General features: G+C 41.6%; 1 protein-coding gene across 2 annotated transcripts; it reads left to right on the top strand.

The window, feature by feature from the left end:
• Positions 1–71,453: 71,453 nt before the first annotated feature.
• On the top strand, positions 71,454–107,703 carry pcdh10b (protocadherin 10b). Of its 2 annotated transcripts, none has more exons than XM_034133720.1 (5): positions 71,454–74,429; positions 74,748–74,806; positions 75,455–75,561; positions 88,001–88,158; positions 106,757–107,703. In XM_034133720.1, the coding sequence occupies exons 1-5, from the start codon at positions 71,916–71,918 to the stop codon at positions 106,808–106,810; spliced, it is 2,892 nt and encodes a 963-aa protein (XP_033989611.1). In that variant the 5' UTR covers positions 71,454–71,915; the 3' UTR covers positions 106,811–107,703. The 2 variants fall into 2 exon arrangements, with proteins under 2 accessions (XP_033989611.1, XP_033989610.1); XM_034133719.1 differs by having other exon boundaries at positions 88,001–88,324.
• Positions 107,704–144,179: the final 36,476 nt, after the last annotated feature.

Below are 144,179 nucleotides of genomic sequence, written 5' to 3'. Positions count from 1 at the left end.
TCATTGAGAGAGGCTACTCAGATACCTGACTGCATTACTTTACATTATATTTAATAATAATATTTTTCACCTGTCACCTTAATTTGGTGGTTACCTTTACATGGTCAACACATGCACACCATGAATTGGTGAATTGTTTGTTTGACCCACAGCATGTCATGGAGGATTGAAGACTACAGATGGAGCCTCTTATTTTGGACCCCAGCATACAGCTTCCTGCCGACTGCCAGCCAGTTGCCTGCCAAAGACCAGTATTCAGGAATGTTAGGCCCTCCCACTATTCTCCAATTTCAGGGTTTAACCAGGAGATGGCGCTATATATTAAATAACTAAGACTTAGTTTTTCACAATAGAAAATGCAGATATTATATAAAAAACTAAAGTTAAAATCTTGTTTTTAATGCCCCAAGAGCAATAACATCTTGTCACAAGCTTTTTGGAAGAAAAAGACTGACTCAAGAGACCTGTAGTTGACTAATTACAGGCCTCAATAAAGTTCTGCCATTGGTTGTGAAAAACAACGGTGGACATAGTGGAAAGTGAAATTGACATTGTCGAATTTAATAAAAATACAAAATAATGTATCTGTGTACGTGTTTTACTATGTGATCTGCACTTATCAAACATCTAATTAAGGCGAGACACCCCAGGTGAATAGGGTATTTTTAACTTAAAGATATCAGCTAAATATTTCTCCAGTTAATTACTTACAATAAGGCAATTGTTTTTTGTATTACAAGTTTTCTGAAATAGCATGTTTAAATATCCAAATGAACCATTATCTCATGAAATATGCGCATATTTTAACACATTTCAGGAACCGAAATCTGAACTTTGGATAAAGCCAGGATCAAAATTATTGTTTCATTTTGTAGTCATATTAGTATCTAAGGCTTTTACAGAAGGGATTTTGGATATCTCTTTGTATCACTCCATAATTCAGAAAATACTGTCAACAGCCCTAAAATATCAATTTTCACCATGTTTTTAGGTATAAAATGTTATATAATTCAGGCTATGAATTATATATGACCAAACCCTTCTGTAAAAGCCTTCATAATATTGATAGGAATATAACTGGAAGGTTTGGTGTATGTAACTGCTGAGTGATTCTACAATTTAGGGTACATTCCATGTCCATTGATGTCCATTGATGATAATTATAATTATTCTAACTATTTTCTTCAAAAATATCATATTTTGCCTATTATTGGAAAGCATGTTATAATATCACACAAACATTATGTGCATCCTATGCTTTATTTAGCTTGAAATGTGTCATGATGTTCTTAAATTGTCAGTTTTTGCTATGTCCGTTTTTTAGTTGAGGGTGTCTTGGATTCAAAATAATGAATAAAAACCATTAAAGTAAATTTAAAAAATGATTCATTTATTTCAAAAGTCTAAATACTAAAGAATAATAACATATTTTTAATTGATTTCCCCCTTTAAATAATTTAAATATCTTAATATATGAATGTCCGCAAAAGTTCTGTCAACTATGTTACTAACAGAACTTCCCCCTTTAACTCAAAAATTGTTTGTCCCAATACCATGTCACCAGCATCACATGATGCCATGTTCCTCTTTGGCAGACATTTTGAACACACTGTGGTGATTGTCCTCTACATTTTTACAATATTTTATGTATAATAGCACATGGTCAATTAATATACTCATTGACAATCAACAATGTTACGTACATTGTTATGGTTTACAATTGTTTAATGATTTTAATTCAATTATATGTGCAAATGTGATGTTAACCTGTTCAAGAAAATGACATGTGGTCATCCAGGCAAGGCCTACCATTGAAATGATGGATCCAGTCAACTATGTTATTTGCGTCAAATGTTTGACTTTCATTGTCAACTATGTTGCACCTCATTTTTTCAAATTTAAAATATCTAAAATAGTGCTTCTGATATCCTTTATAGTATAATGTATATCTACACAGGTTGGAGTTTTACATGACATCTCTTAAAACTATCAAAATGACCTGTATGGTATTTTTATAATACAAAATATCCCTAAACTTAATGACAGTGCTGAACATATCACATGAAAAAACAAAACTTTAATACAATTATTTTTTAAACTTTAAAAAATCTTTGGATATATGGTAGAATAGACTCAAGAGCCTTTCAAATTTGATTTTACTTGAAGTGCAGGACTTAATCAAATGATTGTAATGACATCAAGTTTGTCCGTAACATAGTTGACAAACTGAGTAGTGAAAACATCCTTTCCCTTAAAATAAAAAAATATATAAAAATGTTTAAGCTTTGCAACTAGTGGATATGTTACACTGAGGAATATACTAACTTGAACCACTGATTGTTCTATCTATACATTTTATTTGGCATTAGTAAATAATTATGCACATTTACAGATATTTTACATGATATGAGTGATAACACGTGTTATAAGGGCTATTTCGCACAATAGGTGTGCCTTGAGATTTTTACTTGTCCTTTGGTGTGCCTTGGGCACAAAAAGTTTGGGAACCACTGCTGTAGAGAAATGTAAACGTTCACCATCCCCCACCCGCCTACTGTATGTTGCTTTTTGACATGTAAATGGGTAACTACCCCCCTCTGAGTGAATACCTGTTGTACCTGTCCGGGGCTAAGCCCATAGGACGATGCTCTGATGTCATCACCCTCGCACATTGGTCATATGTTTACAAAAAACGATGTTAACACTTTCTCGTTCTTAATATATGCTATATTTAGGGTCGATATGTGTTGAATTTACTTTAAAATAGCAGATCACTGTGATTCACTTCTCCGCGGCTCCTCCGTGCAGAGAGGCCCCCCCCCGTTGACAATTCACGAGCGTCTAACTCTCTCCCCCCTGTGAAGAGATATCACAGGGGGGGGTTGGGACACACACATTCCGATGGCCAATTCGTTTTAAACAAAGAGTGGGGTGGGGGCTGGTGAACGGTATGGTCAATGTTTGTAAACACTGTGACATTTTGACTTTATTTGATCATTTCAGTTAAAAACTAACGTTCATATTTCATATTACTGTTTTGCCTGGCTGGACCTGTAATTTACAGGAAAGGAGTGCACGCTACTAAAGAGACACGCTACCATGGAAACCAAACAATGGTGTTGCTGTATTGAAGTCCGAGTGGAAACAGTCATATTTGGAGCGTTATGTTAGAATGAAACAGCGAGGTCGTGACTCACAAAAAAAAAGTGTTACTTCACTAACTGTAAGCTTGTCACTCAGAGTAACCTACAGTTAACTTAACTGTTGGAAAAGAAAGATCAGAGTTAGGAGTGTGAACACACAGCTGAGAGCTGCCGTTTCATTCTGACTGTTTAAAAAACGGTAACAACGGACTATTTTTCTTAGCGGATGCATGTAAATTTAAATCAATACATAGAACTATGTTTTAAATCAATAAAAATATTTTCTAAATCCATAAAAGCATTTTAATTAATATTGGGAGTCATGTCGTTACTTTGTTGAGAATGTGGCCATGTAATAAGCGGGATAATTTGCAGCGACTTGGTCATTATGGGGAAAAATAACACCCAGGGATCAAGATCCCTCCGCGACGCGGAGGGATCAGTAATTTTTAGTGAATTACTGAGTTTAGGCACGTTAATAACATTTTAATGAAGTTGAATACAGTATATTCATATTTGTCAGTGATTTCATGTCAATTCGGCGAACATAAACGATTAAATTAGGATTAAAAATCGAGAGCCGGCTGCTGTTTGTTACGGTAACCCAACTAGGACACTTGACACAGTGGCTTTTGGCAAAGCACACAAAGAAAACAAAAAAAACCGAGAGAGATGAGTTATTGTTATTACAACGTGACTTCACTATTATTTAACAACTATTTTTATTGGGTTCTTTTATTTGGGGTTAAGTACATTGTCAGAATAAGTGAGAAATGGATTTAACTTCTGTTAGACAGCTATCATACTGAATAAATATTTATGCAAAAATGTATGGCATTAATAATGTATATCTAATTACATTTAAAAATGTATGGCATTAATAATGTATATCTAATTACATTAACTGTGAATGTCTTTCATTTATTTAAAATGAAATAAAATTACATAAAACATTTTCCATAAAAAAGTTGATTCAAGAACAAATCAGTACTTTTCTTATATGACTATTATTGCTAAATTTGAAAGGTCTTTACCAGCTTTGGAATTATATATATATATATATATATATAGCACCTTCTGCCATCCCATCTCTACTGACATATGGATTTTAACAAAGATCCGCTATACATTAGTACCAGATATACTGTACACGGACATTTTAGTGAACCAGACCAGCTGTTTCCGCCGGGTCTTCGCTTCCCGGGCATCACGTTGTTTACAAGTGTGTTCAGATGCTAAATGACAAGTGCAAGTGACAATTGTTGTCGTCTTCTCTGTGAACGTTTTTTTCTCCGTTATTTTGCCATTTTCAGATTTAAATTTCGAGCGGAAAGCTAACCAGGAAGTAATAATTACTTAAGCGGAGAACGGAGAAAGTAAACGTTACAGCAGGCATAACAACAGCCGGTGTTTATTTTATTATAATATATATCATTTGTTTTAAAGCTCAATATATAGTTCTATCCGTGACATATGGATCTTAACAAAGATCCGCTATACATTAGTACCAGATATACTGTACACGGACATTTTAGTGAACCAGACCAGCTGTTTCCGCCGGGTCTTCGCTTCCCGGGCATCACGTTGTTTACAAGTGTGTTCAGATGCTAAATAAAAGTTTAGCTTGTACTTTTGATACCCCGCCTCTCGGCACCACAACATCCAGTTTACTGTATTTCACATGAGCGATGTCGAACATTGAAAAGTCCTTATAAAATCTCTGTTATTAGATCAGTACTTTCCTTATATGACTATTATTGACTTGAACACTGAGAATGTATTTATTAACTTCAGACATTTGAAATATTTGAAATCAGATGAAAACAAACTGTAACGGACCCTGCCGTGTTATCTATGATTACTATGCCTTACTGTACATTCATAATTTCAGCCGGAGGTAGGTGGTAGGCGTTGCGGAGGAGCAGATTGCGAGTGAGGTGCCTGTTCTAAACGAACTATTCCAGCTGTTATAAAGCATTAAATAAAAAGTAAGCAAGGAATACAGAATGTTTCGTTACGTAACTTTGTTGAGAATGTGGCCATGTACATGTAATACATGGGATCATTTGCAGCGACTTGGTCATTGTGGGGAAAAATAACACCCATCCTGATCGTTTCAATGAAGTTGAATACAGAATATTCATATTTGTCAGTGATTTCATGTCAATTCGGCGAACATAAACATCAATGATGATGATTAAATTAGGATTAAAAATCGGGAGAGCCGGCTCGTTCGTTTTTTCCGACTAAACAACATCTATTATTTAGAAGTTGATTTCACATGACTCCAGTGTGGAACCCCACTGCACCCCCTGGTGGATCAATGATCCATTGCAGCTGGCTTCACAATAATTAAATGTATTTATCATGGGGGCGGTATCAAGTCTGACTGGGGGCCGGCCGGCCATCACGGAACGTGCATGAACCGATCACGACCCTCGCACTTTAAACTGTCCAAAATAAGACGCTTCATCTGTATGTATCTGTTAGGCTAAAGTTCAAGGATAGAAGATCAACACAACGGATTAGACGGACGGTCATTGTTTTATTGATTGATCTGGAAAAAATGGGGATAACAAATCATAGTTACATTACACATAAGACTTATAACTGAAATAATATAAGTATACTAGTTAGCTGTTAGTACATTTGTATTATTTGGTGGCTAAAATTGTTTATAGTTTAGGCTGAATAACATGTGGTCTGTAAATGACACAGTTTTTTAATCTTGAATAGTTCAAATCAGAAGTAGTAGTAGTATTAGTTTGTTTTCATTTATTTTGTCTTCAAAATGTTTTAATCAAATTTAAATGTCATTCCAAAATGTCTTACTTTTGACATTTGTCTTTATACCTTTTTGTACTTTTTAAAAAAACTTTAAATTGCCATTTCTTCTTACATTGTGCTATATGAAATAACTTGCCTTGCATTGCCTATTAAAAAATAAATACAAATAATAATATCTGGATCATATCTGTTGCACATTGGAGTGTAAGAAATGAGTGCTGAGATTTACTGTATTTCCACATATGGAGGCATATCGCTTTCATTCCCTACAAAACATGTCCTAGTGTCATTGTCACAGACATCAGAGGAAAGGACAAAAAGAACCCTCTCTCTGCTCTGTCTCTCTCATTTTCTATTCATAATTAAAGTGTCTCAGAGGACCCTTGCACTGTGCTGCCCTATTTCCATATTCACACACAAAGAAAGGCTTTTTATGCTTTGTTCTGTCTGGAGAAATCACTGCATTTCTTCTCATAAATGGTGTCTTCCCGTCCCCACAGAATTGGATTGCTCTCTCATTCAGAATGTGATCTGTTGGCTTCTATCGACAGCGTCCCAACATCACAGTATACTGAGGCCCATCTATGATTTTCTTCTGTGCATGCAGGGTCCAAAGTCCAAACAAATAACACAAACAGACTAACTGATGTTTAAGTCTGTGTGAAGATCACAGCGTGTCAGGCCAGTGTCACTCTACAAACTATTCAAAGAGGTCATAGTAGAATAAACGCTCCCATCCGCTGCAGACAGCTGCAGTTTGAATGGAACTATAATCTAAGTGTCCCCATTCTGCTTTTATTAATGTGACACACATCCATGTTTCCTCTCTGTGTCCACGGCAGCATCACACTCACTCACTTGTATTTTGTAAATCACATGTATGAAGAGAGTGCAATTTCCACATTCCTCACATGTTGTTATGTTATGAAACAAAAGACCAAATGTTAATGCCCATGCTGTTTTCCAGCTAAATATCATTAAGAGAGGAGAGGCCAGTTCATCTTGTGAGGAACATACTGTATTTGGCAAGGGCATAGGGGTAGTCAAATAACTGAGTAATACAAAATTGAGTTGACTTTAAACATATTAAGGATCTCTAAAGTGTGTGTGAAGACATTTTAATCCGGAAATATTTCATTTTTTGTTTAAAGAACATTTATTAACTATATGATAAATGTTAAGTCTTTGGCGATTAGACCCTGATCCTGAAATCGTATATCTAAAGGGGGAAATGCAGCTGTGATGCCTTCTGATATGATTTAGTATGTTTGGCGTGTGTTACCATCAGAGTTGGGTGTAACGCGTTACAAAGTAGTGTAACGCGTTACTTTTATAATTCAGTAATCACACTACAGTTACTAACATTGCCCCGACACGCGTTACTTCGTTACTTTTATAAAATCAGTCATAATCACACTGACAGACAAGAGGGGTTTCCGCCGCAGGTTTATATGTACGTAATCTGCACGACTTGCGCGTCCACATCTCCACGTGCAGTGCTGCATAAACATGGCAGAGTCAGCGATAACTTTCGAGGGGTGGAGGTATGCCCATTATTTTGAGTTCGTCCGAAGAATAGACAGGAATGTGACGGTGAGGTGCAAACTGTGTCCAGGCCAGAAGCTGTTATCCACTGCTGCAAACACCACGTCAAACCTCAACAAACACCTGCAAAGAACACATGCTAAGGTGAAGCTAATAGCTAAGGACCCCCGAACCCAGAGTGAGGATGTTGTGAGTGCGCCGCCGCCGACTCCGAAGCAGCACAAAGTAGAATTTGGAGGACCGGTAACCAAAGCAGAGATGGACAGGCTTGTAGCATCCTTCATAGTAGAGGTAATGTTGTCCATTTGCACAGTGGAATCACCATCGCACCCTGCGAATAAAGTAAGGAGTAAAGTAACGAGTAAAGTAACAAGTTACTTTATGTAGAGAGTAACGAAGTAGTGTAATATATTACTTTGTTTTAAAGTAATATGTAATATGTAATATATTACTTTTTTTTTAGTAACGACCCCATCTCTGGTTACCATTAGCATACCGCACCGTTGTCGAACAACGCCGACACACCGTCCTCGTCCGATCCACCACTCGCACTCCATCGTTGTTGTAGTCCACAGAGAACCCGACATTTTCCCACACAGCTGATTTAAACGAAGCAGGTGGGTTCTAGCTCCTGTGTGTTATCTGAAATCGCCATACTAACTTTTCTTCATCTTGTATTTTGTTCGTTTTGTTGTGTTTTTCTTCTTGTCCTTCATTTGTTATTTAAAGGGGACCTATCATGCAAAATGCACTTTTGTACGTCTTTTATACATGAATATGTGTCCCCGGTGTTCCAGGGAACTCACCAAGTGTCAGATAACACAACCCTCTCTATTTTCCTCCATACCCAAATCTCTAAAAAAGGGGCTGCAACGGATCTGATAAAAACTGATCCAGATTTGAACACTGTCCTGACGTCAGGACGGTGGCGCTACGGCTATTGGGCCAACTCCACCAATCAGGAGGAGACAGCCGCGGCCATTGCCGTTCGAAAGCGCTGGAGACGCTGTAGTACATATGCCAGGCCTGTAGGTGGTGCTGTTCTCACAGAATCAGCCCTTGCAAAAACAGGGCTAAAAAAGTGCAAATTGAGCGAAATGAGGCATGGCTAAAATGCATGATCTGTTTGTTATTTTGAAAAAAAATAAGTATAAATATGCCTTATATAGGTATGGTCCTACACTATATTATTAAAATATAGCATGATAGGTCCACTTTAATGGCAGCTGGCAAACAGCTTTTAGGCGCAATACCGCCCCCTGGATTATATATAGTGTAATGGATACTGCCCTGAGTGACAGACTTTTTTCCAACTCATAAAAAAAGGCGTATTCGTCGTGTGACTGCATGTGCCGAACCGTGCCGGTTCGGGACGAATACGGATACCGTTACACCCCTACTTTCTTACCATTATTCTTTAACCTCAGTGAAAAAATGTCATGGGCATAAGGAGAGATGTGAAGGAGAGTTCATTAGGGGTCCTTCTCAGGTCGACTATTTTCATTTCCTCGGTCCTCGGTCCTCGGTATCACCGGAAGTTGATTTGTCTGCGCCATCTTGAGTAGCGTCCCATGGCTCTTATTTCTGCCGGAGGAGCGAGGAGCGAGGAGCGAGGAGCGATAATGGAGGAGCGATAACCGAGGAACCACCAGACCATCCTCCGGTGAAATCCTCAGATACTCTCCCCGCCCCCTTACTGTGTATCGCTCACTGATTGGACGATGCAGATCTGATGCTTCTTGACATGAGAGCAGAGTTTCCCAGCGGAGTGAAGAAAACACATGAAACTCACGGGACTCACTCCTCAGTTTATACTGTGTTTTGTTTCAATGAATGCATCATTCAGTTACAAATATGTGATATATCTGAACAACAAAGTGGTCAACAATTATTTTATTCATTTATTGGAAACATTTTCATGATCGCTTTTTTCGTTTTACATTTTCATTTATTGTCATTTCCATTCAGTCAGTCATTAAGTGCTATTTAACATGTTAATTTGCTACATATCCACACAAACAGACAAAGTGTGCAATCCAATGAATGTTAATCTAACTGGGTTTTGATAGATAACATATCTCTTTTTCTTCTCTCAATTATTTTATTTCTATTGTGCACTCTAATCAATATTAATCTAACTAATGTTCGTTTATACATTTTAAGAATGGCGTTTATCTTTTTTGAGAATTAGTTCTTATTTGATTTGATTTATTTGGGTCTACAACAGATGATACAAATGTTTGTGTCAGTAAATGTGTACTAACAGAGGCGGGGGTGTTTGTGAAAATAACGGGGACAGAGCTGCTGTCAGACGATCAGCTGTGCGGCATCATCACAAACGGACGTCGCTTCACGTGACGCTCCGGAGGAAAGGACGTCCCATTGCTCTTAAAACTCATTTCCCTGCTTCTCGTGGTTTCCTTGCGTCTCTCCATGCTTCCCTGGTGGGAGGGACTAAACGCAGGGAAACGACGCAAGTGAGGGACGCAAGGATTCCATTTAATCGACCTGAGAAGGACCCTTGGACTTGGAAAAGAGACCTCACCGATCTATGATGAGACCATGATGTAACTGATGTGCGTCTGCTGTGGGAAAAACTTCCATTTTCCATAGCTGAACTAGTGAAAGCGCGTCTAGATACTCTGACCCAGGTGTTCTTATAATGCAGGCTTTTAAAATGTGGACATGAGTTAAAAATATATAACTTCATACAGAAATTGGAACAGAAATAAAAAGGAAAGGAAATGGTTTGTCGCGCAATCTTGTCTAACTTTTTTCACTAGTAATCAACATCAATTCAATTGAATAATATATAAATAAAATACGTTGAATTAAAACTCAGTAAACAGTGAAATGTAGATATATTTGATTATAATTAATATCACATTTTCCCTTCGATGAACCTCCACTGTTCCATATTTTACTACAGCTAATGTTGGAAGGGAACATTGTATTTATTTATTTATTGTCTTTTATGTATTGCTAAGATGTATAAGATAAAGGGAACACACCAGTATTACCACATGTGTATGTGTCTTAGTTGGAGGATCTACAAGTTATATGAATGATTTATTTTCCTTTTAACAGACTGATTTATTTGAGGTGGAGGTATGAAATCTATAAGTACATGCAATCCAATCTTTAGGTTTTGCTATGGTATTACAGTAAGGATGCAATAATGTCTCTCTCTCACACACACACACACACACACACACACAACTGAATGCACTCCTTCATACCGTCTCCTCAGTGTTTGTGTCCCATTAGACCTGTGCATGTCTATCATTATTGCTCACATGCTCATATAATACGGATAGATGGCTTAATGAAAGAAGCAGCAGACAGAAAATGAGGTTTCCTTAAATTGTTTGTGACAAGGAATTATTCATGTCAACTTGAAATCCAAATACAGCCCTATCAGTTTCACATGAATCAAAATGAGTGTCTCAATTAACACAATATAGGAACATCATCATTTATCAAAACATACTGCAGTGAAAGCCACAGTATGACTTTAGAAATGTGAATCAAAGCACAGACCTACAGGAATATGACTGAGGACTGCCAGCGGATACAATATCTGCACGTCTCAATGCAAATCAATATTCCACGAATCAACATATGGCTGTGGAAAGAGATCCAGAAACTCAAAGAATGAAAGAAAAAATAAGGAATGAGGTTAAAAGAGAAGTGAAGAAGGTGCAGGCGCAGGGAGAGGGAACGCTTCAATCTATAAACCATATCTTCATCTACTCCTCCATCCTCCATCACACACACACACACACACACACACACACACACACACACACACACACACACACACACACACACACACACACACACACACACACACACACACACACACACAGTAATAAAATGTAACAGCTGTGTAAAATGTCAGGCTGGCCTTTCTCAGATATACGGTTTGAACCAATCCAAACGTTACCCTTTCTCCCTTTCACCAGAAATAAACGAGGAGGACGAGGAGAGAATCTACATGATTTGAGGGATGGAGGAGAAGAGAAGGGGGGGGGGGAGCGTAGCGAGCTCCAGGGAATGCAAGACAACAAAGACAGAGCTGAAGACACACTGAGGATACAGACACAAGCCCAAAGAGAACGTTTGCAGTCTGACACAGACACTACTTTGTCTAAAAAGAGCTAACATTTATTCAAATATTTAATTTGAATTATTGTCATGATTTTCCATCACATATTTTTGCACTCTTCAATACTCTTAATCATAGTAGCACTGAGCAGTTGTGTGTTTCCTTTTTTAGCAGACAGAAGCTACACCAACGTGTTGCTGAACGACAAGATGAAACCCAAAAGGCCATTTAAAGCAAGATTATTGAAGCAACAAATAAGAAGCTGTGTTTATTTTTTTGGGGGGGAATTTCTCAAAATGATGTCTTCAAGCTTCAATAACTGGAAGAATTATTAAGTTACATTTTCATGGAAGGTGTAAATGTAAAACAGCCCATCCACTTCTTGGAACCTGAAGGTTTAACAGTTTTTTTAAGGCTCTACACTTTTACATCATAAGAGCTTTGGGTCCGAGTCTCTGTGTTAATCAAAAGGAAAAAGGAGGAACCAAGCGACTTAAACTGTGCTATTTGTTTTTTGTCTGAACCATTTTCCGGAGATAAAATAGATTTGGATAAACCCTCTCATGCTTGGCTCATTACTTCTTCAAAAAACTATATGGACAATGATTTGAAAGGGACCACTGGCTTGTTATTGTGCATTGATCCGCACATTGAATAATTGATTTCTATAAGTTCTGTATTTTGTTTTACTACCTTAAGATTGGGAGACGCGTCCGTCCCTACTCCTGTGCCAACTTTCAAGGTTGTTTGCTCCTGAAGTTGACCTCAACCAGCAATCTGTATCACCTGCTCTTCTTTAAGATGCGTCATTCAAGGGTGTTGTATTTGAAGTGTTTTTATTTGAATACTGTGCCTGTCTCTGCCTCTGATCTCTGTGAGCAACCCAGTCTCACGGCATTTCGTGTTATAGTCACAACATTTAATCTATTTATTCGTGTTCACCAACACGATTTTCCCCTTTTTTTCGTGTCACACAGAATGATTTTAAAAGCAATGTACTACCAATGTTCTATTGGTAGTGTGTTTCGTGCCTGCAACACGTCTTTTTGTCCGGTCGGGTCTTGGAAGACCGGAAGCTGTGGGGTTCATAAAAACATCTTCTTACTCAATATCAAGCCACGATTATTGTTTTTATTTTAAATCGTATAATGTCGGACTTCTTTTGTCGTCTGTGAGGAAAATAAATGGGGCTCAGAGCCTCAGGATACTGAAATCTAATTACGTTTCGCACATCTTTTCCCACGTTACGTTTGTTATGAACGTATCTCAAATACGTTTATTTTCCACATATCTTCTAGAAACCTATTTTCTCCCACATTACGTTTGTTTTGCATTTAAATGGGACCTATCATGCAAAATGCACTTTTGTACGTCTTTTATACATGAATATGTGTTCCAGGGAACTCACCAAGTGTCAGAAAACACAACCCTCTCTATTTTCCTCCATACCCAAATCTCTAAAAAAGGGGCTGCAACGGATCTGATAAAAACTGATCCAGATTTGAACACTGTCCTGACGTCAGGACAGTGGCGCTACGGCTATTGGGCCAACTCCACCAATCAGGAGGAGACAGCCACGGCCATTGCCGTTCGAAAGCGCTGGAGACGCTGTAGTACATATGCCAGGCCAGTAGATGGTGCTGTTCTCACTGAATCTGCCCTTGCTAAAACAGGGATAAAAAAGTGCAAATTGAGCAAAATGAGGCATGGCTAAAATGCATGATCTGTTTGGTATTTTGAAAAAAAAAAAAGTATAAATATGCCTTATATAGGTATGGTCCTACACTATATTATTCAAATATAGCATGATAGGTCCACTTTAACTCAAATATGTTTACTTTCTACTAGGGCTGTCAGTCGATTAAAATATTTAATCGCGATTAATCGCATGATTGTCCATAGTTAATCGCAATTAATCGCAAATTAATCGCACATTTTTTATCTGTTCTAAATGTACCTTAGAGGGATATCTTTCAAGTTTTTAATACTCTTATCAACATATGAGTGGACAAATATGCTTTATATGTTTGTTTATTATCATTTGAACAATGACAAATATTCTCATGAATATTAAATCCAACAACCTCTGAACATTACAAATATTCGCCTCAATTCAACCTGGAACCTCTCTCATACAATAATACTGTGTGTGTGTGTGTGTGTGTGTGTGTGTGTGTGTGTGTGTGTGTGTGTGTGTGTGTGTGTGTGTGTGTGTGTGTGTGTGTGTGTGTGTGTGTGTGTGTGTGTGTGTGTGTGTGTGTGTGTGTGTGTGTGTGTGTGTGTGTGTGTGTGTGTGTGTGTGTGTGTGTGTGTGTGTGTGTGTGTGTGTGTGTGTGTGGAGACACTGTGATGGATCGTTGAGCTATGTGCAGCTCAAGGCATATATGCTCGAATGGGAGCTGCCTGGACGCTGCAATAATGTTGCGCGTACTATCCGTGCTGAGTGTGCTGACTTTTCGTACAATATCACACTGTCTGGCTACCTGCATAAAGTCAAGTGCTCGGCGCAGTTGTCGGCGAAATGTCATTGAAACAGCTCCTTATATCCGTTAGCGCAGCTAGCTAGCACCAGATGCTAACAACAACAACACGTAAGGTGTGCCTCGCTCGCGCGAGTCGCGCCACACATACACACTCCCTCCCGGTCCTCCCGATGGCCAGTCCGGGCCTGCCAGTGAGCGTGGAAGTGGGCACAAGCGGGCGGCAGGAGCGGGGCTGTCAGCATCAGCTTGTCGATGGTATTTTACACTCGATGCGCTCTGAAACTACGGCGGCCGAGGACAAAAAATACACATGCGTTAATCGCGTTAAAATAATTAGTGGCGTTAATCTTTTTTTGCGTTAACGCGTTAACTTGACAGCCCTACTTTCTACCTATCTTTGCCATTTATTTTCTAGCTTATAATAATGATAATAGTAATTTATTAATATAATTTTAGAGCAAACTTATTTTCGCGCTGGCGGCTCACTGTTCAGTTTACCAAATCCGTTATTATGCTGGTTAATAGGTAAATAATCACAATATTGTTTGTAGTCGTTTCATACTGCATTCTCAATTACGTTTAACAAGAAACTTATTTTCTCCCACGTTACGTTTGTTATGAACATATCTCAAAAACGTTTATGTTCTAAATATTTGCCATTTATTGTCTTGCTTATAATAATGATAATTTATTAATATCATTTTAGAGCAAACTTATTTTCGGGCTGGCGGCTCACTGTTCAGTTTACCAAATCCGTTATTATGCTGGTTAATGGGTAAATAATCACAATATTGTTTGTAGTCGTTTCATGTCTTAATTACACACTTTTAAATTGTTATCATCCAAAAAGCCTCTTTCGCTGGTACATGAAGGCACTGTGGGTTATTCAAAACCATTCTATATATTCTAACGTAAATTACATGCCAGTGTTTTATCTTTTTATTTAGCGATTTGTTGTTGCATGTTTAACTGGGAATGTTTTCATGTGGAACCGGAAGTACGTCACTTGACTTTGTCTTCTTCGTCCCTTTTACGTTCCAGACAATGCATGGCTCAGTATAACAGACAGAACAGCGACCCCAGGTGTGTCTACATTGGAATTACATCTTCATTACTGAAGGAAAATACTTTACCTAGTGTTTGTTAACTGGGTTTTTAATGCAGTTGGCTTTTCTTAATGGTTACAATATTGCTATGAGTTATATCTAAAGCAAATTATGTTTCTGAAGATGTGTAGTCGATTCCACCCTTCAATGTAGCATAAATGTGAACTGTCATTACAGGAACAGCCTTCTCTTAAACAAACCTTCACCATTTTCTAGAAATAATTCTGGCTGTTAACCTGTTAAGCCCTGAGCCTGTTTTTCAGGTCTCAGGCTCAAAAATGACATTCCCAGAACAAATGACCATATCTTCCCTTCTAAAAGGGTTACATTAATAATCTTTTTTCTCAAAGTAATGATAAACCTGTGAGTTGGATGTAGAAAAGTCAGAATCAATATAGATGTTTTTTATTTTAAAGAAAATTCAGATTGAATATAGTAAAAACTGTAAATTATAGTGTCCGTCCAAAAATTCTTTTTTACTTATAGTGAAAACTACCCTTGGATGATGGTAGACTAAAAGCTTTAGGAATCCAAAGTACAACATATAATAAGTACCCTGTATCAAGATTGATGCAAAGCAAGTGACATTTGACCTTTTTAGAGAGGTTTAGCAAAAAAAACTCCACCTCTGAGGTGATTTGGGTGGAAATGGGGGTTTTACCGTTTCTCTGGAACCCATTGGTCGATTTTGGTGATTGACATCTCTTTCTGACCGTTAGAGCCAATAGAATCGAAGGGAAATTTCCCCACACACACACATGGTAAAAAAAAAAGGTGGGGGCTTCGCGCATGCAGTTTTGCATCAGAGCGAACCTATCGCTCGCTCTGACATCTGGAAACGGAAAAGCAGGGTTTATTGCTTATGGAAATCATTTCAAAGGGACACAGACACATTGGATTAACCTATGGATTAACTTCAGCAGCGTTTTTATCGTTTTAATGCCATTGAAGACCACTTTTGACCAGACAACGACACAGGTAAGCCATGTTAGCGTTTTTAGCTACCTAGCGCCACATGTTTTGATGTCTGTTTTTGTTTATAAAGTCGCGAGTTCTTATCATAGAGTGATAATGTATGTACCCATCGATTGTGTGTCATCTCACGATCAGATCGATGGGTTGGATGTGCAGAAAGGATAAATAATAAGGTTTTATGAGTGAGTTTCGGTGCAGTAATCTGTTAGCATTTTTCGCTAGTTGCTAATTCAGAGGCTCAGCGTTAGCATTGTGGGGGTTTGTTTGAAAAAAAAAAAAAAATATCAGTTTGATGAGTTTCTTCCCGTTACATGGATATAAAACATTCATAGTTTATTAAATATTAAGATGCCCTCAGACACTGTTTCCTGCAAGATGTTGCCGGGGTCTGTTACGCACCGCCCCCCCCCGGTACCGGGCGGATAAACGCGTCATTTGCAGGAAACAACGTCTAAGGAATCTTAATATTTAATAAACTATGAATGTTTTATATCCATGTAACGGGAAGAAACTCAGCTAACTGATCTTTTTTAAAAAAAAAATCCAAAAAAAACCCACAATGCTAACACTCAGCCTCTGAATTAGCCACGAGTGAAAAAATGTAACCTATCTCTGCACCTAAACTCACAATAACTCCCTTATTACTTATCCTAGATGCACAGCCAACCACTCGTTTTACATCAGCTGGAGACACAGAATCTGGGGGTGCCCACCTCAACACTCAGTGATAAACATTTGCGACGCTATAAACGAAAGCGTACATCATAACATGTGGAGCTAGGTAGCTAGAACCGTTAACATGGCTTACCTTGGTCAAAACTGGTCTTCAATGGCATTGAAACGATAAAAAAACGATGCTGCAGTTAATCCATAGGTTAATCCAATGTGTCTGTGTCCTCTTTGAAATTATTTCTGATAATCCATAAGCAATAAAACTGCTTTTTCGTTTCCAAATGCCAGAGCTAGAGATAGGTCCACTCTGCTGCAAATGTACATGCGCGCAGCCCCCACCTTTTCTCTTCACAACGTGTGTGTGTGGGGGCCTCCCCCTTCGATTCTATTGGCTCTAACGGTCAGAAAGAGGTGTCAACCATCAAAATCGACCAAGGGGGGCCAGAGATATGGAAAAAAAAACATTTTCACCCAAATCACCTCAAGGGTGGGGTGGTTTTGGCTAAACCTCTCTAAAAAGGTCAAATGTCACTTGTTTTGCATCAATCTTGATACAGGGTACTTATTATATGTTGTACTTTGGATTCATAAAGCTTTTAGTCTACTCACCCATCATCCAAGGGTAGTTTTCACTATCTGTAAAAAAGAATTTTTGGACGGACACTATAATTTACAGTTTTTTACTATGTAAAATCTGAATTTTCCTTAAAATAAAAAACATCTATATTGATTCTGACACTTCTACATCCAACTCACAGATGTAACCTTGCTTTGATAAAAGAAATTATTCATATAACCCATTTAGAAGTTAAGTTGTAGTCATTTCATTTTCGAGCCTGAAACATGAAAAACAGGCTTGGTGCTTAACAGGTTAAAGTTGAAATCTTCCGGACAAAATTATAAAAGTGCAGATCAAAGGTCTTCTTTGTTATTTATTGAGCTTTAAAACAAATGAATAACGTCTCTATATAATAATATAAGAATAATACACGGAGTCTCTCTTTTCTTCCCCCTCTCCTGACAGCCCGTCAGTATTTTCGTTATCAGGAAAGGATCGTATAGGGCGTAATCACGGAGCCGTTTGGCCCCCCAGAGCGTTGCGTCCGCAGATCTACCCACCTTGGGAACCGTTATCGTTATCGTTTCTGCGTTTCCCTGTGGCCGAACCGTATAGAGAACTGTAGCGGATACGACCCGTATCGTCTCCGTGTGGCTGCCGCCAGTAATACACACTATACAGAACACATGCACATGCATCTAGAGCAGAGGTGGGTAACCTTTTTCCTCTCAAGGGCCGTACAAATTATTGACCTCTGCTTAAAAATACTAAAATCACAGCCCATTCATTTCGCCTTTCTTTCATGCTGTGCAAAGAAAAAGCAACCTCTTAATCCAGATATCTTACCATGACTCGCATATGCATGCACGTGCACGGTTGTGGCATGACCACCAAAACAGAAAGATATGGACACAAGATGTGTGCAAATGTATTTAGTTTCCTATCCATGTGAACATGATTTAAGTGGGGGGGGGGGACCTAACCTCCTCTAGGGGGGTCCGGGGGCATGCTCCCCCGGGAAGATATATATTTTTAAATGTTGAAGTTGAAAGCATCAATCTGGTGCAATTTGAGAGCAACATTAGGAGATCTATGGATACATCTCTCAACACCCATATGAAACAGAACTGTAAACAGATTTTCTTTTGCTTTATGGATATTTTACAAATCACTCCCCTTTTAAACTGTATTCTTGTTTATTAATAACCATTTTTTTTTTACTGTCATATATGACAGTTATAGTTATAAAAAAATAAGAGAATAAAGTAAACGGGTATAAAATATTATAGTATTTTAAACCCGTTTACTTTATTCTCTTATTTTTTTATAACTATAATGATCATATAAAGATGTGCCTTTACCTCACTGGTTGTAGAAAAAGCTTCTTATATTCGTTAGCATAGCTAGCTAACCAGATGCTAATAACAACAAAGGTATTGACTGTATGATCAGTATGACAGATGAACAGATCGCCACTGGGCTTTCAACTAAGACACAGCCACGCAAAAACTGTGGCATGTGTACGGCTCCTTATGGGTACTGCAATTTTCTAAGTGGCGGAACGGCGTCCTGGTGCTCTCCATCAGAACTACACCCCTGTCAGACGAGACATATACCACGTGATGACACGTTAGACTCGTGTTGTGTTCAAGGACCCTGACCTTGGCCGGGAAAAACAGGCACTCGCTTGTTTAATTATTTTGCAGTCTAGATTTCTTTAATTTTTTTCTTTTTTGCATGTGTTTATAAATTACCTCGAGGGCCATACCAAATGGTCTTGCGGTCCGTATACAGCCCGGAGGTTCCCCACCCCTGATCTAGAGAGAGCCAGAGCGAAGAGGCTGCCAGTCTAGCCGGCGCCGGGGAGCAGTTTTGGGGTTTGGTGCCTTGCTCAAGGGCACCTCGGCAGGGCCCAGGAGTTGAACTGGCACCGAACCGGTGACCCTTCGGTTCCAGGGGCAAGTCCCTATGGACTGAGCCACTGAGCTAGCTTGCTAAAGCTAGCTCTGACAGGTTAATTCAACTCAGTACTTGTAGGTTTACTTGTTTTTATTAGGGCTGTCAAGTTAACGCGTTAATAACGCGTTAACTTGAAAAGAAATTAACGCCACTAATTATTTTAACGCGATTAACGCATATGTATTTTTTGTCCTCGGCCGCCCCGTAGTTTCAGAGCGCATCGAGTTTAAAATACCATCTACCAGCTGATGCTGACAGCCCCGCTCCTGCCACCCGCTTGTGGCAGACCACACTTCCACGCTCACCGGCAGGCCCGGACTGGCCATCGGGAGGACCGGGAGGGTGTGTGCATGTGTGGTGCGAGCGAGGCACACCTTACGTGTTGTTGTTGTTAGCATCTGGTGCTAGCTAGCTGCGCTAACGGATATAAGGAGCTGTTTCAATGAAAACAGAGGAGCGACATTTCGCCGACAACTGCGCCGAGCACTTGACTTTATGCAGGTAGCCAGACAGTGGGACATTGTACGAAAAGTCAGCACACTCAGCACGGATAGTGCACGCAACATGATTGCAGCGTCCAGGCAGCTCCCATTCGAGCATATATGCCTTGAGCTGCACATAGCTCCAACGATCCATCACAGTGTCTCCACATTCTCTCACACACACACACACACACACACACACACACACACACACACACACACACACACACACACACACACACACACACACACACACACACACACACACACACACACACACACACACACACACACACACACACACACACACAGTATTGTATTATTGTATGAGAGAGGTTCCAGGTTGAATTGAGGCGAATATTTGTAATGTTCAGAGGTTGTTGTGTTTAATATTCATGAGAATATTTGTCATTGTTCAAATGCTAATAAACAAACATATAAAGCATATTTGTCCACTCATATGTTGATAAGAGTATTAAAAACTTGAAAAATATCCCTCTAAGGTACATTTAGAACAGATAAAAAATGTGCGATTAATTTGCGATTAATCGCGATTAACTATGGACAATCATGCGATTAATCGCGATTAAATATTTTTAATACAGCCCTAGGTTGCGGTCGAATAGTCCATTTAGCTTAGGAACCTTCCTAACGGAGTGAAATGACCCGGAAGTCCCTCAGTGGCAGCCATGATAAGTGCCGTTCGAATTCTCTAAATGAAAGGAAAGGAGGTTTCAAACTTCCTTTATAACCTCCTTTAGCTTAGGAACCACTGGACCTCCCTAACCGAAAGGAGAGGAGAAAATGCTGCCCCACAATGCCTTGCGGCCGCGGCATTTGCCGTCACACACAACAGTCGGCCGTTCACGGAATCAACCGATTATGAACGAGAAATGACATCATGAAAGTTACGGTGCTTATTAAGCATTTTAAAACGTATGTGGTAAGTTGCCAAAGTGCTTTGTTTTGAACGTTCATCAGTATTATAATCAAAAAGAGAAATATGAACGTTAGTTTTTACTGAAATGATCAAATAAAGTCAACATTTCACAGTCTTTACTGAGCTGTGTGGGGTTTGTTCAACTTTTAAAATATGTTTGAATGGTGATATACACAGTGATAGATGTTAAGGACTAACGTTTATAATAAATACATTTGTATTGATTTTAAGATCTTTTCATACAATCATACGTATTGGGATCATTTGTATTAATGTGGACCGGAGGGAGAGGGTGACGAGCATAAGTTTCACTTTCCTTTTTTATTTCAATTCCAGCTTTGGTCATGAAGAATATGTTTCTCTGTTGTCCCCGTTCATAAAGCATAAAACAACAGCATCAGAGCACGGTGCAGAGTCTCTAGATGAGTTTACAGTAGTCCCTCGTTCTTATTATACATCCATGTTGTAGTCCGCTGTATAGAAAACTGTAGTTTCCATAGTTTCCCCACAGCAGCAGACGCACATTTATGACGTCCGCTGGCGCATCATAAACACGTCGGATAGTGAAAGTGCAGTCGGATTCTCTAAAGTACCGCAGTCTCTTCTCCTAAGTCCTTTTGAATTCTCCTATCCACTATCCCTTAACCCCGTGACGTTTCACTCAGAGGTCAAGGAATAGACGATAGGGTTAGAATTTAGGAGCTGATTTTTGGACTATTCGACCGCAACCCTAGTTTTTATTCATTTTAACACTGTGGACCTCTTAGTTTGAAGTAAGTCTGACATAGTCTAAAGTAATGGCACAAGTCTTGCTTGTTAAATACTAAAGTACTATCAGTATCTCCAGATGTTAAAGTAGAAAGTGGAATGGCCGCTGGCCCTACCTGGCAAATTATGTTGTGTTGTAAAGTGTTACATTACATTACATGTCCCTTGTGAGACGCTTTTATCCAAAGCGACTTACATATAGTCCATACAGTGGACAATCCCCACAGTAGCAATTCGGGGTGAAGTGTCTTGCCCAGGGACACAACAACATGCTGACTGCAGCATTGACTCAAACCAATCTTCGGATCAGGGAACCAACTCTCCCCTGATCCGAAGATCCGCTCATTATCACACTGAGCCACAGCCTCCTTCTATCGATGACTGTCGGTTGTTACATGGGGAGGTGCTGGTGACGTTCCTGGATTTATGCACATTATAGCATGGCCAAGCCATTTGATGCTATAATAACACACACACACACACACACACACACACACACACACACACACACACACACACACACACACACACACACACACACACACACACACACACACACACACACACACACACACACACACACACACACACACACACACACACACACACACACACACACACACACACATACAAATTAAGGTGGCAAGTGGTTTTCCGGGCTTCATGCTAGAGCACACAACATTTGCATTGGTTGAGCACATTATTGGGGGAGGGGGCGTGGGGGGATTACAGAGGCAAATATTTGACTGAAAACTCACCTTCATACAAAGCTGGGGTGAGGACAGGCAGACATTATGCATCCTGCATTCATACAGAAGGTATCCCCGCTGAAACACACATCACACAGAGAAGATCTCACTGCCATCATCATCATCATCAGTGCTTTTAAAGTCACTGTTCAGTCTTTTCATTGCATCTTAAGTTCATAAAACAATATTAACTAAAGAATCACTTACTGGCTTGTTTTATCATTTATGTTATTTACCTTGGACCTGGTTTTTATGAAAAGGAAAAGCATGTTACCTTTTAGTTACCAGCAGTTAGTTTTAATGCTTCAATATTGACCTTTTTAGTTTCTTGTCACTCCCCCAACTTTATGGAAGTTTACAAGAGCAATAAAAGATCAAATCAGATCAAATCAAGTTTTCTTTATAAAGCACATTTAAAAACGATGTTTGGTTGAGCCAAAGTGCTGTACATGTAATAAAAGCACACTACAATAACATAATAAAAAATTAAAAAATTAAAATAGAAAAGAGAAGAATTTACAACAGAAATATAAAGACAAAACACAGAGAAAAGTCAGGTGTCATGCTCAGCTCTGACTAGAAGGCCAGAGAGAATAAGTGTGAGATTTAAAAACCCCTGGTCTGGGCCGACCTCACATGTAGGGGCAGACTGCTCCAGAGCCTAGGGCCAGCTGCTGCGAAGGCTCGGTCCCCTCGGGTTTTGAGCCTGGTATTGGGAAAAAGATGTGTGCTAAACATCTGCAGATTTTTAACTGAGTTAATAATAATGCCAAAAGTTGTAATTCTATCATGTAATGTAATGGCTTCGGCTGGGGCAATCGGGCTTAAGTGGTTAAAGTATTTTGTAATATGCAAATTATTTATAATTTAAATATAAACATTAATACATTAACACGTGACGCACCTCGTCCCTCTTACAACCAACCAAACACATTCTTCTAAACATGCCGCTATATTTAAGCTGCCAGATGTGCTGCCTCTGCCTCGCTCATGCTGCTGCTGTGTTCACATCGCTGCTGCGTTCATGTTGCTGCTGCAGCTGCCTTCGTGCCCTTCTGCTGCGTTCATGCCCCTGCTGCTGTGTTTCATGTTGCTGTTGCTTGCCTGCCCCCCCCCCACCCCCAGCTTCCATCCCAGCATCCACCTGTAGGCTCAGGGGATAGCTATCTAATCATCACTCAATGTTCTTTGTACATCTGTGGAGTGATGAGGCCCGAGCCTAGACGCCAAACTAAAACTATATGCTGCTTCTAATAAACATGTCAAGAAACACAGGAGTTGTCTGACTGAAATAAAATCATCTAAGCAATTTCTGCAGCGCTGCTCCACTGACTGTGTTTGTTTCTCTGTGTCTCAAATCGCGTTCTTCTGTATTTACATTTCCTGCTTCGAGTGCATTGACAAATGCAGTGCACTATGAGTAGCCAGATGATCCACGCATAACGGTCAAAAAGTTTAGTATGGAAAGCTGGAACCTTCAAACATGCAACATCCGCCATCTTGGTTATACGACCAGCACTAAACACATAAAAGTTATTCATCTGTTTCTTTTCCACCAATTCAGTAAAGTACCAATATATGGTTGCAGTTCATTTTTCCATTTTCAATTGAGCATTCTGTAATGATCTGGTACCATGAATGATTGTCGCAAGCCAGCTAGCTAGCTAACAGCGGCAATCTTCACTTCCAGTGAGGGCACAGCAGCGATTGAATACACCCTGTTGAAAATTCGCACTGTTGAGGTTGGCAGGCCTGAAATAATATCTAACTATTAATCAGACCTACTAATTGACCTCTCAGAAGCCTTTGAGTATATGCAAGTTTACCACCTGGATCAGCAAGGTCTTACCTCTACTAACTTCTGGAGAACCAGGTTTCATTAACTGCTCTTTTAAGGTAGACCACTTACTAAATCCGTTTAAGCGATCCCTTAGGATTCTGGTATCTGTAATGAGGTGTGGCCCTGCCTAAGTGTGAGTGTGGCAGTTATGCTATCTTACCTTCAAGGTCACCTAGTATGCAAAATGCACTTTTTGATGTATTTTATACATAAATGTGTCCTCGTCTGTAAGGAGACTCACAAAGTGTCAGAAAATAAAACCCTCTCTCTTTTCCTACTTACCCACATCTCTAAAAACGGGGGTACAACGGAGCTGATCCAGGTTTGCTGCGTCATGACGACATTACTCAAATGTGGGCGGGCTTTACACTTCGCTATCAGAAACAATGCACAACGTGTTTTGGAAGTAATATGGTCTGTGTTTACATTAGCAAGCATCGCTAACACTCAGAGCTAACGCTGTACTGGAGAGAGTATGTGTAAAGAAGCCGGATATAAAAGGTACTGTCCTTGTGGTAAACCCGCGAGAGAGAAAGCGTTTGAGCTCCATACTGTTTCAGAAATAATGCTTGATGTGGTTTGGAACATAATATAGTATTTTGAGCAAAACACTTCAGAGACATGTTTTTTATATATCTGAGACTTATAATATATGCCTAAAAATAGTATAATAGGAGATCTTTAACAACCATTACTGGACGCATCGCAACCAAGCGCAACACAGAGAAAAGCTATAAAATGAAGAAAATAGACTATAAGAAATAACTTAATACATGTTCATGAAAAAACTATATTATAAGGTTAGTCAGTGATTCTGATAGTGTTTAGGCCAACAGAGAAGGCATTGCTGGCCCTGACGGCCCACCACTGGTCAAACTATTTTCTTTAAATTTACCAAACCGTTTACATTTAGTGTATAAGTATAGAGCAACGTGAAGTATAGTGCATTTTACATTGTAAACATTTTTACAAAACTATATTTGATTATATTAACTTTCGTTTGAATTATATAACTCAATATGGCAACCTCCACAGCACTATAAATGTACAAAGCGCATGTCATGCAGTGCACAAAGGCTAGAATATGAATTTAGACACACAACAAACTGAACCTCTGAAATCACTCAATGATGGAACAGAACAACAACCACTCATTTGAATGGCATGAGAGATATGCCATTCTTATTACTTAGTACAGCTGAGGTGGGAAGGTTGCTCTGTAATTATGTTAGCACTCAGCCTCCACCTTTTGTAAGAGCTATAAATCCTGTCAGGTTCAGGTCTGCTCTGAAACAAAGAGAGAGAAAGATTCCAGATAAGCTTTAGACGGCAGAGGCTCTATCTCTCTCATCACCACAATACTTGTTGTTTATGGCTTTACCTTCACTGTGAATGCATATCTCTTTGCTAAACTAAAATGCTTTTAAATGACTGACAGCAACTGTCGGAAGTATATCCAGGCAACTATCTGCCTGACATTATCACTCTTTCCTTTCAGCTCAACAACACAGAGAATGTCTCCTACGTCCTTGTTGTGTGATATTTCCAACAGCTCCATTGACTGATTTTTCTCGAAAACTACATCTTTACTATTTTCAAACTTGTATAATGTGATGACACCCTGGTCTGATGGGGAATACGCTTTTCATTGATACCAAATACAAAAGTTATCAACAAGTAGATCAGGAAGAAAATCCATGAAAATCCATTCAGACAGAGTAATTCATTTTGTAGTTTTAAGGTTTCATCCATAAAAGTGTATCTTACAGTAACTTTAATAGAGAATTAAGCCCACATCTGTCAAATAATCAAAACTGCATTGTCTCACTGAAACAGCCTTAAAATCATATTCTTTGTCTGCAGCTAGTCTCTAACTGTGTCTGTCTGCTGTTTTACTACTCTGCAGGCACAGTGACAGTGACTTTATCACAGCTGTAAAATCAAAAGAGTGAGCTGAAGGGAGTTATAGAGCTCATTACACCGAGGGGAACCTCCATTTGAGATTTGGGGGATTTAAGGTGGTTTGGCTGGATGGATGGCAATTCAGCATTCATGGCATTTACTTGCCAGGAATTAGCATGTTTGAACAGTGAAGCTGATATCCAGAATTTCTCAAAGAGGGAGAAAGAGAGTAAGTTGTGCTTACATATCCTTTTCAGTTTTTTATATGTATTCAAATTGTTTTACATGGGAATACAACTACAACTAAATTAACACATTCTACCGTGATTTAATTGTAATACACATTTCAAAATGATGCCGACATAACGCCATACTGAGACCGGTTAGTAAAAAAACATGAATTAATGCTTTGACAAGTATGCAGACCCTTTTAAATGTGTTTCCTAAATGGAGATCTGATGGATCAGGCTAAGCTAACATGTAGCTGCTCCGTCCATACTCACAACAACGTCCTACAGACAGAAATAAAGCAGCGACTGTATTCAACATGCCACAGACAGTCTGTGGTTTGTACATGTAGAACTTTCCTCCAGTTTCAGAACAGATATGAGAAGCAGTGAGCTCTGTGTGCTAACAGCTAACGGCTACTGTTTAGCTTTCTGATTCAACGTCAGTGACGGCAGGCTGAGATCCTCACCGCTGATTGGCTTTCATTAGAACGCGCCACACAAATTTGACGCTCGAGTTGAAAATGTGAACTCTCGCGATTAACCCCATTAATCATTGGTATTACCAATACTTACTATTTATTTGATACCAATTTGGTAATACAATTAATAAAAAGAAAAAGGTTTGGGTTCGTTCTTCAGATATGACTGTGACGTTAACGTGTAAGCTCAATAATAAACTCCTGCTCAACCAACCATATTGTAATATCTAAGTAATCATCTTGAAATATGACATTAATAATTGTAATATACACACATCTTATTGTGAGGTTGATTTCACATACACTACGCTGCTATTCAACACTACTTTGACGTTAGCTTGTCTACATACTCGAGCATAGCGAATTTAAATTAACCTTAGCGATGCATACAGTTACCTACATAATAAAATATCTCTCTAAGTTACAAGGATAACCTTATTTTACCAACCTCAAACAGAAGCCGTTTGTTCTACAGTATTATCCCACTTAACCTGTTAAGCCCTGAGCCTGTTTTTCAGGTCTCAGGCTCGAAAATGACATTCCCAGAACAAATGACCATATCTTCCCTTCTAAAAGGGTTAAATTAATAATCTTTTTTCTCAAAGTAATGATAAACCTGTGAGTTGGATGTAGAAAAGTCAGAATCAATATAGATGTCTTTTATTTTAAAGAAAATTCAGATTTTACATAGTAAAAAACTGTAAATTATAGTGTCCGTCCAAAAATTATTTTTTACTTATAGTGAAAACCACCCTTGGATGATGGGTTGGTAGACTAAAAGCTTTAGGAATCCAAAGTACAACATATAATAAGTACCCTGTATCAACATTGATGCAAAAGTGACATTTTACCTTTTTAGAGAGATTTAGCAAAAAGAAACCACTTCTGGGGTCATTTGGGTGGATTTTCCATATCTCTGGCCCCCCTTGGTCGATTTTGATGGTTGACACCTCTTTCTGACCGTTAGAGCCAATAGAATTGAAGGGGGAGTCCGCCACACACACACGTTGTGAAGAGAAAAGGTGGGGGCTTCGCGCATGTAATTTTCAATCAGAGCGAACCTATCTCTAGCTTTGACATCTGGAAACGGAAAAGCAGTTTTAATGCTTATGGATTATCAGAAATCATTTCAAAGGGACACAGACACATTGGATTAACCTATGGATTAACTTCAGCAGCGTTTTTATCGTTTTAATGCCATTGAAGACCACTTTGGAGAGACTACAGAGCCAAGGTAAAATTTTTAGCAATTTTAGCTACCTAGCGTCACCTGTTTTGATGTCCGTTTTTGCTTATAACGTCGCAAATACGTATAATTCAGTGGTAATGTCGGTGTCAATAGATTCTGTGTCACCTCACGATGTGAATCGATGTGTTGGATGTGGTGAAAAGATAAATAATAAGGTTTTGTGAGTGATTTTCGGTGCAGTAAGGTGTTAGCATTTTTTGGCTCGTTGCTAATTCAGAAGCTCAGTGTTAGCATTGTGGGTTTTCTTTTGAAAAAAAAATAAAAATGATCAGTTAGATGAGTTTCTTCCCGTTACATGGATATAAAACATTCATAGTGTTATTAAATGAACATGCACTGTTTCCTGCAAGATGTTGCGGCAGTGCCCCGGTACCGGGGTCTCTCGGGCTTAACAGGTTAACGCTTAACACTTCTTTATTACGTTTGAACTTGGAGGCTACGATTAGCATCGTTAGCACAGATGTAGCTAGCTACCACTGGCTTACATGCTAACCCAAGCCTTAACATTCATTACGTAGCTGATTAAAATCCTAAACACATAAATAAAGTACTCAAATTTCACTTACCGCAAAACCGCATTCATGCACCGTCTGTTTTAACCGCTGAGCGAGTCAAAATAGTCCGATATAAGCATGAAGAACAAACAAACACGACCGAGTTCAAGTTATCTCGAGGGATGGGTATCGTTTGAAATGTATCGATTCCGTTTCCGGTTCTGCTTATCGATTCCGGTTCTTATCGATTCCCCGTTTTGATTCCAAAATTGTAAAAGAAAGAGGTCAAACGTTTAGATAACAAAAATATCTTTATTCTTTTAAGCTTTAACTGACAGTTTTACAAATAAGAAATATACTTGCAATACAAATGTATTGCACAATAGCTGTGCTTTATTTTAACTGAGCTATGCCTGTGGCAAGCTATTAACAGGCATTACACTGTGCCTTGTCTTTTTCTTTTTTAGTGTAGTGGAGCCTCACTTTAGAGCGTTTACCGCGACCCATCTTTGGTGTTATGAAGTGACTGAGCTCGTGAACTGTCTACGGGAGGGCGGGGGGAGCCTCGCTGCGGGGAAACTGTGGACCTCTGTCGCCGCAACTTACATGATGCCGTTAAAAAAAAATTAAGGGCGGTGCCGGCCGTCAATGGCCCGCTGACGACCGGCCATTCTGTGATTCTCCAGAACACACAGATGGCCAGTCCGCCCTTACCCTGGCTGTATTCCACCGGGTCACCGCGGCGCAGATGGACCCGCGGCGCAGACGGACCCGGTGGAATACAGGGTCTACCGCGTTTAGGAACCGTTAAGCAGAACCAAAATTGTGTATTTTGTATGGGTACCCGGTACTTCTTACCGGTTCTCATCTGGAACCGAGTTTCGGTTCCCAACCCTTGTTATCTCCCCCGGATGAAATGAGCAGGCAGAGTCCCTGTAGCATCACGGAGCTGCTAGCAGAGAGACAAGAAGCTTACAGCAGCAGTCACTGGACAGAGCTGTCACTCAATGTGACCACGCCCTAATTTATGCATAACTTTAAGACTGAATATGAATTAAACAGATCAGTTGAGAAAAGATTCACCCCCCAATCCATAGTCATGAAGGGGGAATCTAACTATACAGAGTGTAAATGACCTTTAATATGTTTAACCTTTTGTAGAGGTGGTTATATTTGTGTCCCGATGTTTTCCTGTGGTAAAGTTTTAGTTTGGTACTTTTATTTTGATAGTTATAAGATCCGGACTTTTATTTTGAAGAGACTTTTGCCAGAAGTGAATAGAGAACGGAGGAGTGAAAACACGTGTAATGACGTATGAATGACGGAGAAATTAACATAGAATAATTAGTTACGTTGGGTTTTTAGCACCTGGCTGATAGGGGCACAAGGTTTGTTATTACTTTAATTAATATGTGTATTGATATTATGTGGTGTTATTTCGTAGTTTTGCAGAGTTTTGAGTCCATGCTTTTGAATTAGCAAAACTGCTATATTAGCCTACATGTGTTCTGCTCTGTTAGTTAGGGGGCAGTAGTGAGCTATAATTGCATTATTTAGTTAGAATTAGAAATGTAACGTTTATAAATGCAAGGAATGGAGTTGTTTTATCTGTGAGATGGTGGCTAATTTTTGTGTTTTCTTTCTTTTCATAGCTCCAGTTGGTACGTTGACACTTAATGTATACATGCAAGGGTATACAATAAAAGGATACCATCAGTTCGAGAGTATGACCATTATTCAGCTGGGGACGCTACACAGAGAATATGGTTTTTTGAAACACGATGTAAACATGTTTATTTCTGCTGTAAAGTTGGGCATTTGGGGGTCTATGGAAATTGCTCCCTTCTGTAGACTGCTCCTACTGGCCTCTAGATGAACTGCAGTTTGAGGCACTTCCTTATTGGCCTCCCGGCTCTGCCCCAGAGTTTGCCGCTTGGTTAAGCCCCATGCCCCCGGTACCGGGGCAACATCTTGCAAGAAACAGCGTCTGAGGGCTTCTTAACATTTAAAGGGGACCTATCATGCAAAATGCACTTTTGTACATCTTTTATACATGAATATGTGTCCCCGGTGTTCCAGGGAACTCACCAAGTGTCAGAAAACACAACCCTCTCTATTTTCCTCCATACCCAAATCTCTAAAAAAGGGGCTGCAACGGATCTGATAAAAACTGATCCAGATTTGAACACTGTCCTGACGTCAGGACGGTGGCGCTACGGCTATTGGGCCAACTCTCCACCTATCCGAGGCAAGCGTTTGCTCCCGCTGCTTTAATTCAATGCAATCCCTCCCCGTCGAGGCAAGCACTGTAATTATCTCCGGTTAGTCCACCAGCAGATGACAAACACCCACCTCTCCGCCTCTTCCAAGGAACGAGGGGACCGTGCGGCAGAGTTTCAGTTAGGTTTTCTTTCGCCGGTCAAGATGTCCGTTAAAGTTGAAATCTTCCGGACAAAATTAGAAAAGTGCCGGTCAAAGGTCTTCTTTGTTATTTATTGAGCTTTAAAACAAATGAATAACGACTCTATATAATAATAGGCTATAATAAAACACGGAGGACGGAGATCTATTTTTCTCCCCCTCTTCTGACTTGATCAGAGCACGCTCCCCTCTCCTGCAGGGGGGCGTGGTCAGCTGCAGCTCACAGAATCAGCCCCCTGCAAAAACAGGGCTGGAGAACAGCAAATAGAGTGAAATGAGGCATGGCTAAAATGCATGATCTGTTTGGTATTTTGAAAACAGAAACGTATAAATATACCTTATATAGGTATGGCCCTACAATATATCATTTAAATATAGCATGATAGGTCCACTTTAAGAAACTATGAATGTGTCATACTCACTTTATGGGAAGAAACTCAGCTTTCAGACAATATTAACCATTTTTAGCTAAACGAAACAAAAGGGTAATAACAAAGGCTCTGAATTAGCCCTGAGCGAAAAAATGCTAACGCACTTAGCACAGAACTCACGGTAAAATACCCTTATTACTTATCGGATCTGCACAAACAATATATCGATTAGCAAGCTGAGATTCCATTCCACAGATTCCAGACATATAAGTATCATCACTGAGCGATCAGAACTCGCGACAGGGGAAGCAAACACAGACATCACACCACGTAGCTTTTTAGTCTACTATCCCATAATTCAAGGGTGGTTTTCACTATAAGTAATGGTTTTCTTTTGGACGGACACTATCATTTACATTTTTTTTACTATGTTCAATCTGAATTTACTTTAAAATAAAAAAATTCTATATTGATTCTGACTTTTCTACATCCAACTCACAGGTTTATCATTGCTTTGAGAAAAAATATTATGAATTTACCCTTTTTAAACTAACTAACTATGACTATGAAGATATAGTCAATTGTTCTGGGAATGTCATTTTCGAGCCTGAGGCCTGAAAAACAGGCTCGGGGCTTAACTGGTTAAAGATTCTCCACAATATAGATGACTTAATGACTTAATTTCTTTAGCTCCACTCCATTTGACTAAAATATGCATACAGTATATAAGATATAATTAAAAACATTACTTTTAAAATAAACACATTAAACCAAGTCTTTTCTGTTAATTAAAACAACCTCTTCAGGGTCACCATTAACCGGTGGCAAGTCATACAATATCTTTGAGCAAAACAAAATAAGTTAAACATGACTATGGTGCTGGTGCCCTCTCATGGGGAACTCATCAGTGTGTAGCTACATGTGTCACACATTGCATGTGTTGAATTCACACTATTACTGGCACCCATCTTGTGTCCTCAAAGATGTAGGGTCATTACAGTATGCACACACACACACACACACACACACACACACACACACACACACACACACACACACACACACACACACACACACACACTTTTCATCTATCCCACTGATGGGCTATGAATTGGTTCTTAGTTGGACACATATTAGACCAGATGGATGACCTTGGACCTATTCACAATAATAACTGTGTGTGTGTGTGTGTGTGTGTGTGTGTATGTGTGTGTGTGTGTGTGTGCGTGCGTGCGTGTGTGTGTGCTGTCAGTGAGTTGCTGGTAAAGCAGAGCTGACAGGAGAAGAGGCCATGATGGCCTTCCAGGCCTAAAGTCTTCTGCTTAATGTCAGCCTGCTAATGGCTCCGCTGACAGGTCCTGTCCCTCGCCGCTTCCACCTGTCCCGGCTGGAAAACAAAGAGTAACACACCCTTCACACTTTCCTTTGAGCTGCTCTCACCAATGAAGATCAAGTACAGAGGAGAAACTTTGGAGAGCATCTTAGTTAAGACGTAAAGCCTCTCTGTGCTACAGACTAGAGTGCTGTTCCATCCTCAGGCTTTTCTGCTTGAAATAGTTAAACAAGAAATGTGATTGTTTGCCAAAAGCTTTTGGAAATACAGCAATGATCTGGCTGCACTCGCAACTAGATGTTCTGTAATTTTTTTAAGATGTATTCAAACATAAAAAATACCAAAAAGGAGTGAGGTGCTTCAGGAGAAACTCAACACTGGTCTACATGTTCCAGTCTATAGCACTCTGAGATGCTATTTTGTAAAGAGTAAAAGTGCAACCTTAGACGTACATTTCTTGGAATTGTTTTTTTTCTCCTAAATTATTTAAGAGTTTCAGGCGAGTTCTACAGAAATCATTTGAGTTAAGAGCAGACGCAACATATTTTTTATATAATTCTTTTTAAACACTTTTTAATCTGAAAGTTCAGCAGATCAGTGCATTGAACTTTAAAATGCAACATAAAGGATGAATTTTCCTGTAATTATTCTGGTGATTTTACATGTTAGAAAGTAATATTGTAAATTTGAACATTAGCAGGTTAGTATCAGAGCTCTATTTTTTTCATTTTGAAAGTGCAATACAATTATTTTATCATACGTATTGCATATTTTGTTTTTAATTTCTTACTATATTAATTGACAAATGATCATGACCTCAATATTGATAAAAAATCATGGTGATTATAATTTGAACATAAGCGAGTGTGATAATGTGTATTCAGTGTGCACACAACTGTTTGTTTGGATATTTGAAAGGTGTATTATAATATTTTAACATATTTGATATCATTTCAATTCCAATTTAATTCATATAAGCCCCCCGCCTCCCTGACTTAAGAAATCCAAATGTAACTCCAGATTATATAAAGATGTTATAAATATATTAAATCAACCACATGTTCCAGGGGATAGACTGTCTCTATAAAGCTTATATACTCTTTCTACTGAATAGCACAACTGAGGCATTTAAAAAGTACATCTCAGAGTTCTCCCTTCACCTGAAATGCACTGAGAGTGGAGATGTCAAGGAATAGCTTTGTTTTTTTTGCTGTCTTTCCAAAATGAACAGGTCACTGTGCTTTGATCCTCAGTTCTATTTCCAGTCATAATGGCCTCACCGCACATGGTGAAGGTCCTAGTCAAATACCATTCAAATCAGTGGAGATGGAGCCTGGTCTGTGGCCTTTGAGAGGCTGCCATTTTGGTGGAAATGTGCAGCCCGACCAGCTGCCGGTGCCTAGGGCCTGTCTGCGCTTTCAAACTGAGTTTTGAATACATTTCATTTGGGCCTTTACAGTCCCTTGTGAGGGAATAAAGCTCTTGCAGAGAGTAGTAGCTCCCAGACACAATGTTCCACTGTAAGAAAGTGTAAAATAGCAGTTTTGCAGATACAGGTCCAACTATTTTGTCACGTGCAGGAGGTAATCAGGACACGTGGGATATGCACTTTCAGACTCTCTACCCTCCAGTGGTCGTTTCTCCTCAGTAAATAATTCCACTTGTTCTTATATTCACATGACAAATAAGTGTATCCTAAAACATCAATAGTTGTCATATTAATATGTTTACCCTGTATTTTTGACAAGCCAACAGATACACAGCCAGCTTAATATTAGCAACTGATGAAGTTGCCAACATTGTGTTACAGTATTTAACTGACACTCTTCTCATTAGTCATAGAACTGATGGTCAGAGCTCCTCAAGCCCCACGCTGAGAGTTATTAGAGGAGATAGGCTTGGAGTTTTAACAAAACAGCAGTAACTGAACGATGGGACAAAATTGAGGAAGATTCTCCTCTGTGAACAATTAATGCTGGAAATAAGATGTCAGAATCCTCTGTTGGGAATCCTCTGCAATCTTCAGTAGTGAACATGTTCTTTCATGTTCCCTTTTAAAGCGTGTAAGGAGACAGGGGAGAATCAATTATCTCCTATATTGATCAGAAGCTTCCGTCAGTTTTAAAGCTTCCGGATGAAAGGCGTCGACTCTTTAATTGAAACATTTGCTGTGTATATGCAGGTCCTCTGGCAGCTGTTGTATAGAGCCTGCTTTGCATTTTCTCTCTGCTTATTGACGTCTTGTCACCCTGCAGCAGCAAGTTAAATGCTAAGAGGATTAAGGCCCCATTTACACGGAAACGAAAATGAACCGAATTCGATATCAAAAAAGTATTCCGTCCACACGCAATCGGCTCAATAAATGTGTCCGTTCACACGAGACCGCTCGACCCGCTGGAGACGCTGTAGTACATATGCTGGGCCTGTAAGTGGCGCTGTACTTCCGCGACAAAATACACCAAAAGCAGCGAAGAAGACTTCCCGAGCATGGTTGCCATGGTTGCCCTTCTGTTTGTTCTCTCCGATTTAGCAGCAGAGGTGGGGAGAGACAGGGCTCTGGCTCTTTTTCTCCCTCCCCGAGGCAAGCATGTGTTCCTGCTGTAAATCTCCCCGGTAGTCCACCAGCAGATGAAAAACACCCACCTCTCCGCCTCTTCCAAGGGACGATGGATGCGTGCGGCAGAGTTTCCGTTAGAATTTTTTCTCTGATCTCTCTCTCCTGTCCGATAAGACTTCACTTGCGTTTATGTCCATATCGATCAAATCTAGTCCACTGTCCTGCGAGATACCGGGACCTGGCTCGAAACACTCGGTTGTTGTTGTTGGCAAAACACAGCAATGACGCGGGTGACACAGGGGTGAGCAGGAGAGGCGGGGGTATGGCGTATAGGGCGTACACACGGAGCCGTTTGACCCCCCAGAGCGTTCAGTCCACAGATCTACCCACCTTGGGACCCGTTATCATTTGAGGGGTCCGTTTCCGCGGTTCCGTTACGGCCTCGTGTGAAAGAACCGTCTATACCAGGGGTTCCCAACCTTTATTGTGCCAAGTACCGGCAGATACATAACAAAAAAAATCGTGGACCAGTTGTCAATTTTAACAGATTTTAATATTTACTCACCAGCAGGTAGCAACAGAGACTAATTGTATGTAACAGAAAAAAACATTGTGATAAAATATTTTTATATATTTATAATTCTGCAAATATTACGATAAACTCACAGCTATTTCGCGGCCCGGCAGTAACACCTCCGCGGCCCGGTACCGGTAAAGTAGCAGATACAACCCGAACCGTCTCCATGGGGCCTAAGAAGTTGCAGTGAGGAGGTGGAGGAGGAGGAGGAGACAGAGTGTTACCTGGCTGTGCTTACAGCTGTGATTAGACACACCTACAGCAGGGCTGAATGAAGGGAAGCTAAGCCAGATATGTGATCTTCATACAATTCAAAAGGAACATTTCCTCCATACTACCAGTCTGGAGTATGGTACCGATCCTCAAGGTAGAGGCCGGCCGGCGAAGAACAGTTTTTCGTAGTAGCCAAACAGTGGAACTACAACTTCCGTGTCAGTCCTCTGATGTCTTTGTGCCCAATCAGGCTTTTTCCCTTTGACTTAAATTGGGTAAGAGATGTCTGCGGATAGTCTTTCTTGAGGTTACCACCCAGTATGAACACTTGAAGTGCATTAAATAGATGATTATGCCATAAAGTGATTTCATTTTAAAGCTCTGCAACGTTCGCTGCAACGGTTTGTTTCACTCTCATAGCGTTGTTTTTAGGTGAAGGTGTTTTCAGAAACAAAGCTCAAAAAGCCTATTTGCTCTACACCACAGCAAACAGGCACAGTGAGAGGCTAGCTGCTGAACTTATTTAGATTCTTCGTAGGAGTTGGTGGAGACCAAAAACAGAGCTTAAAGAGAAAGACAATTGGAAAACCAAAAATATCCCCCTGACATATACTGTTTCAACTGCAGGTGGGACCAAGGCATTACAGTTCAAATGGGCTCTGTAAATTATTTTGGTTATGGGATTCATGATAGATATTTCAAACTCTGTTTATAGACTCTTTTATCTAATAGTGTTTTATTTTTCCCTTTTTTGTCTTTATCTTCACTTTTGCTGTAACAATTTAAATTTCTGTGTAATTTTTGTGGGACGAATAAAGCTAGAGAACATTAAAGTCTGGCAGTGGCTCAGTCAGTAGGGGCTTGGACTGGGAGCCATAGGGTCTCCGGTTCAAGTCCCTGAACAGACCTAAAATATGGAGTGTGGACTGCTACTTGGAGAGGTCCCAGTTCACCTCCTGCCCTGCCGTGGTGCCCTTGAGCAAGGCACTGGAAAAGTTAGGTAATATGGTTATTTAATATTTCAAATTAGTTTAAAAGGGATTATACTTTTTCAACAGTTTCATAACAGATGCCTCATTATTATTATTTTAGTCTCTAATGTCCATTAAGTCTCACAGCAGAGATCAATGATCTAAATGGTTGAAATTATGCCTTTGGTTTCTGATGCAAATCAACATTTCTGGACATGTAGAGGTTTTTTAGTCTGCTCATACTGTACCTAAATATAACATGCTGCTCGCCTCTCTTTGTACCTTCAGAGGCCTGTGTGCAAAAGTCTGTGTGAAAATATGTGCAATAAAAAAGAGAATTCATAATGTAGGTGATGCTTCCTGGTAATAATGTGTGTGCAGTGGAGGTGGTAGTAACTCCTGACCCTATTAAATTAATTAAGCCCCAGCTTATCATAATGGAGGGACAGAGAGAGAAAAATGAGAGTGGTGGAGTCTGGAAGTACTCCCTCTGAAAGCACCTCGCTGATGAGGCCAGAGGCTCGGCACACCGAACAAACGCATAACTTATTAAATTAGTGTCGGTCTCCACGGGATGCTCAATAATTGTCCTCCATGTCATTAAATTTAGCCTGCTTTTGGCTGCGCTTCACCGGCTGCTGCAGCCAGCCATGTGCAAGGGTCCACAGCCACTGATATCTGCATGCACTGGCCTTGTGTGTGTCTGTGTGTGTTCAAGCATAATGTAGTGTCCCAAGGCTAGGGAGGACAGCCATATAAAGGATACATCCTGGGTATTATACTGGTAGTTCTGTTTATCGTGATTTATTTTAGATAAAACATTTGACTCACATAGCACATTTCAATTTTGTATTATATACAGTAAGTACATGTATAGGTAGGTGTCTCTTTATGGAGGGCTGTGAATCAGGGACTAGCATGGTCGTCCACTTATTGCAGGGATGGGGGGTTCAATCCTCTGTTCCTCCTGTTCACATGTCTTTTGCACCTTATTTAGGTTGCATGGTAGTTCCAGCATTGAAACATGATAACCTTAAACACTGATTTTAAATGTTGACCTCTGAAGACAGTGGATGATGTAGTTAAACTGTTGGCTTGATCATCTCAATGAGTGTCTTGGGTTTCCAAGTGCTCCAACAGTTTAAGCATCTATGTCATAACATTTCTGGTTATTACAGTTACAAACCCATACCTGCTTTCTTTTAGTTAGCTTAGTCTTTGCAACAATAGCCTCAGTATAACATTCTAAAGCAGGGGTGAAAAACTCAATTTCATGGCAAGCCACATCAGCATTATGGTTGCACTCAAAGGGCCGGTTGTAACTTCAGAACTATATAAATATACATATATAAATATATATAAAATAATGTATTATATTACATTATTGCCTCTGCATTGGATTATTATCGGATAGGGTAATAACTTCATAATTAACTACGTCTGAAAGCAGAAGTCAAGGGCAAATAATTACAAGTCTCTTCAGTGGCATGTCACAAAATTAGATGCATTTTGGGACATGTAGTTTATGGGCAACGTGCTTCTGTAAAGCGGCATGTAACCGTATAATAAACGTATTATATTCTTTGCAAGCTCTTGCAGACCACATAAAATGAAGTTGCGGGCCTGATTTGGCCCACGGGCCTTGAATTTGACACCCCTGTACTAAAGGATACGATTTTATAAGTTTTTGTGAAACACATTTTATTGATTGAATGTTAAATAATAGATATCAGTAGACAAACACATTTTTTAATCAGTGCTCTATTAGCTGCAATAAATCAGCAGTGTAAAAAAAAGGCTTCAGGAAGTCAGCATCAAAACAAGTCATGTTTTTATTGTATTTAAACCATCAATCAATCAATCAATGTTTATTTATATAGCCCAATATCACAAATGTTACATTTGTCTCAGTGGACTTCACAGTTTGTACAGAATATCAGTATGACAATACGACACCCTCTGTCCTTAGACCCTCACATCGTACAAGGAAAAACTTCCAGAGAAACCCCACAGTTTAAAGGGGAACATGGGAGAAACCTCAGGGAGAGCAACAGAGGAGGGATCCCTCTCCCAGGACGGACAGACGTGCAATAGATGCCGTGTGTAAATCGAAGAGATAATACATTTTACAGCATAGGTAGACCAAATGTTTGGAAATGTATGTGTCTATAATAAGAAGATGAATCCACGAGGATGTCAACAATCCTGTGGGAGCCATCAGGGAAGTAGTATGATGAGAGTCAGGCAGGACCACAGAGACGGGTTCAGCCACAACTCGAAATCCAGGACTCAGGATGCAGGATCCAGGACTCAGGATGCAGGACTCAGGATGCAGGACTCAGGACTCAGGACCACAGAAACAGGCACAGCCACAACTCAGGATCCAGGACTCAGGATCCAGGACTCTGGAACCGAACTGTTATATTGCATACTTCCACTCCCGGAGCGGCACACCTCGCTAACCCACTAATCTTGCGTTGTCATTCTCCCCTCTGATGTAGGAAACCTCAAATTACAGTTTACTGTTCTGTTGCATGCATATATGATGGTGAACAGGAACTAAACATTACACTTGATAAAATATTAAACTGTTTTTCACTTGGATGAATTCAACCATGGTGCAGTTTTGTTCCCAACTGAGAGGACAAAGTGTTCCCTGGTTTACCTGGTTCCAGACCTCGGTATATAACAAATGGTTCAGTGATTAAAATAGACCTGATGTTGTGCCATTTGATGGGTTTTGGAGGAACAATCAACCTCTAAGGATATAGAAACTTGTAAGAATTAAGGAAAAGTACATTCCTATATAGCTAGCTGCCTATATCCATGCATAACTATTACAGATTAACGCTGGGTGAGATGCTGCCAGTCAACTAACAAGTCAAAAGACAAGAAAACCCTCCTCCCAACAAACAACTTGAACACAATATCATGCTAGAATATTATCAATGTACACGGAAAACCACAAAATAAACTTGTAGTATTGGTAACCCATCAGGGTACTCATGTATCTCTATGCAGTGGGATATTGATGGCATCAAGGAAACTTTAAATAATAACTTGAAGTAGTGGATCTGGTTTCTCATCACACATGACAGAAAGTGTTACATGACAAGTTTGACACCGTCATTTGTAGCTTTGAAAAATAATATCTAGCAATTAGGTTGAAGCATGTAATTACAATCCTGTAAAAGAAGTGAATAGGTGTTTATGGAATCAATGTTGTTCATCATCAAATAATGAGGCATGGAAAAGACCTGCTTTAGTTTCAGTTGAAAAGTATTATGTTCAGGATGTCCTGCAGCGTTTGCTGGGGGAAGGAGACTACTGGGATCAGACCTGTTTTAACCGTTAACTCCCCGGTGGAGATCTGACAGGTATCCATAACCCTTACCTTTCTAATCGGATCAAATTCAGCTGAGCTCTATGCTCTTTTTTGCCAACAGCCTGCTTCACATTCTTATAACACCCATTTGTACAAAGGGATGCTGAATGATTCATGGGGCCCAGAGGTTGGGAACGTGGCAGGGATGATAGATGTTTCTGTATCAGGATCCTGACTGAACAGTTTCCAGACTAATATCTGTGTATTTGACAGTGCTGTTGAAGAGCAGCTGTCAGTTACCTGTACAATGTGTGCCTCCTCTGAGCTCCCCCTGTTTCAGACACTGTGATCTAACAACCGTTTTCCTCTTCTTGTCACCATATCATCTTCTTGTTTGTCCATTGAGCGCCACATGACAACAACTCTCTCTGTAGGATGAAGGCTAAATGTCAAGACAGAGAAGGAAACAGTGGAACAAACACTCGGGTAGAGAGACACCAAACTGTGAGATGATAAAAAAGGGAATGAGTAATGGCGTGAAACAGAAAAGTGAGAAGAATGATGAAGAACGCGAGCTGTGGCGAGCTATAAATAATCAGGAGGTTGGACGAAGAGGGGGAAAAAGACTCGACAATTACAGCTGCTAAATGATGTGCAGCTCAGTGACAGGACGGGAGGATGTTTCCACCCAAATAAACAAACAACGAGAAGAAGACGAGGGAAAGTCTGAAGGAGAGACTCTGGGAGCTGATAATGAGGACTCGCCTGTAAACAATGAAACACATCAGATTGTCACGAATCTGATCCGTGACATGTGCAGAGGGGATTCAGACACATTCTGTTAATCAGCATGGCTAATTAGCCGCAATGCAACAATAATTAATTTAAAAAGTGATATTTGAATTAATTACATTAATTAATTCAGAGGGGGTAAGGGAGGGGTCTGGGGGTAATTAAGATAAATGGTAAATGTGTTGGTAATTAGGATTGGAGCGAGGTGATGATGATAATGATTTAAGGACAGGATGCCAGCAGACTGTCAGGCGGCTCTCCATTCATCAGAGCAGAGAGATGGATAGATAGACGGGGAGAGAATAATGCTTCCAGGAGCATTATTCAGCTGGTGCTGATCAGCTGGGAGCCGTGCGCTCTGTTTCCGTAGTGTTCTTACTAATGAGAGCCTATTGATTGTGTAGCCCCCGCCCGGCCCCTCGCTTTGATCCGAGCTCTGGTTATCACTCTGCTGGACGGACACATACACGTCCCTGCTGATGATTACAACAAGAGCAGACTCAAGACTCCTGCCTTCTCTCTGTGTCGACGCACAAGATATCTCCAGAGCCACGCCCACATTTGTGTACAATTACCGCCGTGTGGATCAGCAGGTGTGAGATGTGGCCCTCGGGCTGCAGTCTACAATACGACACAAATCAACACTACTGTCAAGGCAAGAATTAGGTCCATCTGACTCACAAACCACATCAAACTAAACAATAAAATCCAAAGACCCTTCAAGTGGCTACCAAGACTGGATACTGAAAGATGGGACAGATTTATAGACGACTACCAAAGATATTCAGTCATCTGAGCAGACAAATCAAATATGAATAATAAGCGTATTATAACTTATGATCAAACAACATTGTATTTCATTAAAGCTGTGTCAGGACCTCGACACAAACTGATGAACCCAAATGCACGACCCAGAGACAAAGTCTTGAATGTAATAAAATGTATTTATTAAATCCAATGATCAGAAAATCCCTCTTAACAGAGTAGGTGCTGGAATAAACAAAAAGCGCTCACAAGGAGGAAAAAATTAGGCATAACAAAAGGAGAACTTAAGAAAAAACTTAAGCCTACAAAAATATACAAAATAACATAACCTGACATGAGAGAAAGCAATCCTTTCTGAGTAGAGGCTTGGCACGACCATTCGGGGAAACAAACAAGACGAACTGACACAGGACAGGGGAGAGACAGGACTATTTAAACATGAGGTGAGTGGGAACAGGTGGAAACAATCAGGGGCGAGGCAGACACTGATGATGGCGGGAAAAACACACAAGGGGAGGAAGAAAACAGGGCCTGGAATGAAAGACAAGAGGTAAATACAAAATAAAACAGGAAATGACAGACAAAATACATAAACATAACTAACACATTTGACGAGACACAACAGTACCCCCCCCCCCTCTAGGGACGACTCCTGACGGCCCAAGCTGATCAGGACGACGATCGTGGAAGTCCCTGATCAGAGTCTTATCAATGATAAGTGCGGGAGCTACCCATAAGCGCTCCTCAGGACCGTATCCCTCCCATTCGACCAGGTATTGATGTCCGCTAGTAGCTTCCTGACCGTGTATACCGGTCATACTGGAGGCGGGAACCAGAGCGCTCTCCTGAACAGGCTTGATTTTGCTGACGTGGAACGTGGGGTGGACCTTGAGAGACCTGGGGAGTCGGAGACGCACCGCGACAGGGTTTATATTGTTCTGAATTGGGAATGGACCCACGAACCTTGGTGCCAACTTCCTGGAATGAACATGTAGGGGTAAGTCCTTTGTGGATAACCAGACACGCTGACCCGGTCTGTCGACGGGAGCCGCACGGTGGGAACGATCTGCCGCTGCCTTCATCCTAGCGGATGTCCGAAGCAGTGCCTGCCGTGCTCCGGCCCAGACCTTCCGACAACGTCGGACCATGGCGTGCGCAGACGGGACTCTGACCTCCTCCTCGTTGGCTGGGAACAGCGGGGGTTGATATCCATAGGCGCACTGGAAGGGGGAGAGACCTGTAGAAGCCTAAGGAAGAGTGTTGTGGGAGTATTCCACCCAGGTGAGTTGGTCGCTCCATGACCTCTGGCTCTGGGACACGAGGCATCTGAGGCAGGTCTCGAGGTCCTGATTTAGGCGTTCTGTCTGGCCGGAAGACAGGCTGACGGTGGCGCCTAGGAGCCGGCAGAATTCCCTCCAGAAGACGGAGATGAACTGGGGACCTCGGTCGGACACCACATCACTGGGGAAACCATGAATCCTGAACACATGGGTTAGCATGACCTCTGCCCAGGGGCGGATCTACCGGGGTGGCATGGGGTGGCAACTGCCACCCTAAAAAATTGCCTTGCCACCCCAGCTGCCACCCCAGTTGGCAGCTTTGTTTTGAAAGAAAAGTTGTGGCTCATCGGACATTTATGAGAGAAAGTCTCTAATATCCGAGTGCAAGTGAATGCAGCCCGAGACGCAAGCCTTGTAACCCCTCCCCCGGCCCTGGCGCGAGTATGGAAATGTGATTGCCGGTGATTTCATTTGAACAGGACGGCGCAAAACGAGAAGCATTCGAACAAGGAATGAGGTATTTGTGGTCTACAATGACAGAGAAGAGACTGTCAAGTGTGGCTATATTCAGCATTGAATCAAATATGTAAATGAATATGTGAATCATAACAGTGATTGACAGCTGATAGAAATAATATGATTGTTAATATTATCATATTCATTCAGACAAACATCGATGAGACAGTTAATTAATGTACTTATTGCAGCAGTCTGCATAGATTTGGTACCCCTGCTGGTCTAAGAGTGAAACAAACTCATTCAGTTATTGAATTCATTAAATGACCACCTTATATATATGTAAGGCTTTACTGTGAATAATGTCACCTAATGTTATTGAGTTAAAATATCAATATTGTGGCTTTCCAAGTTAACATTGATTGATATGACTGGGATTAAATCAGCATATACTTCTGCCAGGGGATGCCACCCCTCAAAATCTCCTGCCACCCTCTTGCCACCCCATGAATATTTTTCTAGATCCGCCCCTGCCTCTGCCGTTTCCTTTCATTTCAAACCTTTATTTAACTAGATTGGTCGCATTAGGGGCGTTCACACCAAGTACTTTTCCCACAATAGTTCATGAGAACTTTAGTTCATGAGAGCTCTTTTAGTTCTGATGAACTAAAGCAGATCGCGTTCACACCAAAATGAGTTCCTGGGGGTGGATTAGGCAAATGAACCGCTGACGTCACTTCTTCTTCTTCTGCTTTGGGTTTACTGGCAGGCCGCAAACAACTTCACGGCGAGTACAGTAGGTGGCGGTATGCACCTTAAAGTTGCAATTCGCCAAAAAACCGAGAGAAGAAGAAGAAGAAAAACCTCCCGCGCCCACTTGCTGTAAATGAGGCGTCTGTTTACCTTCCGAGCTTCGTCTGAGTTATTTAAGCAAACACAAATACAGATCGTCGACCAGTCAAATGCAATAGCAATGCTGATTCGGAAGCGAAGGCGGTTAAGAAGGATTGACAAAAGGATTGGACGACGACATGCACGCGCTACGCTACGTGTGAAATGAATAAACTGTGCCAGGTGTGTCGTATGCACACTAAATAGGCTCAGCAGCTAACACACCTTTATTATATATCCTCCTGAGAGCAACTGCATCCGTCTGCCATGAACCCTACAGAAACCTACGTGTTTGTTGTGGCCCATAGTGGCCTCCATTTGTGTCGTGTAAAATGGGGGAAATCAAAAGTTAGCAAATCCCCATGTCATGTTCATAAAAACATTTAGTTTTAGGTCAAATAATTATTACACTGCTCTGAAACTCACTACACTAACTCCTAAGATGTTCCCTTACTATAATAAGAAGCAAGCTTAGTTACATGAAATGTAATGAAAAATGTAAGATACAGGCTCCGTTTAATCGCCATGTAGGTTCTCTTTTATTGCACTCAAGACAATATCAATAACAGCATCACGCTGTCCCATGCATGTAAATAGAATTAACATTTTCAATATCAAATAAAGTGTCAGTAGTATCAAAACATATATATATATATATATATATATATATATATATATATAATAACAATATGTAGGCTCAGCAGCAGACACACCTTAGTGCAAAGTGAAGTGTCAGTATTAATAACAGTGGCATATATATATAATCACAATAATACAAAATTAACTGTCCCAGGTGTAGGCAATTTGGGGTGAAGTGTCTTGCCCAGGGACACAACAACATGCTGACTGCAGTGGGGTTTGAACCTGTGCTCCCCTGATCCGAACACCAAGGCACCAGACCACTGCACCACACGCCTCCCAACAAGTCATTGTACAGTTTATCAACGACGACAAGTTTTTCTTTATTTTTTTATTGAAGGCCTGTTGGAATTAATCAGCTCGCTTTGCACTGCCAGAAGCCCAGCCTGAAAGGTATTTTGTTGCTCCACCTGGCGCGCCGACACCTCCACCTGGCGCGCCGCCGAGTCAGCATGGTGCGGCATCACCATGAGCAGCTGGTCGTCCGATTCCTGGGCCTTGTGTGAATGCAGCAGCCGTTCGTCGTGCATCTCCTTGGCACGCAGGTCCTCATTCTCCTTGCTGACCATGGCACGGCGGTCCATCGCCATGATGGTGTCAAGGAAGCTGTCATCCCGTGCCCGCTTTCCTAAGGAGAAAAGTGTACAAAATGCAGGTGTAAAGTAGAAGATAAGATAGGATAAAATAATATCAAATAAAAAATAAATATCAAAGTGCCCTTATTTATTGTTTTGTGCTTAATGTAAGCTTGAACTTTGTTTTATAGGGATTAGTGGACATCAGTTAGATGTGTAACCTTCTTTCAAGGCCAGAGTAGTTACAGTGTAAGTGGATTGACATCTAACATAGCTGACATAGCGGGCACGGCTGAGAATAGCTAGCTAGCTAGATGTTGTTAGCCAGCTTGGACCTATGATAGCAAGTTCTAGCATGGCTAGCTCGATCTACTGAGCAAATAAAAGTACATCTAAAACCAGTATTGTGCAGATTAAAACAGTGCAGTGCATGTATTTGATTTTACCTTCGTAGTCGTCCCGACATGACTTTGCCAGGTCTGCTAACTTTGCTGAGCCACGGAAACTGCATTCAGTAGAAGCTTCTGAATGCGGCGCTTCGCATCCTCCGAGTAAATCGCCAGAAGCGCCGACACATCCTCATCACTCCACCGCTCCGATGATTTATTTAGTGTTGCTATAATAACTGCTTTCACAAAAGTAATCTCTTCGGGTGCGCTGCCCGAAGCGAGCAAATATAATGGCTGCTTAAAAAAAAAATTCAGAGTCAAACGGCCGTGGTTTGCATTCCGCACAGCAAATCAGATGTATGAACTATTTTCTCCCACAACAGTCCCTGCTCTCTAGCAGGGACTGAAAAGCGGGTCAGATGAACTAATTTGAACTACTTTTGTTCCTGGGGCTTTTTGGTGTGAACGCAAATATATCATAGTTCTGATTAACTATTGTGGGAAAAGTACTCCGGTGTGAACGCGCGTGATCTCTGTATAGTATGTGTATTCACTCTTTGTCCTAAACGGCTTGTTGGAACTCCTGCCCCCCCCCCCCCCCCCCCCCCTCCCTGTGAGCCCACTGTGCTCTGATTGGTCAGCTCATCCACTCTGTTCTGATGAGTCTACCACTATGGTTTACCACCGTTACAGCGGAACATCAGTGATTATGTGTTACAATGGCGTTAGCAACCAGAAAATGACACCAGTAAGGACAAACAGATGAGAATGCTGCGTGGGGTCTGGGTGCCGTGTTGGCGGGACGTTGCGCGGCTCGCTGCTGCGAGGAGCGGAGAGTGTGAGCTGGGTTCATTTCCTGCATGCTGAGGGGGCTGCAGCACCCCCATCTGCGAGGCTCCACTAGCACCCGCAACCCGCCCCCCCAGCTCGTCAAAGTTTCACCGCTGAGAGTGTGTGTGTGTGAGGAGCTCCACGGACCAATGGGTCCATTTGGGTATGGGCACGTCACTGTACACAGGAAGAAAACAATGGAAAAAGAGAAATCTCCAACAAGGCGTTCTGGAGCAGCATAGACAGGTATTTTCTGTGTTAGAGTTTTACTCGCTACAGGGTGTACTTTGAGGGTTTGTGACTTTGCAGACCGTTTACATGCATAAAAACCTTCATAACACACAAGGGGACGGGTAATAACCGGAAAAGCATGACATGGGACCTTTAAATGGTTACAATGTATATCCTACCGACCAACCTAATAAAGGTGGTGGCGTTGCCATTTATGTGAAAAATAAGTTTAGTGTAACCAAGTTGGTTTCCAAATCAATCAGTAAGCAACTCAAATGTTTAGCCTTGAATTTTGAAGTGGCAAAGGGTCAACAGGTCATGGTGGTGGGCTGTTACAGACCCCCTCAGCAGTCAAAGACTCCTTGTTTTCGTTGGCAAATCTTTTATCTCAACTTGACTACAAGGAAATAGTGCTACTTGGAGATTTTAACTGGGACTGGTTAACTTCAGTATCAGAGGATTTTAAAAACCTTTGTATCTCTTTAAATGTTACTCAGATTATAGACAGTCCTACTCGCCCTAACATTAAGTCCCCTAATAATTCCTCCGTAATTGATCTCATTTTAACAAATGTTCCCCATAAATACTGTTGTAGCAAACACCTAGGTGGTGGCTGAAAGCCCCCCCCTCCGCTACGCGCCGTTCGTTAGATGAGCCTGGTTATATTTAATAAAGAAGGAATTCAAAACACCGGAATAAAGGTTATAACAATAATCTGATTTTACTGGTAAAAAACAAAACACATATACAAGTTTACAGAGTACTCTGGACTTCCAGTTCTACCGCTGTGCGATACAGGTATCGGGACCAGCCAGTCAGCAACAGGAAGCATTTTACATACATAAACAACAGTATTCATATTCATATTTTGGGGCGGAGATGTGTTGACTTCTTCCTTCCCATTTTACTCCGAAGCGAATCAGAGAGTCCGTGGGGAGGAGCTGTGTGAGCTGCTCACTCCCCCAGGTGTTTTTACTGGTTGGATTCACTTCTGGTCAGGTCCAATACAGCGAATCAGAGTTCTGGGAAAAAGTATGTTTTCTTCTGAGCAGAGCGTGAGATTCGGAAGTACACAAGGACAGAGTCAATCTTATCTCTGCACCTGTATTCACTCCTTTACTTTCCCAAGGAATATTTCACACAAACTATTCTTTCCCAGACAACCAAACATTGTACACAGATATATTGATGCCCAGAAAGGACCTTGAAAAGAATATGTGTGTGTGCTGGTGGGAGGAGGTGTATGTGTGTGTAACAGGATCTCTGGGTCAGTGAGTTGTAAGTGAGAAGACAATATATATATAAATATGGGATTACTTAAAACAGTTCAAACAATACATGTTCACTAAAATACAATTCAAAATAATACATGTTTACTTCAATACAGTTTAGAACCATATCTGTTTACTTTAATACTCATCTGTGGGAGTATTTGCGAATTATGTGAGTGACCACTATGCTGTAGCCACAATTAGGGACACTATAATGGCGCGTTTCCACTACAGCGCGGAGCACGGTTTAAGAGGGCTGTGACGTCAGCGGCCCGTTTTTGGTTGCGTTTCCACTTGGCCTAGTAACGGCTAGCAGGTCCTAATTCACAGTTTTTCTGGCCTCATAAAATCGTGGTTCTAGGGCCAGGGACAACCAGGCTGAGTGTGTGACGTCAACACTCTCGGCTGCTGATTGGTCGGAGAGAATCGTCACAATCGGCGCGCAAGATAATCCCTAGCGTCGCATATATATAGCGAAGCTTGCAGCATTTTTACAAACAGCATTTTTGTTAACAGAGGAGCTCCAACAATGTCAAAGAAAAGCACACCATGGTCGGTCGAGGAAGTGACGACGGTCCTCCATTATATTGCAGATGATAAGGTCCAGCGGGAGCTCGACGGGACAACTCGCAATATCAAAGTCTTTCAGGAGGTCTCTACACTGATGTCCACAAGCGGTTACTCAAGGACTGTCGTGCAGTGTAGGGAAAAACTGAAAAAGATGAAGAGTGAATATCGCTTGGTAAAGGACAATAACAACACGAGTGGTGCCAGTAGGAAAAACTGGAAGTGGTTTGACCTAATGGACAGCATTTACGGCCATAGACCGGCTAGCGTTGGGAGGGAGGGAGGCCTGGACTCAGCAACGGCGTTACTGGAGTCTCTGCATGGTAAGTCTTTGCTAACGCTCTGTTATTTGCTTGAAAGCTTTGTGTCCCTATCTGTTCTAAAGCTCACTTCTAACAAATAAGTCTATTTTATCCTTACATTTATGTTCGACAACCCATGCTTTTATGGAGCCCCGAAGGCTAGCTAGCTAGCTAAGGCAGATAGCATTAGCTAGAGCTATTGTTTGCTAACACCACATGTGCCATTGTTTACGTTCAGTTTGTCTTTTCTATAGTTGTTGTTGCTATTTATAGTATTGTGCTGCAGTAGTTTGTGGAATTTACAAGTCATGTTTCTGTTCTAGATGATTACATTGGGACTAGCGAGGAGGAACAGTTCCCAACAACGTCCTCTGCATCGACATCCTCCACATCAACAGCACACACTCCAGCTCGACCACAGACACAGACACCAACACGAGCACAGACACCAACGCCGAGTGCCAGCTCGACACCGCTGCGTGTGGTTCTAGGTAAGAAATAGGCTGAAATTGTGACTTTTAAAAAAGACTTTAGACCATCCATCGTCAGTAAGTAAAATAAGCTGTGTGGGAATGCTCTGTTACAAGTAAAGTAACTAGCTAGTAAGCAGCTAGTATCTAGGGCCAGAACTTTCTTTAATTCATCCTTACTGTTGTTCTGTTTATACATTTTATTCTTGTATCCTTGTGTGACCTGTACCTGTCCTGTGTTTTTTCATTCTTATTGCTAATTATTATTTATATAATTATCTTGTCACCCAGGCAAGAGGAAACAAGGAGGAGAGGATCTGGCCCTGCTGGAACGGCAACTGGCCCAGCAGAAGGAACACCAGGAGCAGAACCTGGCCGAGCAGAGGGAAGACCGGGCCCAGCAGAAGGAAGACCGGGCCCTGCAGGCTCAGTACATGAACCAGACCTTGGTGGAGGCGAGGGAGGCGAGGCTGTTGGAAGCAGCCTTGAGAAGGGAGGAGATCGCTCACGCAGAGAGCTTTAATGTATCCTTCCTGCACACTCTTTGCCAGGTGCTAGGGGGAACGGGCAGCCAACGTGCCCCGTCTCCTCCGCCTCTGTGATCCAACAAATAACCTCTGGCTGAGATTATATTGTATATTTACATTTGTACTTTCTTGTTTATTTTTTATCTTTAAAAAAAGATGTTTATTTTTACAATTAATGCCATGTCTTTTTATGCTGCTGCAATACAAACATTTTGTTTTATTTGTATTGTACAATGCCATGCCTTTTTTATGCTGCTGCAAGAAAACACTTCCCAAATTGTGTTAAATAAAGTACTTCTTTGACTTATCTTATTGCTTGTTGATAAATAATTGCACCCAACAGCGATCACACAGAAAGATGGCATCATCTAGGCGTCCCTCTGCAGTCAGAAATATCATAAACACCATCATCGTCCACAAAGCACTGTACAGTGAAACCTTTATCATCTGTTGCAATTAAAGCAAATAAGAGAATAAATACTTGGTTAAATAATACATTTTAAGTCTTTAGCAGGACAACTCTGCATACTGTTTGAAATTGAGTTTGCTAGCTTGAGGTCCTCCTCTAAAACATAACATTACATATTTTGTAATGGTATTAAGAATACATGATAAATAAATAATACATGTAGTAAAAATCGCTCAATTGTAATACCCTTGTTGTGCTAGACTCAAACACATTGCTTATATATTTAAAAGAGAAGAGAACAAAAGAAAACACCTATACAAAGAGAGCGGTGCACAGCACTTAATATTTACTTGCACTATATTTCTGTTGATCTGGGTTATTGTGTTGCACTGTTGGAGGAGCCTGTGACCTAAGATTGTCATTGTCATAACTACACTGTAGCTATGTTCGTATGACAAAATACAAAACCTTGAACCTTGAGGCTGAATATAGTTCTGCTGTGTTTAAATAGTTTGACAAACACATGAATATGAAAAAAAAAAGATTTATTTATGTTCAATACCATACAATGAATATTTAGGTATTACATTATACATTCTAGGTATTCAGGTAGCGCTTCAGACCCTCTCGTATGTCCCTGCCCTCCTCCTCTGCACCTTGTGCCACTGCTACCCCTGGCTCTGCTGCTGCTGGTGCATCCCACCCATCATCATAGGTCTCTCCATAGGTGCGTTCACACCGGAGTACTTTGGTGTACTTTTCCCACAATAGTTCATCAGAACTACGATATATTTGCGTTCACACCAAAAAGCCCCAGGAACTAAAGTAGCTCAACTTAGTTCGCGAGACTCGCTTTTCAGTCCCTGCTACAGAGCAGGGTCTGTCGTGGGAGAATGTAGTTCGTACGTCTGATTGGCTGTGCGGAATGCAAACCACGCCCGTTTGACTCCGAATTTTTTGTTGTAAGCGGCCATTGTATTTCCTCGCTGGACAGCACATCCGAAGAGATTCCTTTTGTGAAAGCAGTTATTATAGCAACACTAAATAAATCAATTGGAGTGATGAGGATGTGTCTGCGCTTCTGGCGATTTACTCGAAGGACGCGAAGCGCCACATTCAGAAGCTTCTACTGCATGCAGTTTCAGTGGATCAGCAAAGTTAGCAGACCTGGCAAAGTCATGTCGGGACGACTACGAAGGTAAAATAAAATACATGCACTGCACTGTTTTAATCTGCACAATACTGGTCTTAGATGTACTTTTATTTGCTCAGTAGATCGAGCTAGCCATGGTAGAACTTGCTAATGTTAGGTCCAAGCTGGCTAATAACATCTAGCTAGCTAGCTATTCTCATCCATGCCCGCTATGAACACGTTTTGACTTGTGAATAAGTGCAATGTTTTGTAATTTGCTTCACTAACTCATGGCACTAATCGTGTGTTTCAGGCGAGGTGTTTCTCTCAGTATTAGAAACTAGTTTTCCCCTCCGGGATAAAAACGATAATATAACGTTAGCAATTAGCATGCTAGCTGGACATAATGCTACCTCTGTGGCTAATGCATAGAGGTAAACAACAGATTGTAGTTGCTATAATTTCAAGTAATTTGCAACATTCATTCTACATGTTAATGGTAAAAGCTTAAACAGTTGATTACCTGCATGCCACAAAGACTGATGTTCTAATATTTTTGCACATTTAAGTAGAAATGTAATTGAAATTCTATTTACTGCCTAAACATTGTTCCTTCTCATAGTATTATCCTAAATAGTTTGACCTTGTTTCCTCAGAAGGCTTCTCAGACTACATGGAGGATCCCTCAGAGAAACACAGTTTCCACGTTCAGTTCCCCCCCGCTGAGAGTAGGCAGCCTGCGCCCGGTCAGCGGACACCATCAGGACCACTATCTGATCACAGAGGATCCCATCCTGACCGCTGCTGCCATACTGCAGCAAACAGGAGGGAACGGAGGTGAAAACACACTTTATACATTTAGATATGTGGAGCACAAAGAAAAGTGTTGAGTTTAACTATAAAAATATTAGGTTCAACTAACCTAATACCGTTATATGAACTTTGCTGTGTTTTCAGCGTAGCTTTGTAAAGGTAACATTTAGCAGCTAAACTGTGGATAACAAGTAAACCACATTGGTTTGTTATTCAATATGGCCACCAAAAGCTTTTTGAATCATTACATGTCACTTGTTAGACGCTTTTATCCAAAGCTTACCTACTCAATACTGTGGGCAATCCCCACAGGAGCACTTTGGGGTGAAGTGTCTCGGGGACACAACGACATGCTACACCCTACCCCTACACACTACCCCTCCGTTTGTGCGTTCGCGCGGAGGGTCCGCCACATTAAGTGCTGTTCCAAACCAACGAGTGTGGAGAGGTGTGGAGGGGGAGTGGGCTATCAAGCCCTCAAACAGCGAGTCTGCATCGGTGCTGACTTGAGACCGGTCTCTACCTGACCGGAGTCACGCTGTGTGTGTCCGTCAGGAAACACGCTGTTAAAAAGTAGTTCCAGCAAACATCCACTGATAAATTGCGATGTTAACAACCTCATGATAACCTCATATTTTTTTAACTTAGGATCATACCTGTGTTTAGTCTAGAAAAAGGTAAATGTGTGCATTTTATTATAAAGTTGTGTATATTTACAGACTGTTGCAAAAACTAAGAAACTTATAAACATCAGGTTTAAAAGAGCTTTACAGAAAAAGTAACACAATGAAAGATGTTTGGAGTTTTATTTGAGTTATTAATTTACATTTTTTGTCTAAGAGAAGCTGATTTGAAACCGTTGTTACATACAGTTACGGCATTTCCTGTTTCTGCCGGAGAGAGGGGAGTTTGTCCCAAAGCTTGCCGCTGTATTTACTCCCTCCATCTGACAGGAGGGAGCCTCGTTGAGCTGCGAGTGTGGCTACAGACGGAGTTCACTCCGTCACGGAGGGGTAGGGTCGAGGGAGTGGTTTGGGATTGGGCCTCAGAGGTGGAGATCGCCCACAGTGATGACTCTGACGTGGGGGGCTCTCTGTTATGGGCTGCTCCCCTTCTGGTATTTGGACAATGTTGTGTCGTTGTTGCGATTAAACTGATCTTGTATCTTGCATATTTCACCTTAGGAAAGTGGGCACGCGATGACAGCTTCCTTGACACCATCATGGCGATGGACTGCCGTGCCATGGTCAGCAAGGAGAATGAGGACCTGCGTGCCAAGGAGATGCACGACGAACGGCTGCTGCATTCACACAAGGCCCAGGAATCGAGGTGGAGCAACAAAATACCTTTCAGGCTGGGCTTCTGGCAGTGCTAAGCGAGCTGATTAAATCCAACAGGCCTTCAATACAAAAATTAAGAAAAACTTGTCGTCGTTGATAAACTGTACAATGACTTGTTGGGAGGCGTGTGGTGCAGTGGTCTGGTGAGTTGGTGTTCGGATCAGGGGAGCACAGGTTCAAACCCCACTGCAGTCAGGATGTCGTTGTGTCCCTGGGCAAGACACTTCACCCCAAATTGCCTACACCTGGGAGAGTTCATTTTGTATTATTGTGATTATATATATATATGCCACTGTTATTAATACTGACACTTCACTTTGCACTAAGGTGTGTGCTGCTGAGCCTATCTATTGTTATTATATATATATATATATATATATATATATATATATATATATATATATATATATTGCCACTGTTATTATATTGTTTTGATACTACTGACACTTATTGATCTGCTGCTGATAAATAAAAGAGAACCTACATTGCGATTAAACAGAAAATGTATCTTGCTTATTTCTCCTGACACTTTATCTTTATGGTGACCTGTGTAGCATCCTATACATCACATGTAAGTGATTATTCTGATACCATCATGACACCATGAAACTGGCGAAGCTTTATTTATTGTGTCCCACCCCATATATGTGTCTTTGAAAAAGATCATTCAATTGTATTTCAAAATGGCGTCCATCAACACAAACACTATTTATAGAAAGATAAATGGTTAAGTTTGTAATTAACAGTGTTGTGAGTTCAATATTTTAATTAATTATAGTAAGGGAACATAGGAGGATATATAATAAAGGTGTTAACTGCTGAGCCTATTTACTGTGCAATACTATAGACATGTTAGTGGTATTATTTCTTATCTAACTCTTTCCTATGGTCAGACAAATCAGAAGTCATTTAAACAATTTGAGATTGTTCTTTTTGTTTCTCAATTGATTTTCCAGAATATGCACCACCTAGGCAGACTTTATATCACAAATAAATGAATGACATGTACTACAGTAATTGATTATATTGATATTGCCTACTCAGATATAAATGTGTATAAAATGAAATCAATTCAAAGTTTCTTGCTGCTTTTAATGCAATTCATGGCTGCAGGGCAAACGTCCAAAATCCTTATTCTACAATCATTTAATCAAGACACTTGTGTATATTTTACTTTCATTTGTAATAAACAAAAAAATATGAATGGTTGTCATCAAGCTGGGTCGCCGGTAAGGCAGTCCATTCCTCCCTGTACTCATCACCACGACGCTCACACAGGTTATGCAATACGCAACATGCTGCCACCTGGATTTTGATATTGTCCATGTTGCAGTCGTTTCGCTTCAAGCACCGCATATCTGGAACACATACAAAGACACAAATTAGCCCGACATAACTCCATAAATCCTACATTAGATAGTATTAATGTGATTTACTGAACGTACCATTGCTGTTCTTTGGGCGTGATAACGGTCATCATCCTCAGCTGACGAAACATGTCCATAGCGTGTGCTTGTCGCCGTCCAGTCCTTTTGTTAAGGCTTCTTAACCGCGATCTGTATTTGTGGCTGAGTTATTGGCTTAAATAACTCAGCACCAAAACCACAACTTCAGTCAACTCCATAGCGTGTCTGACTGAGGTCGGAAGGTAAACAGAAGCATACAGCGGAAGCGGAAGTTTTTTTTCTTCTTCTCTCGGTTTTTTGGCGGATTGCAACTTTAAGGTGCATACCGCCACCTACTGTACTCGCCGTGAAGTTGTTTGCGGCCTGCCAGGAAAAGCTAAGCAGAAGAAGAAGAAGTGACGTCAGCGGCTCATTTGCCTAATCCACCCCCAGGAACTCATTTTGGTGTGAACGCGATCTGCTTTAGTTTGTCAGAACTAAAAGAACTCTCATGAACTAAAGTTCTCAGGAACTACTGTGGGAAAAGTACTTGGTGTGAACGCGCCTCATGACTCTTGTGAATAGGTTTGTAAATTGTACCCCTGTAAATGATGTTGTATGACGTCCTATTTGTTTTCTGTTGTATTTATGTTTACATGTGTAACCAATGTGCTGCAGGTCTCCCTTGAGATGAAAAAGAGATCGTTGATCTCAATGGGATTTCACCTGGATAAATAAAGGCTAAAAACAAACAAACAAATAGATATTTCAGGCACCGTCAGGTGAACAGGTGAATGTAAATGTTTGCTGTTGGGACAGGAAGGAGACAGACTCCCGGTGAAAAAGAGGAGAGCAGACGCTTCACCTCCAAATCTGTTGACAGGCCAAATGATAATGTGATGGAGCGAGAGACTAAGAGCGGGTGATCAGTTGGGGAGGGAATTGGGAATAGATATGCAAGGTAACTCAATTAAAGAGGCAATTTCCACCCTCCCCTCTTGCCCTGATAGAACTAGAGCAAGTGAAGCCACTTACAATGGTGTCAGAGGACAAGTGGAACACAGAGCAGAGAGAAGGCTGGCACACTTAGAGTGGGGGCACCAAGATATGAAAACCTCCTGACAAAGAACCAAATCACAGCCTCTGGAGAAGAGTCAGAATAACTTTATTTATCCCCGGCGGGAAATTGGGTGATACAAATATATCGGAGACCATACATTTATATTTTACATATGAGAAAAATATGAAAAACAGATACATAAAAAATATAGGTTGAATATGTAAAGCTAATTCAGGATCTATGATTAAGTGTGTTAAAATGCACCAATAGTATAACAAATAATACTACTCAAAATGTACACAGAATCAGAGCATTGGATAGCTGAAATGTTTAGTTGAGTTATATAATAGTTAGGATTAGGGTCAATACTGCAGACCTCACATAAAACAATGATGGCGTTATAGCTGCTGACATGTGAAATAAGTCAAATGCCAGTCTATGGACTCAGTGATGTTGAGGGAGTTAAACAGTCTGACGGCCACAGGCAGGAAGGACATCCTGTGGCGCTCTGTGGTGCATCATGGTAGAATGAGTCTTTCACTGAAGCTACTCCTGTTCCTGACCAGCGTGTCATGGAGCAGGTGGGAGACATTGTCTTAGATTAACCGTACATTAGACAGCATCCTCTTTTCTGACACAGCTGTCAGAGAATCCAACAGTCTCACAAAAAAACGTGTAATATCTACGTTGGTCCACAGGGCAAGACGTACTATGTTCACAAATAACCTCTCAAAACGCGACATGGCTACAATATTTTTTCCTATTCATTTCTAATGACCGGTGTCCATGTCACGTGATCGCAAACTTTCCCAGCGTGACAAAAAAACATGGCGGCCACCCGATTTCTTTTTTGTGGAAAATCCTAAACTGTAGGATAGTTTAGCCATTAAAATGCTTTTTGATTCGATTTCTAGCGAGAAGTGTATATTGTACTGTTAGAATCTACGTCCAGTGGATGTGTAGGATCTATATTTGGATAGATATTACAAAAATGATGTCAGGTCACGCCAGGAAAACGTGTATATACAACACAGTCTCACTCCATGATAGTCCAATAGCGACGCTTGGTCAGGGTCCTATGGCGTCCAGTTGTGACGCGCCGAGTCTCCTTCAGCTTCATAAACGGACGCAAAGAGCTTTCAACTGATTGCAATGTATTCCCATCGGCGGCGGTATTTGACGCTCAGGGAAGCACCGCATCGGTCCATGTCGGCGGCATATAAAGGCAATGTGAGCGTCCATTCCCATTGGATAACGGAGGATTTTACACCCGGAAGTAAGTATTCTCTTTACTGTCGATTGATTTTACAGTGATATCTGCACTACTCATCAACTCAAAAACACCAGATTATCCTTATTAATTACACAACATTGATTGGTTTAAATTGTGTACAATGCTTTTGTATTTTTCCCCTTTCGATTCGGAGAAACAAATATGTTTTCGGAGTTTAGGATGGCCGAAGACACTACACTACCCAGAATCCTCAGCTATCGTTTGGGAATACACCATGTGCTTCGCTCGACAAACCCCGTGATTAGTCCTCAAGCTCTGTGATTGGATGTTGGAGTGGCAGTGCGCAAAGTTTACACCGAGCGTCAAACAGCACTTTGAAATGGAATGAAACCCATCGACGGCACACTATCCAAAACTGGAATCGAACGTGTCCTACTCCCCCCCCGCCCCTTAGGTCACAGGCTCCTCCAACAGTGCAACACAATAAAACAGATACACAGAAAAAATAGTGCAAGTAAATACAAAAAGAAAAATAGTAAAATAGTAAAAAGTTAAATAGTGCAATAAGAGTCTATGTACAAGTGATTGGAATATGATATATTAGACAAATAATTTCTAAGTAGCAGCCAGATGAATGTTATGGATGTTGTTTCAAAGTTCAGGTGTTTAATAGTCTTATGGCCTGTGGGATGAAACTGTCCCTGAGTCTGGTGGTTTTAGTCCTGATGCTGCAGTACCGCCTGCCAGACGGCAGCAGACAGAACAGTTTGTGGCTGGGGTGATGGGGGTCTTTTATAATCTTGAGGGCTTTCTTTAAGGTTAACCTGGTATTTTTACTCCACTACATTTATTTTAGTTACTTTACAGATTTGGATTAATGATGTGAAATATAAACAACCCTTAAATCAGACTTTAGCTACACCTGAGTAAAATTCAGTGAAGTTGATTGTCAAGTGCCAACAATCAGGCGAGTGTTTGATAGTTGGTGCTTGAGAAGACTAAATATTTATCTGCAGATCTCTATAAAGTATATTCATTACTCGTTATTCTCTAATCGTTCATCAAAGACTGTATATAATGGCTATTTTGCACATCCCTCCATCATTAAACTGTCATATTCTGCACATTTCTTATTCTATCTACATACAGATGTATGAGTCATACAGACTCTACATACAGATGTATGAGTATAATAAATATGTATAATATCGGTTAAAATAAGTGCTTCAACATAGTTAACATTGCAGGAAAGTTGATTGTCAAGTCCCAAAACAAACCATGCAATATATTAAACGTTAAGTACTTTGTCAGGCTTAATATAGATACCCCCAAAGCTTTTTGCTTACATGTATTTAAAAGAAGACCTTAACCTAAAGTATTATTTAATGTTTAAATCAAGCCTAATTAGTTTGTCTGTTTTGCACATCCTCCTATTAATATCTTTGTACATCAGGCACTAAACTGTTTTATTCTAGATACCATTTACAGTATCTTCTTGATATTTTCTATTCTATATTTCTATCATTGACCTTCTACTTTCCTCCTATGTTGTATGTACTCTTAATATTTAAATGTTTTCATCAAATATAACACATTCAAAAGTGCTTTACAAAAATGAAAGACATTAAGAAAAAGGCATTTTAAACAGTCATTAAAAAGCAACACAATCTACCTGCATTGCAATTACTCTAAACTTGTAATAACGTGCTTTAACCAGTAGGAGGTGCGGGTTAAAAAGCTGTCAAGTTTACAGTGTTAACAAAATAAAATATACTGCTGTTTCTGGTTTAGTTTACGACGGATATATTCTGTTATTGTTTTGATATTTGTAACACAAAAGCGATGTAAAAAACCCACAGCAACACAGAAAAGATGGTCTTAACACGACCCAGCGGTCTAGTAGTTAATAAAAAACAATAATATCAGAACAAATTATTACTACTAACTTTATTGTGAAATTAAAACCGAACGGTAAAAGAATAGTTTCCGGTCTATTCTGAGGCCCGATCTCTGTAGATAAATAAAGAACTACGACAGATGTGTAATGTTTAATGCAGCCAAACCATTCATTACAATGCATTCATGTGATGACTTTCAAAGAGTAAAGCAAGCACTGCTGAATAAAGTATGATTTTATCTTTTACGAAACGTTTTTTTTCCATATGGAATGCAGTTGGAGGTCAACCAATCACAGAGCTTGAGGACTAATCACGGGGTTTGTCGAGCGAAGCACATGGTGTAGTCCCAAACGATAGCTGAGGATTCTGGGTAGTGTAGTGTCTTCTGCCATCCTAAACTCAGAAAAAATATTTGTTTCTCCGAATCGAAGGGGAAAAATACAAAAGCATTGCACACAATTTAAACCAATCAATGTTGTGTAATTAACAAGAATAATCTGGTGTTTTTGAGTTGATGAGTAGTGCAGATATCACTGTAAAATCAATCGACAGTAAAGAGAATACTTACTTCCGGGTGTAAAATCCTCCGTTATCCAATGGGAATGGACGCTCACATGCGGTGCTTCCCTGAGCGTCAAATACCGCCGCCGATGGGAATACATTGCAATCAGTTGAAATCTCTTTGCGTCCGTTTATGAAGCTGAAGGAGACTCGGCGCGTCACAACTGGACGCCATAGGACCCTGACCAAGCGTCGCTCCTGGACGTTCAGGGAGTGAGACTGTGTTGGTATATACTACGTATGTTAACTACAGAGGTTGCTCTGCGCGCACCGCCTGAAATTGTGAGATTTTTTTTAAACCTTTCTGTCTGTGACGTTTTACAAATCAGATATTCAGATGTGTAGAACTAAAATATGTGAAATAATATAGCAATATCCTGTAAAATGATGTGAAAACATGAATCAAACTACACATCTTCAGATGTTATACATACATAAGTGTCCTACACTAATAATAAAAAAATATTATGGCATTGTATGCTGTGTGTACCTTATTTGTAATATCCTCAGAAATTACCTTTCCAACTCCCCATCGGCTGCCTGTTTTTGACTGTTACAGGTGTATACAGGTTCATGGTACATTGCAAAAGCTTCAAATAGTCCATATTTTCCTTGGTTATGATCATTACATATGTAAACTAACATAATCATTTATTTTTGTTGGCACTGTATACTATGTGTACTTTAAATGTCTGTATCATCCTCAGAAATTACCTTTCAAACACCTCACTGGCAGACAGTTTTTGACTAAACAAATAATGTATGGCTAAAATAATGTAGCCATGTCACAGTTTGAGAGGATGTTTTTGTGATCATACTTACGTAGCTGTGTTTGTGGGACTGGGTGGGAGAAGCTTAAAAGACAGGAAGACCACAGCCGCTCAGCTGGAACTAAGTAAGTGTTTCTGAAGTTAACATGTATGGACCATGGTATGGACATGATTTATCTGATAACTAAACATTAGTTATCAGATAAATCATGTCCATACATGACCTTGTTGTGTTGAGTTCAACTTTTATTCTGAAAATCAACGGTTCCCAACTGGAGCAGGAAGGAGTGGACTGAGATGAAGCAGCTCAGCATTGCTCATAAATCAAAAGATTAAAAATAAAAGGCTCATAAGCCTGTACCACTCAACAGTGTTCACAAAAGGGCATGTTTACCTTTATGTGGCATTGTCTTGTTTGTTATTTTCTTTATTTCAGTTTTCTTATGACAATTTCAACCTCTCAGCTATACACAGTTGGGAATTCTCATGGAGCTGATAGATCAGAAAAATAAAAATAAAATACACTTATATGGGTTTACATAGGGATCACCACATCGCATTGGGAGGCAATTTATTTATATCTATACATCTATAATCATTTTATGAAAAATGTAATGTGAAATTAATGTTTTGTGTAATTCAAGGATTTTACAACATTTTGCAAACCTTAGCAGGTTTAATTTTATACTATACATCTAAACATCTGACTAAGACCTATGCCTTGTTGTCTCCTGTTAAATGCATGCATCAAAACTAAATCTCAGCAGCCAATCAGAATGCAGCGTGTCTGCGGCCTGCCTCACAGATGGTTCTTCTGTTTGTTCCAGTCCAGCCGTGACTTACTCCCATCATTCCTCTCATTCAGGATCATACCGAGCGCTGTCTCTCTAACCCAGGGGTGTCAAACTCAAGTGGTGGGCCAAAATAAAAAAATCTGTACTAGTCGAGGGCCGGACTGGTTCAATGTTTATTGTAAAACTTATTGAAATGAACTTATTGCACATATTAAACCTGGAACTAACAAAGCTTAAATTATTGCCTATAAAAACAACATTAAACATTAAATAATCAGTTGCATTCATTTCTTATGGCTCTATCTGCTTCAAAAAAACTATTTCCCTCAAAGAACAAACCAAACATGCCCTGTTGTCGCAAGAAACAAAGTGCAGAAGGAAACATCCATGTAAACTCAGTGTGCTGCTCTGTGATGCTAGTTCAAGCCAGATACTTGGCATCTCATCTTGGGTGCAAGTTCATCAATGATTGGGGTCAGGCTCTGAGCTGAGGAAATCCTCAGGATTGAGTGAAGGTGTGCGTGCAATATACCGGCCGGCCAGTATGGGCTCAGAACAGTCTCATAATACACACATGCACACAGAAGGATTCACACTTGTATTTCATGATCCGCAAAAGGATTCACACTTGTGTTTCCGGATCCACTCAATGCACACACAAATGTGTTCCGTTTCATATACATGTAAATAAAATCCAAATACAGAAAAAAGTTTTACATATGTATTTTTGATCCTCACATATTTGTTTTCCGTTTAAAACCCCTGCACCTGCAAACACAAACCGCTTTCTGTGCATGGATCGCTGTGCATTCGTGTGTGGGTTTTTTGAGACTCCCCTGACGGTCACCCGATTCGTACTTGTAATATTTTCTATCTATAGCCAATCAGATGTCTCCTCAATTCTAAGCCAATCACATGAGAGCGCCCCCACGAGGGTATGATTTATTGCGTTCATGACACTTCATATACGCATTTTGCGCTGTCCGGAGCAGGGTTTCCGCGGACAGAATTTATTTTACCGGACAAATTTGAAACTTACCGGTCATGTTTCAATAATAATAATAAGAAGAAGAAGAAGAATTGTGTAGCAGAGTTTCCGTTAGCGGGTAATTACCGGACTATGACCGGATGGCTAATAACACGGGAGTAAGGATCATCTCTTTTCCTCTCTCCCTCCCTCTCTCCTGACAGCCCGTCAGTTTCTCATGCAGCTCGCTAAAACTTCACTCACGTTTATGTCCATATCGATCAGATCCAGCTCTCCTGATCGGCCTTTATAGAGAGCACCGATCAAACTATTAAGAGTGAATATCGGCCGATAATGACCGGCGGGGCTCCCCCCGTTGACAGTTCACTGTCTAGCACTGGCTTCGTAGTGCACTGATCGATTAGGCTAAGCTAACCTGTAGCTGCTCCCTCCACACTCACAACAACTTCATACAGACATAAATAAAGCAGCTGTATTCGCCATACAGGAAACACATTTAAAACGGTTTTGCCTGCCGTTTTTGTGTACACAACCATTCATTAATGGTTCGGAAAGTGGCGCTGTACCTTAATAATATAAAGGCTTGTATTTGCGTGCATTTCCTGCTCGGAAAGTGGCAATGTACTGAGAGTGGAAGTGTCCTGAGATTAGCGCCTGCAGGTAGGCTCCATGGACCTGTCAGCTCCGGACAGCGCAAAATGCGTACATGAAGTGCTACATCATGAACGCAAGAAATCTACCCTCGTGGGGGCGCGCTCATGTGATTGGCTTAGAATTGAGGAGACATCTGATTGGCTATAGATAGAAAAAATTACAAGTACGAATCGGGTGACCGTCAGGGGAGTCTCAAAAAACCCACACACGAATGCACAGCGATCCATGCACAGAAAGCGGTTTGTGTTTGCAGGTGCAGCGGTTTTAAACGGAAAACAAATATGTGAGGATCAAAAATACATATGTAAAACTTTTTTCTGTATTTGGATTTTATTTACATGTATATGAAACGGAACACATTTGTGTGTGCATTGACAAACACAAGTGTGGATCCGGAAATACAAGTGTGAATCCTTCTGTGTGCATGTGTGTATTATGAGACTGTTCTGAGCCCATAGGCCAGATCTAATAGTAATTAGAAATTATCCTGCGGGCTGAAATTAAATCCACCAAGGGCCTGATTTGGCCCCCGGGCCTTGAGTTTGACACATGTGCTCTAACCGCTGTACACACCTGAAGTTTCAGAATCCCACACAGTGTAACTGACGCCCCATGCTGTGCACACGTAACTGCAATCACATACTTTTACAAAGTCAGACAGACGCTGCACTCTGTAATGCACAGCAGTGAGCCACATAATCACATGTAATCACTGTGTTTCACATTAAAGCACAGCCTGCTCATATTGTGGCTCCTGATTCACATCAAAACATGTAGAGTCAGGGTCTTCATTAAAGGATACATTCATTACAAGTTGCGTCTTATTTTAACTCTAATCCCACACCGAATCACTGCCCCCTTTAATGTGACTGTAATGATCACTGTAGTGTGTAATGTGGTGCTTACTGTGTTCTCAGATCCCAGCAATAACTTGGTTAGTATGATTACAGTGACAGTGAGGATGGCTGAATTTAGAAAAATAGGACCCAATTATCCTTTAAGTGTCAAATGATTGCCTTGGTTTACTCTGTCAAAACCAATATTCCTTGCGACAGCTCACTGTATTTTTAATTTACATGTTTCTTAAAAAAAGAAAACAAATCATCAACAAACTCCAATACATCCAGAACTCCGCCGCCCGTCTACTCACCCACACCCGAATCCGTGAACACATTACACCCGTCCTCATCAAGCTCCACTGGCTCCCCATCCCCCAGAGAATTCAGTACAAAATCCTCCTAATGACATACAAAGCCCTCCATAACCTGGCCCCATCCTACCTGACTGACCTGCTCCACAGACACACTCCCACTCGCTCCCCTCCGCTCTGCTGCTGCCAACCTCCTGTCCCCCCCCCATCCGGACCGACCTCCTGCCCCCCCCCATCCGGACCAACCTCAGGTCCTGGAGCGACAGAGCCTTCTCCGTTGTTGCTCCCATCCTATGGAACTCACTACCCCAATCCATCAGAGACTCTTCCTCCCTCACCGCATTAAAAAAATCACTCAAAACCCACTTGTTCAACACTGCATTCAACCACTGACCACCCCCCCCCCCCCCTATTTTCAGTTTTTGTTTATCTCTTTTTGTATTTTTGTTGTTTTTTATTCTCTGTCAAAGCGTCTTTGAGTTTTTAGAAAAGCGCTATATAAGTCTCATGTATTATTATTATTATTATTATTATTATTATTATTATTAAATATTACAGGAAAGTTTACGCTCCATCATAGCTGGGTAAGGCCTGGAGTCCAAAATTAAGTTTAGGTGAAATAAAGTAAATGACCTTTGAACCTTCACAATATAGAACATAGAAAAAACCTATTAACCAGTAACCATTAACCGGGGCCATTTAGCAGGCCTACGATGACGTCGGCATTTTGGCGTTCTCTGATTGGATTGTCAGAGCTAGCAAACACTAGCGTGTGTAGCGGTAGCTAGCGGTAGCTAGCGGTAGCGACCTGCTGGCACACCTTTTTTCTCAACCTTTCCCTCTACCAGCCAAGGCCCCTGTACTGCAGGATCAACGTAAGCGTCCCTGTCCTGGACAGGTTTTTTAATGAACAGGATACACGCCCTGATTTCAGGCTGAGCAGGGAGTCCCTGAAGGTGCTGCTGGACCTCCTGGGTCAGGACAGGAGACACGGCTGGGGGGCCACAATCGAGACCCTGGTGTTCCTGGTGAATTGGGACACAGCTTGTATCTGTAGCGTCCTTAGCAACCTGCACAAGGTAACATATTTGAGTTTAGATTTTAAAGCAATTTTTTTAACCAACAATGGCTGACAGCGGGGGAGAAATTGACTTGGTGAAGCTAGCAAGCCTGTCGCAGCCGGGTAATGGGTTTGTCCACCACTTTCAATTCACTAACTACAGTGGTACCTTTCAACCTCCGAGGAACACTGCTCACTGCTGGGAACGCCTGATATTCACAACTGATCCACTGTTTGGAGCCATAGAGGGTTTGGAACTTGAGTTGTCTAACCAAGGCATCGGCAAGACACAAAAGCACGGCTGGACACTTACAAGCAATGGTGAGTAAGGGCTATAATGACCTTCATTTACATTTTTGATATTTTCTTGCCATTTTATAGTTGTAGAGTAATTATTGAGGCAGTAGAGAGGATGGTGCAGCTGTGGCTGCAGTGAAAGGAGACTTGTTGAGTTGTGTGATTTGGGTTTCTTGCTTTAGTAACGCCATTCCTTCTGCGACATGAGATACCTGTCTGTGATGCAACGTCCTGTTATTCTGCGTTTCTGTATAATACTGAACGGGCTAGTTATAATGTTGATGTTTTTATGTGTTTTATTGTTCAGGGTTTATTTACATTTTACAGAATTTCAGCGAACGTGTCACTGTTTTGATAGACAGTTCTTGTGAGGTGAGTGAGGTGACCTGAGCTTAGCCCAAGTCTGAAGTTGAAACTAACAAGTCCCACATTAAGGTTCAAGTCAAGATCAATTTGAACTCCTAGATTGTGTTTCCTTATCATAGGTACTGTATAAGTATATACATAATTATTCGACCCTACCAAATGCAAACAGAAATGTTAGGACTAACGGAGCTTACACACGGCGGCGTGCGTTGAAGCTTGCCGGCGGGCATGTCTGAAGCTAGACCAACAACCAATCACCTGAATCTCCCGCCCCGGACACACAAGCAGCAGTAAGTATAAGACAGGAAATGTAGACTTTACAATATGACTCAACTTCATGTCATAAGGCATAAGCACACACCTCTGATTCCCAGTGTTACGTGCCAGGCAGGCTGTACTGGTGTGGTTCTCCTTCCCTCCTGTTTTTCTCTTCTCCCTGTCTTCTGCACAGCTAATCAGCAGCTGATCAGTACCTGCCTGTGCACCTGAGTCTGATGGCTGATTGGATCCTCTCACCCTCAGCTGGCCTATCAGCAGCCAGGGCCGACCATAAAGGAGGCACCCAGGAAGTCTTCTCGCTCTCTCACTCTGGGCCTGTTGCTGATGGAGGAGCCTGCAATTGACTGCCTTGTTTAGCAACTCATTCTCTTTGTTTTGTCTGACCTTTGTGAAAGTGTGTGTGTTGAGAGGTGGAGGAGTTAGGTAAGTTAGGGGTATCCTGTACACTTCTCATCACGTAGATAACTAATGTTTAGACACACTAGGTTAGCGGATTGTTGCCACCCCTGTACTCTGTTTTGTCCAGTTCTGAGTAGTTTAGTTAGTGAGGGTTTTTGTTTGAGTTTTAGTTTCAAAGGATAGATGTAGAGATAGGCCTGGGTTTGTTATGCTTGTTTCTTTTGTTTGGCACAATCCTTCGACTCCTCCTCCTCCTCACCCACAGAGTATTTCTGTTCAATTTATGTTCAGTTCAAGGGTTACAAGAAATAAACCTTTTGTCAACCTTTACGCTGACTCCCTCATTTTTATTGGTTGTTGTGTGTTATTGTCTCCAGGTCCCCTAGACCTTAGTGGGGACGTAACACAAATGGGGGCTCGTCCGGGATCTCTATTTTCCTGAGCTAAAGACAACCAATAATTGAGAGTCAGCGTGAAGGTTGACAAAAGGTTTATTTCTTGTAACCCTTGAACTGAACATAAATTGAACAGAAATACTCTGTGGGTGAGGAGGAGGAGGAGTCGAAGGATTGTGCCAAACAAAAGAAACAAGCATAACAAACCCAGGCCTATCTCTACATCTATCCTTTGAAACTAAAACTCAAACAAAAACCCTCACTAACTAAACTACTACTAACAATCCGCTAACCTAGTGTGTCTAAACATTAGTTATCTACGTGATGAGAAGTGTAAAGGATACCCCTAACTTACCTAACTCCTCCACCTCTCAACACACACACTTTCACAAAGGTCAGACAAAACAAAGAGAATGAGTTGCTAAACAAGGCAGTCAATTGCAGGCTCCTCCATCAGCAACAGGCCCAGAGTGAGAGAGCGAGAAGACTTCCTGGGTGCCTCCTTTATGGTCGGCCCTGGCTGCTGATAGGCCAGCTGAGGGTGAGAGGATCCAATCAGCCATCAGACTCTGGTGCACAGGCAGGTACTGATCAGCTGCTGATTAGCTGTGCAGAAGACTAGGGCTGCGTTTCACTTCGGTTAAATGGATTCCTCGCGTCCCTCACTTGCGTCGTTTCCCTGCGACTAGTCCCTCCCACCAGGAAGCATGGAGAGACGCAAGGAAACCACGAGAAGCAGGGAAATGAGTTTTAAGAGCAATGGGACGTCCTTTCCTCCGGAGCGTCACGTGAAGCGACGTCCGTTTGTGATGACGCCGCACAGCTGATCGTCTGACAGCAGCTCTGTCCCCGTTATTTTCACAAACACCCCCGCCTCTGTTAGTACACATTTACTGACACAAACATTTGTATCATCTGTTGTAGACCCAAATAAATCAAATCAAATAAGAACTAATTCTCAAAAAAGATAAACGCCATTCTTAAAATGTATAAACGAATATTAGTTTGATTAGAGTGCACAATAGAAATAAAATAATTCAGAGAAGAAAAAGAGATATGTTATCTATCAAAACCCAGTTAGATTAACATTCATTGGATTGCACACTTTGTTTGTTTGTGTGGATATGTAGCAAATTAACATTTTAAATAGCACTTAATGACTGACTGAATGGAAATGACAATAAATGAAAATGTAAAACGAAAAAGCGATCATGAAAATGTTTCCAATAAATGAATAAAATAATTTTTGACCACTTTGTTGTTCAGATATATCACATATTTGTAACTGAATGATGCATTCATTGAAACAAAACACAGCATAAACTGAGGAGTGAGCCCCTTAAGGTTCATGTGTTTTCTTCACTCCGCTGGGAAACTGCTCTCATGTCAAGAAGCATCAGATCAGTGCATGCGCTGCATCGTCCAATCAGTGAGCGATACACAGTAAGGGGGCGGGGCGAGTGTCTGAGGATTTCATCGAAGGATGGTCTGGTGGTTCCTCGGTTATCGCTCCTCCATTATCGCTCCTCGCTCCTCGATCCTCGCTCCTCGGTCCTCCGGCAGAAATAAGGCCATTGGGACGCTACTCAAGATGGCGCAGACAAATCAACTTCCGGTGAGACCGAGACCGAGGAGCGAGGAAATGAAAAATAAGAGAAGTGAAACGCAGCCAGGGAGAAGAGAAAAACAGGAGGGAAGGAGAACCACACAAGTACAGTCTGCCTGGCACGTAACACCCAGGAAGTGTCAGTGCAGAGTCCTTTCATATTAAAAAACGGCCTTTTCTTTGGTACAAGGAGCTGATTAAATGTCACTTTAAAAAGAAACACAGCCCTGTGCAGTGTGTAGGACACAGTGTGTATTTTTGCCATAGACGTGCTTCTAGCAGACTTTGTTGTGCTTTATGTAGCCCAATGTTGCCATCCTAACATCTAAATGTCCCCATGTGACACCACAGGGACATTTGATAGTGTGCTTGTTAAAGCTTGGTTTCAGATGACTCTGTGGTGCCTGTAGCTTTATAGCACTTGATGATTACATGCTCTTTCTCCAGCTCTAATGATCTAATGGGTGCGATTGCTTGAGGCGCCCTTTTTAGTTTTATTTAAAAACTAACTGTTCTAACTGCCCACTGCAATGTTTGAGGAACTTGACATTCTTTTTACCCAGCAAAAGACAGTCACTACTGGTCGCTACACTCTATTTTTACCTTTAAAAGGACAAGAGAATAGGATGTTATGACCTTGTAAATCAGGATAAGAGGCTGCTCTGCTGCTGTGTGTATGAGAGACTGCTGTAATCATTTTATATAGTTAAATCATTTATTGTTCATGACTGCGAAGATGGTTTCTGTGTCAGTGCTTCATCTGGGTTACTGTGTGCATGTATGATGCATGTCTGACTGTACCACTGACCAGATGGAAGTTGATTTAGAGAAGTGGTGATTCTCCTCTGTGAGCTCTGACAGTTTGCAGACATGTGAATCACCCACTGTGTGTTGAACTCTCTGCAGCTCAGAAGGTGGATGTGTGACCATCATGGACTCCGCACAGCACACAGTCATGGTGGAGCAGTGTGGGGGTGTGGTGCTGTAGTCGCTCACTAGGGGGAGCACTCGGTCTGCTGCTCAGATCACACACTTCCTGTTAGGACAGATCAGTTCACAGAAAGGAGTCCAGAATAAAATTCAAAAATAAAGAAAGATTACAAAACAACTTCTGCACGCATTCTGCCTGCTAGTATATGTACTCACAAAGTTCAGGTATATGAACACGCTTCTCGGTTCAACATGAGAAACACACACAGTTAATGTGGTTAAGGCATTAATAACTCATCCGTCTTAAACCACATCAGAATCATCCATTGTATTAAACATCTGAATAAATTAAGAATTCCTTTTAAGTAAATAGTTCCACTATAGCTGGGAAAGCTAGGGCCCATTTCTCCCTTTGTAATGTACCAATTATAAATAATACATTAATATTTAAACAACTATGGCTTTGATGTCATGTGCAATTGCTTGATTGCTGGAATATTAATATTCTAAAATACAGACAGAGATGGGGAGTCGTGTCTGCAAAAGGAAAATGGCTCAATTGGATTCTCTGATTAAATTCACGAGTATAAACCCTGCTGTATGTAAATGACTCCTTTGGTAGTCTATTCTCAGACTACTTTTAGTAATACTGTCTGCTTTTAATACCGTTGTATTATTCATGTTGTAATATTTTCTCTCCAATTTAGTAGGCTGCAGTATCGGGCTTGTTTTCCAACCTCATAAGACTATTCCTGTGAACTAAAACTCATTCAAATGACATGCACATTTATATTTGGATGTTAGTGCTTCCAGAGCAGTGAGTGCACCTCTGTGAATGACAGGTACAGACCATAGACTGCACAGACCTGTGTGGCCCTACATGTGTCCATCCGTCCATGTCACACTGTCACAGTAGATATCTAATAAAGACCTTAGTTGACACATTTAGTTATTCAGTGTTTGATATAGGGTAAGGAACACTGACATTGAGTGGACTTAAATTGGGTCTGAAAGGGTTTTCTTGTAATTGTTTTGTAATAAGCACAGCATTATGGTTAACATAATTTAGTCTATTTGCTTCTTGTTATGAGTCAGACTCTGGTTAGCACGTGTGCCGCTAGGGGTCGCATGAGCTCTGCATATGCCCCTCTCCCTGCCTCCCTGCCCCGCTGCTGCGGCTGGAGGTGAGTTAATAACGTTTCAACTACTGGGTGTAATGATAACGCACATCCTTAAGAGCAGCCCGTGGATGGCCGATGATTCCCTGCATACACTTCACAACATTTGCATGCATTAACCTAGCAGGCTCACACACCCAAGTCAACAAGTCCTCCTCACTCTGAGCACGCAAAGGCTCAACTGGTGCGCTTTACATTGCGCATAGGTGGGGGTGGGATTGGGGGTTAGCAGCCGATGGGTTAAAGTCATATCTATCCAGCCTTGTCTTTCTCTGTCCCTCTTCGCTTTTGCGTCAGGTATTCTAAAGGGAAGAGAAGGGGAGGTAGAGCGAGGTAAGAGACGCATACAGAGAGAGTATGGGCTGAGCGGGCACTGACAGGCAGCCCCGTTATCCAATCAGGGAGCTCTCAGCGTGACTTAAACCCGCGGGGGCTGAGAGGGGGAGGTGCGATGCAGGGGAAAAAGCAAATAGTTGAGTGAACAGCGTCAGTAGAGAGTGGAGTGGAGGGGACGCAGTGAGGGCGCAGGGTGCCAAAGACACAGAGCCAGAACGCAAGAGGACAACACTGACTTGTATTTCTAAATAGGGATAATAACAGAATAGAAAACGTTTCTCCTGTTTTTTTTTTATAAATGGATATTTATTTTCTCTTTTTCCAACTTCTCTCCAGACTGGTTTCATCACCAGCAGCACTGCGCCTCATCGTAATGCGCGCTGGAGCTTCTCCGGGACACATCTGAAAAAAACAAGGCAACGGGAGAGAATAGAAAAGAGCTTTTGCTGTTATAAAAACTCCTTTAATAAACCAAAATGCCTCTCTTTTAATGGGGCACATTTCTCCGGACACCTTACGCTTTTTTTGAGACTTTAACGCAATTTGGAGACTTTATCTCCCGACTAAAATGGGTGATGGAAATGGAAATGTTGTCCAATAACAGAAGATAATAAGGTTTATAATATTTTTTACCCAAGTGCACTTGTTTTTCCGGCGATGATTGTGCTTTTGGTTGTCTTGTGCATCACGGATGGAGTGCTCGCCCAGATACGCTACTCTGTGCCGGAGGAGGCGGACCATGGCATCTTGGTGGGGAATATTGCCGAGGACCTGGGACTGGACCTTACCAAATTGGCATCCCGCCGCTTCCAAGTGGTGCCCAGCTCTCGGACACCGTACCTGGAGGTGAACCTAGAGAACGGCGTCCTGTTCGTTAACGAAAAGATCGACCGGGAGCAGATCTGCAAGCAGAGCGCGAGCTGCCAGCTCAACATGGAGGTGTTCTTGGAGAACCCGCTTGAGCTGTTTCGGGTCGAAATTGAGGTGGTAGACATTAACGACAACCCGCCCAGCTTCCCGGAGACAGACATCACGGTGGAAATCTCAGAAAGCGCCGTCCCGGGCACCCGGTTCCCTCTGGAGAGCGCATTCGACCCGGACGTGGGCTCTAACGCTTTACGCACGTATGATATCACCACTAACAACTACTTTTACTTGGATGTGCAGACCCAAACCGACGGAAACAAGTTCGCAGAGCTGGTCCTGGAAAAGCCTCTGGACCGGGAGCAGCAGGCGGCGCACAGGTACGTGCTGACCGCGGTGGACGGCGGCCAGCCTCCCCGAACTGGCACCGCGCTGCTGGTGGTTAAAGTGCTGGACTCTAATGATAACGTGCCGGTGTTTGACCAGCCCGTTTACACGGTGAGCCTCTCGGAGAACGCACCGGTGGGCATGCTGGTTATACAGCTGAACGCCACCGACATGGATGAAGGACTAAACGGGGAGATAGTTTATTCCTTCAGTAACCACATATCCAACCGCGTAAAGGACCTTTTCAGCATAGATCCGCGCACCGGGCGCATCGAGGTGCGCGGAGAGGTGGATTTTGAGGAGAGCAGCTTGTATCAGATCTTTGTCCAGGCCAAGGACCTGGGGCCAAACGCCGTGGCCGCGCACTGCAAAGTGCTGGTCAAAGTCACCGATTTAAACGACAATGCTCCGGAGATCACCTTCAGCACCGTCACCGAGTCGGTGAGCGAAAAGGCGGCTCCGGGCACCGTCATCGCGCTGCTCAGTGTGACGGACCGGGACGCAGAGGAGAACGGACAGATCCACGTGGAGATCATCGGTGATGTTCCGTTTAAATTAAAAACATCCTTCAGGAATTATTTCACTATAGTGACTGACGGTCCGTTGAACCGGGAGCAGGCAGACTCTTACTCCATTACTGTGGTGGCGCGGGATAAAGGGACGCCCTCTCTTGCCACCAGTAAATCCATCCGAGTCCAGGTGTCAGATGAGAACGACAACGCGCCCACCTTTACGCAGCCCATATATGATGTGTATGTGACCGAGAATAACGTGCCGGGGGCCTACATCCACGCTGTGACGGCCCTGGACCCGGACATCGGGCTGAACGCGCTCATCAGCTACTCCATATTAGAGTGTGACATCCAGGGCATGTCAGTGAAAACCTATGTGTCTATCAATGAGGAGACGGGCTATCTGTACGCGCTCAGATCCTTCGATTACGAGCAGCTGAAGGATTTCACATTCATGGTGCAGGCCAAAGACGCGGGCACCCCGGAGCTGTCCACCAACTCCACAGTCAAAGTCATCATCGTGGACCAGAATGACAATGCCCCCCTGGTGCTGGCTCCCTTGGGGAAGAACGGCACAGCCAAAGAGCCTCTGCCGCGCACCGCTGAACCGGGCTACCTGGTGACCCGCATCGTGGCCATGGATGCTGATGACGGAGAGAATGCCCGTTTGTCCTACAGCATCCAGAGGGGGAACGAAAATGGTATGTTCCGGATGGACTGGAGGACAGGTGAGCTCCGTACGGCGAGGCGGGTGTCTGCCAAGCGAGACCCCCACCAGCTGTACGACCTGCTGATCGAGGTGCGGGACCACGGCCAGCCGCCGCTGTCCTCCAGCGCCAGCGTGCTGGTAATGCTGGTGGACAGCGTAGCTGAAGGCCGTGGCGTAGGGAACAGGGGGGGCACAGCCAAGGCCAAAGAGGGGACCCTGGATCTCACCCTCATCCTCATCATCGCCCTGGGCTCCGTCTCTTTCATATTCCTGCTGGTCATGATCGTGCTGGCCGTGCGCTGCCAGAAAGATAAAAAGCTCAACATCTACAGCTGCCTGACCAGCGAGTGCTGCCTGGGGTGCAGCTCGTGCTGCTCCCGGCAGGCCCGGGCCCGCAAGAAAAAGCTCACCAAGTCGGATATCATGCTGGTGCAAAGCGCCGGTAACGTCAGCGGGGCCGGTACGGCTCAAGTGCCCGTGGAGGAGTCAGGGAGCTTCGGCTCTCACCATCAAAATCAGAACTATTGTTACCAGGTATGTCTGACTCCAGAGTCTGCCAAAACCGACCTCATGTTCCTAAAGCCGTGCAGTCCGTCTAGGAGCACCGACACCGAACACAACCCGTGCGGGGCCGTAGTGACAGGGTACACAGACCAGCAGCCCGACATCATATCAAACGGCAGCATTTTATCAAACGAGGTAAGAGTTTAAACAGAGAGAGAGAGAGAGAGAGAGAGAGAGAGAGAGAGAGAGAGAGAGAGAGAGAGAGAGAGAGAGAGAGAGAGAGAGAGAGAGAGAGAGAGAGAGAGAGAGAGAGAGAGAGAGAGGTTGGTTGCCCCCACCCCCCATCACCAGATGTGAGTGATATGTGTAATGCTTGTACACAGCGCAGGCTAATTCACAGTTTACATCAGTAGTGCACTGTGTGTTTTGCATCACTTCGGTTTGGGTGGTGGTGATGGTGTTACACATGGGGCCCGAGCACACACACACTGATATTTTCCTCTTTTCTTTCAGACCAAACACCAGCGAGCTGAACTCAGCTACCTGGTTGACAGGCCGAGACGCGTCAACAGGTACATATGCTGCTCACCTGTCACCTTAACACTTCATCGTTTCAGAACCAGAGCTAGGAGAAGTACTCAGATATTGTACTTGAGTAAAAGTAGAAGTACTCAGATCTTGTACTTGAGTAAAAGTAGAAGTACCAGAGTGTAGGAATAGTCTGTTACAGTAAAAGTCCTGCATTCAAAATGTTACTCAAGTAAAAGTAGAATAGAATAGAAGAATAGAATAGGGAGGGATGAAACCCTCTTTAATGGTCACACATGCAGAGCACACAGCACACACAGTGAAATTTGGCCTCTGCTTTTAACCCATCCTAGTACAAGGAGTCTAGTACTAGGAGCAGTGGGCAGCTATTGTACAGCGCCCGGGGAGCAATGGGAGTGGGGGGGAAGGGGGGTGTCCGGTGCCTTGCTCAAGGGCACCACGGCAGGGCAGGAGGTGAACTGGGACCTCTCCAAGTAGAAGTCCACACTCCATATTTAGGTCTGGTCGGGGACTTGAACCAGCGACCCTACGGCTCCCAGTCCAAGCCCCTACTGACTGAGCCACTGCCGGACACAAGTAGAAAAGTATTATCATCAAAATATAGTTAAAATAGCGACAGTAAAGTAAGTAAGCTGTGTGAGGCTTTAATGGAACATTCTCTTTGGTTTCAGTTCGGCCTTCCAGGAGGCAGACCTGGTCAGCTCCAAAGACAGCGGCCACGGAGACAGCGAGCAGGGGGACAGCGACCACGACGCCACCAACCGTGGACATTCCTCCGGTAAGAAGCGCTCTGCTGCAGGTGTGTGACCTGCCTCTTCCTTCACTGTGCTTAACTTGATTGAAGCTGTGTGTTCAAAGGGTAAATCGATGAAGCACTGGAGTAGGCTTTGCTGATTAGCAAACGGCTGTGCCTCTGGGAGCAGGTTGTCTCTCCGCGGCTGTATACTGGACTCTTCTGCTCAGATGGAGCACATTGTGTAGGCTGGAGAAAAGAAACAGGCCCATTTTAATTAGAGCCAGCGTACCACAGGACTGGAGTCAGCAGCATCCAGGCATTTCACTGTGTCCAAGCTTTAATGCTGATGATGCGGTACTCTGAGACATTCTGATTTCTCTCTTGTGACACTGTGGTGTGTGGTTGTTAAAGAAGAAGAAAAAAAGCTTATTATGGCTGGGAGCCTGTGAGCCCTGGATGGAAACATGTTTCTTAACCCTCCTGTCGTGTTCGTTTCTCCCCCCTTACTTTGTGTTCCCCACTCTGTTTTATCTGCTCTTACATTAACACAAAAATCACGAATCATAATCACATTTTATTTAACGCCCAAAACAATGATTACTGTTTTTTATGAAAAACTGCAGTGAATATACAAAGGATGGACACTGAAAATGTATTCCAAAATTAACGTTGTCAATTTGGATGTGTATTATCTGACGGATGAACATAATCTACGGCAGGGGTCTCCAACACGTCGATCGCAAGCTACCGGTAGCTCGCAAGCCCTCAATAAGTAGCTCGCCAAGCAAATCCAAAATGTAAAAAATACACACAAAAAAAAAGGAAATCTACCCTATGCATAAACGAAACCTCAATCATAGCGAACTCTATCTACTTACTACAGCTCTATATCTATCTAACACCCCTCCTCCCTCCACCCCCACAATGAATATCGACCAATCACGTTCTTGCTTGATTTGCGGGACCAGCGTTGCAGTCGGGAAGAAAAGCAATGTGGAGCAGCACCTCACCGCACACTTCATAAGGAGTTTGACCATGATTTTCCTTCTGGCAGATCTACAACACATCAGCCCAGTGGCGTAACAAGGTTGTGGTTGGCCCCAAACATAAGCGCACGCTGATGCGCTCACACACGCACGGCACGGACATACACTCACTCTTGTCCTTTCTCTTTTGAGCGCCGCTCTTGTGCTTTGGTTTGCTGTACATTATAAATGCAAGCTATTACATTTGTTATAATGCTGCCGAACTTGCTGCTGCTAGCTACAGTACAGTACAGGTTGATTAAACGGTTCGTCACCACGCAAGGTATCACATGACATGAAAGCAGGGCCGGTTCTAGACAATTTGATGCCCTAGGCAAGATTTTTGGTGGCGCCCCCCCCCCCCCCTATAGAATATATAAAGAGTAAATAAAAATCTCTACAAAAGACAAATACACTACAAAAACAGAAACTTATTGACATAGGTAATATCCATCAAAAAGGCTTCAAATGTATTCAGTATTGTATGAACATGGTTGAATTGGGGGGTGGACATCACCTCCTCTAGGGGGGTCCGGGGGTATGCCCTCCCGGGAAAAAACGTTTGAACATTTTAAAGTAAAATGCTTCAATCTGGTGCACTTTGAGCACACAATTACTAGAGACTAGACCTGGGGGTACAACTCTAAAACACCCATATGAAAAAGATCGGTTTACATTTTAATAATCAAATAAGTATATGAACATAACCAATAACCTACCATAGCCAATATCAAATCAATGTAACTTATTTTATTTTTGTTGTTCATTCATATCTTATTTTACCTAGTTAACATTTATTTAGTAATTTAGCATTTTTTTATCTCTCCAGTTCTAAACAATATTTTTGGTTTACTGTCCTATAGTATGCATTGAAATGATTTCAAACCTGTTTATCTCAATAATTATAAAGGAGTGCCTTGGAAATATGTGTTTACATAAATTGTGATCAAAACGTTTGAGACCCACTGAGATAACTTAGACTAAAGTGAACTATCTAAACCCTGAGAGAGTCCATTACCTCACTGAGCTGTAGTTATCAGCCTCCCAGTCTGACAGGAGAGAGCTCCCCTCCACCTTTGTTGTAGAAACATCTTCTTCTTATATCCGTTAGCGCAGCTAGCACCAGATGCTAATAACAACAGCGCCGGTACCTCGCTCCCACGCTCACTCGCACTTTGGCTGTGAGCTGCGGGCGCCAGATAAGCCAACATCCCCCACTTTCATCACTTACAGCGCCCATCGTACAGGGCAAATTAAAAGTGTAACCGGGGTGAAAAGGGTGTTACCTTTACTTAAAGTGGACCTATCATGCTATATTTAAATGATATATTGTAGGGCCATACCTATATAAGGTATATTTATACGTTTCTGTTTTCAAAATACCAAACAGATCATGCATTTTAGCCATGCCTCATTTCGCTCTATGTGCTGTTTGCTGTCTACGGGTCTGATTCTGCTGACCACGCCCCCCTGCAGGAGAGGGGAGACGTGCTCTGATCAGCTGCTGGGCTGTCAGAAGAGGGGGAGAAAAAGAGATCTCCGTCCTCCGTGTTTTATTATATAGAGTCGTTATTCATTTGTTTTAAAGCTCAATAAATAACAAAGAAGACCTTTGACCGGCACTTTTCTAATTTAGTCCGGAAGATTTAAACTTTAATGGACATCTTGACCGGCGAAAGAAACTGAAACTGAAACTCTCCCGCACGGTCCCCTCGTTCCTTGGAAGAGGCGGAGAGGTGGGTGTTTGTCATCTGCTGGTGGACTAACCGGAGAGAATTACAGTGCTTGCCTCGACGGGGAGGGATTGCATTGAATTAAAGCAGCGGGAGCAAACGCTTGCCTCGGGGAGGGAGAAAGAAAGCCACAGCGGAGAATAAACAGAAGGGTAACCATGGTAACTATGGGCGGGAAGTCTTCTTCGCTGCTTTTGTGGCAGACTACAGCGCCACTTACAGGCCTGGCATATGTACTACAGCGTCTCCAGCGCTTTCGAACGGCAATGGCCGGCCGTGGCCCAACCCCACATTCCCCTGATAGGTGGAGAGTTGGCCCAATAGTGTTCAAATCTGGATCAGTTTTTATCAGATCCGTTGCAGCCCCTTTTTTAGAGATTTGGGTATGGAGGAAAATAGAGAGGGTTGTGTTTTCTGAAACTTGGTGAGTTCCCTGGAACACCGGGGACACATATTCATGTATAAAAGACGTACAAAAGTGCATTTTGCGTGATAGGTCCCCTTTAATTATGAATGTTGTTACATCAAGGCCGAAAATTAGGATGAGCATCAACGTTCCAAAATGTTTTTCCCCCTCCCAGAGCTGCTAGCGCAGATAGTTACGCCACTGCATCAGCCCCATTGAACACAGCCTAGTCATGCCAGCCTATAAAGCACATGAGGGTCAGAGTTTTACTGTGTGTGTGTTGCAACTTGCATATTATATTTATTGCACTTGACGTACACACGCATGGCGTAATTTCCACTGGGGACAGGGGGACATGTCCCCCCCCACTTTTCGAAATCCCGTTTGTGTCCCCCCACTTTACAAATATGTTTATTATTAGAGCACACCTTTATCTATTTAATATAGTTGTACAAAATAAAGTAAGAAATCATTCCAATGTGTACTATAGGACAGTAAAAAAAAACAGTTTAAAAGGGGAGTGATTAGTAAAATATGCATAAATAAAAAGAAAGAATGCTAACTAGGTAACATAAGTTAGAAATAAACCAGTTTAAATGATTTGTTATTGGTTGTGATCATATTCTAAAGATGTTTGGATTATTGAAAAGTATACAGCTCCCTTTCATCTGAGTGTTGAGAGCTGTATCCATCAATTCATTTTGTGCTCTAAGTGCTCCAGATTGATGCATTTCACTTCAACATTTAAAAAAAAAATCTTCCCGGGGGTGCATGCATCTAGGTGAGGTCCACCCCCAAATAAAGCAGGTTAAAATAATTAAATTGCATACATTTTATTTTAGTAAACTCTGAAAACGGGTCCCACAGACCCAAACAGCGCACAAAGGTTAAAGGTAAGCATATAATAACGTTAAAATGTGTTAAATATATACACTGCAAAAAACAAGTAAAAGTAGCTCACAACTTGTTTTATTTTTTGAAAGTAGCTCTCATCCTAAAAAAGGTTGGAGACCCCTGATCTACGGTTACCCATTCAAGGTAGGGATCATTTTGGACCAGGAACACCATAGCTGTTTCAAAGTTGATATGTTCAAATGTCTACTGTGGAGAATATCATAAGGCCTTGAAGCAATCAAATGTAAAACACAATATTTATGATTGATGTAAGTAGTAAAGCGGTCAGATTTGACCCGAACACGACAGGGGGGTTAATGTTACTCCGAGACATTCTGATTTCTCTCTTGTGACACTGTGGCTTGTGGTTCTTAAAGAAGAAAAAAGCTTAAGATGGCTTGGGCTCTGTGAGCTGCCTGCAGTAGGAACATGTTTCTTAATATTTATGGCTGTCTTTTCTGACACGAGATGATTCAATGAAAGGTGTTGTTGGTAAATATCTGGCAGTGTTAATGAGGAGCTGCTCCCTGTGCCGGGTCACTCGGTGCTGGAGTCGCTCCGCAGAACGTGACAGGCTGTTTAATGAGGCCGTGCTCTGGAGTGCTGGGAAGTGGACCAAATAGGTTGGGCCGCAACAAACAAAACAGACGATTCATTCGTTCATTGAATTAATTAATTAATGCAATCATTCATGCAGCTCCTCTTCAACTGCACTCCCTCTGCACTTCTCTTTATCCTCCCTGACCACATTCTTTCAGACCCATCCTTTTTTTATTTCTAAAGGAGCCTATCTTAGCTCATACAATAGGGCCCCACTGAATGCTGATTTTATGGCTCCATTCAGCAGCAGCTCTCTGTCAGCCTCACCGGGCCTAATGGAGCCTCCACTGTCACACCAGTGAACAGTGTGTTTCAGCTGCAGCGCAGTCAGACCCTCACCCAGCTCCAGGTCTCTCTTTGTCCCCACTGTGGAAGATCTCTCCTAACCGGGTCCGAGCCAGTTGTGTGGGTGTCCTATTTTGGGGCTTTTGCATGTCATGTGTGAGGCTAAGGAATGTATACACAAGTTCTGGTTTTAACAGCAAAGGGACATTCTTTGATGCCTTACTTTAAGCAATATAATCCCTTTCTGTATCATTTAACAAAATATGCCGCGGTGCCAAATGTTAGATCCTTGCCTGGTTAAGATGAATCTGATCAAATAAAACTAGATATACCCTGAATATAGCACACATTTGAAACCAATGTCCTGATTCTCTGTGTGAAAGTAGTTTCATGGTTCCTAAATCAGTTTAGTATTTCTCATGCATGACTCCCCATCTAGCTCAGTGTAAAAAGAAACATGATTTTAACAAAAAGTTGTCGAATGCTAGATGTTGTCCAAACAATTGCTAAAGCCCACATATTTAAGGTGTTAAAATGTTATTCTAACAAAGGGCCCTTCTGCAGGAGAGGGTGATCATTGTAGTACATTTGTGCTGAGTTACCTTAAACCCGTTCCATTACAGGTTACATTTCATCTCGTGCCTCTGTTCAACTCTCCTCTCTCCAGTGGTGCAGCGGCCCAGCAGCACTCTGCTAACTTTCAGTACCCTTGGTGTGGCAGAAAGGATGCTGTTACTTTGTTGCAGAGTTATCAGCCAGCTTAGGGCCCTTAAACAGATTATTTGCTGTGCATTAAGTCTTTGTTTGATTATGATAATTGATAGCGTGGCTAAGCGTCCCGCAGTTGTGCTCCCACAACGCTGACAAAAACAGCGCCGGCTTTACTCTCTGTGTGCTAATTTAGTTTGTCAGCAGTGAGGGTACAGTCAGTGTTTCACAAATGCTAATGTTAAATAAACACGTGTCCATGTCAGCCGTCACAGGCGTTAGCCTCTTCACTACAACAGGGGATGGCAGGGCCAGGAAATCCGTTTTTTCTTTCTTTTTTTTTCTGAGAGACGCTTTTCCATGTAGTGGGACCAATAATGCATATTGTTTTAATTGTGGGCTACATTTACTGAACAATGAATAAGCATTACACATGGACAGATACTCCATGATTAGTGTGACTGTGTGCTCTCAGGGTGCTGCTGTTTGCCCTCATTGCCCCACAGTTTGTCTCAACACCAATACCAGATTGTTCTTTTTGCTTGCTGCTGCCTGTGTTGTCGTGCCAACGCATCCCCGACCTAAACTACTCAGCCTTTTTTCCAACGAGGACGCACTTAAAGAGTCACAAATCTCATAGGAATTGGAGGAAATATATACTTCTATTTTATCTATACCTCTGCTCTTATTTCACACTGATTATTTTTACTTTATATAAATTCTGACCCTTTTAATCCTTACTAAGATCATTTCCGAGGCGTATCTGTGTGTGGCAGAGTGTCTGAGAGGGAGAGGAGGATTTGCAGTAAAGGTCAAAAGCAGGATTCAAATGTACAAATATTGCACGTTACGTCCCGTAACACGGTGCCGTGTGCAGATATGTGAGGAGGAGCAGTGTTGATGTGATGCCCCATGATGCAACTGTGAATACATGTTTTAGTTCGATTGAAGGCATACGTTTTGCATTATAGGTACATAACTGCTGCTGCTATTATTTCCTTAAAACCTACCACCAATACTTGGACTGACACTACTATTCAACATTTCACTGTCAAAATCTTCCCTTTCGCTTTTGAAACTAACTGGTGAATGCTCCACCGAATAAATCATATCAAACATGTTAGACCAACTGAAAGTTTATTTTTTGCCATGGTTATTCTATTCATAATTTTAAGCATTAGTGCCAAAAAACTCAGATCCTTTACTTAAGCAAGAATATACTGTAAATATCATATTGCAAAAAAACATTTGAAATAATAAAAAATATATAGACGTAGTATAATATAGGGTACATGTTTTTAATATGCAGTATACTTTATTCTACCCTTGCATGCATTTACCCTCTCATATAATATATATTTCCTGATACCCATTATTACCCGTAGAAACGTGCATTAATACATTAATAGCATAATATGTGTCAGTTTGATGCATGTGTGTCTTGTTAAACATCTTCCTCTGTGTGCTGCGTTAGACAATAATGAATGTTATGTGAGAGTAGAGGAAACACAGAACTGGATCGTCACTGAAACACAGCATAAATGCATAACATTTACAAAGAATGTAAATCATTTTAATGCTGTATCTGGTCAACATGGTACTCATTTAACCTGTTAAGCCCCAAGCCTGTTTTTCAGGTCCCAGAACAAATGACAACATCTTCCCTTCTAAAAGGGGTAAATTAATAATCTTTTTTCTCAAAGCAATGATAAACCTGTGAGTTGGATGTAGAAAAGTCAGAATCAATATAGATTTTTTTTTAATTCAGATTGAACATAGTAAAAAACTGTAAATTATAGTGTCCGTCCAAAAATAAACCATTACCTATAGTGAAAACCTCCCTTGAATGATGGGTTAGTAGACTAAAAGCTTTAGGAATCCAAACTATAACATATATTAAGTACCCTGTATCAAGATTGATGCAAAACAAGTGACATTTGACCTTTTTAGAGAGGTTTAGCAAAAAGAAACCCACCTCTGGGGTCATTTGGGTGGAAATGGGTGTATTTGCCGTTTCTCTGGAACCCATTGGTCGATTTTGATGATTGACATCTCTTTTGAACCGTTAGAGCCAATAGAATCGAAGGGGAATTTCCACATACACACACACGTTACCATTGAAAATCTGAAATCTGAAAACTGAAAACGAGGTTTATTGCTGATGGATTATCAGAAATCATTTCAAAGTGACACAGACACATTGGATTAACCTATGGATTAACCTTCAGCAGCGGTTTTATCGTTTTAATGCCATTGAAGACAACTTTTGATCAGAAAACAACAAAGGTAAGACATATTGCCGTGTTGGCTATCTAATGCTACGTGGTGTGATGTCTTTGTTAGCTTCTCATGTCGCAAGTTCGGATCGGTCAGCAATGATACTAATACCTGTCGAATCTGTGCAATCTCAGTTTGTTAATCGATATCTTGTTTGTGCTGATACGATAAGTAATAAGGGTATTTTACCGTGAGTTCTGTGCTAAGTGTGTTAGCATTTTTTTCGCTCAGGGCTAATTCAGAGCCTTTGTTATTACCCTTGTGTTTCGTTTAGCTAAAAATGGTTAATATTGTCTGATAGCTGAGTTTCTTCCCGTCATAGTTTGTTAACTTCCTTTTTGACTTTGAAAATATAATTTGGCATAATAATTTAAATGTACAAGCTAGAAAATGTTTTGTGTAGTCATGTTGATGTTAAAGAACATTCTGTAATTTGCTGGAATTAAAGCACTGAGTGTTAGCCGTGGCCCCTGCAGAGCCTCTTCTGGGGCCCCCATCAGTCCTGCTACACGTGTAAAGTACATATTATAAATACAGCCAATGTCACGCACTTGGAGAAGATTGAGTCTCTGCGCTTATCCCCCATCTCTCCCGCTGCCATGATGGATTCCTCCTCAGGCCCGCTTCATGTTATCACTGTGGTAACAGCTCGCTGATCAGTAATTCATTTTTCAGACCCCTGCATACCAATTACCAAATGAAGGTTATTATCGAGACTTTGCATTTGCCCTGTGCCAGCGCCGTGCAGAATGCTAAAATGAGATGAGGCGTTAGCAGTAACGAGGGTCAACGCGCTCCAAAATCACATTACCCGCCCCCCCCCCCCCCCTGTCTGCTTGCTGGTTTCTCTGCTGCTCTGTCTAAGTGTGAGACATGATGACACTTCTTCTTGGTCCCAGGTTGAAGTGGACGGCAGACCGAGCAGCAGAACACTGTTTGCTCTGAGAAAATTGTTGGAGAAGTACGTGGTGCAGAGATAAGGGCATTAGCCACAACCTTTATTCTCAATTTAAGCACTGCTCACGCTCTGTCTGTGTGTATGTGTGTTCAATTTTACAGTGTGGTGTGCCAGAGGAACCTCTCATCTAGCCAAAAATGTCCAAAAATATCAAGATGTTTTAATCTGGCTCTGTGGCTTAAATTACCCTTCCTCTCCCATTTTGTGTGTGTGTGTGTGTGTGTGTGTGTGTGTGTGTGTGTGTGTGTGTGCGTGCGTGCGTGCGTGCGTGCGTGCGTGCGTGCGTGCGTGCGTGCGTGCGTGCGTGCGTGCGTGTGTGTATGTGTCAGAGAGAGAGTCTTATCTCTGTGATAAAGTCTAAATGCCACATCTCCCCTTTCCCATTTTAAGAATTAACACAGCATCCATTTTGTAACGGAAGCAGACCTGTGTGTTCTCATTCTTTTTTTGCTGCCCATAATGCATCACTCCCTGCGTGTCCAGGTGCAGTGATACGGTATGTCAGCCCCCAGCATGCGTTCTGGTCCCTCCCCCACCAGGCTGTACACTGGGTTGTTTCCTCCCCTGTAAAAGACCGTATTAAAACGTAATGTGATGGTGTATTTATGGCATGTTGGTTAATATTTAATAAGAAACCCTCTCGTTAGGAGACTGGGCACTTTTCCAAGCTGTTAGTGACGGCAAGCCAAATTAATCCGCTTTGTAACAAAGCAAATTCCCCCTTTGCTGACTGCCACATACACACTCAGCAAACTCAACACACACACACACACACACACACACACACACACACACACACACACACACACACACACACACACACACACACACACACACACACACACACGTTGTGCTTACTGGGACGGCAGCAGACCTTAGTCTAATCAGTCTGTGTTCAGAGGGATTAGTAGCAGATAGCTGGACAGTTCAGATTGCAGCTCCAAACAGCGACTCAGACACACACATACACAACAAGCGGATTTAGAGTTTCAAAACACATGCAAATGCGGGATCTGGGCCCTGCTGCAGAAAAACATATGGGGCAATGAAAACACAATTTGGCTTAAGGCTTACACTCGGCCTAAATAGCTGTTTACTGTTAACTCCGTTCCCCTCTGCTCTCTGACAAAAGGTGATTTTCTCACAGAGAATTCCAGCCGTTACGACTCCTCACAAAGTAATACTCCACGCGCAAACTCGTTTTCAGGTCTGAGGGCCGAGGGCCCGGGACAGGGGCAGGCTGGGTAATTCAACACTATTGAGTTTGTGGTTTGGTTCATTCGATGCACAGGGAGCATGTTCAGCGGGCTGGTATGGGGCTATATTTGTGAACATAAAAATGATCTGTGTGTAAATGTACATTCAAAAGATTTGCAAACTCACCAAAAAAAATGTGAAAATGTAAAACGGATCTGCAAATACGCAAAATGTTTTCACAAATTAAAAAAAGATCTGTGAATACTCTAATTAGTTTACAGATAAACAAAAGGAATTTGTGAGTCTCTCTCTAACATTGACAACTTTCGATCAGGCATTTGTGAATCCATTTTGTATTTGTCGACCAAAAATGCGTTTGTGATCTCAAATCTCTGCTTGTGGATCGTCTTTTTACACACACGGAGTTTTGAGACACACTTTCTGCCGGTCTCGGCTAAAAGCTACTCGTGTCACTCGGTTATTTTCGGAAACCACGTGATGGCCTGCTGATGACGACATTTCCGCATTTCATTTCAAGTAATTAGAAAGATAGATAGATAGGTAGGTAGATAGATAGATAGGTAGAAAGTTCATCACACATTGGGAAATGTGTGGAAAACAAGTATAAACATAATAAAATACAATTAAAAGCAATAAACAGTAAGTGTTGTGTATATACATATAAAGTAGAAAGGACATGATACATATTACAACATTTAAAGCAGCCTTACTATGAAGGCTAACCTAAATACGGTGCTTTTCTACAGATTACCTTATCTGCACTGGTAAGGTAAAACTAGGCCGATTAATAAGATGTGAAGTGCTTTGTAACTTTGACCCGCTTGAATGAATACACAATACAAATATGAAGAAAGAGTTATCTCTGGGGCTGCTTCGCCTAAATACTTACTGTAGCAACATCAATATGAATGTGCTCGATATATGCTGTATTGAACAAATAAACAAACACAAACTAACTGTATCACTATAACATTATGATGATGGTGATAAAGAATGCATCTAACGTACCGCTGTTCATTATAGTAATACAAAAACAGTGCATTAAACAAACCATCATGCTCTTACTTTGAAATCATGAAATGCGAAAATGTCGTCATCAGCAGGCCATCACGTGGTTTCCGAAAATATCCGAGTGACACGAGTAGATTTTAGCCGAGACCTTGAGGAAAGTTTGTCTCAAAACTCAGTGTGTGTAAAAAGACGATCCACAAGCAGAGATTTGAGATCCATAAACGCATTTTTGGTCGACAAATACAAAATGGATTCACAAATGCCTGATCGAAAGTTGTCAATGTTAGAGAGAGAATCACAAATTCCTTTAGTTTATTTTTAAATTAATTATAGTATTCACAGATCTTTTTTTCATTTGTGAAAACATTTTGCGTATTTGCAGATCCGTTTTACATTTGCTCATTTTTTTTTGTGTTTGCAAATATGTTGAATGCATTTGTGGAAGGTGTTTTACATTTACATTTACAAATCACACATTTACACACAGATCATTTTTATGTTCACACAAATATTATTGAGACAAACATAACCCCATAGGCTGGCAACGACTTTGAAGACACACACACACACACACACACACACACACACACACACACACACACACACACACACACACACACACACACACACACACACACACACACACACACACACACACACACACACACACACACACACACCGTGATGCTGTGATGTCATTGAGATGAATCTGAGGCTGTCAGTCCTGCAAGACAAACCCCAATTCACCATTTAGTTTGGGGGGCCTAACACATCATTACTGTCTTGAGTGTTTTTTTTAAAGACACTGTAGGAACCTTGGGAAAGTTTCGATTCAGCAATAAGTATTTTATTACATGAAGAGAAATGTAATGAAAAAAAAGGAATGAAAATACTCAAACTACGTAGAGGCACATATTTGTTTGTATATGTTGTATGCTTTCCCAAAGTATATCCAACAGTCCTATGAGTCACTTTGTTCAACCGTCATTGTGTGTGTGTGTGTGTGTGTGTGTGTGTGTGTGTGTGTGTGTGTGTGTGTGTGTGTGTGTGTGTGTGTGTGTGTGTGTGTGTGTGTGTGTGTGTGTGTGTGTGTGTGTGTGTGAAGAGCTGTTTTTCTCTATTGTGCGGGCGGCTTTGATCTTATCGATGTTAAAACATCCTCGTGTGCCTTGACATGAGGATTCAAAGAGCAGGTTACATAAATACATATTGTGAAAGTCTCGCGGAAATTCATCAGACAGTGTCATATAAGTGTGTGTGTGTGTGCAGGTATCATGTTCCCTGTTTGCCTTGCATAAGAAATGCAAAAGACTTAAACTTATGTTTTCTTTCTCTCCGTCCCTCCCCCTCTGTTCCCTCCCCCCAGGCGCTGACCTCTTCTCTAACTGCACAGAGGAGTGTAAGGCCCTGGGCCACTCGGACCGCTGCTGGATGCCGAGCTTCGGGCCCTCTGACGGGCGCCAGGGCCCGGACTACCGCAGCAACCTGCACGTGCCCGGCATGGACTCGGTCCCCGACACAGAGGTATTTGAAAGCCCCGAGCTAACGGCTGATCAATCATTCTCCACCTTTGGCAAAGAGACGCCTCTCAGTCACCAACACCTCCACCACCATCTCCTCAAAAACCATCACCACCAGCAGGGCTCCCTAGAGAGGAAAGAGTTTGTGCCCTATAACCCGGCTTATTTAAGTGAGTACTGTGTTTTGCCCCCTCTCTGATCTGGTGATCGAGTTAGGTGAAAAATAAAAAGATTCTAATTTCAATTTCCCCCTGGATTGGCTGCTGGAACGTAGCGTGAAATTCCTTTCAGGTCTGACCCTTGTTCTCCTGTCAGAGTGTTTAATGGCGCGTTTCCACTACACGGCCTCGCTCGGCCCCGCTCGGTATGGCTGGGCCTCGTTAGGACTGGCTCACTTTATGGCGCATTTCCATTACAGTTTAGGAACTGGGGTAGTATCTATAGTAACGCAGTGTAGGCGGAGCCGTGACGTGATCTTCAGAGAACCACAGAAAAACAACACAGCCGTTAGCTGTTAGCACTCAGAGCTCACAGCTCCTCATATCTGTTCAGAAACTAGACAAAAGTTAAACAAGTACAAACCACAGACTGCCTGTGTCATGGTGAATACAGTCGCTGCTTTATTTATGTCTGTATAGGCCGTTGTTGTGAGTGTGGACGGTCGGAGCATATACTGCGTTAGCTTAGCCAATCTCCATTTAGAAAACACGCATTTTAAATGGTTTTTCGCCTGCCGTCTGTCTGCAGACTTGTCAAAGCATTAATTCATGGTTTTTACTAACCGGTATCAGTATGTTGTTACTTCGGCATCATTTTGAAACGTGTATTACAATTAAATCACGGTCAAATATGTCCATCTTGTTGTAGTTGTAGCCCCCTTGCCAGCGATGCTCTCTCTAGTTTAGCATACTCAGCCCGACTCAGCCTCGTTGTCTCTGGCCCTAGACCCGCGATTTTATGAGGCCAGAAAAACTGTGAATTAGGACCCGCCGGCCGGTACTAGGCCAAGTGGAAACGCAACCAAAGACGGGCCGCTGACGTCACAGCTCTCTTAAACCGTGCTCCGCGCTGTAGTGGAAACGCGCCATAACTAACTCTTCCCTCTTCCTCCCCCATCTCCATTATCTCTCAATGTGATCATCTTATCTTCCCTCACCTACCGTTTCAATTCACACACACACACACACACACACACACACACACACACACACACACACACACACACACACACACACACACACACACACACACACACACACACACACACACTATGATCTATAAGCAGTGGTGTAATGTACACAAGTACATTTACTCAAGTACTGTATTTAAGTCAGTTTTTAGTGTAATTGTACTTTACCGGAGTATTTCAATTTAATGCTACTTGTTACTTGTACTCCACTACATTTTGGAAGCCAATATGGAACTTTTTACTCCACTACATTTATTTATCAAAATAAGTTACTAGTTACTTTACAGATTCAGATTATAGATGATATTATTATAAGGTCAATACTTTTGTACATTCACTTAAGTAACATTTTGTATGCAGGGCTTTTACTTGTAAGAAAGTATTTTTACACTGTAGTATTTCTACTTGTACTAATGTAAAGAGTACTTCTTCCACCTCTCTATAAGTTTGCTACGGCGTCAGCGTGGAGGAAGCTCTGTCTCAGTTTGGGAGAATGGCTGCCGTAATATAAGCAACACTGCCCCCTCATTGAGGGGGGCCTCAAAGAGGCTGTTTTCTCTCAGTGAAGAAGAAGAGCGGGGAGCTTAACATCTCTCTTCATCTGTCGGGTGTTATTGCGTAGGAGCGGATGATCAAAACATTGTTTGAGGTCATTCTTTTCCCAGGGAATTACTGTTCCTTAACTCTCATTCAAAGGCCACAAAGAGATACATCCTCAATCACTGCAGTTTGGTGATAATGCTTAATTATAATTTTGTCAAGCAGCGCCTGAAGAGCCCCCCCCCCTCTCATCATCCGGCACAGCTAGCAGGAATTATCTCACTGTCAGAGCACCGCTGCTCCCCGTGCCGGCGTTTAAAACCACAGCGTGATGTAGCAACAGCTGGGAAGTCTTTCTTTCCCTTTAATTAATGTTTGATTCATTTGTTATGCTTTTAAGTTTTTGTTTCTTCCTGGATCAAAAAGTTATGTCAAGAAAGCTACCATTCGCTAATATCATAATTTCTTCTCTGGATAATGTTGTTCAATATAACATCCTAATGATTACAGCAATACTGTATTTCAGATGTTGAGACAAGAATAAAGAAAAACCAACTACAACAGTAAAAGAAAAAAATACAAAATAAAGAAAGCAAAAAAATGAATAAAAATGAAATTCAGAAATAAGTCAAGCTGTTGCTCTACAACCATTTAAAAAAAAATATTATACAAAACAAGATTCACAAAACATGGACAATTCTGAAAAAGTATTACCATAAATATACATTAATGAGATATATTTGACAAGGAACGAGTTATGTAATAATAACATCATCACTTCAGGTGACCAAAGGACATTCTGAGCAGGTTATTATAACATTATCATGATTATGGCAAGGACTCCAGGTTAGCGCAGCAGCAATGGTACGACAAAAAAAGAATAGGTCGTCATACCGATAAGAAATACAAATCAACCTAACAGAAAAATAAATACAATTTAATATCAATGTAATATACATGAACATTGACAAGCATTGATCTATCTATCTGATGCAAAAATAAGAATAATAAAATAAATAATAATGCCTCATTCATTAAAAAAAACTATTATAAAGCCATTGCTGCAATGAAAATTAGAGACATATTTACATAAAAGGCAAGAAAACCGGGTTTTGGAATGTGAGCAGCACCAACCCTGCTGATGTCCCACAGTGGAGAGAAAGGACACATTTCTCCTGCAACCACAAAACCAGCAGCTAGCATCACCACGTTCTCCTCTAATGCTGCCCAGCCTTCAGCTGAAGCACCTTGTGTTGTTGTGCGCTGCTCGGCTTCTAATAGTTACCATGGACGTGCTTATTATGGGCTTCTGATGCAGCACTCAGAGTGAAGGGCTCAATATCTCTGTTTCCCACCTCCACTCACTCCCTCCCAAAGTAGATCACTGTGGCCTTTATGCTAATGACTGTGGGGGTAGCCACTGGGGGGGGGTGTAATAGCAAAGAGGGAACAACAGGGGGGGGGATAGAAGATGATGCCAAGAGGCTGAAGCTCCCTAATCTGATCAAGTGAGCCAGTGATACACAGAGAGCCTTTTGTGCTGGGGCCGGCCTGGGGTGGGGTCAGGGTGGGGTACAGAGGAGAGAGAGGTGGGGGATTGATAGCCAGAGCCCGTTGTTTACCGTCATCAAACTCAGACTCCACGGAGGCGATGGGGGGGGGGAGGTTAGACTGGTTAGACTCTTTTGTTGGTGTCCTAAATAAATTGGCCATGAAATATTCTCCAGCCCCCCTCACACTCACACACACACACACACACACACGCATACACACACACACATGCTTGTCTTTATTGCATTCTGGGGGTACCTGACCAGACCATCCCTTTTGGGATCCACCCTTTCTGAAGGTTGTCCAGCACTGTAAAAAATCAGGCAGAATCCTAAAGTGGACTCAAACAACTATTTCACTTCAAATTATCAATCAGAGAAAGTAGAGGTCACTGACCGGACTATAAACCGTTTCATGGGGTCTTGTCAGGTACAGAGTTACAGGAGGGGTCCATATATACACACTGTCTGGCTTTTAGTCATGCGTGGGCTCCAAAAATACACTTTCTGGTTTAAAACATTAGTTGGGTCACTTTGCACACTATTACTAAACTTACTTTAGGTAACAATTTAACACCTTTGACTGTCAAAGTGAGGGCTATGATGATGCAGAAGGATTTTCACCTTTAGTGTCAACATGTAGCTTCTGTTAAGTGACACAATTATATTGAATTCCAATGTACTGATAGCATTTTAATTAATATTTAAAGTGGACCTATCATGCTATATTTGAATAATATATTGTAGGGCCATACCTATATAAAACATGTCTGTGAAGTTTTTTTTTCAAAATACCAAACAGATCATGCATTTTAGCCATGCCTCATTTCGCTCTATTTGCTCTATTCCAGCCCTGTCTTCACAAGGGCTAATTCTGTGGCAAATGAGCTGCAGCTGACCACGCCCCCCTGCAAAGGAGGGGGGCGAGGCACGAGCGTCATGTTACCATGCTGTTACCATGCTGTTACCATGCCACGCAACCTCTCATTCCCCTGATAGGTGGAGAGTTGCCCATATAGGCGGAGCACCCCGTTTCTGACGTCAGAACAATTTCAAATCTGTATCAGTCTGTATCAGATCCGTTGCAGCCCCGTTTTTAGAGATTTGGGTATGGAGGAAAAGAGAGAGGGTTGTGTTTTCTGACACTTGGTGAGTTCCCTGACACACCGGGGACACATATTCATGTGTAAAAGACGTACAAAAGTGCATTTTGCATGATAGGTCCCCTTTAAGCTATTATAGTAATGTTTTTTATTAGTCTAATTACCCACTGTGACACTGGCACGTATATGCCCCAGAAATGTCCCCATCTTTAGTGAAACATTTCCACTATCCCTCATTCAGACATTGGGTTCCTTCGTCAGGGATGTCTGGACTCGCGAATGAGACTCACATTACATTTACTGAAATTGCATCCGTTTCCTTCTTTTTAAATAAAGAGGGGTTTGTGTTCTAAGTGTTAATTATTGAAGCCATATAAGTTATGCTTATAAGGCTATTCTGCTTAAATAGTAATTGTAATTTCCATTTAAGCAATACAATGTTATTATAGAGCTTTCCAGTAAATACAAGGAGATTGTCGTTATTAGACTTTTAATTTTCAAATGAAGAACTGTATTCAGTGTACACAAAAAGGTATCACCATTTAAGAACGGCATTATTATATGACAGAGGTCCCAAAAAGGACTTAAAAAACAACTTGTGGCTGGTTTAAATGAGGGTCTAAAGTCACTGAAAGAATTTAACCTTCAAAACTTTTATGTTAGACATGAAGGGAGATTACTTTAAGTAATGATATGGGATTCAAAGGTAATGACACAATACAATGGTAGATAAAGATGAGGACACCAGATGTGATATTTTGAGACATTGAAAGAAATAAGGAAATTGAAAGTGTGAAAAGGGACAAGATTAATTAAATTGTGTTAAAAGAAAAACAAGATAATATGAGAAACTAGAAGAGATGATAAGGTAGTTGACATAAAAGGAAGATTACAAAAAAGAGATGAGATTTCAAAAGCATAGAGGTAAGAGAAGATAAGATTAAATAGATAAGGTTGAAGAGATAAGGCAGGAGGAAATTGTGAATAATCCAGATAAAAGAAAAGGAGATGAGGTGAGGTATTAAGAGGACATCAATGAGGGGTGAAAAGAAATAAACTATGATCTACATATTTGTATAGTGGCTTGCATCAAACATTTAACTTTTGCAAGCACTTGACAACAACAACTAATGGTGTCAATAGACAGTAATGATCACTTTAAATTTGCTCTTGAGATCCGATTGTTTATGTAAAACTTTATGGCCAACCAATGTCTTTGTTTGAGTGCTTCTCCTTCCATTTCAAGACACTTATCGCAGTCGCTTATCCGCGGAACGCGACATGTGTTAATGAAGGTCATCATGTGCTTCTCAACAGCTTGGATCTCCGTCTTTTCCCACAGCTTTTTCTGAAAGGCTGCCGACCTGTATAAAAATGACACAAATAAATTATTTTGTGTTTTTCTGGAATTGATATGGAAAAGTTATTTGAGAGAAAAAGTTGATAAACATATATGAATAATAACACAAGTAGCATAATATGTAAATACATTCTGTCTCCATTTTAGATTCTCTAATAAATTAATATTGATTGGTACGGAAAAAATAATAATACACATTAAGTAGTTTTACGACATTCTTCCAGAATGTCAGCAATAATTCTGATTCCATTGACCTTTGATATACAGGACATGGTGGCAGAAGTTTCAGAGGAGAATATCTCAAAACCTCACACATGAACGCACCAAAACTAACTACATAAGCCTGGTGGTAAACTAGGTATACATGTTCTAATGCGTTTGAAATAACCCTTTTACATTGGATTAAAACAAAGAAAAATTGCTTTCAATATTACACCAGTAACTGAAAATGCAAGAGATCAAATAAGAGGATGCAAAATGTAATGTTATATATTCAAAAGAGTTAACATTATGCACAAGCAGATCTAAAAGATGTCAGTGTAGAACCATGAAACATTACATCAACCATGGAAGAGCATTCAGTAACAAAGTATGGTCTAAAAAGTTGACCTTTTTGCCTTCTCTGGGTCTGTGGTTGAGCGGCTGGTGGAGGTGTCATGGGGCCCTGTTGCGATGCTTCATCTGTATTGCTCCCATCTCTCATTGTTGTTTTATTCTCCTCCATCTGAGTGGATGTGACTTGACCCTCTGAAAACCAGATATACAAAATAAGCAATTATGTGTTGCAAGTGATGCAAAAGAAAATGAGATATATCCCGAGCTAAAACTCGAAGATTTGATCCGGCTTTTTTCAATGGGTGTATAATGGCTAAAAACAAATCTGATCCATTCTTTACTGTGTTCTCCCTCCTTTTGTCTACCCAAACACACTTGTATTTCTACGCTGCTTTTATTTACAGCTGAACTCTACAGGGTGAACTGGTTTGTAATATCAAAGTAATCTTTCATTCATGTCACATCAGAAATGTAAGTCTTACAATTTAGTATTTATGATGCAATACTTAATGTATTTTTATGTAGTAGCTCATGATACAAATCTAATTGAAATGATGGTAATTACGACAATCTGACTTGCCATAAGCTGATACAAAATGGTACAGTACAAAAATCAGGATCATATCCCACAAACTTGAATGGGATATAATCTTTAAAAAAAAACAGTTAAATGTCTTGATGATTTAAAACCTATGAAAAACGTTTCAATTATTCATTAGGATTAAAACATGAATTAAAAATAGGAAATTGTCTTTCTTTTAAATGTGTATGTAAATGTATCATCCAGTTACCATGGACCCCAAAACAACAGCACCCCTGCCATGTGTGTGTGAGACTACTCTGCTTAAGGCCCCCTGACTGGACCCCATTTAATGAAGTCTGGCAGCATGAATTGACCTCTCACCAAGAGTTGGTATGACTGGTACAAAGCAAACTGAGCTAACGTTAGAGCACACATGTCAAACATGATGTTTCCTTCAGTTTATGGTCAGAAAAACAGAAAGAAATGTAGTTTAATGTGGTGATAGTAACACAGTAACATGGACCCCACAACAACAGCACCCCTGACATGTGTGTGTGAGAGTATTCTGCTAAAGGGTGAGACTATTCCTCTTAAGGCCCCCTGACTGGACCCCAATTAATCAGAAAAACCTGACTGTTCGGCAGCACAAATTCAGAGATACACCGATTTACAGATACACTGACTGTCCATTAAAATGCTAATAGCAAATATCAATAAAACAGGAAATTGTTAAATACTGAATTATTAGGGAAATTAAGTCAAGGGACAAATCCATTGAAGACGTACCTGTGTGTTGGAGATTGAAGATCTCTGAGGAGCTGGCTCACTCGTACTGGGGATCGCAGCCTCAGTAGACTCGGTGGCAGTAGATTGCTCTCCAACCTGAAGAATAATTCAACATTATTAATGAGAAGATGGTGCCAATGAGAAGATGGTGCATTTACCTGATCCAAAAGTTATCAGAGGTAGAAACAACTGTGTTAGTCTAAATGTGAGGAAAGAGAATAACTCCTAATCTAATATTTACTAACACACCCATAAGCAAATAAATCGTTGTCAAATCTATTTGAAAGTTTGTTCTCTGCCCGACCTTCTTCATTTTGCAGTTTTGATGTTTGTGGTCATCATTGACTAATCTTCCTAGACTGGAATCTTCTTGTGCTGCATCAACACTTAATAAATAAAAACAAACCACGTTTTATGTTCATAAAATAACAACTTACAACTCAATTTCAAATATTTAGAATTGTATTCAGGACTTACCACCATGTTCTTTCTTGCCAGTAGAAGTCAAACATAAAGACAGCACAGCTGACATGATATATCCTCCTCCTCCTTTGTGATTCTTCAGAATTTATTAATTCCCCTCTGTACTCCACCACAAAGTCTCCTTTTTGTAAATGAGCAGTGGAAAAGACCCCTCGACCTATCCCAATTACAGGTTATTATTAAAATGATTAAATGTACAGTGATTAGGGTTGCAAAATTCCAGGAATTTTCAAAGATGGAAACTTTCCATTGGAATGAACGGGAATTAACGGGAATTTATGGGAATAAACTGGGAATTTTCTAAATTGAAGGTTGGCTCTTCATAGGGAACTTAAATATAGTTGGGGAAAGTATATTTTAGCATAATGTTGACTAAAACAAACTGATGCCATTCAAGTACACTTGAATATCCATGCCATAGCACACCGCTTACTGCATGGCTATTGAGACCACACAAAGGTTCGCAACAGGCTCACAAATGTGAGAGTGGAAAAACTGGTTGGCATTCGGGCAAACCTAAGGCTCTTTGAGCCGGACACAGAGCCATCCTCAACAAGGCTGGACAGTGACACTGAAGAGGAAGAGGAAGAGTTGGATGTTGATGAGGCCCAGGAAGAGCCCATTGACTGAAAGGGTTTAGCAAAAATGCAGAGGATTGCTTGAAGGAATATTTGCATGTTTAATGGGACTTTTTGGAGGGAGAAGGGCTCTTTTCATTTAACATTTTGAATGGGACTTTGTGGGGATTTTTGAAAGGGAGGTGCATTTTTGTTCATTTTTTAATGAGTGGGGATGAGTAATATTTAACTCAACATTCCTGTTTTCGTTCTTCAATGAAACAAATAATTGTTCAATTAAATAATTAAAACTTGTTCTGTTCTACTTAGAAAAAAAAATCTGTTGAAATGTCATGTTTTTTGTTTAATTTTGCATCGAATATTTCCAAAATTCCCCAGCTTAACTTCCCATGGAAACTTTCCGGAAATTTACCGGAAACTTTCCACCCCTTTGCAACCCTAACAGTGATTCATCTTCTTGCCATGGTTCTTTATTACAATCCACCAAAACGATATAGTATTATAGTAATAACAGTTATTTGCTCTGGTTTGGTTTATACATTATCCTGGCACACTAAACCAGGCAAACAATTCAGCTTTCCCATCAGGCCCTTCAATGCAAAATCTATCAATAGTATGAGGATGCAATTAATGCAACATTACTTTAATCAATGAACTCTTAAGTAAGTACTAGTAAGGGTGTAGGATCTGATACAACTTTGAACATAAAAACACAAATTGTACTGATGACAAAAATACATACCTTTAAAATAGTTGATGTACATCACTTCCAATTTTGCAGTCTTGTCAACTGCCTTGCTCGCATGTTCGATCGCATCCGTGAGGGGGGGTTTCCTGCGTCTCAGTCCCGCAATTTGTTGTCCTATAATCAAAAACAATGAAGCGTTAATGTGACCAGACACCACCATAATTATTGCAATTCATTAAAATCCTTTATGTATTAGACAACTACATCTAAGACACTGTGGGCAGGGTGATGCTGCTGGTTTCACTTTAGTACAATTGAGCCTTAATAGGTTCGAGCTCAGTTTTAAGCCTTAGTAAAAATGAAATACAAACCCATCCATGTCACTGAAACTAAACTGGGAAAAGAGGACAGCATGGCTGAACACTGCCCCGGAAAAAACTAAACAGTAACATATTGTAAATAAATTTAGCAAAACGCTCTACCTTACTTAAGGTTCCAGTTTGATGACAAATGTTAACACTACTTGGATGTCAATAAGATAGATGGATAGAAAGATTTATCCAAACAGGGAAATCACAGTAGAAGTACATTTAAATGTATATACATTTAAATATATATATATTTAAATGGAATGATCATAATAAAAATACTGATAATAAAAATGCATATATGTATACAAATATATTAATTGCAGATGGCTAATAACATAAATGATTAGAATATATTTTCTCTTGCTATACTAACCATCTTACTAGACTCCTGGTACTAGGATGGGTTAAATGCAGAGGCCAAATTTCACTGTGTGCTGTGTGCTCTGCATGTGTGACCATTAAAGAGGGTTTCATCCCTCTGATTCTGTCTATAAAAAATTGTAGTACAAATTACAAGCTATCTTGGGAGTCACAGTATAGTCTATTTGTTCATTAAATGTCTCCAAACCTTATAAAAATATTCTTAGAACATGATATATATAGTTTGTCAAATGCTAGACTGCAAGTCATCTCTATAATCCATTAACTAAAATAAGGATTCTGAATATCCACACAATTACACCTTTGGCTTGTATTGTACTGAGGTCTGGTTTGGGTTTTTTGGCTTGGTTTTTCGATGTAATCTTTCGATGAGTCGTTGAACTTTGTGTTGGAGGGCAGTTATAGCTTCCTAAATAAGATTTAGGTGACTGAATTAATTTTATGAAAGCAACCCCCCAGCTTAGCAGGTACAGAAGGTGTCTGGAGAACAGGTACAGAACGTCCTACAAAAGTCTCTGGACCACCGCCCACTGGTGATAACTAAAGACTGGTTCACCTTTTGAAGGGATCAAACAACACAAGGCGTCTAGAGCTAATGGCATCCCTGTCCTTGCTTTTAAGGCATGTGCAGCTTGCAGATGTGTTCTATGACATCTTCAACATGTCACTGTCTGTGGTCCTTACATTGTCCCCTTCCCTAAACTAACTCCCTAACTTCCCTGACTAAATTACGCCCTAGCCCAGCAGCGCTCACCTTCTGATTATGAAGTGCTTTGTGTTGATGGTCAAAACTTCATCAAGTTCATCATTTTACACGTCACAATGGTAAAGTTTTAAAGATGAGTTTAGAAATCAATATTTTTGCTGCTGGGTGACTTTATACCACTTATTGAGCAAAAATTAAAGCTGGTTTTGTTTGATAGCTTAATAGCTCCAGAGTTTTTAAATGTCACTCAACAACTGTAGGATGAAATCAAGCCATCAAAGTAGCAAAAAGCTAGATAAGGGCAGATTTGTTTTTGTAAAGGAGCTATTAATCAAGCAACATACAACGTTAACATGGAATAAGTCACACTTTCATCTCATGTGACAAAGTTCCCCAACTATGAGGATGATTTTTTCCAGCAGGAAAATGCTCCATGCCACTCAGCCAGGTCAATCAAGGTGTGGATGGAGGACCACCAGATCAAAGTCAAAAGTCAAAGTCAACTTTAATGTCAATTTTTCAGTTTGTGTGTACAGACAGAGAGATCGAAATGACGTTTCCAACAATCCCGAATACAAAAATACAATTATACAATATACAGATATGAATACAAATATGTATAAAATATGTATATCCTATATACACAATCACACATTTACACATATGCACACATTAAGATAAAAAACAAAACAATCAATATATACAAAATAACAGTCACTTCAATATCAATATCAATATCTGCAAGATTGTCCATAGAATGTGCATTTATTGCAAGATTGTCCATAGCAGCGTAAAAAAAGTGTCTGGTGCTTGATTTGAGTGTCTGAGTGTGTGTGGGGAGTTATAGTCCAGTGGGAGCAGGGGGGAGAGAGGGGAGGGAGGGGAACGAGGGGAGAGAGTTCAGCCTCCTGACAGCCTGGTGTAAAAAAATGTTCTTTAGTCGGGTGGTGCTCGACTTCAGGCTGCGGAACCTCCTACTTGAAGACAGGAGGGTGAAGAGGCAGTTGGAGGGATGGGTGGGGTCACCAGTGATGCTGAGTGCTAGCGGGTGATGCGGTTGTGTCATCCGCAAACTTGATGAAGTGGTTGGAGCTGTGGGTGGGTCTGCAGTCGTGGGTCAGCAGGGTGAAGAGAAGGGGGATGAGCTCACACCCTTGGGGGGCCAACGTACTGAGTGTGATGGAGCCTGATGTGTTGTTGCCGACCCGTACAGATTGGGGCTGTCAGTGAGGAAGTCCAGCAGCCAATTGCAGAGAAAGGGGCTGAGGCCCAGGTTTGTTAGCTTGCAAACCAGCTGCTGGGGGATGATAGTGTTGAACGCTGAGCTAAAGTGTATGAACAGCATCCTAACATAAGAGTTTATAGTGTCCAGGTGGGTGAGGGCTGGGTGGAGAGCAGAGGAGATTGCATCCTCAGTGGACCGCTTCGCTCAATATGCAAACTGAAACGGGTCCAGCGAGGGGGGGAGGTCAGATTTGATTTGCTTCATGACTAGCCGCTCAAAGCACTTCATGATGGTGGAAGTCAGCGCTACGGGGCTTCATTGAAGCAGGAAGGTGATGACTTCTTCGGTACAGGTATCATGGTGGTTACCTTGAAGCACGAGGGAACAACAGCCTGGCTCAGGGAGATGTTGAAGATGTCTGAGGACATCTGTGAGCTCAGCGGCACAGTCCTTTGGCACACGACCAGGAATGTTGTCAGGCCCAGAAGCTTTCCGGGTGTTAATCCTTAACAGTGTGCTCCTCACACTGCCTGGGGACAGACAGATAGCCTGGTCGTTGGGTGGAGGCATTGTTTTCTTTGCAGGTGTGCTGTTCTGTGCTTCAAAGCGTGCGAAGAAGCTGTTGAGATTGTTCAGCAGAGAGGTGTCACTGTCGCAGGTCTGTGGTGGTGGTTTGTAGTCCGTGATGATCCTGATACCCTGTCACAGGCTCCGTGTGTCTCTGCTATCACTGAAGTGAGCTATAATCTTCCGGGTGTACTGTCGTTTGGCTTTCCGGATGCCACGGATAGGTCGGCCTGGATTGCCCTCTCTGAAGGCAATGTTGCGGGTCCTCAGCAGCCCGTGGACCTCTCCTGTCAGCCATGGCTTCTGGTTGGCCCTGATGGTGATGGTTCTGGTGTGAGTCACATCCTCAATGCATTTAGTGATGTAGCCTGTAACAGTTTCTGTATATTCCTGGATGTTGGTGGTGTTGTTGTATGTTGCTGCCTGCTTAAACATGTCCCAGTCTGTAGTTTCAAAGCAGTCTTGCAGTGCAGCTGTGCTGTCCTCTGACCACACGTATCTCCTTGGAAACCGGTTTGGTGACTTTCCCCCGAGGTCTGAATGCCGGTTTTAGCAAAACAGTGAGGTGATCAGAGTGTCCGGTGTGGGGGAGGGGGGGAAGCCTTGTAAGCTCCCTTGATGGTGGTATAAACAAGATCCAGAGTATTGTTTTCTCTTGTTGGGAAGTCAACATGGCTAAATTACAACATCCCAGACTCTGCCAACTTGTTACGACTTTTACTTCCTCTAGATAGGCAAGTTTGATCATCTTCTCGGCGTGTTTGGCATGAACGTTTTCAGGTTTGCATGATTGAAGTCCCCAGCAACTTGTTACGACTTTTACTTCGTCTAGATCAGGCATGGGCAAACTAAGGCCCGCGGGCCATATACGGCCCGTTGGGCTTTTTAATACGGCCCGCCGAATATTGGTACAAAATTGTCCAAATTATAGTAAAGACCGCATTCATTTTGCCTTTTTCCTGCAATACCCGGCATTTCAGTTGATCCCACTAGATGGCGCACTCTAGACACAATTGACCTTTGCTGGAGTCGGCAACCCGGCAAGATTTAAGAACCAAATACGTCACGCTTACATTGGAGGGGGTCGAGATTAACCTGAGCAATAACAGTTCATGGCGAGTTTGGCATGAACGTTTTCAGGTTTGCATGATTGAAGTCCCCAGCAAGTCTGTCTGGCTGTGTTGTCTGCTGGTTAGAGATCACTGAGTGCTTCCTCTCTGTCCTCGTTGTTAGAGGTGGGGGGGATGTAAACGGCAGCTAGCAGGATGGAGTTAATTTCCCTACATAAACTCCGCCAGCGGTGAACAGTGTTTGAAGACAACCACAGCCTCCGTACACCATGCATCACTGATGTAAACAATCACACCGCCGCCGCGGCTCTTCCCCCCGCTAGCCGTAGCTCTGTCTGAGCGGTAGCATGTTAGCCCGTCGAGCTGAATGGCGGAGTCTGGGATGTTGTAATTTAGCCATGGTTCCGTGAAAACGAACACACATCACTCTTTCACCTCACTCTGGTTCGACCAGAGTAGTCTTATGATGTCCATTTTATTGTCCAATGAGCAAACATTAGCCATGAGAATGCTCGGAATAGCGGGCCTGTGTGGGCTAGCTGCTAGCCTAGCTCGGATGCCTCCGCGCTTACCCCTCTTCTGCTTCCTCTCACACCGCTTGCGGCGTCTCCTATTCAGCATGTAGGTAGCAGGCAAGGGCGAGGTTGAACGTATTCCAAAGCCGCTGAGTACCTCTGCCAAGGTAGCGTCTATTGTTTGTTTTGTTGTTTCCTTGTCCAGCAGGAACTCACGACTGTACTGTATACTCCTGACTGTACTATCGGTTCGGGGTGTTTGAAGTGAACTAGACGAACTAGACGAACAAACGTTAAAAACACTCGAAAAAACTAAAGACTCGGGGAGAGCTAGGGGCCGCTGCTGCTGTCTGCGCCGCCATCTTGTGCAGATGCCCTCACGCTTAGCCTAATCTTAGGACTAGAAGCCCATTGAAAACCATAGGAATCATCAAGAGGATGATGGACGGTCACAAGCCATCAAACAAAACTTATATATCTATAGTATCAACTTATTTTCTTTGAATTTTTCAACTTCTGAAAGCATTGCATCTTTCTCTTTTTTTTTCTTTTTTTTTTTACTAGTTTTCATTTTATAAAAGAATTCTCTAAATTACTATAATTTTATTCATAGTCAGTAGTTTACAGAATAAAGCAACAATTTACATTTTACTGAAACGTTTTCCTTCTTAATAGTCAAATCAGATAAATTGAACATTTGCATATGTCACACCACTTGTTAATATATATTTATAGTTGCATCTGTTCATACATTATATCTTTAGTTACAGCACATGTCCATACTTTCTATGTATCTGTTTGAATATACATGCTCATACATCTATGTATATACATCTGTTAATAACACCTTTTCATACTTCAAAACATTACAGTACAAAGTATTTTATTTAATGTGCATATTGCAAAGAAAGAAAGCTTGAATAAAACTACGTTTGCCTATTATTCATTGTTGATAGTCTGCATTTAACATAAAATCAAAAGTTTTAAGTTTTTCTTTGGATTTAAATGAGGTGTGCTGCCCCTTTAACCTGTTACACACCGCCCCCCCCCCCCCCGGTACCGGGCGGATAAACGCGTCATTTGCAGAAAACAACGTCTAAGGAATATTAATATTTAATAAACTATGAATGTTTTATATCCATGTAACGGGAAGAAACTCAGCTAACTGATTTTCTAAAAAAATAAATAAAAAAAAAACCCACAATGCTAACACTCAGCCTCTGAATTAGCCACGCGCGAAAAAATGTAACCTAAAACGGCACCTAAACTCACTCATAACTCCCTTATTACTTATCCTAGATGCACAGCCAACCCATCGATTAGCATCTCCTGGAGACACAGAATCTGTGTAAAAAACCTCAACACTCAGTGATAAACATTTGCGACGCTATAAACGAAAGCGTACATCAGAACATGTGGAGCTAGGTAGCTAGAAACGCTAACATGGCTTACCTTGGTCAAAACTGGTCTTCAATGGCATTAAAACGATAAAAAAACGATGCTGCAGTTAATCCATAGGTTAATCCAATGTGTCTGTGTCCTCTTTGAAATGATTTCTGATAATCCATAAGCAATAAAACTGCTTTTTCGTTTCCAAATGTCAGAGCTAGAGATAGGTCCACTCTGATGCTAAATTACATCGATTAGCATCTCCTGGAGACACAGAATCTGTGTAAAAAACCTCAACACTCAGTGATAAACATTTGCGACGCTATAAACGAAAGCGTACATCAGAACATGTGGAGCTAGGTAGCTAGAAACGCTAACATGGCTTACCTTGGTCAAAACTGGTCTTCAATGGCATTAAAACGATAAAAAAACGATGCTGCAGTTAATCCATAGGTTAATCCAATGTGTCTGTGTCCTCTTTGAAATGATTTCTGATAATCCATAAGCAATAAAACTGCTTTTTCGTTTCCAAATGTCAGAGCTAGAGATAGGTCCACTCTGATGCTAAATTACATGCGCGAAGCCCCCACCTCTTCTCTTCACAACGTGTGTGTGTGGGGGACTCCCCCTTCGATTCTATTGGCTCTAACGGTCAGAAAGAGGTGTCATTCATCAAAATCGAGCAAGGGGGGCCAGAGATAGGTCAAATCCACCCAAATGACCCCAGAAGTGGGGGTTTTTGGCTAAATCTCTCTAAAAAGGTCAAATCTCACTTGTTTTGCATCAATCTTGATAAAGGGTACTTATTATATGTTGTACTTTGGATTCCTAAAGCTTTTAGTCTACTAACCCATCATCCAAGGGTGGTTTTCACTATAAGTAAAAAAGAATTTTTGGACAGACACTATAATTTACAGTTTTTTACTATTGTCAAATCTGAATTTTCTTTAAAATAAAAAACATCTATATTGATTCTGACTGTTCTACATCCAACTCACAGGTTTATCATTACTTTGAGAATAAAGATTATTAATTGAATCCTTTTAGAAGGGAAGATATGGTCATTTGTTCTGGGAATGTCATTTTCGAGCCTGAGACCTGAAAAACAGGCTCAGGGCTTAAGAGGTTAAATGGAAAAGTCTAAGAAGCAAAGCAGCAGTGTTTCCCTTTTTTACTCTCTTTTTTCTGTTGTACCTTCAATAACACATTTTTGTGAGTAACTGGTTATATTTGATTTAAATACTTACCTGGAATAGTAAGGAATAGAAAGCTGTAAAATAATCGCAATGCTAATCCCATTAGCTTGTCTGTGGATTTTTCAATGTTAAGTTAGCATTTTGCTAACAGCAGCTGTAGTCTGTAATGCACTGTAATCTCACAAATCTTTTTATATTTATGTCATTTACCTAATTAATTATTAATGATTCATTGCTTGTTATTGTGACAACACGAGTCAAACTCACCAAAAATGTATATATTTGTGTTTTTAATTCTGTATTTCATTAAAGACACTAAGCTAAGGAGCTAAGTGCTACCAGCTAATCAAACAGCTAGTCCCCTTGGAAGATGGCTGCTTGCACATGTGCAGTTCAGCCAAGTGTGTGTGGAGAATGGAATGTGTGTGTGGGATGCTGTACCTGCCTTGGCCAGTAGAGGCCGATACTGAATTACCTCCTGTTAGCACACTTATACACACCAAGTCAGTAAAAGTGATTTTTGGGGACAACCCTGAAACCTTCACAGGGCATAGTTCTGACCTTCATTTTAATGAATATGAGGTAACATTTGTGGGGTCCAGGGTTTTGGACCCCACAACAAATGTGGACACACACACACACACACACACTGAACGTCTCTACCACACACACACACACACACACACACACACACACACACACACACACACACACACACACACACACACACACACACACACACACACACACACACACACACACACACACACACACACACACACACACACACACACACACACACACACACACACACACATCCAATGTCACTATTCCCATGACTGCCCCACCACCCACCCCCCTATCCTACTTCACACACATGGTCACACACACATTATCCATGAGCCATTTCACATAACTGAATCAAGCCGAGGGATGTGAGACTTCCTACTTGTTGTTAGTGTGTGTGTGTGTGTGTGTGTGTGTGTGTGTGTGTGTGTGTGTGTGTGTGTGTGTGAACCCCCTGATTCTGTGTGAATGAGGCCATTAAAGTGCTGCTTTTCTTTCTTTCTGTTTTCTGTCATCCCTCTCAGACAAACCTGAATACCCCCCTACACAAACACACTTATTCACATTTACATGTACATAGACTCCTGCATTGACTAACATTTAGCTTATTGGGTTTTATTCGACATGTATTTAGTTTTCTTCATCTGCCTTACTTGCACATTGAACTGCCACATAATCCGCACAATTTTATTTCTACTTTGTTTAAAGGTAGGGTAGGTAAATTTGAGAAACCGGCTCGAGATCGCTAGAATTTGAAAATACACAGCCGGAAAAAATCTGCCACTTCCTTACAGAGCCCCTCCTCCAACACACACGAACGTGCACATGACCAATGAGGGCACGAGATAAGTTTGTGCACAGATGGAAGGCTGACAGGCAGGTAGGCCATCCAGTTATTTTAGCCGGGCCGGCTAAAATGATTGGTCGTACTTTTTACAGTACTACGGCTTCCACAGATGACATTTTGTTATGGATATTTTGTCAAAGCACTTCAGATATTCATTGCTATCGGGATGTTAAGAGCATTCCATGGATTTTTCTCAAACTTACCTACCCCACCTTTAATTTAGCACTCCTATTATTGCTTTAAATTTGTTTGATTGTTTTATGTGTTATATATATTTATGTTGCATTGTTGGAGGAGCCTGGGACTTCAGATTTTCATTGCCATATCTACAGTGTAGCTACTGTGCTAATGACAATGAAGCCTTTGAATCTCGAATCTTTAATTTAACCAGGCTTTGTGTTATTCTCTTGCAGCGCGGAAAAGGGTTTGCTAGCTCCTTTCGTGTGGACATACCGGAGACCGCGTGACTTTGCACAATCGCTCCCCGATGACTGAGGCTACAGTAAAAGTGTTCAACCCATTTCGCCCTCCTCGCCCTCGACCCTCCTCACCCTGCAGCGAACATTGAAAATCACACTCGACTTCACACAAAATGAGAAACCAACACCCTGCTGGAATTCCTAAGAGCACTGCCGGGCTTTGGAGCACCCTACTCCAGGGTTTAGGAGACGGTGGTCCATGGGGAGGGGGAGGGGTGCTGATAGCCTTACATGGAGGAGCCTAATGTCTCAGCGGGACTGAGAAATGGACAGAGGAGGAAGGACAGCGATGGCGGAGAGATAAAACTGGACTCTGATCTCTCCGTCCTTTTCCAATCTGCGTGTGCCTGTTTACAGCACTGATGTATACATCTACGAGGAAAATAGAACCACTCCAAGATGACATGTGTACTGACAGACTAATCAAAGGAGAGCCACTCAGAAAACCGCCACTGAGCCCTTTAGGCGTTTGTACTCAAAGAGTGACGCCAAATTGTACAGGAGAATCTTTGTGCATTTCAAAATGCAATACCACTGTTTTAGATTTTTCTATTCTGTTCGTGTGGTCAGGTGTCTCTATTCAGATCTACTTCAAACTTTGTAAGAAAAGATTGTGGGCAGGATATATTTTGATTTGTGTTTCTTTTTTCTGTCCTTTTCACTTTTTGGCTTTGTTTTTTCCTTCACATCGTAGGCTTGGACAAAGTTCCTACACTTTTCTGATTCTGAGGCGTCAAGTAGTTTCTATCATGTGTGAGAAGTGTTTACTGTACTATTTTAAAGTTTCAAGCTGAATATAAAACTCTATATATAAATCTCTCTATATCTTCTTGTTCTGAAGGCGTGCTATCCGTTTGCTGGGTTCCACATTCTGGTTCAGGTCTGACTCTTGTTGTTTTACCGGGGGGGGGGGGGGGGTTGCAGAGACACAGAACAGCCTTAGCAGATGTAAGCTCAATTTCATTTTTGTTTTCCACTTTAGGATATTGATACAGATCATGTCTATAAATAAAAATGAGGTAATCATTTAGATTGAAAACCATGGTAATTTTGTGTCATTGTAACCAAAACGTTAAGAGTCCATTTATAAAGAAACACAACAACAACAGGGCCAGATGCAAAAGTTGTTGTACACAATTCAGTGGAATCGAGTATACACACACTTTTTTCTCACAAAAACACCAATATGCCAACAATAAACAGAAAAATTGTGAAAAGGACCGTCGTATGTGTTTTTATTTTGGTATTAGAGAAAGTCAGAGTTGACCTGATTATTGGAATTCTATTTCCTTTTATTTTTCATGGGTCAACAGTCATGGCCTTATACCCCCGAACAAACTGTGTCCCAAAGCTTTAGATTCAGTGTCACAATTTGCTTTAAGTGAACTGATTACTTGGTAATTCCTCTGGGAAATGTAATTAGTGTACCAACAAGGACAGGTCATCAAAACCTGATTGTATGCCACTCCTGCTTTAAAATGTAAAAAAATGACACAGTAGTTCTCTGGACCACTGTAGGCACTCGAAAGAACATGAAGGGCAACAGAAACAATATATACATGCACATAATGCAGCTGGTGCTCTTGGCACATTACCAAATGTGTTTAGAGGGATTTAAATGAGCTGCTAATCAATTTACAGATAACATCAGTAGTAGAGGTGGAAGACGTATTCAGACATGTTGGAGTAAAGTTTCTCTCAAATGCTCGCACTGATTAACTCTCAATAACAATTAAATCTGTGCAGGAATGAGTACAGTCGGTAGATATGAGGCAGATTGTGCGCATGACAAACCACCGGGTGATGTTGCAGTGCTCTGCAGCGTTTACCTCTCCACAGAGACACACATATGGACTTATATTACAGGCCCAGACCGTCTTTCGGGTTATGGCCGGCAAAGCTTTCAATGCTGTAAACCTTTAAACAAATTGATATTTTATTTGTAACCTTGCAGCAGGTTTTAGTTTTCCGTACAAGGTAGCATAAATAAAAACTCTTAATTATCTCCATCAGTGGCACCAACGTGTATTGATTAAGCTGAGTGATAAAAGCCTTTCCGCAGATTAGTGTCAGCATGAAATGAGCACTTGTGATTACTTCCTCTAAAACATGACCCCAATGTGTTCCGAATGTAATTACAATTCAAGAAGAAAATAATCTTTGTTGTCCTTCACTGTCTCCTCTGCCCAGTGCACACAATCTGTAATCCACTCACTCCTTTTTACAGCAGTCGTGGAGATTTAGAGATGTTGTTGTGTGTTTTTATCAGCCTGTAATCCGAGGTAGATTATGGTATCTACCAGAGGTGGGAGTAAGTCCTACATGTGCAAGTCATGAGCAAGTCTCAAGTCTTGACCTACAAGTATCAAGCAAGTCCCAAGTCACTGTGGTGAGAGTCAAGCAAGTCAAGTCAAGTCATTGCTCAGGTCAAGTCAAGTCAAGTCAAGTCATACGAAATTCTGATGAATAAACCCAGTTTCCGCATTTAAATCAGTTAAAAGACAGTGGTTATGAAAATGGATTTAACCCACACTATGATCTTCATTACATACACAGTTAATCATTTGAAATCTAATTTAGACCGATGACAATCATATTAACCCTAGAACTGCAGACAATATAGCTCGGACTCAGTCAAAAAGTCTGTTCAAAAAGGCAGAATTCCAGGTAAGAAAATCATATATGGCATTTGCCATTACACATATTTAATTTACATTTCTGTTAACACTAGAACCGTCAACAGCATCAGCACCTACATAGATATCATTTTCAAATCATTTAATTTGTTCCTCTTCATAATTTCCTTATAAACTAAGTAGGACGATTTACAACTCAGTTAATTGGGTTCATTTAGAAATTGCTTCAGTTTATCATCATAACAGATCAAAAAGTTCAGATTCATTTTACAATAAATCAAGGAATGATGCACTTCTACAAACAAAAACAACATAATTAAAACATTTATACAAACTACTAAAAGTAGATGAACTACATTATTCAAAAGTGTACAGTAACTTCTGATAATAACACAGGGGAAATAAACGAGGCATCTCTTTTCCTCTCTCTCTCTCCCTCTCCTGACAGCCCGTCAGTATCAGGGTTAGTCAAAATGAATCCCTTGGAGGTTCTAGTGTTCATTTACCGTTTTGTCTTCTCTTTGCAATGCTTCATCGATTTGAAACCAAGTCTAACGTAGCTTAAACTTAACGTTAGCTTTCTAGCTAACACAACACATTCACGCACCTTTCTCTGTGGGTTTTTTTTGTAGTGACGAATGAAGTTGGATGTTGTGGTGGTCGTGTCACTGATCTTTATGCTGCAGACCCTGCATACCGCTGTTCTCTTCTTATTAGCGTCATCGACAACATAATCCTTGAATCCAAACTTCACTATTTGTGGAGTAACGCTAGCCGCTGCCATGTTAACTGACACTCCTGCCGTCTAGTGGGTTGCCAGGTTTGCGCGCACGGCGCTATAATCACCCAATCACGTTTTTCGAAAAAACTAAACGTAATATCTCACTACAAAAACAAACGCAAATATTTAATTTTAAACAGACAAGTCCTTTCAAGTCATCTGTCTCAAGATTAAGTCAAGTCTCAAGTCATGAATACCAAGTCAAAGTCAAGTCAAGTCTTTTATCAATGTTAGTCAAGCAAGTCTCAAGTCAAAAAATATGCGACTCGAGTCTGACTCGAGTCAAGTCATGTGACTCGAGTCCCCACCTCTGGTATCTACAGATGGTGATGAACCAACACCACATTGGAGTTCAGAAAGACATGCTTAATCATCTGTAGACCTGTCTAATCTTACAGTGCACACTGAATATTCATCGATTTGATGGTTTCACACTATAAATATTACCAGCAAACAGAAAGGAAGGGGAGTAAAAAGCATGTCTGTTCATAGAGAATCCCACTGTGATGTTAAATATAGGAAATGAACAGTGGCAGGGTGAACTATGGGCCCTTTTGTTGCTGCGTAATGAGGCCACAGCTATCGGAGCAGCGCCGTTTAGATTGAGGACAAAAGTTGAGCGGAGAGCATGTGCAGTATAATCATATCTATTTTCCTGCTAAATGAAAGCTATTATATTTGACCTCCACTGGACACTAATCTCTTTCATAAACCAAAAAAGTTTTAATTTCCACATGCATTTTTGCACACATATGAGGAAAACCAATAGAGGATAATGAAAAATAATTTAAGAACAAAAAAAGAGACTTACAATTCCCTAAACAAACGAGAGGATTTGGAGAGAGACGGACGGTAAAGGAGACAGTTTCTCTTTCTATTTCCGGTGAGTTGGGTAAGGCAGAGTGGGGGGTAAATGTGATAGCGAGTTTCAAAGTCACTCACTTGACAAAGGCAAAGCCGATTATAGAAGGCTAAACTTTTTCATGTCGGAGCTCTCCTCTTTTGCAGATGCCGTGAGACACACAAAGAGTCATGGTGATGAATTCCCCTCGGTCAGTGTGGAGGGAAATAAAGCCTCAGGCGGGTGTCCATGGTCCGCGTGAAGGTTGATTATGGGCTCCTCAGATGTGGATGAATGGGAGATGGACTTTGAACAAATCTCAAAAAGAAAAACCGGTCAGGAGAGACACAGAGCAGCAAACTGTGTGATGCTGCTCTGGCACATTCTGGAAAAATATAGGACTTTGGGAAATACAATATAAAGTTCCTCCTGAAATCCACTGTCATTGACTTGCAAAAAATAAATGCAACACACACAGACACACACAAAAGATAAAAACTACAATCAATTACCATGGTTACACTATGTTTTATCAATTTTGCACATACATGATCAGGATGTGCAAAGGTGCAAAGAAAATGAGTGAAATGTCCGAATGAGGAGCAGAGAAAATGGAGAACGTACACATTATCATATGTATCAAATCACAAGGCAGTCAAACAGTGAGTTAGAAGACATCCCTGCAACAGAGCAGAATAGGTTCTGAACATCCTGTCCGGCAGGGTCTCAGTCAGTAGGGGTTTGGACTGGGAGCCATAAGGTCGCTTGTTCAAGTCCCCGAACAGACCGAAAAATGGAGCGTGGACTGGTACTTGGAGTAAGGAACAATGCACCGGACAGAGATGATTGATTATCAGATTTGGTGCTGAAGACTTCATTGATGAGCGCCATGAGTGTGAGGAAGGCTGACCCCGCCCTCACCTGCTTTCTATTTTTTATTTTTTTAAGTGTAGGGTAAATGCATTAATTTTTAAATAGATTCCTTTGGATTATGTGTTATTTTCTAACATTTATCTAATAATTAATGTTAATAATTATTATTTAAAAATAATATTAAATATAATATCAGTTCTCTTTTGTACTTGTTCATGTTTATTACCTTTGCCGAATAAGTTAAAGTTAGTATTAATCAAATTTAAAAACTACCATAACTAGTAGTTCACACACACACACACACACACACACACACACACACACACACACACACACACACACACACACACACACACACACACACACACACACACACACACACACACACACACACACACACACACACACACACACACACACACACACACACACACACACACACACTCGGCTGACCCTGTGTGTTCCGGCTGGCCCGGCTTGCCCTGTCTGCAATGGCTCCAGCCAACATACCCTCAGGGGGGAGAGTGTGGGAGGGCAGGGGGTCGGGAGAGCAGTGCCACAGCATGTAGGCTGCTCAGTGTCACAGTGATTACGCACGCACGCACGCACGCACGCACGCACACACACACACACACACACACACACACACACATAAGACTATGTTGATAATGTAGAACTTGATGCACAAGGTTTGGATATAGTACATTTTTTCATTGTGCAGCATTATGTTTATCCTTATATGTATGTATTTACATACACTGAGGATAAAAGCAATAACAATGTTCTTGCCAAGAAATCTACTTTTTTGGATCACTACTTTCACACCTAACTTGTGTTTGGCAGCACATAACACACTTTACACTAGATCTGCCAACATTCCAATCCCCTTAGAACCAGCAGATGGAGTGTGGCAGCATTTTTACCCCCTACACAACAGTACCAGCACTTGCAAAGAGGACATTTCGTTAAGCATTCAGTTGATAATTGTGGTAGCGGGGTGTGGTTAGACAACGGCTGCTGGAGTGATGGGAGTGGCTGGGCATTCTCTGCTTGACGGGAGACTGCACTTCAATGAAAGATCACCTGACTTGAAATATCATCATGTCAATCCAAGCTGTCTAAAATGTTCTACCAAGTCCAGGTCACATGTCTGGGGCAAAAGTGTAACCCGTTCCCGTCTTAGTGGTTCTGTAAGAGCATCCTTGGAACACCTTCTTAGAAGCTGCCCAAAAACCCTTGGAGACTGGTGCTATCACTCCATGAACAAATGCTGAAGGCAATCACTGAGAGCATCGAGACACAGGCTGGGGTCCAATCAATCTTGTGATGGTGTATGATGTTGAAAGAACTGAAACACCCATGCTTCAGAGCATGAGGGAATAAAATGAAAGAAATCCCATTTTACAGATTGATTTTACATGAATCTCTGTAACAAATCAAATTGGCTCATTAACAGCTTCTCAGAGGTTTTACACAAACATCTTAATTCAAGATCTGACTACTATTTGTTCCAGTCATTGATTGCATTCTATTGTCTTCCATGACCTTGTTTTTGATACATTTCATGGATTGGCAGGTGTGAGCTGAAGCTGACAACCATGTCTCCTAAAAATAACAATCTGAGTTTCCTTGGGCAAGAAACTGAACAAACAATTGCATGTTAGCCTGCTGCCGTTGTGATGGAAACTTCTGAAGCAATGGAGACAGGACTCAGAGAGACAAGAGAGAGCAGGAACTTTGATGGCAAACACTGATGGTTTATTTGGAGCTTCAGTCAGAGAATTCACAAGACATGTGCTGCGCCACACAGCAGATGCCCAACCAATTCTGAAGATCTCTACCCCAGACCCATGTATTTAGCTGGTTCTGAGATTAAAAAATCAACATGCTGCATAACAAGATACAACAGGCAAAGCACAATAACAGGGAACAGGGAGACAAAACACTGAGAGCACAGCAGCCAAGGCTACAGGTGCCTGAGCTCAGTGAGGTCATTACAAACTGATACACTGGGTCAAAGTTATGGGCCTTTCCCCAACAGCCGTCAGTTTGTGGGTGTGTGTGTTAAATTAAAGCATTCATTTTTTGTCGAACTAGATGATGGCATTCAAATTATACATTAGACATGTTGCAAAAATGTTGCGGGTCTGACCGTCAGATGCGGCCGAAGATGCGCCGATGAAGATGGCCGCATCGTCTTTGTGCTCCTCTCCAACTTTGCCCATTTTCGTATTTTGTACATATTTATTTTACTTTTGCCGTTTTACTTTTAACATGGTTCGCAACATGCTAGCCGACCGCACCTACTCTGCCATACAATATAGCAGAGAGGAACTTCTTCAATTGCGAAACTTCGTGGACAATAATAACCCTCCGACAGACAATGGAGATGTGCCATGGCTACCTGTTGCTGTTCTACCAGAGAGACGCAAGAAGAAGACAAAGCGTGGGTGCCGGGCCGGGCTGCTGGTCAGACTGAGGAAACGAGAGAATCGACCCCCTCTTCCGAGTATACTTCTGGCTAATGTTCAATCCATTGAAAATAAGCTAGATGAACTCAGAAGCCGGATTGCTTTTCAACGGGACATTAAGAACTGTAACGTGTTAATTCTCACTGAGACTTGGCTCAACCCCGCTATCCCGGACTGCGCCATTGTTCCTGACGGATTCTCTATTTTTCGTCAGGACCGTACTGCTAACTCGGGGGAAAGTAAGGGACTCGGTGTGTGTGTAATGACTAATAAAAACTGGTGCACAGATGTGAAGATTATTTCTTCGGACTGTTCCGCTCATCTAGAGCATCTCATGATCACATGCCGGGCTTTTCACTTGCCGAGGGAATTCACATCTGTTGTGATAACAGCAGTGTATATCCCGCCGTAGTCGCTCGCCGACAACAACACGGCACTCGATCAGGTCCACAGACGACGCCATAGCCCTCACCATCCACACTGCCCTCTCACACCTGGACCCGAAGAACAGGAACACATATGTGAGAATGCTGTTCATTGACTACAGTTCAGCATTCAATACCATTGTGCCCTCCAACCTGGCCATCAAGCTCAGAGACCTCGGGCAGCGCCCTCTGTGACTGGATCCTGAACTTCTTGACGGGCAGACCCCAGGCAGTGCGGGTGGGAAACATCACATCCTCCACCCTGATTCTCAACACCGGTGCCCCTCAAGGCTGCGTGCTCAGCCCTCTCCTCTACTCCCTGTTCACTCACGACTGCGTGGCCACACACAGCTCCAACACCATCGTGAAGTTTGCTGACGACACGACCGTCATCGGCCAGATCACAAACGATGACGAGACGGCGTACAGAGAGGAGGTCGAAAACCTGACATCTTGGTGCCAGGATAACAACCTCCATCTCAACGTCAGCAAAACAAAGGAGCTGATTGTGGATTACAGGAAGCAGCAAGGAGAGGGACACGCCCCCATCGCCATCAATGGGACTACGGTGGAGAGAGTCAGCAGCTTCAGGTTCCTTGGGGTCCACATCACTGAGGACCTGACATGGTCTCTTCACACCACCACCATCACCAAGAAAGCTCGACAGCGGCTCTTCTTCCTCCGCAGGCTGAGGAGGTTCAAAATGGACTCCAGGATACTCTGCAACTTCTACAGGTGCACGATAGAGAGTATCCTGACTGGCTGCATCACGGCCTGGTACGGCAGCTGCACCGACCTCAATCGGAAGGCTTTACAGAGGGTGGTGAAAACTGCACAGCACATCACCAGGACGGAGCTGCCATCCATGGAGGACCTTTACTCCCAGCGGCTCAGGAAGAAATCACTACGGATTATCAAAGACCCCCATCACCCCAGCCACAAACTGTTCTTTCTGTTGCCGTCTGGCAGACGTTACCGCAGCATCCTGGCAAAGACAAGAAGATTCGGAGACAGTTGCTTCCAGTGAGACTGTTAAACAATTGAACTGTTGAAACAACAATTGAACTGTTGAAACAACTTCAAAACATTCATCTGCTACTCAGTAATATGTATCTAATATCTAATATATATCATTCCAATAACTTGTATATAGACTCGTACTGCACTATTCCACATCATCACTTTATTTTATAACTATTTTTAGGGCCTGAGCACGAAGTGTGCGAAGACCTATTGAAATCGTGCTCGCTATTATTCTTATTTTACCGGGTCTGCGGTTTAAACCTGTTTTTGAGGGGGTTCCCACACTGTTGACGTAGCGACATTTGGCAACGCCGCCAGGACGGGTGAAAAATGTTACATTCTGGATTCCATGGTTGCAAAATTTCCGACATGCTCTCTAGCGCCACCTGTGAAAATTCAGTTTTAGAAAAATTTACATACATTTGCCGCGTAACTCGGATGGACCTGAAATTTTGCACACTTATCCGGGCGGAGCAGCCCTACATATTATCCTCTCATATCCCTAAGCTCCGCCTACTTTGATTTTTTTTAAATTAGCATAATGTGAAAAACAGTGAAATATTAACTATAATTTCAATTTTTTGCTTTTCAACACCAAACTTAGTGTACAGCATCAGTGGAGGGTCACACACACTACCGTAGAACATGAGCACGACGTGTGGAAAAATGTGCCCGACATCAATCGCAACGTATTAGCAAAAAGGTGTGGCTTAGACATAAATGCTCCTAATTCATCCGCAATGTATCCAAATATCACAGATTTCGGTGGAAAGGTTCAGTCTGTCTTGGGGAATAGGCACAAAAAAGCATGTTCATTTCGGACAATAGGGGGCGCCAAAAGCACAACAAATTTATACCTGAAGATCCGATAGACGAAATAAATATATTTTGTCATACACATACTGGCAGGATGAGTATCAACTGAGATTTAAAGGGGCGCAACCAATGACGGAAGTGGGCGTGACCTATTCAGCTTTATGCGAAATCGAAGGGTTAAAAACCATTACCGACCCATAAGTAGCGGGAAAATACAGTTACGGCCTTTAAACTCGGAACACACGTCACAGCCCACGGCCTCCTCCAGACTGTCCAAAAACATCGTGCGTTTTTGCAAATACGGCTCAGTAGCGTAGTGACATATAGTTTCTTTGAGCGACCCGAGTCTTGGCACAGACATGCCTCATGGAATTGCCGACATATTTCAAAATGGCTTCCATTAGCCCCTCCCCCCATAAAGTCGGCCATTTTGGAAAATGTGCGTTTTAGGCGCTTTTGCAAACAATTGTCGTAGGGAAATGATCGGAAAAATTCCAATCCAGCACAAGTTCAGCCCATATCCAATGTGATGCTAAATTAAGAAACGCATTGTCGACCGCTCACACAGGGTGCTCGTAAGCTAACGGAGAATGTGGCATGTTCGACGATTTAAATAGCAGAAATTCGCTAAAATGACCTTCGGACGTGAAACTTGGGACAGACGTCACAGCCCAGGACCTTTTCCAGAATGTACAATAAAATCGTGCGTTTTGTGAAATCAGCTCAGTAGCGCCCCCTATTGTGCGGTAGTCACATATAGTTTCTCCCAGCGACCCGAGTCTTGGCGCAGACATGCCTCATGGAATTGTCGACATATTTCAAAATGGCTTCCATTAGCCCCTCCCCCCAAAAAGTCGGCCATTTTGGAAAATGTGCGTTTTAAGCGTGTTTTTGCGAACTCCTCCTAGGGAAATGATCGGAAAAATTCAATTCCAGCACAAGTTCAGCCCATATCCAATGTGATGCTAAATTGCGTATGAATAGTCGACCGCTCAAACGGGGTGCTCGTAAGCTAACGGAGAATGTGCCATGTTCGACGATTTCAATGGCACAAATTCCCTAAAATGAGCTTCGGACGTGAAACTTGGGACACCCGTCACCGCCCACGACCTTTTCCAGACTGTACAATCAAATTGTGCGTTTTGTGAAATCAGCTCAGTAGCGCCCCCTATTGTGCGGTATTCACATATAGTTTCTCCCAACTACCCGAATGTTGGCACAGACGTTCCTCATGGAATTGCGGACATATTTCAAAATGGCTTCCATTAGCCCCTCCCCCCAAAAACTCGGCCATTTTGGAAAATGTGCGTTTTAAGCGCGTTTTTGCGAACTCCTCCTAGGGAAATGATCGGAAAAATTCAATTCCAGCACAAGTTCAGCCCATATCCAATGTGATGCTAAATTGCGTATGAATAGTCGACCGCTCAAACGGGGTGCTCGTAAGCTAACGGAGAATGTGCCATGTTCGACGATTTCAATGGCACAAATTCGCTAAAATGAGCTTCGGACGTGAAACTTGGGACACACGTCACCGCCCACCACCTTTTCCAGAATGTACAATAAAATCGTGCGTTTGGTGAAATCAGCTCAGTAGCGCCCCCTATTGTGCGGTATTCACATATAGTTTCTCCCAACTACCCGAATGTTGGCACAGACGTTCCTCATGGAATTGCGGACATATTTCCAAATGGCTTCCATTAGCCCCGCCCCCCAGAAAGTTGGCCATTTTGAGAAGTGGCCGTTATTCATGCATTTTAACCACATTTTTGCTCACACCTCCTAGGGAAATGATCGGGAAAATTCCAGTCCAGGACACGTTCAGCCCATATCCAACATCATGCTAAATGGCGAATAAAATAGTTGCTAGTTGAATCGGGGCGGACGTTAGCTAACAGAGAATGTACCATTTTGGACGAGGATTAGGGTTAGGGTTAGGGTTAGGGGTTACTCCAAACTACTCGCATATAGTTTTCCCGATATTCACCACCCGCTGTATACACATTGCTATTATCATGGCACACATTTTTCAAAAGCCGTATCATTAGCCCCGCCCCCCAGAAAAATGGCAATTTGGAAAGATGGCCGTTTTTCATGCATTTTCTGCACATTTTTGCACACTGCTCTCAGGGAAATGATCGGACAAATTCCAGTCAAGGACAAATTATGCCCATATCCAACATCATGCTGAATTGGGAATGAAGTAGTTGCTAGCTCAATCGGGGCGGTCGTAAGCTAACAGAGAAGATACCATTTTTGACCATTTACACTATTTGGTTTCATGCAAAATATCAACTGTTTATTTGTGTGGAGGAAACTTCTGTGTAGTAATGCATGGAGTCACCGACTCAGGAAGGAGACACGGTGAGAGTTGGAGCTTTGATGTCAAACACTGATGGGTTTATTCAGAGTATTCGGCCGGAGGATTCACATCACAAATCAAAGAGTCAGAGGTTCTGACCACACGGTAGAGTTGCCACGTCAATTCTGAAGAACCTCTCTCTATGCTAGACCTTTTAACAGGTTCACAGAGAGAAATCAACATCTCTGAAGGAGTAGACTAAACACTGAATCATCTGCGTCCGACGCTCATGGCCTCAAGGATTTCACATCCTAGAGCCCACAAACACCGATAAAGAAGTGCCTCAGTGTTCTCACAACAATTACCCTACGTGCCAGTCAAGTTGACCGGTCTCACACTGGTGACAACAACACATATGGCACCAAGGCCTTTCCTTAACCTGTTCCACTCTGAGCCTGTTTTTCAGGTCTCAGGCTCGAAAATGACATTCCCAGAACAAATGACCATATCTTCCCTTCTAAAAGGGTTAAATTAATAATCTTTTCTCAAAGTAATGATAAACCTGTGAGTTGGATGTAGAAGTGTCAGAATCAATATAAATGTTTTTTATTTTAAAGAAAATTCAGATTTTACATAGTAAAAAACTGTAAATTATAGTGTCCGTCCAAAAATTATTTTTTACAGATAGTGAAAACTACCCTTGGATGATGGGTTAGTAGACTAAAAGCTTTAGGAATCCAAAGTACAACATATAATAAGTACCCTGTATCAAGATTGATGCAAAACAAGTGAAATTTGACCTTTTTAGAGAGATTTAGCCAAAAACTGGGCCATCTGGGGTCATTTGGGTGGATTTGACCTATCTCTGGCCCCCCTTGCTCGATCTGGTTGGTTGACATACCCTTGTGACCGTTAGAGCCAATAGAATCGAAGGAGGATACCTACATAGACACACATTGTAAAGAAAAAATGTTGCCGCTTCGCGTGTGGAAAGCGAAACTAAACTGGAGGAATGTCTCCTTCTGGAGTTTGGAAACTAAAACGCAGTTGTATTGCTTATGGATTATCAGAAATAATTTCAAAGAAGGCACAGACACATAGGATGAACCTATGGATTAACTGCAGCATCGTTTTTTTATCGTTTTAATGCCATTGAAGACCACTTTTGACCAAGGTAAGCCATATTTATATGTTTAGCTTCTTGGCTCCACATGTGATGATGTACGCTTTCGTTGATAGCGTCGCGAATGTTTATCACTGAGTGTTGAGGTGGGCACCGTTAGATTCAGTGTCTCCAGGACACCAAAAAATAGTGTTTGGTTGTGCATCTAGGATAAGTAATAAGGGAGTTCTGAGTGAGTTTATGTGTCTTTGTCGGTCCCGTTTTTTCGATCGAGGCTAATTCAGAGGCTGAGTGCTAGCATTGTGGGTTTTTTTTGAAAAAAAAAATTAAAAAGATCAGTTAGCTGAGTTTCTTCCCGTTACATGGATATAACACATTCATAGTTTTATTCAATATTAAGATTCCTTAGACGTTGTTTCCTGCAAATGACGCGTTTATCCGTCCGGTACCGGGGGGAAGGCGTGAAACAGGTTAAAGGAAATAACACATGTCAGAGTAAAAGGTTAGATATCTAGAAGAATTATTCCTTAACAATTTGGAGATGTCTACTAAAGCATACAAATACAGTGTGTAATGTCGGCCTGTTACTTATATTACTGAGTGATATATATTATACGCACTCTTCTGCTTTCTGCACTGGCCTCGGCAGCTGTTGTCGCTGTAAATGTCGGCTCACAATTAAAGCAGTTGAATTAAAAATATACATGGCCTAATATCCAGAGGAGATGCGTTTCTTGAGTAAATAAACGGTAAAGGCCAGAAAGTCTGCACAACCCACTGCACCACGCGTCACAGTTACTGCTCCTCCAGACAGCCTCGGCGATAATCGATCCTCGACGAGCCTTTACAGAAATTCCGTTTCCTTCCAGGCGGCGCGCCCACATCCGTTTCCGGGTCGCTGCCGGAGGACCTGGGACTCCGGGCCGCAAACGTTTGACAAACGGCTCATTTCGGCGGACTCGCGCGCGTCCGCCGGACGCCGGGACGACCGGCGACACTCCCCTGCGGGCGCTCGGAGGCGAAGGCCCGCCCACAACTGCGTGCACGTCTGTGACCGCAGTTTTAATTCTTTTTGTATTGCTCTTGCTATCTGTATTGTTATTATGTTATTATGTTGCATTGTTGGAGAAGCCTGTGACATAAGATTTTCAACAACATAATTGCTCTGTAGCTATGTCAGTTTGACAATAAAGAACCTTGAACCTTGAACCTTGTCATGACCTGCTTTTTCAAACATCAGAACAACATGTACTGTATATGCCATGCCACGCTCTGGGGGGAACGGGGGGGGAACTCAACCTGATATAGTAGTAGAGAGGAAGCCAGTATTAGCGTTTATGGAGCCTGTGAGTTAACAAAATCTGTTTAATGTTACTGCAAATTAAGCACGTCTCAACCTGTGCTTCTGTGGTTCATGTGTGTGTAAACAGTGACTTTACTGTACTTTGATGATGCTTTTAGTGTAAATATTGTCTTCATTTTAAATTTTAACATGTTTGCTTCTTTCTTTGTCTTTGTATGCACCATATTAAGCTTGTTGTGGCTTCCTTCCTTGTCTTTCCATCAAGCCACTTGACGCCTTAAACAGACAGTTCTAACTCGTTTCTTTCCTTTAAATTACTCACAGTTTTGCTTGGCCTCCGATGGTTTAGATGATGTTGCGATGTGTTTGCTCAAAATAAAATAACAAACTTGTGCACATGCAACAAAGAAAATAGGCCTTTACAATATTCAAAAGAAATAGGCAAAACTCAAATAAAATAACAAACAACTTAGGTATTCTTTCTTTCTTGATAATGCTTATAACTTCATAACTTATAGGGTACTTATACGATTTGTATGTACGTGTAGTAAGATTACGGTTAAAAACTGTTCCTCGACGGTGTCTCTCAACAGGTTGCCCATCACTGTGGCTTTTAGCGCAGGCGCCGTGGGAATTGTAGTCCTTTATAGTGCGTTGACTACAGACGTCACAATTAGGTGGCCTTTCTTATAAATCAAAATACTGGCTCTAACAAAGCTAATTCCACGTATGTGTAAACCTACTTGTTAACCTCTTAAGCACGGCGGTCCCCCCATTGGACCCCTCCCACCGTTTTTTTTTCGAGATAATGTCTCAGGGCTTCTTAACATTTATGAAACTATTAATGTGTAGCACCAGATTAACTGGAAGAATCTCAGCTAACTGAAGATATGAACAATTTTTACCAAAACAAAACACAAGTCTCATAAGAAGCGTCTAAATGACCCCTGAGCGAAAAAATTCTAACGCACTGCGGCACACAATTCAAGATAAAGATACCCTTATTACTTATCGTAGCTGCACATACAATATATCCGATTAAAGCTGAGACTCCACAGATTATTTAGGTATAGTATCATCACTGAGCGATCCGAACTTGCGACAGGGGAAGCAAACACAGACATCACAACACGTACCTTTACGGAGCTTTTACGGCAGATCGTCTCACCGTAGCTGTCAATTAGGTCAAAAGACGTGTTCAATGCCATTAAAACGAAAAAAAATGCTACAACTGTTGATCCATAGGTTGATAATGTACCTGTGCCTTTGAAAAAAGTATTTATAATCCATAATTCCATTTTTTATGTAAAAATCGGAGCGGAAAAGTTAGCTGCTAATGGTAGCCACCAGAGTGTATGCAGCTTCCGGTTTTGGTAACGCGTCACTCTCACTCCTTATTTGTTGACGTTTTGGTGTGTATATAACTTTCCCTCGATTCCATTGGCTCTAGCGGTTATAAAGAGATTTCATTCATCAAAATCGAGCAAGGGGGGCCAGAGATAGGTCAAATCCACCCAAATGACCCCAGAAGTGGGGGTTTTTGGCTAAATCTCTCTAAAAAGGTCAAATGTCACTTGTTTTGCATCAATCTTGATACAGGGTACTTATTATATGTTGTACTTTGGATTCCTAAAGCTTTTAGTCTACTAACCCATCATCCAAGGGTAGTTTTCACTATAAGTACAAAATAATTTTTGGACGGACACTATAATTTACAGTTTTTTACTATGTAAAATCTGAATTTTCTTTAAAATAAAAAACATCTATATTGATTCTGACTTTTCTACATCCAACTCACAGGTTTATCATTACTTTGAGAATAAAGATTATTAATTTAACCCTTTTAGAAGGGAAGATATGGTCATTTGTTCTGGGAATGTCATTTTCGAGCCTGAGACCTGAAAAACAGGCTCAGGGCTTAAGAGGTTAATAAAACCGATTCTGATGTAGCAGTCGAATTGTAAAAACTATTATAGTGTCTGGGACCTTTATTTATCTCAATGACAGCTAGATGCATAGCGTTGTTCCTGATGAATGCAAACTCAACACTTCTTCAAGTTTGCCTGTTGTCCTCATGAATCTTTCTCTTTTAAAAGAAAATGCTCTTTAGTTATATTTTGTCTGTATTAATTAGTGATGTTAACATTGTGTCAATGAACCTGCACAGGTGTTCCACACATTCCGATCCTCCTGTCCCTGGTAGGCTTTTACTGTTTAAAGCTCCCATGTCATGCTTTTCCGGTTATTACCCGTCCCCTTGTGTGTTATGAAGGTTTTTATGCATGTAAACGGTGTGCAGAGTCAAAACCCTGAAAGTACACCCTGTAGCGAGTAAAACTCTAACACAGAAAATACCTCCCCAAAACGCCTCGTTGGAGATACGTCACTGCCCATTTGATTCTTCCGGGTACCGCCTGATGTCATGCGGTACCCGGAACGAAATGGACCAATCCCGAAGAGCTATGGCCACACCAGCAGCGGCGTGTTCCTCCAGAGGTTCGAAGAACCGGCATTTCACAGACGAAAGCTTCCAAAACATTGCCCAGTTTGAGGCCGGATATGCACAGCTTGTTTGGACCGTTTGGAGCAGGGGAAGATCCGGGTACACAACCTGTAAGTTTGCATTGTTATTTGTGTATTTATCAAACAAGACTGTTTAAATGTGTAAACTGTGTTGGACTGCTAAGCCATTGACACAGTGCTAACTGTGCTAACTAAGTTGCTAGAGTTTCCATATATCAACTCTAATATCAGCAGATGGCCTTGCATACATGTATCTCATAGCAGGAGACTGTCTGCATTCACATACAAAATACCTATTGACAGTATACTCCGGGTGATTTGCCGTGCGGTCAGTCGCGAAACGTAATTACATTATAGCTGGCGTAGCGTGTATGCAACCGATCTAACACACGGAGCTAGAGCTAGAGCTAGCTTTGGTCGGAAAAACATTGTTGTGATGCTACGTTGCTAGCGTTTAAATATATCAACTACAATGTCAGCAGATGGCCTTACATGTTTGTCATGGTAGGAGAATGTCTGCAGTCACACACACGGAATACTCATACAGTATACTCCGGGTGATTTACCGTACATTGTGACAGTACATATACTGCATGTATAGCTACGAGGCTAGCTGTATGCTAGCGCAAAACAATGTATTCATGACCGTTACAATGTATGACCGAACGTAGCAGACTACCCGTATAACATTGCAATTATAAACACGTTATTGCTAGCCTAATATGAACCACTAGCTTTTGTTCATAGTAGTTTTATTACTCTACATTATAGTTGCCGTTCCTCCGAGCTAACGTTAGCTACCAAGGTAAACAAAGCTAGGTTAGCATATTAGCTGACAAGCTGTTCATTAGATTGATTAGATAGATCCACACTCGGAAGGCCACAACGGAAAGACAAGGAGACATACACGAGTTTACAAAACCATGGCACATTTATTGTGGTAAATGCAGAGATACGTGGTCAGGGAAGAGGATTGCTGTGCTGCTTGGAGGGAGAGAGAGGCTGCCGTGTGACTCCCGGCAGCTGGCTAGCACCTCGGCTCCGGCCAGGTGTCCGTGATCGCGCTGATTAGCCTCTTCAGCTCCACCCCATCGTAAGACAAAGGCCCTGGGGCCGTCACACTCTTCTATAACAACAGTTAAAAATATATATATATGTATATAAAATATACGCCATGATAAGACTGATGTTCGGCTGAGAGCAGCCGTTTAGACATGGGCGCAGCCTCTCTGGTGGTTGACTAATCAGAACAGAGTGGCCGAGCTGACCAATCGGAGCACACTAGGCTCACAGGGAGGGGGGGGCAAGAGCTCCAACGAGTCGTTTAGTGGAGAAAGTGAATACTGCTGAATACACATGCTTGACAGAGATGCTGTATGCGAAACCAATGTGAGTTTGGAAAATTGCACAGTATAAATCTATTTTAGTATACCTCAACAATGTAATTATGATCAGTGGAAATGGCCATGACATGGGCCCTTTAAAGCTTACCTATTATGCTATATTTGAACAACATATTATAGGGCCATATCTATACAAAACATGATTCTGAAGTGTTTTGCTCAAAATACCAATCAGATCACCCATTGTAGCATGCCTCATACCCCTCTATTTCAGCCCTGTTACTAAAGTGCTGATTCTGGGTCTGGCCCTTTAAATGTAACCGAGCTGCTGCTGGCCACGCCCCTTTGGAGCTGCAGCTGGCCACGCCCCTTTGGAGCGTCCACATGCAAGCAGTGAGCTCTCACAGTCGCAGGAATGAATGAGGCCCCGCCTCCCACGCTGTATCCAGTTCTTATTATACATCCATCCGGTTCCCTCGACAAAAAAGCAATGGGATTTCTCCATAGGATTTTGGAAAATAGCTCGAAATAAGGTCTGTGGAAAACGAACCTGTTAGATAAATGCACGTTTTGTTCAGCCGGATAATATCCACATGTCTACCCTACTTTTATAATTTTCGAATCATAAATCTAATCGATAGATTTATGATCGATAGATTTATGATTAGCATAAGTTCGTTCATGATGGCTCATGTCAGTGATGGTGATGACTAGGGTTGGGAACCGAAACTCGGTTCCAGATGAGAACCGATAAGAAAATGCCGGGTACCCATACAAAATACACAATTTCGGTTCTGCTTAACGGTTCCTAAACACGGTAGACCCTGTATTCCACCGGGTCCGTCTGCGCCGCAGCGTCGCGGCGCCGCTGTGACCCGGTGGAAGACAGGGTAAGGGTGGACTGGCCATCTGTGTGTTCTGGAGAATCATAGAACGGCCGGTCGTCAGCGGCACCGCCCTTCATTTTTTAAAACGGCATCATGTAAGTTGCGCTGACAGGCGACAGAGGTCTACAGTTGCCCCGCAGCGAGGCTCCCCCCGCCCTCCCGTAGACAGTTCACGAGCTCAGTCACTTCATCACACCAAAGATGGGTCGCGGTAAACGCTCTAAAGTGAGGCTCCACTACACTAAAAAAGAAAAAGACAAGGCACAGTGTAATGCCTGTTAATAGCTTGCCACAGGCATAGCTCAGTTCAAATAAAGCACAGCTATTGTGCAATACATTTGTATTGCATGTATATTTTTTATTTGTAAAAATGTCAGTTAAAGCTTAAAAGAATAAAGATATTTTTGTTATCTAAACGTTTGACCTCTTTCTTTTATAATTTTGGAATCGAAACGGGGAATCGATAAGAACCGGAATCGATAAGCAGAACCGGAATCGGAATCGGAATCGATACATTTCAAACGATACCCATCCCTAGTGATGACATTGTTGCGAAATTATTAACCGAGTCATTTTCAAGATTGAGTTACAATGATAAACTGGAGTGGCAAAGGATCAGCTGATCCGCCATCAAGTTCTTCATCCAAAAGGACAGGAGGATGGACTTTGTGTTTAAGTGAATTGATCATCAAAGGTAGGCCTGAGTCATTTTCAATGTGGGCCGCCGTGCCGACTTCATTCATTTGTAATTGTTACTTGGCTGTGGGTGCCCTGTCATGATAGGTGTTTACATGGTGTTGTTCTGTGTGGTAGAGGGTCGCTGTCATTGATGCGTGTTGCACCCCGGGCCGTTGTTTTGATATTCCGCTGAAGTATACAGTGTGACCATAGACTTAAAGGCTGTGACGTAATAACTCTTCTTTTTTTCGAGTGAGGAGGGGGTCAGAGGGCCTAGGTATAAAAGTCACGGCTCGCCACTGGCAAATACAGACCTGTTCAAACATTAAAACATCTAGCGAACAAAGTATTGACATTCTAGCTTAGAAATAGGGTTGCAGCAGAAGAAGAGCCAGAGGCCGGATAAAGGATTGGGACTTAAAAGATACACAACAATACAAATATGAAGGTGAGTCCTCCCCTGCTGCTCTCACACCATTTAACTGGACAAATGGTTTAAAGCAGTGGTTCCCAAACGTTTACAGTCCGGCCCCCCTTGGGTAATTGGAAATATTTACAATCCCATAGTCCCGAGGTATAAAAAAACTCACGCATTAAAATGCAAGAACACTCAATAATTTACAAAAGCAGGATATATATAAAAAAAGAGATGATGTACATAGTGCAAATGGGAGTGCAAAATTGTCCATAGCAGCGTAAAAGTGACTGGTGCTGGATTTTTGTGTCTGCGTGTGTGGGGGGGTGTTAAAGTCACGGTCCAGTGGGGGCAGGGTGGAGAGGTGAGAGAGGGGAGAGGTGGGAGGTGGGAGGGGGGGGGGGGGAGAGAGTTAAGCCTGGTGGACGAAGCTGTTTTTCCGTCTGGTGGTGCTCGACCTCAGGCTGCGGAACCTCCTCCCTGAAGGCAGGAGGGTGAAGAGGCAGTTGGAGGGATGGAAGGGGTCACCCACAATGCTGAGTGCTTTGCGGGTGAAGCGGGTATTATAAATGTTCAAGAGTGATGGGAGTGAAGCACCGACGATCCTCTCAGCAGTGTTCACGATGCGCTGCAGTGTCTTGCGGTTGGATGCTGTGCAGCTTCCGAACCACAAGGTGATGCAGCTTCTGAGGATGCTCTCGAAGGCGCCTTGGTAGAAGGAGAGCATGATGGGGGGGGAAGCTCCTGCTCTCTTCAGTTTGCGGATGAAGTAGAGGCGCTGCTGGGCTTTCTTGGCGAGTGACGTGGTGTTGTTGCTCCAGGAAAGGTCCTCGGTGATGATGGTTTTGAATGCTGAGCTAAAGTCTATGAACAGCATTCTAACATATGAGTTTTTAGTGTCTAAATGGGTGAGGGCTGGGTGGAGAGCAGAGGAGATGGCATCCTCAGTGGACCGCTTCGCTCGGTATGCGAACTGAAACGGGTCCAGCGATGGGGGGAAGGCGGATTTGATTTGCTTCATGACTAGCCTCTCGAAGCACTTCATGATGGTGGAGGTCAGTGCTACGGGGCGGTAGTCATTGAAGCTGGATGGAGATGACTTCTTCGGCACTGGTATGATGGTTGATACCTTGAAGCACGAGGGAACAACAGCCTGGCTCAGTGAGATGTTGAAGATGTTCAAGGTTTTTATTTTGTCATACGAACATAGCTACAGTATAGTTATGACAATGAAAATCTTAGGTCACAGGCTCCTCCAACAGTGCAACACAATACAACAGATAAACAGAAATATAGTGCAAGTAAATAGTAAATAGTAAATACAAAAATAGTTTAAAGGGGACCTATCATGCAAAATGCACTTTTGTACGTCTTTTATACATGAATATGTGTCCCCGGTGTTCCAGGGAACTCACCAAGTGTCAGAAAACACAACCCTCTCTATTTTCCTCTATACCCAAATCTCTAAAAAAGGGGCTGCAACGGATCTGATAAAAACTGATCCAGATTTGAACACTGTCCTGACGTCAGTATCAACGCGTAGTATCCAGTGTTTGGGTTGTTGTTGTAGTTGTTTTCTTGTCCAGCAAGAACTCGCGATTGTATTGAATACTCCTTGCCTGTCGGTCCGGGGTAGTTGGAGTTAGCAGACGAAACATTTAACACACTAGAAAATACTAAAAACACAAAGAATTAAAAAAAACTCGGAAGAGCGAGGGGCCGCTGCGTGTGCACGCACCGCCAGCCAGAGCAAGAGATCTTACCGATACTGCTTATCGATCCAGTGCTTTAACCTGTCAAGCCCGCCAGCCCCCGCCCCCTTTTTTTCACGAAACTGTGTCTCAGGGCTTCTTAAAGCTCCCATGTCATGCTTTTCCGGTTATTACCCGTCCCCTTGTGTGTTATGAAGGTTTTTATGCATGTAAACGGTGTGCAGAGTCAAAACCCTCAAAGTACACCCTGTAGCGAGTAAAACTCTAACACAGAAAATACCTCCCCAAAACGCCTCGTTGGAGATACGTCACTGCCCATTTGAGTCTTCCATTTAGTTCCGGGTACGGCCTGATGTCATGCGGTACCCGGAACGAAATGGACCAATCCCGAAGAGCTATGGCCACACCCAGCGGCGCTGGCCGCACCCTCTGCCAGCCTAACATTTACTGTTGGAAGCTCTGGTTCAGTTCACAATCGATCTAGTCATGCCACTGCCAAGGACCTGTTTCCTGAAATGTGAGGAGAAATCTGAGCTGTTTGTCCTACCGACGGAAGAACCACGATGAAGTCAGTGGTTGAAATTTATTTTTAATACTGTTCCTTCAGAGGTTCGAAGAACCGGCATTTCACAGACGAAAGCTTCCAAAACATTGCCCAGTTTGAGGCCGGATATGCACAGCTTGTTTGGACCGTTTGGAGCAGGGGAAGATTCGGGTACACAACCTGTAAGTTTGCATTGTTATTTGTGTATTTATCAAACAAGGTATCTACCACGACTGTTTAAATGTGTAAACATGTTTCGGACTGCTAAGCCAGTGCTAACTGTGCTAACTAAGTTGCTAGCGTTTCCATATCAACTCTAATATCAGCAGATGGCCTTACATACATGTATGTAGAATGTCTGCATTCACACACGAAATACTCATACAGATGGAGCCTCTTATTTTGGACCCCAGCATACAGCTTCCTGCCGACTGCCAGCCAGTTGCCAGCCAGTTGCCTGCCAAAGACCAGTATTCAGGAATGTTAGGCCCTCCCACTATTCTCCAATTTCAGGGTTTAACCAGGAGATGGCGCTATATATTAAATAACTAAGACTTAGTTTTTCACAATAGAAAATGCAGATATTATATAAAAAACTAAAGTTAAAATCTTGTTTTTAATGCCCCAAGAGCAATAACATCTTGTCACAAGCTTTTTGGAAGAAAAAGACTGACTCAAGAGACCTGTAGTTGACTAATTACAGGCCTCAATAAAGTTCTGCCATTGGTTGTGAAAAACAACGGTGGACATAGTGGAAAGTGAAATTGACATTGTCGAATTTAATAAAAATACAAAATAATGTATCTGTGTACGTGTTTTACTATGTGATCTGCACTTATCAAACATCTAATTAAGGCGAGACACCCCAGGTGAATAGGGTATTTTTAACTTAAAGATATCAGCTAAATATTTCTCCAGTTAATTACTTACAATAAGGCAATTGTTTTTTGTATTACAAGTTTTCTGAAATAGCATGTTTAAATATCCAAATGAACCATTATCTCATGAAATATGCGCATATTTTAACACATTTCAGGAACCGAAATCTGAACTTTGGATAAAGCCAGGATCAAAATTATTGTTTCATTTTGTAGTCATATTAGTATCTAAGGCTTTTACAGAAGGGATTTTGGATATCTCTTTGTATCACTCCATAATTCAGAAAATACTGTCAACAGCCCTAAAATATCAATTTTCACCATGTTTTTAGGTATAAAATGTTATATAATTCAGGCTATGAATTATATATGACCAAACCCTTCTGTAAAAGCCTTCATAATATTGATAGGAATATAACTGGAAGGTTTGGTGTATGTAACTGCTGAGTGATTCTACAATTTAGGGTACATTCCATGTCCATTGATGTCCATTGATGATAATTATAATTATTCTAACTATTTTCTTCAAAAATATCATATTTTGCCTATTATTGGAAAGCATGTTATAATATCACACAAACATTATGTGCATCCTATGCTTTATTTAGCTTGAAATGTGTCATGTTCTTAAATTGTCAGTTTTTGCTATGTCCGTTTTTCAGTTGAGGGTGTCTTGGATTCAAAATAATGAATAAAAACCATTAAAGTAAATTTAAAAAATGATTCATTTATTTCAAAAGTCTAAATACTAAAGAATAATAACATATTTTTAATTGATTTCCCCCTTTAAATAATTTAAATATCTTAATATATGAATGTCCGCAAAAGTTCTGTCAACTATGTTACTAACAGAACTTCCCCCTTTAACTCAAAAATTGTTTGTCCCAATACCATGTCACCAGCATCACATGATGCCATGTTCCTCTTTGGCAGACATTTTAAACACACTGTGGTGATTGTCCTCTACATTTTTACAATATTTTATGTATAATAGCACATGGTCAATTAATGTACTCATTGACAATCAACAATGTTACGTACATTGTTATGGTTTACAATTGTTTAATGATTTTAATTCAATTATATGTGCAAATGTGATGTTAACCTGTTCAAGAAAATGACATGTGGTCATCCAGGCAAGGCCTACCATTGAAATGATGGGTCAAAATAGGGAAATTGTCAACTAGGTTACCTGTCAACTGAGTTACCCAGTACTGTAATAACTGTAGTAACTTAGTTGACAGGTAACCTAGTTGACAATTTGTACGACATGTAGACGTCATTACACATCATTATCAATGGAATTTTGCACTTCTGCCTTGAAATTAACATAGTGCTGATGGTTAATAATGTGTCCAGTCAACTATGTTATTTGCGTCAAATGTTTGACTTTCATTGTCAACTATGTTGCACCTCATTTTTTCAAATTTAAAATATCTAAAATAGTGCTTCTGATATCCTTTATAGTATAATGTATATCTACACAGGTTGGAGTTTTACATGACATCTCTTAAAACTATCAAAATGACCTGTATGGTAGTTTTATAATACAAAATATCCCTAAACTTAATGACAGTGCTGAACATATCACATGAAAAAACAAAACTTTAATACAATTATTTTTTAAACTTTAAAAAAATCTTTGGATATATGGTAGAATAGACTCAAGAGCCTTTCAAATTTGATTTTACTTGAAGTGCAGGACTTAATCAAATGATTGTAATGACATCAAGTTTGTCCGTAACATAGTTGACAAACTGAGTAGTGAAAACATCCTTTCCCTTAAAATAAAAAAATATATAAAAATGTTTAAGCTTTGCAACTAGTGGATATGTTACACTGAGGAATATACTAACTTGAACCACTGATTGTTCTATCTATACATTTTATTTGGCATTAGTAAATAATTATGCACATTTACAGATATTTTACATGATATGAGTGATAACACGTGTTATAAGGGCTATTTCGCACAATAGGTGTGCCTTGAGATTTTACTTGTCCTTTGGTGTGCCTTGGGCACAAAAAGTTTGGGAACCACTGCTGTAGAGAAATGTAAACGTTCACCATCCCCCACCCGCCTACTGTATGTTGCTTTTTGACATGTAAATGGGTAACTACCCCCCTCTGAGTGAATACCTGTTGTACCTGTCCGGGGCTAAGCCCATAGGACGATGCTCTGATGTCATCACCCTCGCACATTGGTCATATGTTTACAAAAAACGATGTTAACACTTTCTCGTTCTTAATATATGCTATATTTAGGGTCGATATGTGTTGAATTTACTTTAAAATAGCAGATCACTGTGATTCACTTCTCCGCGGCTCCTCCGTGCAGAGAGGCCCCCCCCCCGTTGACAATTCACGAGCGTCTAACTCTCTCCCCCCTGTGAAGAGATATCACAGGGGGGGGTTGGGACACACACATTCCGATGGCCAATTCGTTTTAAACAAAGAGTGGGGTGGGGGCTGGTGAACGGTATGGTCAATGTTTGTAAACACTGTGACATTTTGACTTTATTTGATCATTTCAGTTAAAAACTAACGTTCATATTTCATATTACTGTTTTGCCTGGCTGGACCTGTAATTTACAGGAAAGGAGTGCACGCTACTAAAGAGACACGCTACCATGGAAACCAAACAATGGTGTTGCTGTATTGAAGTCCGAGTGGAAACAGTCATATTTGGAGCGTTATGTTAGAATGAAACAGCGAGGTCGTGACTCACAAAAAAAAAGTGTTACTTCACTAACTGTAAGCTTGTCACTCAGAGTAACCTACAGTTAACTTAACTGTTGGAAAAGAAAGATCAGAGTTAGGAGTGTGAACACACAGCTGAGAGCTGCCGTTTCATTCTGACTGTTTAAAAAACGGTAACAACGGACTATTTTTCTTAGCGGATGCATGTAAATTTAAATCAATACATAGAACTATGTTTTAAATCAATAAAAATATTTTCTAAATCCATAAAAGCATTTTAATTAATATTGGGAGTCATGTCGTTACTTTGTTGAGAATGTGGCCATGTAATAAGCGGGATAATTTGCAGCGACTTGGTCATTATGGGGAAAAATAACACCCAGGGATCAAGATCCCTCCGCGACGCGGAGGGATCAGTAATTTTTAGTGAATTACTGAGTTTAGGCACGTTAATAACATTTTAATGAAGTTGAATACAGTATATTCATATTTGTCAGTGATTTCATGTCAATTCGGCGAACATAAACGATTAAATTAGGATTAAAAATCAAGAGCCGGCTGCTGTTCGTTACGGTAACCCAACTAGGACACTTGACACAGTGGCTTTTGGCAAAGCACACAAAGAAAACAAAAAAAACCGAGAGAGATGAGTTATTGTTATTACAACGTGACTTCACTATTATTTAACAACTATTTTTATTGGGTTCTTTTATTTGGGGTTAAGTACATTGTCAGAATAAGTGAGAAATGGATTTAACTTCTGTTAGACAGCTATCATACTGAATAAATATTTATGCAAAAATGTATGGCATTAATAATGTATATCTAATTACATTTAAAAATGTATGGCATTCATAATGTATATCTAATTACATTAACTGTGAATGTCTTTCATTTTATTTAAAATGAAATAAAATTACATAAAACATTTTCCATAAAAAAGTTGATTCAAGAACAAATCAGTACTTTTCTTATATGACTATTATTGCTAAATTTGAAAGGTCTTTACCAGCTTTGGAATTATATATATATATATATATATAGCACCTTCTGCCATCCCATCTCTACTGACATATGGATCTTAACAAAGATCCGCTATACATTAGTACCAGATATACTGTACACGGACATTTTAGTGAACCAGACCAGCTGTTTCCGCCGGGTCTTCGCTTCCCGGGCATCACGTTGTTTACAAGTGTGTTCAGATGCTAAATGACAAGTGCAAGTGACAATTGTTGTCGTCTTCTCTGTGAACGTTTTTTTTCTCCGTTATTTTGCCATTTTCAGATTTAAATTTCGAGCGGGAAAGCTAACCAGGAAGTAATAATTACTTAAGCGGAGAACGGAGAAAGTAAACGTTACAGCAGGCATAACAACAGCCGGTGTTTATTTTATTATAATATATATCATTTGTTTTAAAGCTCAATATATAGTTCTATCCGTGACATATGGATCTTAACAAAGATCCGCTATACATTAGTACCAGATATACTGTACACGGACATTTTAGTGAACCAGACCAGCTGTTTCCGCCGGGTCTTCGCTTCCCGGGCATCACGTTGTTTACAAGTGTGTTCAGATGCTAAATAAAAGTTTAGCTTGTACTTTTGATACCCCGCCTCTCGGCACCACAACATCCAGTTTACTGTATTTCACATGAGCGATGTCGAACATTGAAAAGTCCTTATAAAATCTCTGTTATTAGATCAGTACTTTTCTTATATGACTATTATTGACTTGAACACTGAGAATGTATTTATTAACTTCAGACATTTGAAATATTTGAAATCAGATGAAAACAAACTGTAACGGACCCTGCCGTGTTATCTATGATTACTATACATTCATAATTTCAGCCGGAGGTAGGAGGTAGGCGTTGCGGAGGAGCAGATTGCGAGTGAGGTGCCTGTTCTAAACGAACTATTCCAGCTGTTATAAAGCATTAAATAAAAAGTAAGCAAGGAATACAGAATGTTTCGTTACGTAACTTTGTTGAGAATGTGGCCATGTACATGTAATACATGGGATCATTTGCAGCGACTTGGTCATTGTGGGGAAAAATAACACCCATCCTGATCGTTTCAATGAAGTTGAATACAGAATATTCATATTTGTCAGTGATTTCATGTCAATTCGGCGAACATAAACATCAATGATGATGATTAAATTAGGATTAAAAATCGGGAGAGCCGGCTCGTTCGTTTTTTCCGACTAAACAACATCTATTATTTAGAAGTTGATTTCACATGACTCCAGTGTGGAACCCCACTGCACCCCCTGGTGGATCAATGATCCATTGCAGCTGGCTTCACAATAATTAAATGTATTTATCATGGGGGCGGTATCAAGTCTGACTGGGGGCCGGCCGGCCATCACGGAACGTTCATGAACCGATCACGACCCTCGCACTTTAAACTGTCCAAAATAAGACGCTTCATCTGTAGACAGTATACTCCAGGTGATTTACCGTACGGTCAGTCGCGAAACGTAATTACATTATAGCTGGCGTTCCGAGCGTGTATGCTACCGAGCTACACAAACAACGAGGCTATAGTTTGTTTGGACCGTTTGGAGTAGGGGAAGATTCGGGTACACAACCTGTAAGTTTGCATTGTTATTTGTGTATTTATCAAACAAGGTATCTACCACGACTGGTTAAATGTGTAAACCGGACTCCGAAGTCAATAAACATAGTGCTAACTGGGCTAACTAAGTTGCTAGCGTTTCCATATATCAACTCCAATATTAGCAGATCGCCTTACATACATGTTCCTCATAGCTGGATAATGTCTGCATTCACACACGAAATAGTCATAGACCGTATACTCCTGGTGATTTACCGTACGGTCAGTCGCGAAACGTAATTACATTATAGCTGGCGTAGCGTGTATGCTAGCGATCTAACCAACGGAGCTAGACCTTAGTTTGGTCGGAAAAACATTTTTGTTATGCTACGTTGCTAGCGTTTAAATATATCAACTACAATGTCAGCAGATGGCCTTACATGTTTGTCATGGCAGGAGAATGTCTGCAGTCACACACACGGAATACTCATACAGTATACTCCGGGTGATTTACCGTACATTGTGACAGTACATGTACATACTGCATGTATAGCTAACGAGGCTAGCTGTATGCTAGCGCAAAACAATGTATTCATGCAAGTTACAATGTATGACCGAACGTAGCAGACTACCCGTATGAGATTGCAATTATAAACACGTTATTGCTAGCCTAATATGAACCACTAGCTTTTGTTCATAGTAGTTTTATTACACTCCATTATAGTTGCCGTTCCTCCAAGCTAACGTTCATATCGTGTTAGCTACCAAGGTAAACAAAGCTAGGTTAGCATATTAGCAGGCAAGCTGTTCATTAGATAGATCCACACTCCTACCACAACTACTACTAACAAATCTAAAACAACTAAGTTTCTCTAATATTTTGTGATTTGCATTTGATTTCGTCCAGCCAGATCCTGCCGGACAATACATGACGGGGACCGGACTTCCACAGAGGCCTCAAGCCCCGGCTGCTATAGGCAAGATGCCGACAACGGGGAGTAATTGACGATATACCGTGTATATATGTATATTTACGTTCATTTTGTACATTTCTAAAAATAAAGTTTAATGGAAATACTTAGTAGGCCTATCCTTTCTTCCCTGAATTATTTGCTCCTATAACATATCATTCATATATAGCAAACCATGATTTGATTTCTCATCAAACAGTAGTAGTTTATAACAGGTAAAAATAACTTACTCTTTGTTATGACCGGCTCGTAGGCCACAACGGAAAGACAAGGAGACATACACGAGTTTACAAAACCACGGCACATTTATTGTGGTAAATGCAGAGATAGGGGAGAGAGAGAGGGGCTCGTGTGACTCCGGGCAGCTGGCTAGCACCTCGGCTCCGGCCAGGTGTCCGTGATCGCGCTGATTAGCCTCTTCAGCTCCACCCCATCGTAAGACAAAGGCCCTGGGGCCGTCACACTCTTCTATAACAACAGTTGTAGGTACAGTTCGGTTAGTTAGCGTATAAAATATACGGCTGTACCGACGCCATGATAAGACTGATGTTCCGCTGAGAGCAGCCGCACTGTTAGATGTTCCGCTGAGAGCAGCCGCACTGTTAGACATGGGCGGAGCCTCTCTGGTGGTTGACTAATCAGAACAGAGTGGCCGAGCTGACCAATCGGAGCACACTAGGCTCACAGGGAGGGGGGGGCAAGAGCTCCAACGAGTCGTTTAGTGGAGAGAGTGAATACTGCTGAATACACATACTTGACAGAGATGCTGTATGCGAAACCAATGTGAGTTTGGAAAATTGCACAGTATAAATCTATTTTAGTATACCTCAACAATGTAATTATGATCAGTGGAAATGGCCATGACATGGGCCCTTTAACATATAACAACCTATTAATGTGTCATACCCACTTAACGGGAAGAAACTCAGCTAAATTACGATATGAACCATTTTTAGCCAAACGAAACACAACTCTAACGCCAAGCCTCTGAATTAGCACTAAGCGAAAGAATGCTAACGCACTTAGCACAGAACTCACGGTAGAAATACTTTATTACTTATCGGATCTGCACAAACAAGATATCAGCTAGCAAGCTGAGATTCCACAGATTCTAGGGGTATAAGTATCATCACTGAGCGATCAAAAATGGGAAGGGGAAGCGAACCCAGACATCACACAACGTAGCTTTACGGGACCAAAACGGAAAATAAGTCTTACTGTTTTCTGATCAAAAGTTGTGTTCAATGGCATGAAAACGCATACAACGCTGCTGAAGGTTAATCCAATGTCTCTGTGTCACTTTGAAATGATTACTGATAATCCATCTTCGTATTTATGGCAAAAAGCGTAGTTTTCAGTTTTCAGAGCGTAACATAGCTTTCGGTATGGGCAAACTGGGTGCGCATCACTCCCACTCCTCATGGTAACGTGATTCTATTGGCTCTAACGGTTAAAAAGAGGTGTCAATCATCAACATCGACCAATGGGTTCCAGAGAAATGGCAAATCCACCCAAATGACCCGAGTTTGGATTCCTAAAGCTTTTAGTCTCCGATCCCATCATTCAAGGGTGGTTTTCACTATAAGTAATGTTTTTTTTGGACGGACACTATAATAATTTTTTTTTTACTATGTTCAATCTGAATTTACTTTAAAATAAAAAAAATCTATATTGATTTTGACTTTTCTACATCCAACTCACAGGTTTATCATTACTTTGAGAAAAAAGATGACTAATTTACCCCTTTTAGAAGTGAAGATAAAGTCATTTGTTTTGGGAATGCCATTTTCGAGCCTGAGACCTGAAAAACAGGCTCAGGGGTTAACAGGTTAACCGTATTCTTATCGGTTATTTTTGTTACATTTAAGGGAAAAACTAAACAGATTGTAAAATAATTAACATTCCTTTATTTAATTGATAGTGTATATTCTGTGCTGCTAGCACACATAACATACCTGCAGTGGTGGTAGTAACTAAATACGTTTTCAAGTTTCATTTCATTTTCAAGTACATTTTTGAGGCTCTTGTACTTTACTTAAAGGTGGGGTAGGTAAGTTTGAGAAACCGGCTCGAGATACACTTTTTGTTATATTCCATGGAAAGCTCTTAACATCCCGATGGCAATGAATATCTTAAGTGCTTTGACAAAAAATCCAGTCCAAAAAAAATTCATCTGTGGAAGCCGTAGTACTGTAAAAAGCACGACCAATCATTTTAGCCGGCCCGGCTAAAATAACTGGATGGCCTACCTGGTGTATCGAGTGTCTGGGGTCCGACCACGCAGCGGCTAACCTGGCTCCGACTGCAGTCTGTAGCGCCTGTCGATTGATTCCTCGCTCCAGCCGCCATCAGAGGTTGGCGCTGTTCGAGGGGTGCTGCGTCTCGCCGGTGGAGGACCCAGAGCTCAACGTGGTGGAGATGGAGGACCTCGAGCAGGGAGTGCTCTGCGTCTTCGCCATCCCAGCGTCGGACGGGTCCGAGCGTCGGAGAGAGGGACGATGATGAGGACACCTCGTCGTCCGAGATCTCCGGTGACCGCCAGGAAGGCCATCAGCAGAGCTGCACGACAGGACTTCTCGCGGTGATGGCTATGGCGGCGGAGTGTGCAGGCTTGCCGCTCCCCTCACCGTTGCCACCGAGGCCGGTGAGCCGCCTGCGTCAGGGCTTTTACGGCCCGGCCCGTCCAGCACAGCCGGCCTTCGTTTCACCCCCCCCCCCTGCCAGACATCAGGCGGTGTGTGGAGGCTCCGGTGGCTACTTGGGCTGGAATCCTCAGAGTGGAGGGCCACTCGGACACGGAGTGTCCCGGTGTGCCCCCGCTGGAGGAAAGCCTAGCGGCCCATCTACTTCCGCAGACAGCCGGGTGGGCAGAGGGGAGAAGGCCCCTGCCCATGCTGTCGCGTGACCGCGAGAGGCTTGTATATCTGGATAAGATATTCAAGTATTTTGCTGCGCTCCCGCTCCGGCCCACGCTCCACCGCAGCGAAGGGGTACCGGGTGGGGAGCTCCGTCCTCCAGGAGTGGACTGACGGTGGGAGGAAGCGTCCCGGCGGAGAGAGGTGATTTCTCTGGCCAGAACGGGAGGGCGAATCCCGGCTCCTCCCTGTTTGACTCATTGGTTACAAAGCCTTCTTTTCAAAATAAAAAAGATAAAATGTATTCCAGTTTTGGGTGTCTCTTCTTTCCACACAGCCACGTAATGTTGATCGTACAGTTTCCCCACTCGCTGCCCAAGTTGTAACTCCAGTTAAGGAGGCAGCTAGTGCGCATGCGCGGGTGAGAGTCATAAACCGCGCTATGCGGGTACAGGGACATTATGGCCGGCGTAGCAGGGTTAGGAAACATTTTACGCAGAGTGTAAAAGCTCCGCTTGATGCATTTCACTGTTTGGGTGAGAGCATCATGGCGGAGCGCGCGCTCCCACGAGAGCGCGCCGCGGCACGTTCAAGGACCTCAGTAGAGAGTCGGTCCTTTCTCTGTTGACCCCCCATGGGCAGAGCTTCCCTTCACGGGGAGTTTTGCGGCGGGGTGGGTCGCCAGAGAGTACCACAGCTTTATTGCTGGGGCCCCACAGTTGATTGCACATGTAGAAGAGTCAGAATCAATATAGATATTTTTTATTTTAAAGAAAATTCAGATTGAACATAGTAAAAAACTGTAAATGATAGTGTCCGTCCAAAAATTATTTTTTACTTATAGTGAAAACTACCCTTGGATGATGGTAAGGTAGACTAAAAGTTGTAGGAATCCAAAGTACAACATATAATAAGTACCCTGTATCAAGATTGATGCAAAACAAGTGACATTTGACCTTTTTAGAGAGATTTAGCAAAAAGAACTCCACCTCTGAGGTGATTTGGGTGGAAATGGGGGTTTTACCGTTTCTCTGGAACCCATTGGTCGATATTGGTGATTGACATCTCTTTCTGACCGTTGTGCTCCATGGATGAACACTGAGCTCTGACCCTGAATGACCCCTGCCTCTACAACAACCACATGCATTGTTGAAAAGCAAGGCTCTAATAGATCTGCTCAGTGTCAAACTGCAGCTCTGCTCGGAATATGTTTATGTTTATTTCTTTATTTCATAAGAATCCTACTCAGCTATACTTGCCAAGTATGTATACACATACAACAAGTTTGACTTTTGTTCTTTGTGCCTATCAATGTAAAACCAAAAACAACTAAAAATAAGGAGAACATAAAAATGCTTTCTTCTTTGAACTAATGACAATGTCCAGAGGATCAGGTCCAGATAATCCAAGAACATTTGTCAGAACTGACTACAAATCTACATTTCCTCTTTTAAGGGAGGCCAGGGGTAGACAGGAGACAGCAATTATCAATGTTTACAGGAGATTCATTGGAAAATTAGCTTGTAACATCAGAAGTGTTTCACATTCATTTAACACTTATTTGTGGCTGCATGGTGAACCACAAGTTATTCAAAAATTATTTTAAAAAACCTCTATTTGAACTCTAGCGAGTGCGATATCAAAAAGTATACAGTTAAAACACACAATTGTACTCAGTAAAAATCAGTAAGAACCCATGCCTCCAGGTGAGACTGAAAACTGCACTAAGCCCCTTGTAAATGATAACACATGTACCAAGGATTGCTGACATGTATTTCCAGCTACAATATGAACAGTTGATGTCAGGACTGGGATTTGAACCCACGCCTTCGGCCACCTAAACTCTGCAAACCACACTTTCACTTAACAAACTGTTACTGACATTTCTTTACACTGATGTTGTTCAGTTACTTTTCCAGTGAATAACTGTCAGGAGTGGGATTTGAACCCATGCCCGTTACAACAAAGCTCCCTGTAAAGCATTACGTTCTGTTGCTATGCTAGTCAAACTGTGCCCTAATCAATAATTAGGACTGCAATCCTAATCAGGTTCCACCGAGACTTGAACTCAGATCACTGGATTCAGAGTTACAACCATTACACCATGGAACCACAAATGAGTGTAAAAGTTCGACCTCACCCCTAGATTCCACCGGGTCCGTCTGCGGCGCGTTACGGGCGCGTTACGGGCGCGTTACGGGCGCGTTACGGGCGCGTTACGGGCGCGCCGCGGTGCTCACGCCGATCGCGGCCACTCTAGTCAATGGGTGCTATTCCACCACACGCGGCGCGTTACGGCCCAGAAGCGGCCCAGAAGCGTCTCGGCGCAGGGCTCCTCTAAAATTAGGATCGAATCCTATTTTTGTCGCGGCGCAGCCGTAACGTAAGGTCGGGCAGGCAGGAAGTGGAACGTTCAGAGCTATATATACACACACACAAACTAATTTTGCAGACCCTATCCCTCCGTAGTCTTTCAAGTAGGAGGATAAATGCCAGCGTTCTCCTCCGGTTTACAGGCACTGTGTAAATTATATATATAGAATAATTATGATGATGAATGCATTTTTTTACCACTAAAATACAGCAACACACCTTTGATTCATGTCGTTTATAACTGGAATATTACAGTTATTATTAACTTTGTCTGTACGAAGTAGCCTGTCCAGGAAATATGCCCAAATCAACAAAAACTGCGAGCCGGCAGGCAAGACGCTCCGCTTCTGAAATGCTTCTGAAACGCGCCTGGTAGGGTATGACGCCGGAGGAGGCCGGACCAAAACCGCAACGCGGCGCAGACGGATCCGGTGGAATCTAGGGGTTAGTAGCTGCCATATATCAAGCACTTGTGATGGAGTGTACCAAACCTCTTTGTGATGAGCACTGCAGATTTCAACTGCAGCAACCCCAGTTTAAATCTACGTAAAACCTCATTTTCAGGTTCCAACAGGTCAGATTTCAAAACATGTGGTTTTTGAGAGAATTCTTACCAAGCCTTAAGCCAGCTACATATAGGAGTGCTGTATAGAATGACATGCTGAAAAAGTAGACCATTCAAACTTTTGTCTGCTATGCTGTTAGAACCAGATATAGTAGTGCTAGTTCAGGTTTCTTAATTGTTGTGTTTAAAAAAAAAAACATGCTCTCTTCCCTGGGTCTCCACTTGTGTTGGAACTGAATTTCCGATTGCCAGTGTTTCTGTGTTTAAACCTGCAAGTTCAGACCACCCTACTTGTACCTTGAATATTTTTTATAAACTGGATCTGATCTGAACATGTCCGCATAACCTGACAAACTAACACATGTTGGCATTGTGACACACACTCAATGTGCAATGCTGGAGAAGCTCATTCTCTGTGGGAGAAAAGAAGCAAATGTTGAATGTAATGTGCTCATTACTTTCAGAGTACTTGTAATGCATGTAAAACAAGCAGCAGTAATATACACTGTTGAGAATTCTGACACACACACACACACACACACACACACACACACACACACACACACACACACACACACACACACACACACACACACACACACACACACACACACACACACACACACACACACACACACACAGATGTAGGCAGAACTGTGGTAGAGCAGCTGAGGAATATTTTGATGTTAATTTGGTTGATGATTCCCGAGCTCCTCTTGTACAAATCAAAGCCCTAATCTTTTTAACTGATACATATCTTGACACAACTCGCATTCTTCTTTGTTTAGCCCCATACAAGCACAGCAGTCAGCCATTATCAGGGAGTCTGGAAAAGTAAAAACTGTGTAATGTGGGCTTGTGTGTATGAGGGAGTGACTGCAGCTCATATAGCAGCATCTGCCTCCTCCAAAGACTCTGGAAGAGCTTTCCCCTGCCTCTGACCTAATGAAAGCAAATATACAATGTGGATAGGAGAGAGTGGGGTAGATGAGCCAGTGGGTAAGTTGACCCATCCCCTTTATCCAGGGAACTGTGCACATTGGTTCATTTGTCATGTGACCATACATTCATGAAGCACCCATCATTTCTATTTGGCTGTGATGGAGATAAATGTGTTTTTTTCACAATAAACTTGTCAAAGTACATTTTCAACATGTCAGGTATAATTACTGTTATGTCAAAGTAAATGTATCCAGGTCTGAAAATATGTATCATACATGTTGGTTATTTAGCAAAGTGTGAAACCATGTGAATCATTTAGCATGAAGGACTAAACTAGACAGCTTTTGGCTTAGCCCCCATAATGCACTGAAGTTCAGTCTCTGTAGTATAACATGGTATTTCAATGTAGTTTTACACAACTGATGTGTTTTTGGTGTTTTAAACATTGTAGAATAACCATCATTCCAAGAAAGTCCAAGAGGAAGACTGAGGAGATGGAGAGAGCCACTGATGGAGAGGCTGGAGAATTATGGGATTAGTTTTGTGTCATTAAGATAAAGCAACACTTTCTCAGAATCAAGTAAAACTAAGAGTTTAAGAGAAAAAAAAATCTGAGTCAAGAAAAATATATTTTATTTCACAAATAAAACTATAAGTTGCAAACAAATCATTTGTGTAATCATGTAAACTATAAGTATTTTTTCTTTGTTTTAACATATATTTTTGTTTGCAGTTCTCTTTGCTTCTTTCTCAATGATCAGACTTTTGCTCTCGCTGCAGCTCTCTTGTTTGCGCTCCTTCATTTTTTTTCTTCGA

The sequence above is a fragment of the Trematomus bernacchii genome, unplaced genomic scaffold (assembly GCF_902827165.1).
Source record: "Trematomus bernacchii unplaced genomic scaffold, fTreBer1.1, whole genome shotgun sequence".
Taxonomy (NCBI): domain Eukaryota; kingdom Metazoa; phylum Chordata; class Actinopteri; order Perciformes; family Nototheniidae; genus Trematomus; species Trematomus bernacchii.
This window is presented reverse-complemented; position numbering and strand designations above follow the sequence as displayed.

Coding starts and splice junctions, on each gene's coding strand:
- pcdh10b (XM_034133719.1), top strand. CDS start 71,916: ATGATTGTGCTTTTGGTTGTCTTGTGCATCACGGATGGAGTGCTCGCC. Junction 74,807..75,454: donor AGGCCGAGACGCGTCAACAG/GTACATATGCTG, acceptor CTTTGGTTTCAG/TTCGGCCTTCCAGGAGGCAG. Junction 75,562..88,000: donor CAACCGTGGACATTCCTCCG/GTAAGAAGCGCT, acceptor CCCTCCCCCCAG/GCGCTGACCTCTTCTCTAAC.